Genomic DNA, 144,179 nt, shown 5'->3' with positions numbered 1-144,179 from the left:
AAATTAGCAGCACGCTGCAAAGAAATACTCGCACCCTCTGACTGCGACACAAGATCGCAGCCAAAAGGCCGAGAGGCACTCCCACCCACAGACAGCTGATTCGGGGTATTAGCCCCTCATCAATGTGGAGTAGGAAACTGGTTATTAGGAGCAGTGCCTAGTGAAAAGGCTATAAACATAAGGATGAATGACCTTGGGGAGATCAAAACATCCAACACCGCGGAGACACCATCACGTGTTTCTCAACGCAGTGATCCAGAACATCCCTTATGAGAAATATGCAAATGCATGTAGAGAAGCCGCGGAGACACCATCACGTGTTTCTCAACGCAATCAATGAATAGCCAGGTCTTTCACCGGGAAGGAACAACCACGGGAAGGGCAGCATCCAATAAAGGAAAACCACCTATGCCAAAACATGGTATCCATCCACAGACAGCTGTTTCGGGGTATTTGCCCCTCATCAGTGTGGAGTAGGAAACTGGCTATTAGGAGCAGTGCATAGTGAAAAGGCTATAAACATAAGGATGAATGACCTCGGGGAGATCAAAACATCCAACACCGCGGAGACACCATCACGTGTTTCTCAACACAGTGATCCAGAACACTGCCCCCATACCTTATGGGAAATATGCAAATGCATGTAGAAAAGCCGCGGAGACACCATCACGTGTTTCTCAACGCAAGCAATGAATAGCCAGGTCTTTCACCGGGAAGGAACAACCACGGGAAGGGCAGAATCCAATAAAGGAAAACCACCTATGCCAAAACATGGTATCCATCCACAGACAGCTGTTTCGGGGTATTTGCCCCTCATCAGTGTGGAGTAGGTCACTGGCTATTAGGAGCAGTGCCTAGTGAAAAGGCTATGAACATAAGGATGAATGACCTCGGGGAGATCAAAACATCCAACACCGCGGAGACACCATCACGTGTTTCTCAACGCAGTGATCCAGAACACTGCCCCCATCCCTTATGGGAAATATGCAAATGCATGTAGAAAAGCCGTGGAGACACCATCACGTGTTTCTCAACGCAAGCAATGAATAGCTGTCGGTGGATGGATACCATGTTTTGGCATATTTAGTTTTCCTTTATTGGATGCTGCCCTTCCCGTGGTTGTTCCTTCCCGGTGAAAGACCTGGCTGTTCATTGCTTGCGTTGAGAAACACGTGATGGTGTCTCCGCGGCTTTTCTACATGCATTTGCATATTTCCCATAAGGGATGGGGGCAGTGTTCTGGATCACTGCGTTGAGAAACACGTGATGGTGTCTCCGCGGTGTTGGATGTTTTGATCTCCCCGAGGTCATTCATCCTTATGTTTATAGCCTAACTGATCAGTTGTCACAGGGATTGTTATTCTCCAAAGGATCTGTTTCTGTGGTGCCATTGGACAATACACTGTACAGTTTACATGGAGATGCACATACATTGTGGAACAGGGAGGGAGACCAATGTGTAAATGGGATGGAACATAAAGCCCTTTTCACTTTGAATTCTTAAAGTAGTTGGTCACTTTTTTATTTAAAAAAAAGTTGGTGTGGTGAATTTGTGGAACTTACTGATCTGGTACATAAGTATTACAGCTTCTTTGTCTCCTGCATCGCCGTCTGCTTGTTTGTGGCATCTTCTGTGAGTCTTCACAGCTTTCCTATAGTCAAAATGGCTAGTTATGGAGGATCATGTGACCATCCAGGAGACAACACCCCCTACCAGGAGCCCATCCATTCTAGCTTGGGGCCCCTACCAGGAGCCCATCCATTCTAGCCTGGGTCCCCTACCAGGAGCCCATCCATTCTAGCCTGGGGCCCCTACCAGGAGCCCATCCATTCTAGCCTGGGGCCCCTACCAGGAGCCTATCCACTCTAACCTGGGGCCTCTACCTGGAGCCCATCCATTCTAGCCTGGGTCCCCTACCAGGAGCCCATCCATTCTAGCCTGGTTCCCCTACCAGGAGCCCATCCATTCTAGCATGGGTCCCCTACCAGGAGCCCATCCATTCTAGCCTGGGTTCCCTACCAGCAGCCCATCCATTCTAGCCTGGATCCCCTACCAGGAGCCCATCCATTCTAGCCTTGGTCACCTACCAGGAGCCCATCCATTCTAGCCTGGGTCCCCTACCAGGAGCCCATCCATTCTAGCCTGGGTCCCCTACCAGGAGCCCATCCATTCTAGCCTGGGTCCCCTACCAGGAGCCCTTCCATTCTAGCCTGGGTCCCCTATCAGGAGCCCATCCATTCTAGCCTGGGTCCCCTACCAGGAGCCCATCCATTCTAGCCTGGGTCCCCTACCAGGAGCCCATCCATTCTAGCCTGGTTCCCCTACCAGGAGCCCATCCATTCTAGCCTGGTTCCCCTACCAGGAGCCCATCCATTCTAGCCTGGGTCCCCTACCAGGAGCCCATCCATTCTAGCCTGGGGCCCCTACCAGGAGCCCATCCATTCTAGCCTGGGGCCCCTACCAGGAGCCTATCCACTCTAACCTGGGGCCTTTACCTGGAGCCCATCCATTCTAGCCTGGGTCCCCTACCAGGAGCCCATCCATTCTAGCCTGGGTCCCCTACCAGGAGCCCATCCATTCTAGCATGGGTCCCCTACCAGGAGCCCATCCATACTAGCCTGGGTTCCCTACCAGCAGCCCATCCATTCTAGCCTGGATCCCCTACCAGGAGCCCATCCATTCTAGCCTTGGTCACCTACCAGGAGCCCATCCATTCTAGACTGGGTCCCCTACCAGGAGCCCATCCATTCTAGCCTGGGTCCCCTACCAGGAGCCCATCCATTCTAGCCTGGGTCCCCTACCAGGAGCCCATCCATTCTAGCCTGGGTCCCCTACCAGGAGCCCATCCATTCTAGCCTGGGTCCCCTACCAGGAGCCCATCCATTCTAGCCTGGGTCCACTACCAGGAGCCCATCCATTCTAGCCTGGGTCCCCTACCAGGAGCCCATCCATTCTAGCCCGGTTCCCCTACCTGGAGCCCATCCATTCTAGCCTGGTTCCCCTACCAGGAGCCCATCCATTCTAGCCTGGGTCCCCTACCAGGAGCCCATCCATTCGAGCCTGGGTCCCCTACCAGGAGCCCATCCATTGTAGCATGGGGTCACCTACCAGGAGCCCATCCATTCTAGCCTGGGTCCCCTACCTGGAGCCCATCCAATTTAGTATGGGTCCCCTACCTGGAGCCCATCCATTCTAGCCTGGGTCCCCTACCAGGAGCCCATCCATAGTAGCCTAGGTCACCTACCCGGAGCCCATCCATTGTAGCCTGGGTCACCTACCAGCAGCCCATCCATTCTAGCCTTGGTCCCCTACCAGGAGCCCATCCATTCTAGCCTACGTCCCCTACCAGGAGCCCATCCATTCTAGCCTGGTTCCCCTACCAGGAGCCCATCCATTCTAGCCTGGGTCCCCTACAATGAGCCAATCTATTCTAGCCTGGGTCCCCTACCAGGAGCCCATCCACTCTAGCCTGGGTCCCCTACCAGGAGCCCATCCATTCTAGCCTGGGTCCCCTACCAGGAGCCCATCCATTCTAGCCAGGGTCCCCTACCAGGGGCCGATCCATTCTAGCCTGGGTCCCCTACCAGGGGCCCATCCATTCTAGCCTGGGTCCCCTACCAGGAGCCCATCCATTCTAGCCTATGACCCCTACCAGGAGCCCATCTATTCTAGCCTGGGGCCCCTACCAGGAGCCCATCCATTCTAGCCTAGGCCTCTACCAGGAGCCCATCCACTCTAGCCTGGGGACTCTACCTGGAGCCCATCCACTGTAGCCTGGGGCCCCTACCTGGAGCCCATCCATTCTAGCCTAGGTCCCCAACCTGGAGCCCATCCATTCTAGCCTGGGTCCCCTACCTGGAGCCAATCCATTCTAGCCTGGGGACCCTACCAGGAGCCCATCCATTCTAGCCTGGGGCCCCTACCAGGAGCCCATCCATTCTAGCCTGGGGCCCGTACCAGGAACCCATCCATTCTAGACTGGGGACCCTACCAGGAGCCCATCCATTCTAGCCTGGGGCCCCTACCAGGAGCCCATCCATTCTAGCATGTGGCCCCTACCAGGAGCCCATCCATTCTAGCCTGGGGCCCAACCAGGAGCCCATCCATTCTAGCCTAGGGCCGCTACCAGGTGCCCATCCATTCTAGCCTGGGGACCCTACCTGGAGCCCATCCATTCTAGCCTGGGTCCCCTACCAGGAGCCCATCAATTTTAGCCTGGGTCCCCTACCAGAGCTAATCCATTCTAGCCTGGGTCCCCTACATGTAGCCAATCCATTCTAGCCTGGGTCCCCTACTTGTAGCCCATCCATTCTAGCCTGTGTCCCCTACCAGGAGCCCATCCATTCTAGCCGGGGTCCCCTACCAAGAGCCCATCCATTCTAGCCTGGGTCCCCTACCGGGAGCCCATCCATTCTAGCCTGGGTCCCCTACCAGGAGCCCATCCTTTCTAGCCTGGGTTTCCTACCAGGAGCAAATCCATTCTAGCCTGTGGCCCTTACCTGGAGCCCATCCATTCTAGCCTAGGTCCCCAACCTGGAGCCCATCCATTCTAGCGTGGGTACCCTACCTGGAGCCCATCCATTCTTGCATGGGTCCCCTACCAGGAGCCCATCCATTCTAGCCTGGGTCCCCTACCAGGAGCCCATCCATTCTAGCCTGGGTCCCCTACCAGGAGCCCATCCATTCTAGCCTGGGTCCCCTACCAGGAGCCCATCCATTCTAGCCTGGGTCCCATACCAGGAGCCCATCTATTCTAGCCTGGGTCCCCTACCAGGAGCCCATCCATTCTAGCCTTGGTCCCCTACCAAGAGCCCATCCATTCTAGCCTGGGTCCCCTACCAGGAGCCCATGCATTCTAGCCTGGGTCCCCTACCAGGAGCCCATCCTTTCTAGCCTGGGTTTCCTACCAGGAGCAAATCCATTCTAGCCTGTGGCCCCTACCTGGAGCCCATCCATTCTAGCCTGTGTCCCCTACCAGTAGCCCATCCATTCTAGCCTGGGTCCCCTACCAGGAACCCATCCATTCTAGCCTGGGTCCCCTACCAGGAGCCCATCCATTCTAGCCTGGGTCCCCTGCCAGGAGCCCATCTATTCTAGCCTGGGTCCCCTACCAGGAGCCCAACCATTCTAGCCTGGGTCCCCTACCAGGAGCCCTTCCATTCAAGCCTGGGTCCCCTACCAGGAGCCCATCCATTCTAGCCTGGGTCCCCTACCAGGAGCCCATCCATTCAAGCCTGGGTCCCCTACCAGGAGCCTATCCATTCTAGCCTGGGTCCCCTACCAGGAGCCCATCCATTCTAGCCTGGGTCCCCTACCAGGAGCCCATCCATTCAAGCCTGGGTCCCCTACCAGGAGCCCATGCACTCTAGCCTGGGGCCCCTACCAGGAGCCCATCCATTCTAGCCTGGGGCCCCTACCAGGAGCCCATCCACTCTAACCTGGGGCCTCAACCTGGAGCCCATCCACTCTACCCTGGGGCCTCAACCTGGAGCCCATCCATTCTAGCCTGGGGCCCCTACCAGGAGCCCATCCATTCTAGCCTGGGTCCCCTACCAGGAGCCCATCAATTCTAGCCTGGGTCCCCTACCAGGAGCCTATCCATTCTGGCCTGGGGGCCCCTACCAGGAGCCCATCCATTCTAGCCTGGGGCCCCAACCAGGAGCCCATCCAGTCTAGCCTGGGGCCCCTACCAGGAGCCTATCCATTCTAGCCTGGGTCCCCTACCAGGAGCCCATCCATTCTAACCTAGGGCCCCTACCAGGAGCCCATCCATTCTAGCCTGCGTCTCCTACCAGGAGCCCATCCATTCTAGCCTGGGGCCCCTACCAGGAGCCCATCCACTATAGCCTGGGGCCACTACCAGGAGCCCATCCACTCTAACCTGGGGCCTCTACCTGGAGCCCATCCATTCTAGCCTGGGTCCCCTACCAGGAGCTCATCCATTCTAGCCTGGGTCCCCTACCAGGAGCCCTTCCATTCTAGCCTGGGTCCCCTACCAGGAGCCAATCCATTCTAGCCTGGGTCCCCTACCAGGAGCCCATCCTTTCTAGCCTGGGTTTCCTACCAGGAGCAAATCCATTCTAGCCTGTGGCCCCTACCTGGAGCCCATTGTCATGATTCCCAATGGCAGGGACACGGGCAAAAACGGACTAGCTCTAGGAAGATGGTATCTCAGGTAACCGCGATGCTGAACCTAACACGCAAATAAAAGCAGCCAGGGGGTGTGCCTATGTTTTATCCCTAGACACCTCGCGCCAGCCGGAGATCTAGCTGCCCCTAGAAGAGGAATACACAGACCTGGCTTGCCTCCAGGGAAACCCCAAAAGTTATAGTAGCCCCCCACATATAATAACGGTTAGGCAAGAGGAAAACACAAACGCAGTATGAATATAGATTCAGCAAAGTGAGGCCCTCTGACTAGATAGATGAAAATACAAAAGAGGACTTCACGGTTACCTCAAAACCCTAAGGAGCCATCCTGAAACTACCTTGACTCCGTTATCAACTCATGACACCGGAGTAGTAATTTCAGATCACTAGAGCTTCCAGCAGCACGAGAAATACAAATGCATGCTGGACAAAACAAACACAAAAAATGCCAAAAAAATTCAACTTAGCTGAACTGCAGACTTGGAGCAGGTAGCAAGCAACAGAGGTGCTCTGGTAACATTGATTGCCGGCACTAGAATGACTGAGAAGCCAGACTAAATAGGAAACTCCCAGTTTCCTGATGGGAACAGGTGCAAGACAAAAGTCAGCCAGTACCACCAGTAACCACCAGAGGGAGCCCAAAAACAGAATTCACAACAGTACCCCCTCCTTAAGGAGGGGGCACCGAACCCTCATGAGAACCACCAGGGCGATCTGGATGCGCCCTATGAAAGGCGCGAACCAAATCAGAGGCATGAACATCGGAGGCAGTCACCCAAGAATTATCCTCCTGACCGTATCCCTTCCATTTAACCAAATATTGAAGTCTCCGTCTGGAAACGCGAGAGTCCAAAATCTTCTCCACAACATACTCCAATTCACCCTCCACCAGCACAGGAGCAGGAGGCTCAACAGAAGGAACAACCGGTACCTCATACCTCCGCAACAACGACCGATGGAAGACATTATGAATGGTGAAAGATGCTGGTAGGTCCAAACGAAAAGATACAGGATTAAGAATCTCCAAAATCTTATAAGGACCAATGAACCGAGGTTTAAACTTAGGAGAAGAGACCTTCATAGGGACAAAACGAGAAGATAACCACACCAAGTCCCCAACGCGGAGATGATGACCCACACGACGATGACTAGGGTTGAGCGACTTTCATTTTTTTAAGATCGAGTAGGGTTTTGGGAAACCCGATTTTGTCCAGAGTCGAGTCGAGTGCAGTCGGCCGATTATCGCTAAAAGTCGGGGATCGACCGAAACACGAAACCCAATGCAAGTCAATGGGGAAGCATAGTCGGCAGTGAGTGGAGGCCAGGAAAACACCTACAGTGCCCATTTTAATGCCAAAAACATCCATTCTTGTTTCTGAAGCTTGCCAATCTTAATTAACTGTATAATAATAGTTGGGCATAAGGAATTGGGGGAAAGTTGTGGGGGGAGTAGGGCTGGCTCAAGTTTTTCGTGGGCCCAGGAAATGCGGACTACGTCACGGCGGTGTTGCAGGGAAAGGTAAGTATTTAAAAGTTGCAAGTGCTGTGATCCTGAGCAAGCAGGGGGGGCCCACTCGTTCGCATTGCCACTGGCACAGGGCCCCTCAAAGTACGGCGGTGTGTTTGCATGGCGGGGGCGCCTCCCACCAGCAGCGACACTTTTGCGTACTCTGAGGGGCCCTGTGCCAGTGACGTCGCCAACGAGTATGCCCCCCCACCTGATGAAGGAACCTGCACTTTCATCTGCACCTTCCTCTTTGTCCCTGTGTAAGGTGGTATAACATGCGGGAAGGGGAACCTTACTTTCAGCAGGGTCAGATTCTGGCTGTGTAGAGTACAAGGGGAATGTAGTGGTCTAGGTCAATGTACCAGCAGACTCATTTAGCAGTGGCTGGGCAATGGGCAGGATGAGGAGGAAACAGATATAGGGCCAAAGAATAAAGTAGGCTACATGCAGTTCAAAATTGGTAACAGGACTAAACAGGCGGCATTGCTTTGTTCAGTGGAGTAGCAAACCCAAGAGCAGCAGACACTGTTTCAAGGGCCTAACCACACTAGTAGGCCAAATGCAGTTTAATATCTGATAGTATAGGGCGAAAGCCAGAATGTGGAAGCTCAGCTTTGTTCAGTTGAGGACAACACCAGGGAGGGGCAGACACCTTTAGTAGGCCGGAAAAGCCTATTGCATTTTTTAAAATGGTAATTTGGAGCAGAAGGTTGAAGCTCAGCTTTATTTAGTTGAGGGCAACACCAGGGAGGGGCAGAAGCCGTTAGTAGGCCCTAACCACCATTTTTTTTTTTTTTAAAACCACTTAATGAGAGCCGGAAGGTTGAAGCTCAGCTTTATTTAGTTGAGGACAACACCAGGGAGGGGCAGAAGCCGTTAGTAGGCCCTAACCACCATTTTTTTTTTAAAACCACATAATGAGAGCCGGAAGGTTGAAGCTCAGCTTTATTTAGTTGAGGACAACACCAGGGAGGGGCAGAAGCCGTTAGTAGGCCCTAACCACCATTTTTTTTTTAAAACCACTTAATGAGAGCCGGAAGGTTGAAGCTCAGCTTTATTTAGTTGAGGACAACACCAGGGAGGGGCAGAAGCCGTTAGTAGGCCCTAACCACCATTTTTTTTTTTTTTAAAACCACATAATGAGAGCCGGAAGGTTGAAGCTCAGCTTTATTTAGTTGAGGACAACACCAGGGAGGGGCAGAAGCCGTTAGTAGGCCCTAACCACCATTTTTTTTTTAAAACCACTTAATGAGAGCCGGAAGGTTGAAGCTCAGCTTTATTTAGTTGAGGACAACACCAGGGAGGGGCAGAAGCCGTTAGTAGGCCCTAACCACCATTTTTTTTTTAAAACCACTTAATGAGAGCCGGAAGGTTGAAGCTCAGCTTTATTTAGTTGAGGACAACACCAGGGAGGGGCAGAAGCCGTTAGTAGGCCCTAACCACCATTTTTTTTTTAAAACCACTTAATGAGAGCCGGAAGGTTGAAGCTCAGCTTTATTTAGTTGAGGACAACACCAGGGAGGGGCAGAAGCCGTTAGTAGGCCCTAACCACCATTTTTTTTTTTTAAACCACATAATGAGAGCCGGAAGGTTGAAGCTCAGCTTTATTTAGTTGAGGACAACACCAGGGAGGGGCAGAAGCCGTTAGTAGGCCCTAACCACCAATTTTTTTTTTTTTAAAACCACTTAATGAGAGCCGGAAGGTTGAAGCTCAGCTTTATTTAGTTGAGGACAACACCAGGGAGGGGCAGAAGCCGTTAGTAGGCCCTAACCAAAGTTGAAGGCCAAATGCAGTTTAATTTCTGATACTATAGGCCGAAAGCCAGAAGGTGGAAGTTCCGATTTAGACAGTGGAGGACAATTTGAATTAGGGACTGCAGACAGACTTAGTAGGCTGTCCCCTGTGGACCATGCATCCACCACATTAACCCATTGCGCCGTAATGGACACGTAATCTTCCGTGGCCATGCCTACAGGTCCATGCGTCTGTTGTCAGGTGCACCTTTGTACTCACAGATTGCCAGAGTGCATGGACAATGCGGTCTTCTACATGCTGGTGGAGGGTTGGGATGGCTTTTCTCGCAAAAGAAGTGTCGACTGGTTAGCTTGTAGCGTGGTACAGCGTAGTCCATCATGGCCTTATTAATAGTAAATAAAATATATAACTAGGCTCTATGAACTTTTAAATAGGTTCCAGGGGTACACGGGCAGCATTGGTGTGGTCAGTGGAGGAGTATTGCAAGTAGGGGCTGCAGACAGGCTATCAAAGGCCTAAAATAACAAACAGTAGGCAGTCATGGCAGTTTTACATCGGTTACATGGATACACAGGCAGGCACTCCAGGCAGCATTGTGCTCAGTGGAGGAGTATTGCAAGTAGGGGCCGCAGACAGGCTATCAAAGGCCTAAAATAACAAACAGTAGGCAGTCATGGCAGTTTTACATCGGTTACATGGATACACAGGCAGGCACTCCAGGCAGCATTGTGGTCAGTGGAGGAGTATTGCAAGTAGGGGCCGCAGACAGGCTATCAAAGGCCTAAAATAACAAACAGTAGGCAGTCATGGCAGTTTTACATCGGTTACATGGATACACAGGCAGCTAGGTGGTGAGTGGAGGAGTATTTAAAGTAAGGACCGCAGACAGGCTATCAAAGGCCTAACATAACAAACAATAGGCTCATGGCAGTTTTACAGCGGTTACATGGATACACGGGCAGGCAGCTTGGTGGTGAGTGGAGGAGTATTTAAAGTATGGACCGCAGACAGGCTTCGAAGGCCTAACACAATAAAATGGGCTGGCTGTAGGCACTTTAAAATTGGTTCCAGGGGTACACGGGCAGCAGTGGTCTGGTCAGTGGAGGACTAGTGGAAGTATGGACCGCAGACAGGCTTCGAAGGCCTAACACAATAAAATGGGCTGGCTGTAGGCACTTTAAAATTGGTTCCAGGGGTACACGGGCAGCAGTGGTCTGGTCAGTGGAGGCCTAGTGGAAGTATGGACCGCAGACAGGCTTCGAAGGCCTAACACAATAAAATGGGCTGGCTGTAGGCACTTTAAAATTGGTTCCAGGGGTACACGGGCAGCAGTGGTCTGGTCAGTGGAGGCCTAGTGGAAGTATGGACCGCAGACAGGCTTCGAAGGCCTAACACAATAAAATGGGCTGGCTGTAGGCACTTTAAAATTGGTTCCAGGGGTACACGGGCAGCAGTGGTCTGGTCAGTGGAGGCCTAGTGGAAGGAGGGACCGCAGACAGGCTTCGAAGGCCTAACACAATAAAATGGGCTGGCTGTAGGCACTTTAAAATTGGTTCCAGGGGTACACGGGCAGCAGTGGTCTGGTCAGTGGAGGCCTAGTGGAAGGAGGGACCGCAGACAGGCTTCGAAGGCCTAACACAATAAAATGGGCTGGCTGTAGGCACTTTAAAATTGGTTCCAGGGGTACACGGGCAGCAGTGGTCTGGTCAGTGGAGGCCTAGTGGAAGGAGGGACCGCAGACAGGCTTCGAAGGCCTAACACAATAAAATGGGCTGGCTGTAGGCACTTTAAAATTGGTTCCAGGGGTACACGGGCAGCAGTGGTCTGGTCAGTGGAGGCCTAGTGGAAGTATGGACCGCAGACAGGCTTCGAAGGCCTAACACAATAAAATGGGCTGGCTGTAGGCACTTTAAAATTGGTTCCAGGGGTACACGGGCAGCAGTGGTCTGGTCAGTGGAGGCCTAGTGGAAGTATGGACCGCAGACAGGCTTCGAAGGCCTAACACAATAAAATGGGCTGGCTGTAGGCACTTTAAAATTGGTTCCAGGGGTACACGGGCAGCAGTGGTCTGGTCAGTGGAGGCCTAGTGGAAGTATGGACCGCAGACAGGCTTCGAAGGCCTAACACAATAAAATGGGCTGGCTGTAGGCACTTTAAAATTGGTTCCAGGGGTACACGGGCAGCAGTGGTCTGGTCAGTGGAGGCCTAGTGGAAGGAGGGACCGCAGACAGGCTTCGAAGGCCTAACACAATAAAATGGGCTGGCTGTAGGCACTTTAAAATTGGTTCCAGGGGTACACGGGCAGCAGTGGTCTGGTCAGTGGAGGCCTAGTGGAAGGAGGGACCGCAGACAGGCTTCGAAGGCCTAACACAATAAAATGGGCTGGCTGTAGGCACTTTAAAATTGGTTCCAGGGGTACACGGGCAGCAGTGGTCTGGTCAGTGGAGGCCTAGTGGAAGTATGGACCGCAGACAGGCTTCGAAGGCCTAACACAATAAAATGGGCTGGCTGTAGGCACTTTAAAATTGGTTCCAGGGGTACACGGGCAGCAGTGGTCTGGTCAGTGGAGGACTAGTGGAAGTATGGACCGCAGACAGGCTTCGAAGGCCTAACACAATAAAATGGGCTGGCTGTAGGCACTTTAAAATTGGTTCCAGGGGTACACGGGCAGCAGTGGTCTGGTCAGTGGAGGACTAGTGGAAGGAGGGAGCGCAGAAAGGCTTCAAAGGCCTAAAATAACAAACAATAGGCTCATGGCAGTTTTACAGCGGTTACATGGATACACGGGCAGGCAGCTTGGTGGTCAGTGGAGGAGTAGGGACCGCAGACAGGCTATCAAAGGCCTAAAATAACAAACAATAGGCTCATGGCAGTTTTACAGCGGTTACATGGATACACGGGCAGGCAGCTTGGTGCTGAGTGGAGGAGTAGTGCAAGGAGTGTCTGTCCCAGTACTCCCAAAATATAAATAGATGTTAATGTCTCGCAAAACAACCAAAACAAAAAAAAAGATGGCATACTTAGGTACAGGGGTGGGCTCATCTGCTGTGTTTCTGACATAGTAATTTGGCAGTAACTATTTAATGGTGCCAATATAGGACACAGACACAGACTACTTTAAGTTGCATCATAGATGTCTACAAATTTGTATTGTCAGTGCCAGACATTGAATGATGTCAGCGAATAGACTAAAGATTGGTGGAGCTGTGCGACATAATTTTGCACGTAGTACAGCCCAGTTTGAGCTGGGGTAGGGGGGAACTCTCTTGAGGCCGGCGGGACCGCCCCAGGGCCACTCATGTTACAACGGTGTGTCTGACGTTGGGTGCGCACCACCACCGCCAGAGACACTACATTGTACTATGAGGGACCCAGTAGCAATGCCGTCAACCAAAAGCGAGCACACCCACCTCTTCAGACAAACAGCAGTCTCACGGGTGCTTGCGCCAAGTCGCGATACCACGGCCCCGTGTGGGGAGTTTGGCCATTTAGGGAGGTGTAAACATGTCGTATGCTGTACAATCTGCAGCAGCAAATTAGACATTAGAAAAGTAATTCACAGGCAAGAGCTTTTCATAGGAAAGCTAGGTGTCGGCCGGGCAAGGTGGGGCAAAAGATTTTGAAATCCAGTTGTGGTTCATTTTAATGAATGTTAGATCGTCAACATTTTGGGTAGCCAGACGAGTCCTTTTTTCGGTTAATATTGACCCTGCAGCACTGAATACTCTTTCTGATAGGACACTTGCTGCCGGGCAAGCAAGCTCCTGCAATGCATATTCTGCCAATTCTGGCCAGGTGTCTAATTTGGAGGCCCAGTAATCAAATGGGAATGACGGTTGAGGGAGAACATCGATAAGGGATGAAAAATAGTTAGTAACCATACTGGACAAATGTTGTCTCCTGTCACTTTCAATTGATGCAGCAGTACCTGTCCTGTCTGCGGTCATAGCAAAATCACTCCACAACCTGGTCAGAAAACCCCTCTGTCCAACGCCACTTCTGATGTGTGCACCCCTAACACTCCTAGTCTGCTGCCCCCTGGAGCTCGTGTGAGAACGATCACGTGCGCTGTGTGCTGGGAATGCCTGAAGCAAACGGTCAACAAGAGTTGATTGTTTGGTTGCTAATATTAGTTCCAAGTTCTCATGTGGCATAACATTTTGCAATTTGCCTTTATAGCGTGGATCAAGGAGGCAGGCCAACCAGTAATCGTCATCGTTCATCATTTTCGTAATGCGTGTGTCCCTTTGTAGGATACGTAAGGCATAATCCGCCATGTGGGCCAAAGTTCCACTTGTCAAATCTCCGGTTGTGATTGGTTGAGGGGCAGTTGCAGGCAAATCTACGTCACTTGTGTCCCTCAAAAAACCAGAACCCGGCCGTGACACGCAACCAATTTCCTGTGCCCCCGTGAAAGTTTCCGCATTAAAAATATACTCATCCCCATCATCCTCCTCGTCCTCCACCTCCTCTTCGCCCGCTACCTCGTCCTGTACACTGCCCTGACCAGACAATGGCTGACTGTCATCAAGGCTTCCCTCTTCCTCTGGTGCAGACGCCTGCTCCTTTATGTGCGTCAAACTTTGCATCAGCAGACGCATTAGGGGGATGCTCATGCTTATTACGGCGTTGTCTGCACTAACCAGCCGTGTGCATTCCTCAAAACACTGAAGGACTTGACACATGTCTTGTATCTTCGACCACTGCACACCTGACAACTCCATGTCTGCCATCCTACTGCCTGCCCGTGTATCCTCCCACAAATAAATAACAGCACGCCTCTGTTCGCACAGTCTCTGAAGCATGTGCAGTGTTGAGTTCCACCTTGTTGCAACGTCTATGATTAGGCGATGCTGGGGAAGGTTCAAAGACCGCTGATAGGTCTGCATACGGCTGGCGTGTACAGGCGAACGTCGGATATGTGAGCAAAGTGCACGCACTTTGAGGAGCAGGTCGGAGAACCCAGGATAAGTTTTCAATAAGCACTGCACCACCAGGTTTAAGGTGTGAGCCAGGCAAGGAATGTGTTTCAGTTGGGAAAGGGAGATGGCAGCCATGAAATTCCTTCCGTTATCACTCACTACCTTGCCTGCCTCAAGATCTACTGTGCCCAGCCACGACTGCGTTTCTTGTTGCAAGAACTCGGACAGAACTTCCGCGGTGTGTCTGTTGTCGCCCAAACACTTCATAGCCAATACAGCCTGCTGACGCTTGGCAGTAGCTGGCCCATAATGGGACAACTGGTGTGCAACAGTGTCATCTGCCGATGGAGTGGTTGGCCGACTGCGTTCTGTGGAAGAGCTGTAGCTTCTGCAGGAGGACGAGGAGGAGGAGGAGGGGGTGCGAACGCCTACAGCCAACTGTTTCCTAGACCGTGGGCTAGGCACAACTGTCCCTAAATTGATGTCGCCTGTGGACCCTGCATCCACCACATTCACCCAGTGTGCCGTGATGGACACATAACGTCCCTGGCCATGCCTACTGGTCCATGCATCTGTAGTCAGGTGCACCTTTGTACTCACAGATTGCCTGAGTGCATGGACGATGCGCTGTTTAACATGCTGGTGCAGGGCTGGGATGGCTTTTCTGGAAAAAAAGTGTCGACTGGGTAGCTCGTATCGTGGTTCAGCGTACTCCATCAGGGCTTTGAAAGCTTCGCTTTCAACTAACCGGTAGGGCATCATCTCTAACGAGATTAGTCTAGCTATGTGGGCGTTAAAACCCTGTGTACGCGGATGCGAGGATAAGTACTTCCTTTTTCTAACCAGAGTCTCATGTAGGGTGAGCTGGACTGGAGAGCTGTAGATCGTGGAACTTTCGGGTGTGCCGGTGGACATGGCAGACTGAGAGACGGTTGGAGACGGTATTGTTTCCGCCGGTGCCCTACATGCAATATTTCCTCCTACAAAACTGGTGATTCCCTGACCCTGACTGCTTTTGGCTGGCAAAGAAACCTGCACAGATACTGCCGGTGGTGCGGAAAATGGTGGCCTTACAGTGACGGAAGGGATGTTGCGTTGCTGACTAGCTTCATTGGCCGAGGGTGCTACAACCTTGAGGGACGTTTGGTAGTTAGTCCAGGCTTGAGAATGCATGGTGGTTAAGTGTCTATGCATGCAACTAGTATTTAGACTTTTCAGATTCTGACCTCTGCTTAAGCTAGTTGAACATTTTTGACAGATGACTTTGCGCTGATCAGTTGGATGTTGTTTAAAAAAATGCCAGACTGCACTCTTCCTAGACTCTGATCCCTTTTCAGGGATTGCAGACTGAGCTTTAACCGGATGGCAACGCTGTGCTCCAACAGGTTTTGGCTTTGACACGCGTTTTGGTCCAGATACGGGCCCGGCAGATGGAACCTGTTGCGATGTTGATGCCTGCTGCGGCCCCTCCTCCACCTCCGCTTCTGAACTACTGCCGCCTGCACCCTGTTCCCCCAATGGCTGCCAATCGGGGTCAATAACTGGGTCATCTATTACCTCCTCTTCGAGCTCGTGTGCAACTTCGTCTGTGTCACTGTGTCGGTCGGTGGTATAGCGTTCGTGGCGGGGCAACATAGTCTCATCAGGGTCTGATTGTGGATCTGTACCCTGAGAGGGCAATGTGGTGGTCTGAGTCAAAGGAGCAGCATAGTACTCTGGCTGTGGCTGTGCATCAGTGCACTCCATGTCAGAATATACTTGTAATGGGCATGGCCTGTTAAATGTTTCACTTTCTAAGCCAGGGACGGTATGTGTAAAGAGCTCCATGGAGTGACCCGTTGTGTCGCCTGCTGCATCCTTCTCTCTTGTTGTAGTTTTTGCTGAGGAGGACAAGGAAGCGACTTGTCCCTGACCGTGAACATCCACAAGCGACGCGCTGCTTTTACATTTACCAGTTTCGGAAGAGGAGGCAAAAGAGCTAGAGGCTGAGTCTGCAATGTAAGCCAAAACTTGCTGTTGCTGCTCCGCCTTTAAAAGCGGTTTTCCTACTCCCAGAAAAGAGAGCGTTCGAGGCCTTGTGTAGCCTGACGACGAAACTGGCTCCACAGCTCCAGACTTAGGTGGAATATTTTTATCCCCACGACCACCTGATGCTCCACTACCACTACCATCATTACCAGCTGACAATGAACGCCCACGACGACCTCTTGCACCAGACTTCCTCATTGTTTTAAAATCTTAACCAAAGTAACTTTATTTGTTGCTATCAAACAACTTACACGGTGAGCTATAACTTCAGTATGATTTCAATATCCCTTAACAGGTTGGTGAGACCACAAGGAAAATCAGGCACAATGTTACACACTCTGTTTTCTGTGGCACAAAATCACAGAGATGACACACACGCAGGACTGTCACTCAAGCACTAATGTCAATATTAATCTCCCACCTAATTTATTTATTTTTTTTTCTCAGGGAGACTTTAGAAACCAAATAATATTAAAAAAAAAAAAAAAAAGGCTTTCTATGGCCCACAATTAGAGAGAGAGAGGTGGCACAACCAGGAGTCAAGACTGGCGCACAAGCTGAAAGGGCAATATTACTCTCCCACTGTTTTTTATGTTTTTTTTGTTTTTTTCAGGGAGACTTTAGAAACCAAATAATATTAAAAAAACCAAAAAAAAAAAAGGCTTTCTATGGCCCACTGAATGAAAGGGAGAGAGGTGGCACACCCAGGAGTCAAGACTGGCACACAAGCTGAAAGGGCAATATTACTCTCCCACTGTTTTTTTATGTATTTTTTGTTTTTTCAGGGAGACTTTAGAAACCCAATAATATTTAAAAAAAAAAATAAATAGGCTTTCTATGGCCCACTGAATGAGAGGGAGAGAGGTGGCACACCCAGGAGTCAAGACTGGCACACAAGCTGAAAGGGCAATATTACTCTCCCACTGTTTTTTTAGGTTTTTTTTTTTTTTTCAGGGAGAATTAGAAACCAAATAATATTAAAAAAAAAAAAATAGGCTTTCTATGGCCCACTGAATGAAAGGGAGAGAGGTGGCACACCCAGGAGTCAAGACTGGCACACAAGCTGAAAGGGCAATATTACTCTCCCACTGTTTTTTTATGTATTTTTTGTTTTTTTCAGGGAGACTTTAGAAACCCAATAATATTTAAAAAAAAAAATAAATAGGCTTTCTATGGCCCACTGAATGAGAGGGAGAGAGGTGGCACACCCAGGAGTCAAGACTGGCACACAAGCTGAAAGGGCAATATTACTCTCCCACTGTTTTTTTATGTATTTTTTGTTTTTTTCAGGGAGACTTTAGAAACCCAATAATATTTAAAAAAAAAAATAAATAGGCTTTCTATGGCCCACTGAATGAGAGGGAGAGAGGTGGCACACCCAGGAGTCAAGACTGGCACACAAGCTGAAAGGGCAATATTACTCTCCCACTGTTTTTTTAGGTTTTTTTTTTTTTTCAGGGAGACTTTAGAAACCAAATAATATTAAAAAAAAAAAAAAAAAAAAAAAAAAAATAGGCTTGCTATAGCCCACTGAATGAGAGATAGCACACACAGCAGTGGCACACAAGCCCTTACTGAGGCCAATATTTTTCTCCCACTGATTGATGTAGTGTTTTTGTGTTGAGGTAGAATTTAGAACACAAATCACGGAAAAAATAAATAGGCTTTCTATGGCCCACTGAATGAAAGGGAGAGAGGTGGCACACCCAGGAGTCAAGACTGGCACACAAGCTGAAAGGGCAATATTACTCTCCCACTGTTTTTTTATGTATTTTTTGTTTTTTCAGGGAGACTTTAGAAACCCAATAATATTTAAAAAAAAAAATAAATAGGCTTTCTATGGCCCACTGAATGAGAGGGAGAGAGGTGGCACACCCAGGAGTCAAGACTGGCACACAAGCTGAAAGGGCAATATTACTCTCCCACTGTTTTTTTAGGTTTTTTTTTTTTTTTCAGGGAGAATTAGAAACCAAATAATATTAAAAAAAAAAAAATAGGCTTTCTATGGCCCACTGAATGAAAGGGAGAGAGGTGGCACACCCAGGAGTCAAGACTGGCACACAAGCTGAAAGGGCAATATTACTCTCCCACTGTTTTTTTATGTATTTTTTGTTTTTTTCAGGGAGACTTTAGAAACCCAATAATATTTAAAAAAAAAAATAAATAGGCTTTCTATGGCCCACTGAATGAGAGGGAGAGAGGTGGCACACCCAGGAGTCAAGACTGGCACACAAGCTGAAAGGGCAATATTACTCTCCCACTGTTTTTTTAGGTTTTTTTTTTTTTTCAGGGAGACTTTTGAAACCAAATAATATTAAAAAAAAAAAAAAAAAAAAAATATAGGCTTGCTATAGCCCACTGAATGATAGCGCACACACAGCAGTGGCACACAAGCCCTGACTGAGGCCAATATTTTTCTCCCACTGATTGATGTAGTGTTTCTGTGTTGAGGTAGATTTTAGAACACAAATCACGGAAAAAATAAATAGGCTTTCTATGGCCCACTCAGTGAGAGATGGCACACACAGGGATGGCACTGTAGCAGAAATGCCAATCTTAATCTCCCACAAAAAAAAAACAAAAAAAAAAAAAAACTGTCCTACAATTACTATCTCCCTGCAGTAATGTAAGCCAGGTATGGCAGGCAGCAATAGGAGTGGACTGATGCACAAATTAAATAAAAAGTGTGGACAAACAAAAAAGATAGCTGTGCAGAAAGGAAGGAACAAGAGGATATGTGCTTTGAAAAAAGCAGTTGGTTTCCACAGTGGCGTACACACAGCAATACAGCTATCACGGAGCCTTCTAGGGCAGCCCAATGAGCTACAGCGCTGAGGGGAAAAAAAAAAAAAAATAGCTTCCACTGTTCCTGCACACCGAAGGTGGTGTTGGACAGTGGAAATCGCTGCAGCACAAGCGGTTTGGTGGTTAGTGGACCCTGCCTAACGCTCTCCCTGCTTCTGACGAAGCGGCAGCAACCTGTCCCTAAGCTCAGATCAGCAGCAGTAAGATGGCGGTCGGCGGGAACGCCCCTTTATAGCCCCTGTGACGCCGCAGACAGCAAGCCAATCACTGCAATGCCCTTCTCTAAGATGGTGGGGACCAGGATCTATGTCATCACGCTGCCCACACTCTGCGTTCACCTTCATTGGCTGAGAAATGGCGCTTTTCGCGTCATTGAAACGCGACTTTGGCGCGAAAGTCGCGTACCGCATGGCCGACAAGCACAGGGGTCGGATCGGGTTTCATGAGACGCCGACTTAGCCAAAAGTCGGCGACTTTTGAAAATGATCGACCCGTTTCGCTCAACCCTAACGATGACGATTAGCAAACTGCTGAGTCTTCTCCTGAGACAACTTCAAATTGTCCACCACATGACTCCAAATCCGGTGCAGTCTATCCACCACAGAATCCACTCCAGGACAATCCGAAGATTCCACCTGACCAGATGAAAAACGAGGGTGAAACCCAGAATTGCAAAAGAAAGGAGAAACCAGAGTAGCAGAACTGGCCCGATTATTGAGGGCAAACTCTGCCAACGGCAAAAAGGTGACCCAATCGTCCTGATCAGCAGACACAAAACACCTCAAATAAGTCTCCAAAGTCTGATTAGTTCGCTCCGTCTGGCCATTAGTCTGAGGATGGAACGCAGATGAAAAAGACAAATCAATGCCCATCCTGGCACAGAACGCTCGCCAGAACCTAGACACAAATTGAGATCCTCTATCAGACACGATGTTTTCCGGGATACCATGTAAGCGAACCACATTCTGAAAAAATAAAGGAACCAACTCCGATGAAGAAGGCAATTTGGGCAAGGGTACCAAATGAACCATCTTAGAAAAACGGTCACACACCACCCAAATGACGGACATTTTCTGAGAAACCGGGAGATCCGAGATAAAGTCCATAGAGATGTGCGTCCACGGCCTCTTCGGAATAGGCAGGGACAACAACAATCCACTAGCCCGAGAACAGCAAGGCTTGGCCCGAGCGCAAACATCACAAGACTGTACAAAGGTACGCACATCCCGAGACAGGGAAGGCCACCAGAAGGACCTGGCCACCAAATCTCTGGTACCAAAAATTCCAGGGTGGCCCGCCAACACAGAAGAATGAACCTCTGAGATGACTCTACTGGTCCACTCATCTGGAACAAACAATCTCCCAGACGGACAACGATCAGGCCTATCAGTCTGAAACTCCTGCAAAGCACGTCGCAAGTCTGGGGAGACAGCAGACACAATCACTCCATCCTTAAGGATACCTGTAGGCTCCTCAAACACATCACAATAATCAGACAAAAATGCCGGAATTTCAGAGGGAGTAGATGAAGCAATGGAAACCAAAGGTACTTCCCCATGAGCCCCCTGACATCCCCAACTTAACACAGACATTGTTTTCCAGTCAAGGACTGGATTATGAGTTTGCAACCATGGCAATCCAAGCACTAAGACATCATGCAAGTTATGCAACACAAGGAAGCGAATCACCTCCCGATGGTCAGGAGTCATACACATAGTCACTTGTGTCTAGTATTGTGGTTTATTCCTAGCCAATGGTGTGGAGTCGATACCCTTCAGAGGGATAGGAACTTCCAAAGGCTCTAGGCTAAACCCACAGCATCTGGCAAAGGACAAATCCATAAGACTCAAGGAAGCGCCAGAATCCACATAGGCATCCACAGTAATAGATGACAATGAACAGATCAAAGTTACAGACAAAATAAACTTAGACTGTAAAGTGCCAATTGCAAAAGACTTATCAACCTTTTTTTGTGCGTTTAGAGCATGCTGATATAACATGAGCAGAATCACCACAGTAGAAGCACAACCCATTTTTACGCCTATAATTCTGCCGTTCACTTCTGGACAGAATTCTATCACATTGCATAATCTCCGGTGCCTGCTCAGAAGACACCGCCAAATGGTGCACAGGTTTGCGCTCCCGTAAACGCCGATCAATCTGAATAGCCATTGTCATGGATTCATTCAGACCTGTGGGCGTAGGAAACCCCACCATGACATCTTTAACGGCGTCAGAGAGACCTTCTCTGAAATTCGCCGCCAGGGCGCACTCATTCCACTGAGTAAGCACCGACTATTTTCGAAATTTTTGACAATATATTTCAGCTTCATCATGCCCTTGAGAGAGGGCCATCAAGGCCTTTTCAGCCTGAATCTCCAAATTAGGTTCCTCATAGAGCAACCCCAGTGCCAGAAAAAACGCATCCACATTGAGCAGCGCAGGATCCCCTGGTGCCAATGCAAATGCCCAATTCTGGGGGTCACCCCGCAACAAGGAAATAACACTTCTAACCTGCTGAGCAGGGTCTCCAGCGGAGCGAGATCTCAGAGAAAGATACAATTTACAATTGTGCTTAAAATTCAGAAAACGAGATCTATCTCCAGAAAAGAACTCAGGTATAGGGATCTTGGGTTCAGACATAGGAGCATGTATAACATAGTCTAGGATATTTTGAACCTTAGAGGCAAGAGTATTAAGATTTGAAGCTAAACTCTGGATATCCATTTCTCAACAGCAGAGATCTGAGCCATTCAGGGGTTAAGAGGAAAAAAAAACAAACAAACAAAAAAAAAAACAGCAGATGGCAATTATGGCTAGACAGAACTTCTGAGTAAAAAAAAAAAAATGTCAGAAACTTCTTTTTTTCTCTCCTTCTTTAGCCAATACCTTTAATACATTATGGCCGGCAATACTGTCTAGATTCCCAATGGCAGGGACACGGGCAAAAACGTACTAGCTCTAGGAAGATGGTATCTCAGGTAACCGCGATGCTGAACCTAACACGCAAATAAAAGCAGCCAGGGGGTGTGCCTATGTTTTATCCCTAGACACCTCGCGCCAGCCGGAGATCTAGCTGCCCCTAGAAGAGGAATACACAGACCTGGCTTGCCTCCAGGGAAACCCCAAAAGTTATAGTAGCCCCCCACATATAATAACGGTTAGGCAAGAGGAAAACACAAACGCAGTATGAATATAGATTCAGCAAAGTGAGGCCCTCTGACTAGATAGATGAAAATACAAAAGAGGACTTCACGGTTACCTCAAAACCCTAAGGAGCCATCCTGAAACTACCTTGACTCCGTTATCAACTCATGACACCGGAGTAGTAATTTCAGATCACTAGAGCTTCCAGCAGCACGAGAAATACAAATGCATGCTAGACAAAACAAACACAAAAAATGCCAAAAAAATTCAACTTAGCTGAACTGCAGACTTGGAGCAGGTAGCAAGCAACAGAGGTGCTCTGGTAACATTGATTGCCGGCACTAGAATGACTGAGAAGCCAGACTAAATAGGAAACTCCCAGTTTCCTGATGGGAACAGGTGCAAGACAAAAGTCAGCCAGTACCACCAGTAACCACCAGAGGGAGCCCAAAAACAGAATTCACAACAGCCCATCCATTCTAGCCTGGGTCCCCTACCTGGAGCCCATCCATTCTAGCCTGGGTCCCCTACCAGGAGCCCATCCATTCTTGCATGGGTCCCCTACCAGGAGCCCATCCATTGTAGCCTGGGTCCCCTACCAGGAGCCCATCCATTCTAGCCTGGGGCCCCTACCAGGAGCCCATCCATTCTAGTCTGGGTCCCCTACCAGTAGCCCATCCAATCTAGCCTGGGTCTCCTACCAGGAGCCCATCCATTCTAGCCTGGGTCCCCTACCAGGAGCCCATCCATTCTAGCCTGGGTCCCCTACCAGGAGCCAATCCATTCTAGCCTGGGTCCCCTACCAGGAGCCCATCCATTCTAGCCTGGGTCCCCTACCAGGAGCCCATCCATTCTAGCCTGGGTCCCATACCAGGAGCCCATCCATTCTAGCCTGGGTCCCCTACCAGGAGCCCATCCATTCTAGCCTGGGTCCCCTACCAGGAGCCCATCCATTCTTGCATGGGTCCCCTACCAGGAGCCCATCCATTCTTGCATGGGTCCCCTACCAGGAGCCCATCCATTCTTGCCTGGGTCCCCTACCAGGAGCCCATCCATTCTAGCCTGGGGCCCCTACCAGGAGCCCATCCATTCTAGTCTGGGTCCCCTACCAGGAGCCCATCCACTATAGCCTGGGGCCACTACCAGGAGCCCATCCACTCTAACCTGGGGCCTCTACCTGGAGCCCATCCATTCTAGCCTGGGTCCCCTACCAGGAGCTCATCCATTCTAGCCTGGGTCCCCTACCAGGAGCCCTTCCATTCTAGCCTGGGTCCCCTACCAGGAGCCCATCCATTCTAGCCTGGGTCCCCTACCAGGAGCCCATCCTTTCTAGCCTGGGTTTCCTACCAGGAGCAAATCCATTCTAGCCTGTGGCCCCTACCTGGAGCCCATTGTCATGATTCCCAATGGCAGGGACACGGGCAAAAACGGACTAGCTCTAGGAAGATGGTATCTCAGGTAACCGCGATGCTGAACCTAACACGCAAATAAAAGCAGCCAGGGGGTGTGCCTATGTTTTATCCCTAGACACCTCGCGCCAGCCGGAGATCTAGCTGCCCCTAGAAGAGGAATACACAGACCTGGCTTGCCTCCAGGGAAACCCCAAAAGTTATAGTAGCCCCCCACATATAATAACGGTTAGGCAAGAGGAAAACACAAACGCAGTATGAATATAGATTCAGCAAAGTGAGGCCCTCTGACTAGATAGATGAAAATACAAAAGAGGACTTCACGGTTACCTCAAAACCCTAAGGAGCCATCCTGAAACTACCTTGACTCCGTTATCAACTCATGACACCGGAGTAGTAATTTCAGATCACTAGAGCTTCCAGCAGCACGAGAAATACAAATGCATGCTAGACAAAACAAACACAAAAAATGCCAAAAAAATTCAACTTAGCTGAACTGCAGACTTGGAGCAGGTAGCAAGCAACAGAGGTGCTCTGGTAACATTGATTGCCGGCACTAGAATGACTGAGAAGCCAGACTAAATAGGAAACTCCCAGTTTCCTGATGGGAACAGGTGCAAGACAAAAGTCAGCCAGTACCACCAGTAACCACCAGAGGGAGCCCAAAAACAGAATTCACAACAGCCCATCCATTCTAGCCTGGGTCCCCTACCTGGAGCCCATCCATTCTAGCCTGGGTCCCCTACCAGGAGCCCATCCATTCTTGCATGGGTCCCCTACCAGGAGCCCATCCATTGTAGCCTGGGTCCCCTACCAGGAGCCCATCCATTCTAGCCTGGGGCCCCTACCAGGAGCCCATCCATTCTAGTCTGGGTCCCCTACCAGTAGCCCATCCAATCTAGCCTGGGTCTCCTACCAGGAGCCCATCCATTCTAGCCTGGGTCCCCTACCAGGAGCCCATCCATTCTAGCCTGGGTCCCCTACCAGGAGCCAATCCATTCTAGCCTGGGTCCCCTACCAGGAGCCCATCCATTCTAGCCTGGGTCCCCTACCAGGAGCCCATCCATTCTAGCCTGGGTCCCATACCAGGAGCCCATCCATTCTAGCCTGGGTCCCCTACCAGGAGCCCATCCATTCTAGCCTGGGTCCCCTACCAGGAGCCCATCCATTCTTGCATGGGTCCCCTACCAGGAGCCCATCCATTCTTGCATGGGTCCCCTACCAGGAGCCCATCCATTCTTGCCTGGGTCCCCTACCAGGAGCCCATCCATTCTAGCCTGGGGCCCCTACCAGGAGCCCATCCATTCTAGTCTGGGTCCCCTACCAGGAGCCCATCCATTCTAGCCTGGGTCTCCTACCAGGAGCCCATCCATTCTAGCCTGGGTCCCCTACCCGAAGCCCATCCATTCTAGCCTGAGTCCCCTACCAGGAGCCCATCCATTCTAGCCTGGGTCCCCTACCAGGAGCCAATCCATTCTAGCCTGGGTCCCCTACCAGGAGCCCATCCATTCTAGCCTGGGTCCCCTACCAGGAGCCCATCCATTCTAGCCTGGGTCCCATACCAGGAGCCCATCCATTCTAGCCTGGGTCCCCTACCAGGAGCCCATCCATTCTAGCCTGGGTCCCCTACCAGGAGCCCATCCATTCTAGCCTGGGTCCCCTACCAGGAGCCCATGCACTCTAGCCTGGGGCCCCTACCAGGAGCCCATCCATTCTAGCCTGGGGCCCATACCAGGAGCCCATCCATTGTAGCATGGGACACGTACCAGGAGCCCTTCCATTCTAGCCTGGGTCCCCAACCTGGAGCCCATCCATTCTAGCGTGGGTCTCCTACCTGGAGCCCATCCATTCTTGCATGGGTCCCCTACCAGGAGCCCATCCTTTCTAGCCTGGGTTTCCTACCAGGAGCAAATCCATTCTAGCCTGTGGCCCCTACCTGGAGCCCATTGTCATGATTCCCAATGGCAGGGACACGGGCAAAAACGGACTAGCTCTAGGAAGATGGTATCTCAGGTAACCGCGATGCTGAACCTAACACGCAAATAAAAGCAGCCAGGGGGTGTGCCTATGTTTTATCCCTAGACACCTCGCGCCAGCCGGAGATCTAGCTGCCCCTAGAAGAGGAATACACAGACCTGGCTTGCCTCCAGGGAAACCCCAAAAGTTATAGTAGCCCCCCACATATAATAACGGTTAGGCAAGAGGAAAACACAAACGCAGTATGAATATAGATTCAGCAAAGTGAGGCCCTCTGACTAGATAGATGAAAATACAAAAGAGGACTTCACGGTTACCTCAAAACCCTAAGGAGCCATCCTGAAACTACCTTGACTCCGTTATCAACTCATGACACCGGAGTAGTAATTTCAGATCACTAGAGCTTCCAGCAGCACGAGAAATACAAATGCATGCTAGACAAAACAAACACAAAAAATGCCAAAAAAATTAAACTTAGCTGAACTGCAGACTTGGAGCAGGTAGCAAGCAACAGAGGTGCTCTGGTAACATTGATTGCCGGCACTAGAATGACTGAGAAGCCAGACTAAATAGGAAACTCCCAGTTTCCTGATGGGAACAGGTGCAAGACAAAAGTCAGCCAGTACCACCAGTAACCACCAGAGGGAGCCCAAAAACAGAATTCACAACAGCCCATCCATTCTAGCCTGGGTCCCCTACCTGGAGCCCATCCATTCTAGCCTGGGTCCCCTACCAGGAGCCCATCCATTCTTGCATGGGTCCCCTACCAGGAGCCCATCCATTGTAGCCTGGGTCCCCTACCAGGAGCCCATCCATTCTAGCCTGGGGCCCCTACCAGGAGCCCATCCATTCTAGTCTGGGTCCCCTACCAGTAGCCCATCCAATCTAGCCTGGGTCTCCTACCAGGAGCCCATCCATTCTAGCCTGGGTCCCCTACCAGGAGCCCATCCATTCTAGCCTGGGTCCCCTACCAGGAGCCAATCCATTCTAGCCTGGGTCCCCTACCAGGAGCCCATCCATTCTAGCCTGGGTCCCCTACCAGGAGCCCATCCATTCTAGCCTGGGTCCCATACCAGGAGCCCATCCATTCTAGCCTGGGTCCCCTACCAGGAGCCCATCCATTCTAGCCTGGGTCCCCTACCAGGAGCCCATCCATTCTTGCATGGGTCCCCTACCAGGAGCCCATCCATTCTTGCATGGGTCCCCTACCAGGAGCCCATCCATTCTTGCCTGGGTCCCCTACCAGGAGCCCATCCATTCTAGCCTGGGGCCCCTACCAGGAGCCCATCCATTCTAGTCTGGGTCCCCTACCAGGAGCCCATCCATTCTAGCCTGGGTCTCCTACCAGGAGCCCATCCATTCTAGCCTGGGTCCCCTACCCGAAGCCCATCCATTCTAGCCTGAGTCCCCTACCAGGAGCCCATCCATTCTAGCCTGGGTCCCCTACCAGGAGCCAATCCATTCTAGCCTGGGTCCCCTACCAGGAGCCCATCCATTCTAGCCTGGGTCCCCTACCAGGAGCCCATCCATTCTAGCCTGGGTCCCATACCAGGAGCCCATCCATTCTAGCCTGGGTCCCCTACCAGGAGCCCATCCATTCTAGCCTGGGTCCCCTACCAGGAGCCCATCCATTCTAGCCTGGGTCCCCTACCAGGAGCCCATGCACTCTAGCCTGGGGCCCCTACCAGGAGCCCATCCATTCTAGCCTGGGGCCCATACCAGGAGCCCATCCATTGTAGCATGGGACACGTACCAGGAGCCCTTCCATTCTAGCCTGGGTCCCCAACCTGGAGCCCATCCATTCTAGCGTGGGTCTCCTACCTGGAGCCCATCCATTCTTGCATGGGTCCCCTACCAGGAGCCCATCCATTGTAGCCTGGGTCCCCTGCCAGGAGCCCATCCATTCTAGCCTGGGGCCCCTACCAGGAGCCCATCCATTCTAGTCTGGGTCCCCTACCAGGAGCCCATCCATTCTAACCTGGGTCCCCTACCAGTAGCATATCGATTCTAGCCTGGGTCTCCTACCAGGAGCCCATCCATTCTAGCCTGGGTCCCCAGGGGCTAGAATGGATGGGCTCCTGGTAGGGGACCCAGGCTAGAATGGATGGGCTCCTGGTAGGGGACCCAGGCTAGAATGGATGGGCTCCTGGTAGGGGACTCAGGCTAGAATGGATGGGCTTCTGGTAGGGGCCCCAGGCTAGAATGGATGGGCTCCTGGTAGGGGACCCAGGCTAGCTTGGATGGGCTCCTGGTAGGGGACCCAGGCTAGAATGGATGGGCTCCTGGTAGGGGACTCAGGCTAGAATGGATGGGCTTCTGGTAGGGGACCCAGGCTAGAATGGATGGGCTCCTGGTAGGGGCCCCAGGCTAGAATGGAGTCCTGTCCTGTTTTGGATTAGATTTGCCTATTAAAATCAATGGAAGCTGTCATCAGGTTTTGCCACCTAATTTGAGATCCACATGATGTAGGGACTGAGACCCTGATTCCAGAAATGTCACTTGTATAGAAATGTCCCAGTAAGTGACACTGGAATCAGGGTCTATGCTCCCACATTATGTTGCTTTCAGATGGGGCAGCAAAAACCTAGTGGCAGATTCCCTTTAACCCCTTCACAACCTGTGCCGTATAGTTATGTCATAGGCCGTCTCCCCCTCTTTGATGCAGGCTCCGTTGCTGAGCCTGCATGTTTTCAGGCACATGAGAGCTGAACTGATCAGCTGTCATGTGCCCCTAACAGCCATGGGTGGAATTGCAATCCACTCACACTTATCAACATGTTAAATGCCGCTGTCAATCTCTGACAGCGGCATTTAACATGATAGCGCTGGAAGCGCATCATTAGCTCCTCACATCGGCGCCTGTCACATGATCATGATGCTCCGATGGGTTGGCAGGACAACAGGTTGTTTGCAGGAGACTCCTGTGGTTGTCATTGCTGATCTGCTATGAGCTCCTCCCGAGGCGTTCATAGCAGATGATCAATTCTGCTACACATAGCAGGGCTGAAGCTTTAGGCTGCTTTCACACTAGCGTCGGTACGGGGCCGTCACGCTGCGTCGGCGCGACGTACCGATGCATACTGTGAAGAAAATACCCGACGTTGGCAGCGGAAGCAGTCTTAAGACGCTTCCGCTGCTTCATTGTAATGTCCGGGGAGGAGGGGGCGGAGTTTCGGCCGCGCATGCGCGGTCGAAAATGGCGGTCCCGACGCACAAAAAAACATTACATGTAACTTTTTTTGTGGCTGCGGTGTGCCAAAACACGACGTAACCGTCGCACGACGGTTGCGACATGTGGCTATACGTTGCAATGCGTTGGTAATGTTAGTCTATGGGGGAAAAACGCATCCTGCAGACAACTTTGCAGGATGCGTTTTTTCTCCTAAACGACGCATTGCGACGTGCAGCCAAAAACGCTAGTGTGAAAGTAGCCTTATTGACGCAGGTAAAATGTTTAAAAAAAAATGTTTTTACAAATATTAAATTAAAAAAATGTAAAAGTTCAAATCAACCCCCTTTTTGCCCCATTCAAAATAATAAAGAAAACAAAATACACCGCTTTCAGAAACGCCCGATCTACCAAAATATAAAAATAATTAATTTGATCGGTAAACGGCGTAACGAGAAAAAATTTAAAACACCAGAGTTATGGTTTTTCTGGTTGTCACAACATTTCAATAAAATGCGATCACAACATCTCAGAAAATGGCGCCTTTTTTTATGTTTTACTAAAATTGGATTTTTTTTAACCACTTAAATAAAAAACCTGTACATGTTTGGTATCTGCGAACTTGTAATGACCTGGAGAATCAGAATTGCAGGTCAGTTTTAGTATTTAGTGAACGTGGTATAAAAAAAACCAATTGCGTAATTGCACTTTTTTTGCAATTTCACTGAGCAGCGTGTTGCACCGCTGCACAATGCCTCCCGGTGAACTCGTATGACCTGAATGACGTCACTGCGAGCGTTGAGAAAGTTCTCATGCTTAGGGTGCTGACACAAAAGGTCCTGGGACTTCACAGCCAATTAACTCACTTCACCTGACGTCAGCGCGAGCGCGCTGGGAAAGTTTCTAACAGCGCTTGCGCTAATGTCAGGTGAAGTAAGTTAATTGGCTGTGAACTCCTAGGACCTTTCTGGCTGCACTATTGTTATGGAAATATTAGGGTTGGATAAATATATCCCTGTGTGTGCTGTGGCCGCTCCCAATTAGACTGAGTATTTTGAGCGCTCATCAAGAATGGACTGTACACAACTGTGACAGAACAACATTCCATCAATACTGATACTTTATTGTACATACATAGTTTTATATTTTCACATAGAAAGGAGTGGTTAGGGGTTGTCAGGGGTGTTTAGTTAATTATCATATTGTCTAGCTCCTCTGTCATTGGTTATCTAAACATATATGGAATATTGTGATTAATGCTCATATGACTGCTGATCAAGCAACTAAACTCGAGTTCTCTGTCTAGGACAAAGTGGAGACACCTGACCAGCAGTCACCAAACATCTGACTCTGTTCTGCTTTTAGGGGTGGAAAACCCCATATGATCTGTCTGGGTTATATCAGTTTGTCAGCCATTTTAAACCATTGATTATAATGTATATATTAGATGTGAGCATATAAGTATATATTTGATTATAGAGGAGTATACATGCAAGTGAGATCTACATGATATATATATTTCTATCACAAGCCCCCCTTAGATATCACTTGCCCTAATCCTAGCCTCCTGTCCCAAAGCGCTGCAACTCTTTTGTGCTGTTGGCGAACTGACACAAGCCTAACGCCTGTGCCCCACTCCATACAGACTTTTCGCAAATGGGCGGTCAGGAGATCTGTCCCTAACGGGGGTTCGTTGCAATCAGTCTCTTAGTCAATAGCATGTGTAGTGAGCGATGTGCAGTCTTTATCAGGTAGGTCATCTCTTCGGTCAGGCAGGGCATCCACGACATCATTCTGGCTTGGGTGTCATCTTCTGGTAGGGGAGCTTTCTTGCCATGCGATGAGTGGATCCAAGCGAGTCTTCCCTCCAGTTTCACAGAGTTTGGTGTCATCAGCAGCACTTGAGCAGGACCATCAAATCTGGGATCGAGTGGTGTTCTCCTTACAAGCTTTTTCACCAACACCCAGTCTCCTGGCTTCTAGGAGTGCATACCGGACACTGAATCTGGATCTGGCAATGAAGAAAAAAACTCGAGAATGGATGTTAGCAAGTTTCTTGGTGATTTCAATTACATAAGCAGACAAAGTATCATATTGCATAATCAGCTGCTAAGGGAAAGGATACCCCTAACCTGGGACTAGACACAAACAAAATTTCATATGGTGACAGCTTTTCTGGGCCTCTGGGAGTGTGCCTAACACTGAGTAGTGTGATTGGGAGTGTGTAGGCCTAAGTCTGACCCTACTGCTGACTAGATCTCTCATGTGAGGTCTGCTGTGAATGCGGGTCCCTGGTCACTCTCTATCACTTCTGGGACCCCATAGCTGCATATCTCGTCTCTGAGAGTAGCTTCTTTGCAGTAGTCTTTGCTGACTGGTTCTTCACTGGGAAAGCTTCTGGCTGTCATCTTGAGAACATGTCCACGGCCACAAGGGCATATTCGAATTCTCCACTTGGCGGCATCTGGATGTGGTCTATCTGGATCCTCTGGAAGGGGGTACAGTGGTCTGGCAAGTTGATGTGTGGGAACTTTCTTCATTCTTCCAGGGTTGCATTTGCCACAGGTCAGACAGCTGTTTATGAACTTGGCTGTTAGGGTGGAGATTTCTGGAGCGAACCAGTAAGCACCAATCGGATCATTCATCTGTGTCTTTAATCTGTGTGTGGGCCCATGTGCCCACTGGACCACCATAGGGTACATGCTTCGGGGTAAACAGGGTTTGTAGTCCATTTAGTATACCCTTCCTTCTTCATGTGTTGCTCTCTTCTGCATCCAGCATTCCTTCTTGTCCTTTGGGGCTTGCTCTTGCAGCTTTTTGAGCAGATCACAGGACGTCATCTTGTCAGGTTTCCTGTCTTCAGCCGTCCTGTAGTAGCCGTCCGGCTCTACGACCTCTTCCACTTGTCCATATTGTCTTCCCTTGACTGTTTCTTTGGCTGCCATATCCGCCATGTTGTTGCCTCGTGCCCCAACTGTGTTCAGTTTTCCATGCGCTTTGACTTTTAGCATTGTCACCACTTTTGGAAGTTGAAGTGTGTTCAGCAGGTCCTTAATGGCTCCATTATGCTTCACGGTTGTTCCGCTTGCTGTGAGGAAGTCCCTTGCAGCCCAGATGGGTCCGAAGTCGTGTGCTATGCCATGCAAGTACCTTGAATCGGTATACATTGGTATACATTTTCTCAGTCTTGTCTTCTGCCATATGGTAGGCCTTCATCAGCGCTATCAGTTCTGCTTCCTGGGCTGACAGACTGGGCGGCAGACTTCTGGACCACAGGATCTCTTGATTGCTGGTCGCTGCACCTCCCGTGTGGAATCTTCCTTCATCATCTGCAAATCTGGAGCCATCCACATAGAGGGTCAACTCTGGGTTGGTCAGTGGCTCTTCTGCCACCTTGGGTAGTCCTGCTGTTTCCTGTTGCATGATGCTGAAGCAATCATGGTCATCCGTCCGGAGCAAATTCAGATCCCTGCAGAAGGTGTCATGCAGATTTTGATCAGACTTTTTATCTGAGGGTCTATATCTGTATCCCCCCTTGGGAGTGGGAGTAGAGTGGACGGGTTGAGGACTGTGCATCTGGAGATGGTGACATTGTTGGGCAGGAGTAGAGAGCACTGGAGGCGAAGATGCCTGGCGGTGGAGAGATGTTTTAGCTGGGTTTGGTTGAGGATTGCCGAGATGTCATGCGGAGCCAGGATTTCCAATGGTTTTTCCACTGATGTCAGTAGTCCTGTCCAGGAGGGCGTGTGCTGCAACTGCTGCTCTCATGCGGGAGGAAGAGGCTCCCCTTGCAACTGGATCCAGGCAAGCTGAAAAGTAGTCCGAAAGTCTCTGCTTTCCCCCCTGAAGCTGTGTCAGGACTCCAGTAGCAAGGCCTTCTCTTCTCATCAAGTAGAGACGGAATGGCTTCTTGTAGTCAGATAGATTTAAGCAAATCCACAGAGCACAGTGGTGTTCATTAACATATACAATAAATATAATAAAGATCTATATCAACCATATGTTTTATCATAAAGATCACCAGTGCGCTGTGGAAAATTAGTGGAATACCCACTAGTTACCGAGTACATGCAACCACAACCCACATACGGGTAAAAGCAAGGTGAGACAACAGACAGGAGATATATAAAAAAACGCCTTTATTGATTACAATTGGCAAAAAAACGTATATTAAAATACATATATATAAAAAAAAAGTACACAGATGGACCGAAATAATATTTCCTTATACAAAAAATATATAAAAGATATATGGAAAATTATGGCTGACCTCACCCGTAATGCCTGTAAGATAGAAGGTGTGACTCCCACCCACTAAAAAAGCCTTATGCGTATATATAAAACCGATGTAAAAGAAGGGTTAACACAACATAAAAAAAGAGATGTATATAAGCACCACTATTTTAATAGTGCTTCTTAGTGAATATTAAGCCACATGGACCAAAATTGTAAAGTACGAGGCAAAATACCTAAAATCAATATATCGTGCACATACTAGTGTATATTCAATATTACAAACTCACGTGCAATATATAAAAAATATATATTCAAAGTATAAAATCCATGTGCAAAGCAACCAAGAAAAGGTGAAGAAATAAACAAAAAAATATCCTCATGCAAAAAGTGCAACAGTGCAATATTGCCACTGAGTGAGAACAAGTTGCACGGTGTATTGCTCAACTGCTTATATTATGTGATAAAGTGTATTAAGAGCTATTATTGACCCAATGTTGGGCCAAAAGCAATACCAAGAGGTCACTATGGATCGCATAAAGCAAAAACCATGCCGCCGCGGTCCATACACTCAGTGATAGCAGGAGGGGGAGCTCACTATACCTCAAATACTGGCTCAAATCAGCGAGGTCAGCCCGGTCCTCATGTGAACGCGCCCCGACGCGCGTTTCGGATAGTGATCCTTCGTCAGGGGGAGGTCAGCCATAATTTTCCATATATCTTTTATATATTTTTTGTATAAGGAAATATTATTTCGGTCCATCTGTGTACTTTTTTTATATATATGTATTTTAATATACGTTTTTTTGCCAATTGTAATCAATAAAGGCGTTTTTTTATATATCTCCTGTCTGTTGTCTCACCTTGCTTTTACCCGTATGTGGGTTGTGGTTGCATGTACTTGTAGTCAGATAGGCCTAGTGCTGGCGCTGAGACTACAGAGCCTTTTAACTTCTTGAACGAACTGAAGGCCACATCTGTCTGGAGGAACGGGGTCACACTGACGTATTCACACAGAGGCTGCATTAGGATGGAAGCATCAGGGATCCAGGCTCTGCAATATGAAACTAGACCAAGGAAGGCCTGTAGCACCTTTGGAGTCGGAGGGACCATCTTCTCCACTGTGGTCTTCCGGTCATCTGTCAGGTGTTTCGCCTGGTGAGCAATACAGTGTCTCTGGAACGTAACTTGCTTCAGACACCACTGGACTTTGTTCTTTGAGATCTTGCAGTGCTGCTCCGCCAGGTAGAGTAGGAGATACAAGGAATGGGCTTTACACGTGTCAAAGTCAATTGCACAAAGGAGTAGATTGTCCACGTATTGTAGCAGGGTTACTTCTGCATGTTCTGCGACCCAGTTGGTGAAGACTGTGGACATTGCTTTGGTGAACTGTGAATGGCTTTTCTGGGCCCACTGTGGCATCACTTTTCATGTGTGGTGTCCCCCCTGGTGCATTAAGGCAAACAGGAACTGGTCTTCCGGATGAGGGGGAACACTGAAGAAAACCTTAGCCAGGTCGGTCACTGTGAACACTTTTGCTGTGGCAGGCACATTCGAGAGCAGAGTGTGCGGATTCGGCATAATCGCAGTTTCAAACACCGTGGTGTCATTCACAGCTCTCAGGTTATATACCATTCTGACCTTGGCTGGCTCTCCTTTTACAGTCTTTTTCTTGACGGGGAAAAGCGGGGTATTGCAAGGCGATGTGCGAGGAACAATGATTCCTATTTCCAGGTAGACCTTCAGTTGGTCAGAGGCAGCTTGACTCTAGGCCTGGCCTGGGCCTTACGAGGGTACGGGGTACATGGCTTGAGTGACACCCGTACTGGGGCAACTTGAGGTTTTCTCATGTGCTGGGGTCCCTTAGACCATAGACTTTCTGGTACTACGTCCAGTACCTCCTTGAGTAGGCCTCATTGGTTGCTTAATGTTCTTGTAGGGCCGCCAGCATGACTCTTCTTGGGTCAGGGATGAAGAAAGTGTCACTGTCCCATCTTCGTGGAACACTGTGGTTGCCTTCAGCTTCTGCAGTAGGTTCGCTCCCAGCAGGTTGAGCGGCAGGTCCTTTACACCACAAACTGGGACAGGATAGAGTGTCCTGGCTGAGTGCACACGCTCAGTGGCTTTGTAAGCTGAGAATGTCTGACTTGACCATCAATGCCCATGCGAGACACAGAGGATTCTGATAGGCAGGTGGGATCAGCGAGTTCCACAGGTGTCATCACACTTCTGGCTGCACCACTTTGGATCTGACAACGCCATCCACTTTTAAAGGTAATTTGAGGTATTGGTCCTGCAGATGAAGTTTTACATGTCAGGAGCATAGTGTCTTGCGGGCCTGGCTTGCTTGCCTCTGTCCTATGGACGGGGTACTTCACTGCTTTCTGCACTTCCTCCTTGACCTGTTTCTCTGGACCAACTCTTGGGTTGCATGAGTCCAGTCTCTTCGGGGGCGTGAGTGCTTTGCACTGGTTCTGGAAATGGCCAAACTGAGTCGCCACAAATGTAACACTTGACACTTCTTCTGTCTTTGTAGGGTGGTTGCGCTTCCAGGTCAGTGGTCACCATGAGAGGGGCTGTCTTCTGCACCCCTGGTTGAGACTCAATCCTCTTGGCTACTGTGGACAACGGCATGATGGGTACTGTAGCGGCAGCGGGGTCCGGCCTGCTGATTGAAGCTGCGGTGGTAAGACGGGGCCTGCAGGTGCATTCGTGAGGAGGCCCGGGGTGCCATGAGACCGGCGGCTGCATCCAACCCAAGGTCTTGGGGCGTTACAGGGGCTGTGGCTGCATCTGCCATCACTTCTTCCTCCTGCTCCGACATAGCTTCTCCCCTTTGCTAACCTTATTGAGGTCAGTGTCTCCTCTCTGGAGTCTGCAGCGGTTCTTCCGGTGTGTTGATCGGCACTTTGTAGCGTCTTCACCTCTGGCTCCCCTTCTGGTGTTCTCAGCAGCACGGCACCCTTTTCCTTCTTTGTGCTCTTTTGTGGTGCTAAAATGGTGCAATTTTGGTGACAATCGGCAATAAACAGTCTCCTAGGCGCACATAAAACATTTTTTCTGGGTCAGTCCACTGCTATTGACCTGTTCCTAGGCCTAGCCACTATCAGTGGTTTCCTGATTGGCTGTCTCAGTCCATGCCCAAAGGCCTGTGTATCTGGTCATGAATGGTGAAGCCCAAGTCTTGGAATACTTGCATTACTCTGCAATGAAACTTCTTTACAGACTCTGTCTTATCTTGGCTCATGTCATGGCTTGTCCTGCCAATCTGCCTTTGGCCCACTCTCTGAGTTGTTCAATTAGCTGTGGCCCTGACTCCCAAGCGTGTACATCTGATTCTGCTGGAAGTTTGAATTGTTCCTTCATGATTGGCCAGAGTGCATCACCTGCTTCTATTTTCATTCATGGCCCAGAGATCATTCCAGCTGGCTGCATATGTTTGCTGCTTCTGCTACATTCTTCGGTAGAATGGCATCCCTGGGTCTGGACTATTGTCACCTGACTTGAAGTGCAGTGCACATAGTGTAATGGTGGTGCCTCTATCTGCCCCTGCATTCTTGGTGCCTGTGGGCTTCTTTTCTAGTACTGGACAGCATGTATGATGTTCCCTCTTCATCTTCATCAGAGGAATAGTTGTGATGGCTTGTACCGGGGTCATACACTGACTGATTTTGGACTTAGAAGTTGCTTTTTTTTTTTTTTTTTTGTGTGAGGATGTCTCCCCCCTTGCTGAAGCTATGATGGATTAGGATTATAGTTTCATGTTGGTGTGAATGTGGATGTAGGCAGCTCTGACCGGTGCTGAAGCTGTACATTATCAATACATGGTGATATCAAAGTTCATGTAAAACCTTAAGGGTTACAATATTGTTGACTGTGAAATGAGGTAACGGAGGATCTGTCAGTGAGCTCCTTCTGATATCACTCCTCCCCCCTCTGCACCCAGGGCTGAGCTGACTGCTGCCTGATATGTCTGGGGCTGCCCACTGTAGGGGGGGCTTTCACCTTCTTTCCCCGATATCACAAATGGCAATGGCTAGACTGTGCCAGGGACATGGAAAGGGAACCTTGTGCTGCAAGCACCATATTGTTTGAATTGGGCGTTGGCCCAGCCGGCAACAAGGAGGAAAAAAGAGGAAGAAGAAGGGGGAGGGGTTGAGGAGTGAGACAAAGGAGTAGAGAGAGAGGAGAGAGGAGAAAGGTGGAGAGAGAGGAGTGGTGAAGAGAGGAGAGAGAAGGAGGGGAGTGGAGGGTGAGAAGAAAATGGAGGGTGGAGAAGGAGGGGAAGAGAGAGAGAGAAAAGGTGTGGTGGGGGAGTGGAGAGGAAAGGAAAGAGAGAATGCGGAGAGAAAAGACTGACAGAGGAAAAAAGAGGATAGAGGAGCACAACAAGAATAATAGAGAGGAGCAATTATGCCTTCTCCCTGTAGGGAGAGACGGGGCGCACCACATACTGTGCAAAAATAACTACCTATACCATGGATTCTGCTAAAAGCAGACTGCGCAGATTCTCCCGTCTCATACCCACAAAAATCACTTCCTGGTTCGCTCACATAACTTTCTGTACCACCTAAACGATGTAAGCTCTGCTGCTACTTCATACCATGTATTAGTATTCAGCAATCTAACATCAGCTACTGTAACTTCCCTTATTTTCCTTTCTACGTCATGCCACTCCGCAGCTTGAAATCTGCCATTCTAATGAATTTCACGTACTTTATACCTTCCAAAAATCTTCACATACTTAACACCTTCGTATTCTGCCACTATCTAGGGGCTGTTTTCTCATCAGGAAGTAAAAAGACTTTCCTGTTGCTCGGCCACTTTGTTCCCCATGGCAAAAGCAAAAAATGAAAATGAAAAACACATAAAAATGAAAAAAGAAAACAGTACTAAAAAAACTTCTAAAAATGAGTATATAAAACTCTAAGAAAAACCCAAAACGATAAGAAAAACCGTCAAAAACTTAGTTCACAACCAAAAACTCAAAACTTTGATACAATAGTAAAGAAAAAAAAAAACTTTTTTCAAAAATATATATAAATAAAAAATAAAAAGGTAAAGAGATTGAAGATTGAGGAAAACTTAATTAAAAAACTTTAAAATGCCGCAAAAAGAAAAAAGACCCCCTAAGAGAGTTAAAAAAATTAAAAATGAAAACGGCTGTCAGTCAGAGACACACTTCCTCTTTATTCCGTATGCCATTGCAATAATATCAAATGTCACTAAAATCACATTTCTGAAAACACGTAGGTCACATCAAAAAATGATAGATACAATTTAAATTTCACTTCTTCACAAAAAAACTACACATACCAAGCATTGCAGCTGAAAACAGTCAGAAAAAAAAAAACTGTGACAGTTTGATTTACAATGCATATCTCTCTGCTAAACAGCACGGAGAAAGAGGAAGTTCGGACAAGAGAACTATTTCTGCTTCTTAAAGCGGCAATAGTACATGACACAAACAGACAGATAGACAATACGAGAGATGCCCTTTTAAATTCTGTGACACATGCAGGCTGCGCTGGGAACAGACTACTGCCAATCGCACTGGACGCACCTGCGCCCGGGCCACCTGAGTGCTTGAGAAGCACAACAAGCGGGAAATCTACCACCCCGGTCCGGACGTCCTGACTGGATCGCCGGTACTACGGGAATCTGCAGTAGCCCTCTTAAGTTATCACTACCCGTGCCTGGAACATGGGACTACCTGCCCCGGAACTCTGCGTGTTCCTCCTATGCACGGGAATCCTGCAATAACTTATCGAGCGATTTGACCTCCTGCGGTCTGTTTCTCAGCAACCACAAACAAAAGTCACTTTTTCCTTCTTCTCTCGGATTTTACACAAACACATACACGGTCCACAGCAGACACCTCCCAGGGTGGATTCGTGGCTACGGATTTTTTACACTACCTGGGAATTTGTGACCACATCTGACCGGCAAGAGGCATAGACAAGGACTGGGCACAGGGGACTTTCAGGTAAGATGATAACATTTTCTTACCTTACTTATGGAGCTGCGCAGTCTCCTGCCCCTGTGCCAGGCCACAGCCATAGCTTCCGTTCCGGTCAGTAGTGGGTCCACGTGTGCGTTTCATCCGAGCCGTTGGGCGCCATTCTGTTATGGAAATATTAGGGTTGGGTAAATATATCCCTGTGTGTGCTGTGGCCGCTCCCAATTAGACTGAGTATTTTGAGCGCTCATCAAGAATGGACTGTACACAACTGTGACAGAACAACATTCCATCAATACTGATACTTTATTGTACATACATAGTTTTATATTTTCACATAGAAAGGAGTGGTTAGGGGTTGTCAGGGGTGTTTAGTTAATTATCATATTGTCTAGCTCCTCTGTCATTGGTTATCTAAACATATATGGAATATTGTGATTAATGCTCATATGACTGCTGATCAAGCAACTAAACTCGAGTTCTCTGTCTAGGACAAAGTGGAGACACCTGACCAGCAGTCACCAAACATCTGACTCTGTTCTGCTTTTAGGGGTGGAAAACCCCATATGATCTGTCTGGGTTATATCAGTTTGTCAGCCATTTTAAACCATTGATTATAATGTATATATTAGATGTGAGCATATAAGTATATATTTGATTATAGAGGAGTATACATGCAAGTGAGATCTACATGATATATATATTTCTATCACACTATGACCAGGAGAACTTTCTCACGCTCGCGGTGACATTAGTCAGGTCATATGAGTTCACGGCGAGACACTGAGCTGTGGTATCACACGCTGCTCAATGTCTCTGTTGGACGGAAAACTGCACAGTCGCTGCATGCAATAATACAGCTAAAACATAGGGTGCACTACGTGATTAAACATGAATTGTATGAAGAAAAAAGGGTGCTGCACAATGCATGGAAGGAGAATATGGCAAGGGAAGAAGAAAAGGCCAATGCATGAAATTGTGCACACCTAGATAAGGAACAATAGCAAATATACTTTATTGATGACAAAAAACTCACAATAGTTTTTATTATTTAGTATTTATTATTTTACATTTAAAAAACAAGAGACAACAATGCCAAATCCCTGGTTCCAGTGTGATCCATATGGATATCAATATACACTGCTCAAAAAAATAAAGGGAACACTAAAATCCCACATCCTAGAATGAAATATTTCAGTTGCATATCTTTATTCATTGTATAGTGGAATGTGTGGAGAACAATAAAACCTAAAAATGATCAATGTAAATCAAACTGAATATATTCCATGGAGGTCTGGATTTGGAATGATACAATCAAAGTGGAAAATCAAATTACAGGCTGATCCAACTTCAGTGGAAATGCCTCAAGACAAGGAAATGATGTTCAGTTGTGTGTGTGTGTTGCCTCCATGTGTCTGTATGACCTCCCTACAACACCTGGGCGTGCTCCTGATGAGGCGGGGGATGGTTTCCTGAGGGATCTCCTCCCAAACCTGGACTAAAGCATCTGCCAACTGCTGGACAGTCTGTGGTGCAATGTGAAGTTGGTGGATGGTGCGAGACATGGTGTCCCAGATGTGTTCAATCGGATTCAGGTCTGGGAAATGGACAGGCCAGTCCATAGCTTCAATGCCTTCATCTTGCAGGAACTGCTGACACACTCCAGCCACATGAGGTCTGGCATTGTCCTGCTTTAGGAGGAACCCAGGGCCAGTCACACGAGCATATGGTCTCACAAAGGGTCTGAGGATCTCATCTCGGTACCTAATAGCAGTCAGACTACCTCTGGCGAGCACATGGAGGGCCGTTTGGCCCTCCAAAGAAATGCCACCCCATACCATTACTGACCCACTGCCAAACCGGTCATGCTGAAGGATGTTGCAGGCAGCAGATCGCTCTCCACGGCATCTCCAGACTCTGTCACGTCTGTCACATGTGCTCAGTGTGAACCTGCTTTCATCTGTGAAGAGCACAGGGCACAAGTGGCGAATTTGCCAATCCTGGTGTTCTGTGGCAAATGCCAAGCGTCCTGCACGGTGTTGGGCTGTGAGCACAACCCCATCTGTGGATGTCGGGCACTCAGAACATCCTCATGGAGTCGGTTTCTAACAGTTTGTGCAGACACATGCTCATTTGTGGCCTGCTGGAGGTAATTTTGCAGGGCTCTGGCAGCGCTTCTCCTGTTCCTCCTTGCACAAAGGCTGAGGTAGCAGTCCTGCTGCTGGGTTGTTGCCCTCCTACGGCCCCCTCCATGTCTACTGGTGTACTGGCCTGTCTCCTGGTAGCGCCTCCAGCCTCTGGACATTACGTTGACAGAAACAGCAAACCTTCTTGCCACAGCTTGCAATTGATGTGCCATCCTGGATGAGCTGCACTACCTGAGCCACTTGGGTGGGTTGTAGAGTCTGTCTGATGCTACCACTAGTGTGAAAGCACAACCAACATTCAAAAGTGACCAAAACATCAGCCAGAAAGCATTGGTACTGAGATGTGGTCTGTGGTCCCCACCTGCAGAACAACTCCTTTATTGAGGGTGTTTTGATAATTGCCAATAATTTCCATCTGTTGTCTATTCCATTTGCACAACAGCATGTGAAATTGATTGTCAATCAGTGTTGCTTCCTAAGTGGACAGTTTAATTTCATGGAAGTTTGCTTTACTTGGAGTTATATTCTGTTGTTTAAGTGCTCCCTTTATTTTTTTGAGCAGTGTATATAATGACAACAGTGCTGGTAAATAAGGTCAAAACCCCAAATATCTACACTGGAGAATATGGAACTGTCCATGATATTACAGCATGTGCAATAGAGAAAATGATACCAACAGAAATCATGCAATAATCACAATAACATATAAGTGACAGAGAATGGGCATCCCCAAAACTGGTAAGAAAACACATGCGGATGGTTGGGCCCAACAATTAGAAGACAATAATATGAGCATATTAAACTGGATATGAAGAAAGCCCATACAATGGTGTACGAATATGTAGCAGTATGTATGTACATGTAAAGTAGAAGCCATCGGAGGGTAACAAAATAAAGGGCCCTGGGGTGTAGTGTCCAATTGGTAAAGAATAGGCTGATAAAAGGCAAATGAGATGAAAATCAAGCTATAGCAGCAGTAAGTTCAATTGGAATGATCAGAATAAATCACGATATAGGGCAGTCAGGCCAGAACGTCAGGAATATCCATAGTAAGAATAAGCAGTCCCGGGACCAAAAGATTGTGGGAAGCACCACGTGTATTGCTGCAAATGCAGCTTCGTCAGGGGAAGTGGGCAGAGTGAGGGTCAGTCAAAGGTTATATAGAGAAATTAACAAGCATAATGGTTTACTGGTGTGTTTCTGGGCAGCGGCACGTTTCTGGGCACCGGCACAGCCAAATCAGTTGGTAATGATGCTCCGTCCGGGACCGGCGCATGTGCACAAGGGAAAAGTGCAGAACATAGTCACAATGGCTGATGAAAAGTAGCAACCAGTGTTGGTATGCAGGCCGGGTTGGCGCATGCGCAAGCAGAAGGGAGGCCAAGCATGACAATGGCAGCATGAAGAAGCGGGCTGTGCTATATACTGTGTGGGCTGTGCTATATACTGCATGGGCTGTGCTATATACTACGTGGGCTTTGCTATATACGTGGGCTGTGTTATATACTAGGTGGCTGTGCTATATACTATGTTGGCTGTGCTATATACTGCATGGGCTGTGCTATATACTGAGTGGGCTGTGCTATATAATAAGTGGGCTGTGCTATACACTACGTGGGCTGTGCTATATACTATGTGGGCTGTGCTATATACTACGTGGCTGTGCAATATACTACGTGGCTGTGCTATATACTACGTGGCTGTGCTATACTACATGGCTGTGATATATACTTCGTGGCTGTTATATACTACGTGGCTGTGCTATATACTACGTGAGCTGTGTTATATACTACGTGGGCTGTGCTATATACTACGTGGCTGTGCTATATACTACGTGGGCTGTTATATGCTTGTTATATGCTACGTGGGCTGTGCAATATACTACGTGGCTGTGTTATATGCTATGTGGCTGTGCTATATGCTATGTGGGCTGTGTAATATACTACGTGGGCTGTTATATGCTACGTGGCTGTGCTATATGCTTTGTGGCTGTTATATACTGCGTGGGCTGTGTTATATACTACGTGGGCTGTTATATGCTACGTGGCTGTGCTACATGCTACGTGGGCTGTGTTATATTCTACGTGGGCTGTGTTATATGCTACGTGGATGTGCTATATTTCTCTGCTGCATCTGTGCATCATGAATCGTGGTATGTGTTAAAGGGGGGCCCACTAAGACTTTTTCGTCCGGGTCCCTCAAAAACCTGGAGCCGGCACGGGCTTCACTGATTGGTCGCGTCCGGCCGGGCGCGACCAATCAATCAGCGACAGGCGCAGTCTGGCCGCGAATTGGCGCGGGATTTGAACCACGCTTTGCTGATTGGTCGCCCCCGGCCGGCCGAATCCTGTGTATTCATTGCATTATTCTTAAATCTTCATAAATAAACTACATACATATTCTAGAATACCCGATGCGTTAGAATCGGGCCGCCATCTAGTAAACACATATATGTGTTATTTGCCTGAAGATTTTCTGCATCACATTCAAGTCTTTATGGAGAATGTACGAAAATAAGCAAATATTTACAGCAAGGGACATGTTGAAGATTTCAAAAAAGAACCGCAGGTCAGTTTATGCTGCGTAAAAATGGAAAACTGCAGAGTGGGTATGAGATTTATATAAATCCCATCCACTTTGCCAGATCTAGAATACACTGTGTGTTTTTGCGCACAAAAATACGCAGTGGAGAAAATTTACCAAAAACTCACTGTGGGAAATTAACCTTCGAGTGTGCAGAATTCAGTTTTTTTTTTTTCTTATGCAGTTCTTAAAGTTAAAGCAAAAAAAACACATGTAATGAAGAGACTTTTTTTTTTAAAATCCAATATTGACTTTGGCTTCAAAGCCTAAAAGATTATACTTCCACATTTAGGTATATCATACGGTGTGTTTTTTAATGCAATTTTAAGCTGCGTTTTACAGTACCAGCAAAAGCTATGATATTTCAGAAATCCCGTGCACACCTATTGTTTTATTTTTCCTGACTGATTTGGAAAACTGTGTTATGAAGACTGCAGCATGACACTTCTTTCAGCTTTTTTCACCGATAGAATATGGGTAATATATGCAAAAACGCACCAAAAATGCCGGTACTGGGTTTTGCTGTGTTTTTGGTGCCAAAACCTTAAGGACGTTGCATCAGATTTTTTGGGGGGACACTAAACTTTATCAGCATGCACAAGGGACAATAAAAACGCAGCAAAGCCTGAATTTTTAAGCAGCTTCTTTACTGCCAAGAGAGCAGGTTTCGCCTACAGAGAAAAACGCAGCAAAAACGCAACGTGTGAACATGGCCTTCGGGTGTTTTTTTCTGACAGGATCTCCAACAGCTGAAATTCCTAGCTGCATAAACCAGCGCAGGTTTTCACGCTTTCTATTGTGATGGCTGGGGCGATGGGGGCTGAGGACAAAGTTGCCCGAATTTCTCGATTCCTTTACCCTCCCTGCGGATCCTATTCTGATCTATTCCTGCAGAATATACGCTGTCATGCAAGTCTGTGTCTATGGAAGCCATCCATATTTTGGAATGGATCTGTATTTTGCATATGGAAACCGTGAACACTCGTAGGTCAGTGTGCAGCGTGCGGAGGTCCTGGAGTTGTGACCTCATTTATGGGGAAAGCAGTTACGGACATTGCACTACAAGGCTGTGTTCACACACAGAGGACATGCTGCGGGTTTTTCCCACAACAACCCTGTGCAGCTGAGGTCTTTTTATCATTTATCTGCACAGTTTATCATCCATTTCCCTGCAAGATTAAGTGATTTTGCGAGGACTCCGGAAAAAGACCGCAACGACGCAGGACTGTTGTGGATAAAAGCCGCAGAATGTGAACTCAGCCTCAAAGGGAATCTGTCACCCAGTTTTTGCTACCTCATCTGAGGGGAGCCCGATGTAGAGGAGACCCTGATTACAGTGGTGTATCGCTAAGTTTACTGGGTGCAGCTGCGGTGGCACAGAGTTTGTAGATGTAGCAGAGCTCAGAAAGCTAACCATGCCCACATCACAGATCTCTCTGTACAAAGTGAGCTGCTTATAAGAAGAGGGGGCTGGTCAGACCAGGGCTCACGGGAGCTGTAGTCCAGTGGTAATTTCCTGCTGCTAAAACATTGAAGAGGAGATCTGGATCTTTGGATATGAAAAAAAGAAAGTGCCTAAGCGCTAACTACCGTCCTGTTGTGCTCTGCGCCGTTCTTTGCTGGCACAGACCGCTCCTGCTGGCGATTCAGCTGCCGTCAGCAGTCCCGCCTGTCCATAGAGCAGAATGGAAACAAGTCGCCGCTACGTCTGCAGAATCGGTCTGTGACAGGGAAGAATGGCGTGGAGCACAACAGGCAGGTAAGCTGCATCTCCTCTTAGTGCTTAGGCACATTTTTTTATTTTTTACAAAGTCCCGGATACTTCCTTAAACTATATAATTAGTGACACATCGCTGAAATCAGGGTCTCAGCTTCTTCCTCGTGCTGCCCTCAGATTACACCTGCTGACGGATTCCCTTTAATTATTCAGATGTGACATAAGGGGTCAAGAATTGGAGCTTAACATCTGCATTTAGTTTTGCAGCATTTTCACTTAATACGGTTGAATTGTATTTTCTGAGCAAACAAAGCCCAGAACTAGAGAACACAATGCAGTATTTCGCCTTAGGCTACTTTCACACTAGCGTCGGGAAAGACCCGTCGCTGTGCGTCGGGCCGACGTTCCCGACGCTAGCGTGGTCTCCGCCGCACAACGGGGGCAGCGGATGCATTTTTCCAACGCATCCGCTGCCCCATTGTGAGGTGCGGGGAGGTGGGGGCGGAGTTCCGGCCGCGCATGCGCAGTCGGAAAAAGCGGACCGTCGGGAGCAAAAAACATTACATGTAACGTTTTTTTCTCCCGACGGTCCGCTACCACACGCCCAAGCGTCGCAAAACGGACGCGACGTTTGGCAATGCGTTGCTAATGTTAGTCTATGACGAAAAAACGTATCCAGCAAGAACTTTTGCTGGATGCGTATTTTCGGCAAAACGACGCATTTGCGACGTATTGCAGTTAACGCTAATGTGAAAGTAGCCTTAAGGGGTTAGGATCCAGCACGACAGGGACTTTCCTGAAACACCCCCCTCATTCCCCGGCAGCAGAGCGGGTGTGCGGCCCAGATAGAAGCCTATAGCTATTAGCTCCTAATCTGCTGCCCCCGCCTCATGGTGGCTCTGAGGACAGCTCTGCGCCGGCCGCGTCCATCCGGGGCACACATGGCGGGTAGTGCGCGCCGTCCTCCTCTCACAGGCGGCCTCTGCCCTCCATCGCGTCACGTGACATGCAAGGCCTCCTCCACCCGCGCACGATTGGCTGAGAACTAGGAGGCGTGACCGACCTTGTTACTGGCTCCAAATACTAATCAGGAAGTGGCGCTGGGGCCGCACACAAGAGGCAACTGTGCGCTGAGGGCAACATGGCGTCCTCGGCCCTGCCAGACTGTGTGCGGGAGTGGGAAGAGCTGCAGCAGCACTACAATGAGACTCAGGTGGGTGTGACGCCTCCTGCCACCGCGGTGAGCGCTCCCCGTGCGGTGTGACACATGCCCCGCCCCCCCCGGTGTGGTGATTGGTGGAGCTGGGAGAGTACATCTGCTGAGGCTGTCCCCATGGTAACAGCTTGTTCCGAGGTCCAGCTCGATTGATCCGTGTTGCTTTGTGGCTGTCGTGCTCCAGCTGTCAGTCATTGTAGAGACCCATGCAGTGTATGTGTGTCTCCTGTCTGTCAGTGTCCCCGGATGTGGCCATTGCATGGTCCCTATAGTGCAGCTAGCTGTCAGCCTCCATGTCACAGTGTGGGTGAACCTTGTGTGTGGGCTCAGATAGGAAAAGCCGTCTCGGTTTTAGAAAATGTGTGGCCCCTAGCACAAACTAAAAGTGGGGCCCGAATGCTAAAATATTTCACACAGAAACTTACTGTGCCAGCTGGTGTCATACCGTTACGAGGGCCGCTTGCCTATATTGATCCCATTAGGCGTTTGTTCCCGGCCTCTTTACACATGCAATGATGGGGTAGAACGCTCGCTAATAGCGTGCTCTGTCACTATACATGTTATCGGCAGCACAACTCCTGTTCACACAATGCGGTGTGCTGCCGAGAACAATGATTTTATTAAACTATATTAAAAACCGAGACTGATATTACTGCCACACTGTGACCGTATAGTGGTAGACAGGCTCGGACTGGCCCACAGGAGAGCAGGGGAATCCTCCGGTGGGCCCCTCTTATATGAGCAGTACATGGCACAATATACTTGCATACTATGTACAGACACAGGCAGCATCTTACTCGTTTAGCAATCTACCCAGTTCATTGTTCTATACATTTGTGATTGATGATAATGACACATTTGCATGTAGCAGAAAAGTGGGGCCCTGGTGTTGGTTACTTGTGGGCCTTGGCACCCCAGTCCAAAACTAGTGGTAGATACCCGTTTAAAGAGAATACCGTGCAGCTATAGATGGTGACTTGCAGGTGACATTCTTTCTCATGGAGTCATTCACTTCTCCCGTGTCTTTCTATCTGGCTTAGACCGACATAACTTCTCCAGCAACCACTCACCTGTAGAGTTTACAATCGAGACATTTGAGTTCTCACATTCCCAGTACCGTCTCTAACCACTCGCCACCTACATGAATTCCCCTTTCTGCTGATACCTCAGTGCTGAGCCACTGTTGCATGTGGTATTGTCAGGGCTGCCACTAGGAATTTCGGGGCCCCATACGGGCAAAATTTTCAGGGCCCCCTTGAGACTATGCCCAGGCTCCAACCCTCAAACTGTCCGCAATCCCACCACTCTCTCTTGGAAAAACTCTACTTCTCATCAATCACACATTAACAGTTCCCATCAACAGATCACACATATAGCCAGCAGCTTTTGTTTTGGCCAAAAGATTTTTTAAGCTGTCACCATGACAAGGTAGACTCTTTTGCTCGAGCCCTACTCTACTCTATCCTATTAATCTTTTGTTAAAATATCCAATACAATTTTGGTATATTTTTATTTTTCAATTTTTAAAATGACCAATAATATCACATACAAAGGACAAATACCACCACACCATGACCAGACACCATATTACCACCACACAGTGACCTATAATACCACATACAAGGAACAAATACCTCCACACCATGTCGAGACCACATATTACCACCACAGTGACTGAATAATACCACATACTAGGAACAAATACCACCACCCCATGTCCAAACCACATATTACCACCACAGTGACCGAATAATAGCACATACAAGGAATACCACCACACCGTGACCAGACCACATATTTCCACCACATACTGACCAAATAATAGCACATACAAGGAACAAATACCGCCACACATGGGCGGACATACCGCCTGTTCAACCTGTGCAGCTGCACAGGGGCCCGGAGGGTCCAGGGGGCCCCTGCAGGCAGGGCCAGCGTTAGGGGCAGGCAGCTGCCTAGGTCCTCGCTCCCCCAGGGGTCCCCAGCTAGCGGCACATCACGCAGCTGCTATGGGGCCCCTGTGAGGCAGGGGGCCCGCCTGCCGCCAGCGCCGACTCCCCCGCTGCATTTAACTATACCGGCGTCTGCCGGTACAGTTCAAAGCAATGATGGAGGAGAGAGCGTCAGCTGACGCTCCCTCTCCCATCGTCCTCCCCTCTGCTTCTGACAGACACTGCCGCGTACTCACTGTGTGCCGGCAGGAGCAGGAACTGGAAGCAGCACGAGGAGAGGTGAGGAGTGTGCTGTGTTGTTTTTTTTTTTTTTACTCTATAACAGTGAGTACTGGTCTGTGGGGCCATTCTGGGGGGGAGAGCTGCGCTGTATACTATGAGGCAGTGTGCTGTATACTATGAGGCTGCACTGTATACCATGAGGCTGCACTGTATACCATGAGGCTGCACTGTATACCATGAGGCTGTGTGCTGTATACCATGAGGCTGTGTGCTGTATACCATGAGGCTGTGTGCTGTATACCGTGAGGCTGTGTGCTGTATACCATGAGGCTGTGTGCTGTATACCATGAGGCTGTGTGCTGTATACCATGAGGCTGTGTGCTGTATACCGTGAGGCTGTGTGCTGTATACCGTGAGGCTGTGTGCTGTATACCGTGAGGCTGTGTGCTGTATACCGTGAGGCTGTGTGCTGTATACCGTGAGGCTGTGTGCTGTATACCGTGAGGCTGTGTGCTGTATACCGTGAGGCTGTGTGCTGTATACCGTGAGGCTGTGTGCTGTATACCGTGAGGCTGTGTGCTGTATACCGTGAGGCTGTGTGCTGTATACCGTGAGGCTGTGTGCTGTATACCGTGAGGCTGTGTGCTGTATACCGTGAGGCTGTGTGCTGTATACCGTGAGGCTGTGTGCTGTATACCGTGAGGCTGTGTGCTGTATACCGTGAGGCTGTGTGCTGTATACCGTGAGGCTGTGTGCTGTATACCGTGAGGCTGTGTGCTGTATACCGTGAGGCTGTGTGCTGTATACCGTGAGGCTGTGTGCTGTATACCGTGAGGCTGTGTGCTGTATACCGTGAGGCTGTGTGCTGTATACCGTGAGGCTGTGTGCTGTATACCGTGAGGCTGTGTGCTGTATACCGTGAGGCTGTGTGCTGTATACCGTGAGGCTGTGTGCTGTATACCGTGAGGCTGTGTGCTGTATACCGTGAGGCTGTGTGCTGTATACCGTGAGGCTGTGTGCTGTATACCGTGAGGCTGTGTGCTGTATACCGTGAGGCTGTGTGCTGTATACCGTGAGGCTGTGCGCTGTATACCGTGAGGCTGTGCGCTGTATACCGTGAGGCTGTGCGCTGTATACCGTGAGGCTGTGCGCTGTATACCGTGAGGCTGTGCGCTGTATACCGTGAGGCTGTGCGCTGTATACCGTGAGGCTGTGCGCTGTATACCGTGAGGCTGTGCGCTGTATACCGTGAGGCTGTGCGCTGTATACCGTGAGGCTGTGCGCTGTATACCGTGAGGCTGTGCGCTGTATACCGTGAGGCTGTGCGCTGTATACCGTGAGGCTGTGCGCTGTATACCGTGAGGCTGTGCGCTGTATACCGTGAGGCTGCGCTGTATACTATGTGGGCTGTGTTGTATACTAAGGTGGGTACATTATACGTTATCTTCTATGGGGGAGGCTGTGTTATATACTATGGGGGGTGCATTATATTCTATGGGGAAGGCTGTGTTACATACTATGGGGGGCTGCATTATATTCTACGGGGGCTACAATATATTCTATGGGGAGGTGGACTGTATTATATTCCATGGGGGGCTACATTATATTCTATGGGGGGCTGTATTAGATTTTATGAGGGAGGATTGCATCATACTCTTTGATGGGGCTACATTATATTCTATGGGGAGGTGGGCTGTATTATATTCTATGGGGGGGTTGTATGTTTGGTATTTTTCGTTACCCCTGTTCGTATTATCTTGTTAGTCTGGTTGGTATATTACGGTACACTATTAATCACCTCCTTCCTGTGTGCGGTAAGGGTGCAGACTGAGGGTGGAGCTAGGCAAGGTATGTGGCCACAGCATCTTCATCATCAGAAGTAACCTGGGGAACAGGGCAAGCTAGGGGTCCCTAGTGTTAGGGACAGGGAATGAGCCCCTGGTCCCAGGACACCCGACAACAGAGTTGTGACAAATACACTCCTCAGTCCTCCAAATAGTATAGTACACTAATTTTAGTCCTCAATATTGTATAATGCACCCCCCATAGTCCTTCATGTAGTGCAATCCACCCCATAGTTCTTCATATAGTATAATGCATTCCCCATAGCCTTCCATACAGTATAATGCAGGTTCCATATAGTGCATATAGTATAATGCACTCCCCATAGTACGATAGATTGTAATGCAGCCCCCATAAAGGATAATGCACTCCAAAGTCATTGATAGAGTATGATGGAGCCCCCTCAGAGTATAATGCATCCCCCCTCAGAGTATAGTGTAGCCACTACATAGAGTATAATGTAGGCAACCCATAGAGCAGTGTTCCCCAACTCTGGTCCTCAAGAGCCACCAACAGGTCATGTTTTCAGGATTTCCTTAATATTGAAGAGGTAATAATTGCATCACCTGCACAGGCAATAATTCCATCACTTGTGCAATACTAAGGAAAACCTGAAAACATGACCTGTTGGTGGCTCTTGAGGACCAGAGTTGGGGAACACTGCCATAGCGTATAATGCAGTCACCCCATAGAGTATCATGTAGCCCAACTGTCCTGCAGTATTATGGCTGCACGTACTCACTAATATATAAAAAAAAAAAACCAATACTCACCTCTCCTCCTAGTTCCCCCGCTGCTGCAGATCGTCTCAGCAGCTCCACTGCCCGGCATAGCATGGTGCGCGATTAATTGACGTCATCGCGTAGCCACTGCGTCAGAAATAGAGGGGAATGATGGGAGAGGGAGCTTCAGATGACGCTCTCTCCTCTATCATTGCTTTCAACTGTGTCGGCATCCCCTGACCCACGGATCCCATAGTGGCCTCATGGTGTGCCGGTATTAGCGGCTGCGTGGTATGCCGCTATTATCGGTATACCACTGGCTGGGGGCCCCTGGAGGAGTGAGAGTACTAGGCAGATGCCAAGTCTGCCTACCCCTAATGCTGACCATGGATCTATGAGAGCTTTATGGCACCTCTGTAACAGTGGTAATGTGAGGGGATGTGTCATTACACCATGTACTGTTCAGGGTGTATGAAAGCTTAGTGATGTCCCCTGTAGGAGCGATAATGGCGGCCATTTTGATTGTCATCCTTTATTTCCAGATACAGATCACTAGGAAATGGCACAAAAGGTGTTACTATCACATCTCTTGCTGTGGACGCCTCTCTGCAGGGGATTCTCCTTCTTCATTAATCTTTTCTGGAGGATCTAATCAGACTGGCTGTCTATGATATGGGGGTCTGGTATAGGAAACCCATTCTTCTCTGTCCTGTTAGGAAGTTCTGAGGAAATAGAGGATGGAGCGGCTCAGTGTTCTCATTTATTAGCGGAAATGGAGAAAGGCCCCAGAGTCACCTGATCTGGACCTGACACTCCCAGGAATCAGAGCAATTACCTGATTTATCCCCATTGGATATAACGATATCGGGGCTCATCCAGCTTTATCTCATGTGTGACATTGATCCCCAAACTCCAGTCCTCACGGCCCCAACACATCATGGTGTCAGGATTTCCTTCATTTTGCACTGAGGATGGAATTATTATCGAGGCCTCAGAAGCTGCCGCAGGTTCTCTCCCCCGAGAAATACGAAGGAAATCCTGACACCATGATGTGTTGGGGCCATGGGGCCTGGAGTGTGGGGGACACTGCTGTATGCGCCCACCAGACATAGGGGGCAGTATAATAATGACTACATGGCCGAGCAATGGAGTAAAGACAACACAAAGGTATAGGGGTAAAAAGAAGATTTTATTTATAGATGAGGTTATTATATATTATATATCATGTATATGTGTAAATTATTCATCTATCAGACTAAATCTATCTATGGGCTGTGTTGGTCCAGAGGAAGGCGAAAACCCCCTGTGAGGAATCGGCCAATTATCCTCATATCAGGGGGGAAAATTCCTTCCTGACCCCAAATATGGTGATCAGAATGAATCCCAAGATCAAGGGCTCATAGCTAATGTGTATACGTAAGTTTAATGTAAAAAAAATATATTATTTAAAATTATTATTATTTAATTATTATTATATAAATGTTTATTATATAAAACTAATTTCTATTTTTCGGCTAATTTACGTTTAGATTTGTGTCGACTATATTATTGTAAATCCAAAATATTATATTATTATTTTACATAAATTATATATTTTTTATTATAAACATAAGAAGCTACTTATTTATTCTATTTTACTAAACCTATCTATGGGCCGTGTTGGTCCAGAGGAAGGCGAAAACCCCCTGTGAGGAATCGGCCAATTATCCTCATATCAGGGGGGAAAATTCCTTCCTGACCCCAAATATGGTGATCAGAATGAATCCCAAGATCAAAGGCTGATACCTAACCTGTGTAATGTACCTAACCTGTGTAATATACCTGTCATGTAAAATAATATATATGTTTCTTTACTTGGATTAATTATTATTTATAGGAACTATTTTTTCTTTTAAAGTAAGAACATTTTATTTTATTATAACTTTTTTTGTGCTACTAGTGTGTGATTCTACTTATTAATCTATTATACTAAACCTATTTAAGGCAGTGTAGATCCAGAGGAAGGTGAAAACCCCCTATGAGGAATGGGCCAATTGTCCTCATATTAGGGGGAAAAATTCCTTCCTGACCCCAAATATGGCGATCAGATTAAATCTCAGGATCAGAAGCCGATCTATGTCCTACATCTATGTGCTGATATGTACTGTGTGCTATGTGTGTGCCTGTACTGATGATGTAGTGTGGGGACCTGCACTGACCATGTTGTGTGGGTGATATGTGATGGGTGCGATACTTACCAGGCCTGTGCTAAGGTGAGTTCAGGGATAATGGCCGCTCCTTACATGCTGCTGCTCAGCGGCCCCAGGACTGAAAGGTGCGACTATTGTTCCTGAACTCACCAGATGGAAACTTAGCACAGGCCGCTCCTGGGGTAGAAGATCTTCGGGCTGGAGGGATGTTAGATGCCAGCCCAGGAGGTCAAGGGTCTGGGGCAGCAATGGCAGTGGTCCGGCATGAAGATGGTATAGAGAGAGATGATGTTGAAGGGCAGCCGAGGTGACGTGCAGCAGCAGAGACGTGAGGCACGGGTCAGGAGGCATGAAGTTCTGGGCAGTTGGCACGGGCTCATCCTGCAAGACATAAGAGGAAGACAGGAAATATATCTACCGGATCTTATGTTATATTAGGGGAATGGTCTTTATAATGAACCATTCTGCTATATAACATCAGATACAATGTACTGACATAATAGGTGTCCTGTGTGTACATCGGTCACTCACCAGATGGTCGTGAATTCTTTCACAGTCCAGATCTTTTCATCCACCTAAGAAAAATAGAAACATAAAGTCACTGTCAGAAAAAGTGAAAAAAGGTAATATCGATGATGATGATTACCACAATGAGAGATCAGCACCTGATGAGTGTTATCCCCAGAGGAGGAGATACTTACCGGGTCCAGCTTGGTGTCACGTACGTAAATCCGGCCACGGGGTGAAGGACTGTGTGCTCCGGCCACTGCAGATGGTGGTTCTCCAGAACTGGCCTGAATGGTGTAAATGGTGGCTCTACTCTCCTTTCCTCCAGATCCTCCCAGCCAATGGTGGTAAAGAATGGATGCTCTCTGATGTTCCCGCTCACACCCAGGCGTGTCTGAGGGTCTTTGCGCAGCAGCTTCTTGATGAGATGTTTCACGTCAGCATCAAGCCAAGTTGGAAATTTTGGCTTCGCGTTGATGATGGATTTGAAAGCCATTTGCTTGACGGGGCCGTTGTAAAATGGATATCGCCCTGCTGCCATCCTGGACACCACAATCCCCAGGCTCCACCAGTCCACTGCTGCGCCATACCGTTTTCTACGATGCACCTCAGGGGCCATGTAATGGAAAGTGCCCGTCACTCCAGAGATGTTTTTGGAGGAGGAGACGCCATCTTGGGCAAGACCAAGGTCGATGATACGGATGTGGCCATCTGCATCCAACATGATGTTATCCGGCTTTATGTCACTGCAATGAAAGAAGAAAACAAAATAAGAAATCTGTCCAGTGATAAGAGATGGAATATGGGTCACTACAAAATACGGCAGAATAGGCGGCAGGACACCAGGGAAGCCGGGGGCCATATCTACAGCTTGTAAAGGGGACAGAGAGAAGGAGGAAAGTTCTGCTTACCGGTGGACGATGTTGTGTCCGTGGAGGAACTGGAGGCCACTTACTATCTCTGCTGTGTAGAATCTGATGGAGAGAACAGAGTGCAAAATCAATGTCATGAAATCCTTCTCTGGCAATCCCCAAATACCATGGCACCCCACCTCCTGCTTCCCGCACCCTAAATATATGCCCTGCCAGTGCTCCCCTAGCTGCACCCCGACCTCAGGTTTTTTCCCTTTCTCTTAGTTCTCTTTTAGGTACATTCTCTGCTTTCTCACCTCACATTGCCGATGTTCAGGCAGCCGCACATCCTGATCAAATCCTCCACGCTGCCACCGGACAGGTACTCCATGATGAAATATGCCCTGTGCTGAGACTGGTGTGCGGCATAGAGGTGACACAGGAATGGGCAGTGTCTGGCCGCCAGGAGTATCCGCCGCTCTCTCAAGATGGTGTCCTCGTTGTCCCTTTTGGTGATCATTTTGACGGCCACGTTGATGTTACTGCCGGGGACAGATGCCAGGACCACCTAAAAAACACAAATGGAGAATACTTAGAAGGTGTCTGCAGGGGTGGAAGGATCTGGATTTTATAGTCCACAAGGCGCATGAGAAAACTGAGTGATTGCTCAGTCTGCTAGTGACCAGGACCATAAAGAGGAGCAGATCTATCTATCAGAACAATGCACTGCCTGCTCCATGGATGGGCTATGGAGAGGTCTTAATAAATATTCGTCATTTTAATATTTAGTTCATAAAACAATAATGCACATGAAAATATTTAACTTTGTAATACATTTTATCTTCCAAATCGGCTTCTTTCTCCGCCAGGACTGACTTTTTATTTTCAAAATTCTATGTACTTGGGTAAACTCTGTATTTAGTGAAGACAGATTGTTACATTACTGAGGGGAGATGACAGTTGGTGCTGATAATATTCTATGCAGAAGGGAGGGGGGAGGAGGAGGGAGGAGTTTTGCATTTAGCCCCTCCTCTCCACTACATAGAATATTATCAGCACCAACTGTCATCTCCTCTCAGTAATGTAACCATCTGTCTTCACTAAATACAGAGTTTACCCAGAAATTGAGAATATAGAATATGAAAAATCAGTCTTGGTGGAGAAAGAAGATTTATCTGATTAGAATTATTACAAAGCTGCTTATTTTCATGTTTGCTATTGATTTATGAAATAAAAATTAAAATGGCGATGACTTTTTAAAGGGTTTTCCTCTGTTACCATATGGAAATAAACAGAGTAAGCATTAGTAGAGGCATTGAGTTGGCATTAGTATGGTCCAAATATCATTGATTATCTAGATTTAATAAAAACACAGAGACAAATGTATGTACAATATGGCAGCCTGATAGGAGAAAAAAATAATGTCCCCTGCCCTCTACAGCTGTGACCCCTGAGATGAACCCTCCAGTATAGAAGAATACCAGGTTATAGCAGCACTAGCCCTAACTAAGGTGATGTCTTATACCTCATCTCACAGAAGGACACTACAATGAGCAATAACAAAGCAAGACATGGCTGATAACAGAGAACAATACATGGGGATATATGAAAAATCTCAGATTTCAAATAAATAACAAATATGTAGGCCTTACTTTGCCAAAGGCGCCTCTACCTAGGACCTGGTGGATGTTGAAGCGGCTGATGTTAAGCCTGGCATAGGGGCCGGATGATCCAGGGTCTCCGCTGCATCCAGGTGTTGGCTCCTCCAATCCACTGTTGTCTCGTCTCCTTTTCTTCTTTAATCCGGTCACGCTGTCCTCTTCCCTCTTCCCTCTTCTCCTCGCGCCCCTTCTCCTCGCTCTCTTCTCCTCGTCCAGTAGTCGACATTCTCCGTAATCTCTTCCCGCCTGTAGACCTCGGTCCATTCACTTCAGCCGACATTTGAAAGTAAACGGCAGTTGGTCGTGTGCAGGTGACCAGAGGTCAGAGGTGACGGAACCCTCAGGTGGCTCCTGCCAGGCAGCAGCTCCTGGCCTTGCTCTGCCCTATACACTGTGATGTGGGCATCATGGATGACAGTTTAGAGTCCAGAGGAACGGCAGAGAACTTCATGGCGACTTCCAGTGGTTTATTTATTAGATTATTAATCCCTCTATGTGTTTCATCATTGTTCCATTTCATAACTTACATTATTTTTGTATTGTAAAGTTAATATTTTTATTAGTTTTTCTATGTTTCTTATCACATATTTCCTCGACGTCCCATTTCCCTTTATCATTTCTCCCAAGAGTCTATTCCACCAAAGTGGTGCACACCTATTACCCCCAGTGCCACCCAGCCGGCTCTACTGCACCTCATGGACAGAATACACAGAGCTGTAAACTCTTCCTGAGCTTTTATATTCTCTGTATAACCAACACTTTCTACCAATTATTACCTCTTACCAGGAATATGGTGATATTGGGGCAGTATATAATAAAGCCATCAGTGCTATATATAATACAGGTTGCACCGTTCCCAATAACCCATCACATGTGATTTACAGTAATCCCACCACAATCCGTGGGAAGGACGGGTCACTGCTGCTCATCTCTGGGGTCACCGAAATCTTCTTCTTCCTCTTTATAATATCGCTTTATTTACATGTAACACAAAGAAAACAATTAAAACCCCCATAAATGAAAATGACCCTGTTATTACGGCTTCTTTGTGCTATTGTGTCACAGTCACAGGCAGTGAATACACCGTACCATTTACTGCTGCAGTCAGCGATTAGTTATATACTGGCGGATTGTCACCGTCATTGTAATGCAGGTCCTGTCGCCCTAAATCTATAAACATTAATCCCCAACATGTTTCGCCCGCTCTCAGGCATCATCAGGAGAATGGGGATTAAAGAAGTAAGATGTCACCGCTCACTCCCATATTATTTGTGGTGCAGACGACTTATGACGTCACATCCACACAGACATGTGAAGACATAGCACAATCAGCAGGTGTCCTAGTCTCATAAACAGGACAGGACACAATTATTGACAACTATGAACACACCTGAGAGGGCTACCTTCAGGGGAATGTCATTAAATTAGACATATGACATCAGACACCATTTAATGGGTGATCTATCACGCCCGATGTCCAGGTGGGAAAATCTACATTGGTCTCCTTGCTAGAGAACTTCACGTATGTATCAAGGAACATGTAAGAGACATGGACAAATCTAGGACAGAGGATGATCTTGAACAATTTAAAACCCTACTAAGATATTTTCAACAATTCCATCATAGGGATTCAAGTCTTCTCAGAGTTCTTTTGGGACCGAGAAGTGGTGATCTCAAGAAAACTCTTGCTTACGTTGAGAGCAAGTGGACTTTTAGATTGGGTACCGACCAGGCTTAATGAAAATCTGGGGTTTGGTTCATTTTTAGAAATATGGAGGCATCTTTTGGGAGGTGGGTTTGTGTTTTTTTATTGATTTTAACTCATATTTGTTTGCTCTGCAGTATACAGCCATGAAGGCCGGATTTTAATCCACCTATCTGTATCCATGTATGTGATGATTTCTACTTTGTGAACATTTTTCATCCTATAAAGAGATGGAGAATTGGGGGAGGAAAGTCTTCCTACAAACAAGCTTGTTTTTCTCTGCTATTGTACTCCATGGATCTGTTGCAGAATATATGAACTCTAGAAATGGTCTCTGGCTAGACTGTGAATTCTTTATTATTTTTTTCTATGAGACATTATGGAGCCTTGATAGACTGTTGAACAGCCGGGATTGTGAACCTCTTTATGGACTTGATTTAATTATGATAGATGCTTGTGGACAATCAGGTTACGGATTTTATCATTTGATTTAATGAATTGATAATTGATATTATTAGCTTTCTACAAAATTATTTTCTCTATTATATGGCCATATGGTATGTTGACACATTTAGACCTATTTTTTATCTGTGTTATTGGGGACCATACTTTTCACTTTATACTTTTCCCTATTGTTGCTCTGCTTTTTCCACATCTTTTAACCCCTTGTAACTTACCTCTGTTTACATCAATTTCACTTGTGCAATTTTGGCAGAGCCTTATGCTTTGCATACACTTATTTATATTATATATTTTTACCCCTTTTTATACTTTCTCTTATGATCCCCTAAGGCTAGGTTCACATTGCGTTAGTGGGTGATCGCTAACGGACAGCGTTGCACGGCGAAAATGTCGCAATTAACGCCGTGCAACGGGTCCGTTAGCGCACCCATTGACAGCAATGTAAATTTCGCCTGCAGCGCATCACTAGCGCGTGCCTTTTTCGGCTCGCGCTAGTGATGTGCCGTTCTTCTGTGACGCGCCTCGGACGCTGCAAGCAGCGTCCGCGGCGCGCCCGAGGTCCGTTCCCCGCTCTCGCAGATCGGGGATCTGCGAGAGCGGGGACGTTAACGCGACCCCTGAACGCGGCCCCTAAATAAACATTGCGTTAGCGCAATCCGCTAGCGCTAAACGGATTGCCCTAACGCAATGTGAACCTAGCCTAACTTTCCTGCTTTGGTAGTGATAATATGCTCAGATTTTTAAGTGTTAATTTCAATTAATAAAATTGATTTTATGGTTGAACATATTCTTTGATTCCCCTGTTACTTTAATTACACCTATTGGGGGTTTTTGTGTTCATAATGCTTTTTGAATTTGGACCTGTTATTTTTGATATTTATCTTGGGAAACTTCTTGTTTAACTACTGAAATATGTCATCAGTAAATGCACTCAATACTTTGTCGGGGCTCCTTTTGCATCAATTACTGCATGAATGCGTCGTGGCATAGAGGCGATCAGCCTGTGGCACTGCTGAGGTGTTATGGAAGCCCAGGTTGCTTTGATAGCAGCCTTCAGCTCATCTGCATTGTTGGGTCTGGTGTCTCATCTTCCTCTTTACAATACTCTATAGATTCTCTATGGGGTTAAGGTCAGGCGAGTTTGCTGACCAATCAAGCACCGTGATACTGTTGTTTATAAACCAGGTATATTGGTACTTTTGGCAGTGTGGACAGGTGCCAAGTCCTGCTGGAGAATGACATTTCCATCTCCAAAGTGCTCTAAAATGTCCTCGTAGATGGATGCGCTGACTTTGGTCTTGATAAAACACAGTGGACCTACACCAGCAGATGACATGGCTCCCCAAACCATCACTGATTGTGGAAACTTCACACTACACCTCAAGCAGCTTGGATTGTGGCCTCTTCACTCTTCCTCCAGATTCTGGGACCTTGATTTCCAAATGAAATCCAAAATGTATTTTCATCTGAAAACAACACCTTGGACCACTGACAACAGTCCAGTTCTTCTTCTCCTGGGCCCAGGTAAGAGGCTTCTGGCATTGTCTATTGGTCATGAGTGGCTTGACACAAGGAATGTGACACTTGTAGTCCATGTCCTGGATACGTCTGTGTGTGGCGGCTCTTGAAGCAATGACTCCAGCAGCAGTCCACTCCTTGTGAATCTCCCAAAAATTTTTAAATGGCCTTTTCTGAACAATCCTTTCAAGGCTGTGCACCTTTTTCTACCACACTTTTTCCTTCCACTCAACTTTCCATTATTATGCTTGGATACAGCACTCTGTGAACATTAGCTTCTATGGCAACGACCTTTATTGGCTTACCCTCCTTGTGGAGTGTCAATGACTGCCTTCTGGACATCTTTCAAGTCAGCAGTCTTCCCCATGATTGTGGAGCTACTGAAACAGACTAAGGGACCTTTTTAAACGCCTTTGCAGGTGGTTTTTTTGTTAATTATTCTAATTTACTGAGATAATGACTTTTGGGTTTTCATTGGCTGTAAGCCATAATCATCAACATTAACAGAAATAAACACATGAAATACATCACTCTGTTTGTAATGACTCTACATAACATGAGTTCAACTTTTTGTATTGAAGAACTGAAATAAATTAACTTTTTGATGTTGCACATCCCTGGAATCAGGGTTTCTAGCCCTTTATTATGCTGCTCTCAAATTACAAAAAAAACTACTGAGAAATTCCCTTTACGGGTGCATGTCTTTAAATATGTGTAACTTGTTCTGTGTATAATATTAAATTTTTTAGATTTTTACATAGAAAAGCATTTTTGGGGATTTTTTTCCCATATTTTTGTAGATTGGTGATAGAGAGACAGAGGCATGGGCGGACATACCGCCTGTTCAACCTGTGCAGCTGCACAGGGGCCCGGAGGCTCCAGGGGGCCCCTGCAGGCAGGGCTGGCGTTAGGGGCAGGCAGCTGCCTAGGTCCTCGCTCCCCCAGGGGCCCCCAGCTAGCGGCACATCACGCAGCTGCTATGGGGCCCCTGTGAGGCAGGGGGCCCGCCTGCCACCAGCGCCGACTCCCCCGCCGCATTTAACTATACCGGCGTCTGCCGGTACAGTTCAAAGCAATGATGGAGGAGAGAGCGTCAGCTGACGCTCCCTCTCTCATCATTCTCCGCTCTGCCTCTGACAGACACTGCCGCGCACTCACTGTGTGCCGGCAGGAGCAGGAACTGGAAGCAGCGCGGGCACGAGGAGAGGTGAGAAGTGTGCTGTGTTGTTTGTTGTTTTTCTTTTACTCTATAGCTGAGTACTGGACTGTGGGGCCATTCTGGGGGGGGGGGGAGAGCTGCGCTGTATACTATGAGGCAGTGTGCTGTATACTATGAGGCTGCACTGTATACCATGAGGCTGTGTGCTGTATACCATGAGGCTGCGCTGTATACTATGAGGCAGTGCTGTATACCATGAGGCTGTGTGCTGTATACCATGAGGCTGTGCGCTGTATACTATGCGGGCAGTTCTGTATACTATGAGGCTGTTCTGTATACTATGCGGGCAGTGCTGTATACTATGTGGGCAGTGCTGTATACTATGCGGGCTGTGTTGTATACTAAGGTGGGTACATTATATGTTATCTTCTATGGGGGAGGCTGTGTTATATACTATGGGGGGTGCATTATATTCTATGGGGAGGTGGGCTGTATTATATTCTATGGGGGCTGTATTAGATTTTATGAGGGAGGATTGCATCATACTCTTTGATGGGGCTACATTATATTCTATGGGGAGGTGGGCTGTATTATTTTCTATGGGGGGCTGTATTATATTTATATTCTGTGAGGGGTGATTGCATCATACTTTATGGGGGGGCTACATTATACTATATGAGGGTGGCTGCATTATATTCCATGGGGGTTACATCATACTCTGTGGGGTGGCTGCATTATGCTCTATTGGGTGGCTGCATTATACTATATGTGGGCTGCATTATACTGTATCAAGGACTATGGGGAATACATTTTACTATATGAAGAACTATGGGGTGCATTATACTGTGGGAAGTGAATTATAGGACTGAGGAGTGTATTATACTATATGGAGGATTATGCGGTGTGTATTTTACAATATGGAGGACTGTGGTGCACATTATAATATATTGAGGACTATGAGGTGTATTATACTAAACAAGTAAAATGCTGCCTATTCATCCATTGATTGGATTGGTTATGCCGGAACAGAAATCATTGTTCTCAGCAGCACATCGCCATTGTAAACTGTAGGTGTGCTGCTGGTAACATGATACTGTATGGTGATCTGTTAGTGATCTATTAGTGATTGTTCTGTTCCCATCATTCTTTCTCAGATGGTGTAAAGAGGCCGGGAAACAAGCGTTGAACAACTTCAGTATTGTCGATCACATTCCTTTAGTGGCCTGAACTTCTTGTAAATACAACAGAAATGCTTCTGTGTGATGTGCAATATGTTAGGATTTGAGGCCCCATTTTAAACTTTGCCTAGGCATAGGGCCCCACTGTGCCTAAAACCATCCCTGCCTGCAGGGTGGCTAATAATGAGGGCAATCTGGCCAGTTTATCCGTCTCCGGGGGGCCCCTGGCCAGATTGCCATCATGGGATTGCAGCTCCGCTGCCTGCAAGAGAAAAAGGCAGCAGAGCTGCAGGGAATAGATCCATCCTGCTTCCTGCCACACAGCAGCGGCTGAATGACATCATCATTTAGCGCCATGGCTGTGTGAGACAGGAAGCTGCCAGCGATGGTGCGGCTTCAGGATACTGTGTGAGCAGAGGTGAATGGTGCTGTGTGTGTGTGTAGGTGGAGGAGAGGGCAATGACGGGGGTGACGGGGCCGAAGGCAATGATTGGGTTGATGGAGAGGGCAATGATAGGGGTGGTGGGGCAGGAGGAAATGATGGTGGCAGTGGAAAGGACAATGATGGGGGTGGTGGGGAGGAGGCAATGATGGAGGTGGTGGAATGGGCAATGATATGGGGTGGTGGAGGAGAAAGCAATAATGGAGGTGGTGAAGAGGTCAATCATGGGGGGTGGGGGAGAGGGCAATAATGGGATGCGGGGGATTTATAATGGGTTTAAGAATAGAGGGAGGTGGAGGAAGACCTTATTATCGATTATTATGTCTAACAGTCCCTTAGTATAAAGTGTACTCACTTATGTATAGCACAGTCCCTTAGCTTTGTCGCCTTAAAAGGAGGGGGGCCCAGGCACATTTCCTGCACAGGGGCCCCAAGCAGTCTGTGTCCGCCCCTGCCGCCACACCATGGCCGGATAACATATTACCACCACATAGTGAGTAAATGCTACAATACTGATCATTAATAGAAAAAAACCAATACTAATATCACCATAAGTGCCCTTATACACAGGAGATCTGTACTTAGTATGCAGTGTCTGTGTACAGCTAATACAGTGATTACCGGTGACATTATACACAGGAGCTCTGTACAGAGTATACAGTGTATAGTGTCAGTGTACAGGTAACACATTGACTCACCAGTGACGACTCTAGGTGAAGTCATTCATCTTTGCTTTTCATCTTCATCCAGCATAGACCGCCATAACTTCTTCCAGCCAGGGCTCGTCTGCAGGAAATACCGGTTATCTAAAGCTCTGCTTGCAGAACACATTACTTAATTTTTTCCCAACTTCTACACTACACCAGATGAGGAAAAAAAAGGCGACCTAGTGTCGCTCTGCACAGTAACAGGACCACTCCCCATTTAAAACAATATCCTTAAAAAAATAAAATACATGAGTGCAGTAATGATATCCCTTAATTAGACCTTATGATAATAAAATCCCCCATCCTGGCCCCCGTGTGTCTCATTCCTGGCTCCAGCCATATGTTCTCCCATTCTGGCCCCATATGTTCTCCCATCCTGCCCTCATCAGTATCCATTCTGCCGCATGTTATGTCCCGTGATCCTGCCCCATCTGCCCCGTGATCCTACTCTCTGTCCCATGATCCTGCCCCCTCTGTTTCCATTGTATCCAACCTGCCCCATGTCTCCATCCTGCCCCATGATCCTGCACCATGTGTTTCCATACTGCCCCATGATCCTGCCCCATCTGTCTCCGTCCTGCCCCATCTGTCTCCATCCTGCCCCATGATCCTGCCCCATGTGTATCCATTCTTGCCCCCTGTGTCTCCATTCTTGCCTCCTGCCGCTTTCAATAAAAATAAAAAACCTTTCTCCTTACCTGACGAAGCTCCTGCGGCGAAGTTCCCTCCACGCAGTTCAAGTTCGCATTCGCCGTCGAATGGCAATGACGTCATACGCTGGCGATGTGCGCGCTGGGTAATGTAACAATACTCCTCTTAGCGCCCTACATAATATTGTTCACCACTGTGCCCCTCACATAGTAAAATGCCCCCTTTGTGACCAATAGATGATAAAATTGCCTTTTAGAAAATATTAAAGCCCTATGTAAGTGCCCTAAAAGGTAAGTGTGCACATTTTGCCCCTAGAAAGTAATAATGCACGCCCCTCTGACATTTATAATACCCTGAGTACCCCTATACTATGATGTTGTCTCTTAAGAGCCCACATTTAATATTCTGAGCATCCCTAAAAGAGTAATAATGTTCACTAATTACCCAGCAACTCTTATATATAGTATGGAGCCCCCACTACACAAGTATATAGTGCCCCCGACAGCCTACTTTGCATAGAATAATGGCCTCCTATAGGGTAGAATATAGAGCCCAATATACAATATTGGGTTTTCACAGCATGCTATATACAGTATAGTGTCCCCAAATTCTTCTAAATGTAATGACTTATGGAATTGAGGCTACTTTCACACTAGCGTCGTGCACTGCACGTCGCTATGCGACGTTGCGGCGCACCGACGCTAGCTGTGAATGCGCCGCACAATGGGGGCAGCGGATGCAGTTTTCCAACGCATCCGCCGCCCCATTGTGAGGTGCGGGGAGGCGGGGCGGAATTCCGGCCGCGCAAGCCCGGTCGGAAATGCTGCAGATGACACACCCAAAAAACGTTACAAGCAACGTTTTTTGGTGGCGACGGTCCGACGCAACCGTCGCATGATGGTTGCGACGTGTGGCAATGCGTCGCACTGCGTCGCTAATAAGTCTATGGAGAAAAAACGCATCCTGCAAGCACTTTTGCAGGATGCGTTTTTTCTGCAAAACGACGCATAGCGACGTGCAGTGCACGACGCTAGTGTGAAAGTAGCCTAAGAAAAAACCCTATCTCCTCACCTATTCCTGAGTCCCACTGCCCAGTGTCCGAGTGCAGGTGAAACGACCCCGTGACATCATCACTGCACCAGGACGCTGACAACCTATGCTTCCTTGCAGTGTTCTGTAGGCTTACAGAAAGGAGAGAGGTAATGCAGGGACAACATGTCTTCCTGCTGTACCCCAGAGTTTAACTGTATCGGTGTGCTGTATAATTGTAAGTGGCGGTCACACCGAGAGAGCCCCTCCATGTGTGTGGGCCCAAGGAAACCACCACCTCTGCTCCACTTCTGCTCCGACCCACTTTTGGTCCACTCCCTGTCTGCTCTAAGACAACAGATGTAGCCCTAGTGGATGCTGTTACACAAATGTGATCTTTTTTACTTTTGGCACAATACTAGGCATATGTTCCCAAGATGGCACAAACTGATCAGAAGAATATAGAACCGTGTGCCATGATGTATCCGTAGTACTGCACTGCCACTTTTCTGCACGGAAAAAGAGTAACCGTACTGTTAAGTATGTCAATGCAATACCATGCCAGCAAGGGGAGTGTTGCAGGTGCCCCATATTACTCTTGCTTAAAGACAAAGCTCATGGCTCCAGGTTACACACCCCACAGGCAGGACGCCTACGCAACAATGGCCGCCACACAGCACCAGCACCAAGTGAAAGGAGCTAGAGAAATCTTGCCATCTACTTGGTGTCACACAAAGGAGAGAGCAAAATAGGTAGTACCCCGATCCAGTCTCCTGCTAATTTGAAAATACGTCTGCCAAATTGTAGAGATGTTGGTACCTAGTATAATACACAATAAAAGAGGGGGCAGTATGATATAACTGTAGACGAAGACATTGATAGCACATGTAATACTTCTTTCAACACCTGTTTATAATTTGCAGTTGACTCTGAGCTGCGGGAAGAAACTAGGTACTTTGTGTGCTGTGCAGTGTATGCCAGACGTCAGAGATGGATTCCTGCTCTTCGTTACTTTTTTAGCAGACAGAGACAAGCAATATGGAGGGAATTATAGAGCAGAGAAGAGTTGCTCTGGGTTGAGGTAAAAGACTTAGAAAGCTCACCTCATTCTTTCTCCATTTGCCTGTTTCCTCTCCCTGCTCCGCACTCTTCCTCCCCATTCCTCTCCTTGGGCTATAATGGGCAGTGTCACAATACACCATAGTGATGAGCCTGCAGTCCACATAACAGATTTGAGCTGGGTTTTTTTTTCAGAGTGAATGACAAGTTCAGGACGCAAGGGGGAGAGGAAGAAATGGCCGATTATTGGGGAGGAAGGGGGCTGATTTCTCTGATATGATATAGCATAAAGCTTTTCTTATATTTGTCTGTACAATTGATTTAGGTCAAGTTTTTGGAAAGTACAGTTCCATTTTAAATACAATATGCAATGGAAATGAAACTCTTCGATGTAAGAAACCAGCATCTATCGGTATAAAGACTCCAGTGCAATACCTTTACTGCAGATCAGCCACGTGGTGATAATCACCAGATTAGATAAACTATCACTGATGGCGATCACCAGCTGGCTGTGTCAGAAGGATGACCGCGATAGCTTTGTACTTTGTTACAGTTGCGATGTAGAAATTGAGGACGATACTGTTGAGCAGGGGTATGTTGTACCATGAAAGCCATGTTATATATATTTAATTGCTCACCTCTTGTCAATGTCCATTACCTATTACGAGATCACCGATGAGGGTAGCTGGTGGGTTAGACCAGGGGTGGGGAATCTTTTTTTCTGCCAAGGGCCATTTGGATATTTATGACGTCCTTCGGGGGACGTACAAACTCTGCCCACAAAGTACATCCTGACTCTGGCACTGGTGTCAGGACGTAATCTTTCACTGCATGCCCTTCAGTGTTCAGCAGTGAACATTGCGTGTGTGTGCTAACAGAGCAAGAAGAAATGAATGAGCTGGTGACAATCAAAATACACCTCCCTGCCCAAGAATGTGGTCCCTGAGAATCTGCTCGGGGCCTGATAAAAGGTCACCGGGGGCTGTAAATGGCCCTGGGGCCTGAGGTTCCCCACCCCTGGGTTAGAGAGAGATAGATGAGGATCCTGATATACCTGATAATAGCTAATGGTGTGAAGCAGGCAACGTAATTTTGTATGTGCTAAAAAATGGGTGACAAACAGCCTCACTAGCCTAATTACTCATAGCTGCTACATAGGGCAATATTTGTCCCAATTTCTGATTCCAAAAAACGCAAGTCATTAACACCATTAGGCAACAGGCGAAATTGCACTGTAGGTTGGCGGATGTCCAGTCTAGAAATATATTCCTTACACAGATGGAGTCGCAGAAAATGTCACAGCCTCCGCTACACATAGGGCCTGATTCATCAACACCGGCGTTGTTCACAACTGTCTTGATGAGGGACGAGCTGGAGACAGACCCTCCTGATTGATGAAGAGGTGCACGCTTCTTCATGAATCGGTAGCATCTCATGAGTGGCGTGTGTCACTATGGGTTAATCCAGAGCTCTCACTCCTGTCAGTTATTGGAGTGAGATTTCTGGTGTAGCCAATGCCACAACTCATCATGGATTAGAATGGGTGTGGTATCCTGCCCCATATGTGCCCCCATCCCACCCCAGCTTTCTCCATTTTGTCAGAATTTTGGCGAGAAAGCTTTGATAAACTCGGCCTAATAGATTCCAGAGACAGCTCACATAGTGCCGACCATCCATCTCTTGAAATCAAAAGAGCCTTTATTTCATATACACGCAATATTAATATTAAAAAGGGGCAGAAATTGGAGCCAATATTGCCCAATGTAGTAGCTGCTAGGAATGCTTGTGAGGCATTGTTTTAAAGATTCTGTGATCCCATCCCAAAATCACTATTTAAACTAAAGGTACCTTCACACTGAACAACTTAACAACGATATCGCTAGCGATCCGTGACGTTGCAGCGTCCTGGATAGCGATATCGTTGTGTTTGACACGCAGCAGCGATCAGGATCCTGCTGTGACATCGTTGGTCGGAGCTAGAAGGCCAGCACCTTATTTCGTCGCTGGATCACCCGCTGACATCGCTGGATCGGTGTGTGTGACACCGATCCAGCGATGTCTTCACTGGTAACCAGGGTAAACATCGGGTTACTAAGGGCCACGCTTAGTAACCCGATATTTACCCTGGTTACCAGTGTAAATGTTAAAAAAACAAACACTACATACTCACCTTCTGATGTCTGTCGCGTCCCCCGGCGTTCTGCTTCCCTGCACTGTGTCAGCGCCGGCTGGCCGTAAAGCAGGGCACAGCGGTGACGTCACCGCTCTGCTTTACGGCCGGCGCTTACAGTGCAGGGAAGCAGAACGCCGGGGGACGCGACAGACATCGGAATGTAGGTATGTAGTGGTTTTTTTTTCACATTTACACTGGTAACCAGGGTAAACATCGGGTTACTAAGCGCGGCCCTGCGCTTAGTAACCCGATGTTTACCCTGGTTACCCGGGGACTTCGGCATCGTTGGTCGCTGGAGAGCGGTCTGTGTGACAGCTCTCCAGCGACCACACAGCGACGCTGCAGCGATCGGCATCGTTGTCTAGATCGCTGCAGCGTCGCTAAATGTGACGGTACCTTAAGTCATATGGGGGATTAGACCCTTCAACCACCTTACCTTTGTTGTAGTAATTGTTGTCTTGGTGTATAAAAAGCATTTTGTTTGATATACAAATTAGGATGCTATCTGCACCCATGACATGGCCAAGAGATTTGGTGCACCGCTCTGTCTCCTAAATTAGAAAATGTGAAGAGATGAATTGGAATATAAGTTGGTTGTGCGTGCAGCGTGTAGGCACATGTTCACACTGGCCACTGAACAGATAAAACCCAAGGTAAAAACATAGCAAGCAAATACCCTGCCCTAAATAAACAGCAATGGTGCATAATAATATAGGGTGCTTAGCAAACATGATTTTTATAAAAAAAAAAAAATATGCAAAATCCATCCCACTACGTCATGGTGACCCTACTTGGGATAGTCCTAACCCCTAGTATTAAATCCTTACCCTATGTCAAGTGACGTGTGTGTGTGTGAATAAGGGCAGAGAAGGACTGAAACCCGACTAATATACACCCAGCCATGGGGATCTACATGAATGTTTCCTGTTCCGCTTGTCTGCCTGCCTTCTTCATACCCTGCTGTGCTGGTCTCATGTCAACCAGTGCCTTTCCTGCACCACAGAATTGTGTGTAGAGGCCAAATGCAGACCAGAACCGTTACACATGTTCCCCTCTGTAGTTATTAAGACCTGGGGTCCGTGATCCATACACCTATGTCTTTTTAGTGTCAATGTGTATGCAAACGGGTTTGGTTTTGCAAATGTTTTACAGGTATGTGCCGGATCCGCCACCCCCCAGGTGTATTGAAAAGTGTGGTTAAAAAGCCTCCAGTGTTAAAATCCCAGAGAGATGATGATGATCTTTCGTGAATGATATAGAATAGAAACATGTTGAAGCCTGGAGTTTCAGCTGTGCTTTTTTTTCTCACCTTTGTCTTTATTGAGACAGCATTATCTTTAGGTTTTCTGAGTCTTATCCTATTAGACAGAATAGAAGGGTGATGATTAACCTGTTCGTAATGTTGCATTTTGACCCGAGCATATAGAGGAGCCCTTTGGCCTCATTATCTATGTGCAAGACTTCTGACAGTCTCTTTCCAAAGGGGAGTGAGGCTGGAGTTTTGATGTTGGCATGGAGCCCCTGATATTTCCATTGGCTCTCCAAGCAATGCTATTAATAATGTCTCGTCTTACACTATGACTTTATTTAGCACAGTGGCATATTTACAGGATAATCTCTTGATCTGTCATTTTACATGCACTTTTTATATTCGCTATTATCAGAACTTCTTTGCGCTATAGGTTTTGTTCTGGTCCCCACAATGACAAGCATCATTCTCATAATGCCTCATGGTATTAAGCATCATACACTTTTCTGCCATCTTCATAATGATTGCCTAAAGTGACCCAAAAATGTATCTGTTTGTTAGTTTTATCATCTAGTTTCCAGGGCTGTGCAGTCGGTAAGCCAAACCTTTGACTCTGACTCCTGAATTTCCATGACACCGACTCCACCATAATGGAGTCCGACTCCGCGACTCCAACTCCACAGCCCTGTAAGTTTCTCTCTAAGAATATATTATAAACTAAGCCAGATCATGTGGCTTTAACATTTTGTACATCTCCAAAATATGCCCTGTACCTCACTATATGCCCATTGTAAAATTATGCTATTCATAAAATGTCCCCTGATTTGCTTGATCTAATATGTCAGGTTGTGCCCTTAAAATACCCCATGTAAATTGATTCGTTATATGTTAGTTCTCCCAAAGTAGTTAGTAAAAAAATTGTTCCACTACATTAACAATGGCTAATGCACAATACTTTCATCTTTCCCGTGAAAAGTCGTCGCACATTGACTCACTTTCTGCCCAAGCAAACTGCCACTGACTACGGAAGAGATTAGATGTCTATAAGGGAGGTAAATACAGTTACATCCATATATATTTGGACAGAGACAGCATTTTTCTAATTTTGGTTATAGACATTACCACAATGAATTTTAAACAAAACAATTCAGATGCAGTTGAAGTTCAGACTTTCAGCTTTCATTTGAGGGTATCCACATTAAAATTGGATGAAGGGTTTAGGAGTTTCAGCTCCTTAACATGTGCCACCCTGTTTTTAAAGGGACCAAAAGTAATTGGACAGATTCAATAATTTTAAATAAAATGTTCATTTCTAGTACTTGGTTGAAAACCCTTTTTTGGCAATGACTGCCTGAAGTCTTGAACTCATGGACATCACCAGACGCTGTGTTTCCTCCTTTTTGATGCTCTGCCAGGCCTTCACTGAGGTGGTTTTCAGTTGCTGTTTGTTTTTGGGCCTTTCTGTCTGAAGTTTAGTCTTTAACAAGTGAAATGCATGCTCAATTGGGTTGAGATCAGGTGACTGACTTGGCCATTCAAGAATATTCCACTTCTTTGCTTTAACCCCTTTCTGACATTGGACGTACTATCCCGTCGAGGTGGGGTGGGCCCGTATGACCACCGACGGGATAGTACATCCAGTGCGATCAGCCGCGCTCACGGGGGGGATCGCGGCCGGGTGTCAGCTATAGCAGCTGACATCCGGCACTGTGTCAGGAGCGGTCACGGACCGCCCCCGGCACATTAACCCCCGGCACACTGCGATCAAACATGATCGCAGTGTTCCGGCGGTACAGGGAAGCATCGTGCAGGGAGGGGGCTCCCTGCGGGCTTCCCTGAGACGATCAGTACAAGGCGATGTGCTCACCTTGTACCGAGCGTCTCCTCCCTGCAAGCCCTGAATCCAAAATGGCCGCGGGGCTGCATCCGGGTCCTGCAGGGAGGTGGCTTCACAGCGCCTGCTCAGAGCAGGCGCTGGGAAGCCTGGAGATGTGCACATCAGATCGCCGATCTGACACAGTGCACAGCAAAGTGTCAGATCGGCGATCTGTCACTTTACTGTGATGCCCCCCCTGGGGCAAAGGAAAAATGTAAAAAAAAAAAAAATATTACATGTGTAAGAAAAGAAAAAAATCCTAAATAATAATAATAAAAAAATATTGTCCCAATAAATACATTCCTTTAGCTAAATAAAATTTAAAAAAAACAATAAAAGTACACATATTTAGTATCGCCGCGTCCGTAACGACCCGACCTATAAAACTGTCCCACTAGTTAACCCCTTCAGTGTACACCGTAAAATAAAAAAAAAAGAGGCAAAAAACAAAGCTTTATTATCATACCGCCGAACAAAAAGTGGAATAACACGCGATCAAAAAGACGGATATAAATAAACATGGTACCGCTAAAAACGTCTCTTGTCCCGCAAAAAACGAGCCGCCATACAGCATCGTCAGCGAAAAAGTAAAACCGTTATAGTCCTCAGAATAAAGCGATGCAAAAATAATTATTTTTTCTATAAAATAGTTTATCGTATAAAAGCGCCAAAACATAAAAAAAGATATAAATGAGGTATCTCTGTAATCGTACTGACCCGAAGAACTGCTTTATCCATTTTACCAAACGCGGAACGGTATAAACGCCCCCCCAAAAAGAAATTCATAAATAGCTGGTTTTTGGTCATTCTGCCTCATAAAAATCGGAATAAAAAGCGATCAAAAAATGTCACGTGCCTGAAAATGTTACCAATAAAAACGTCAACTCGTCCCGCAAAAAAACAAGACATCACATGACTCTGTGGACCAAAATATGGAGAAATTATAGTACTCAAAATGTAACGCAAAAAACATTTTTTGCAATAAAAAGCGTCTTTTAGTGTGTGACGGCTGCCAATCATAAAAATCCGCTAGAAAACGCGCTATAAATAGTAAATCAAACCCCCCTTCATCACCCCCTTAGTTACGAAAAATTAAGAAAATGTATTTATTTCCTATTTCCATTAGGGCTAGGGTTACGGTTAGGGCTAGGGTTAGGGTTGGGGCTGGGGTTAGGGCTACAGTTAGGGTTAGGGTTGGGGCTAAAGTTAGGGTTGGGGCTAAAGTTAAGGTTAGGGTTTGGATTACATTTACGGTTGGGATTAGGGTTAGGGGTGTGTCAGGGTTAGGGGTGTGGTTAGGGTTACAGTTGAGATTAGGGTTAGGGGTGTGTTTGGATTAGGGTTTCAGTTATAATTGGGGGGTTTCCACTGTTTAGGCACATCAGGGGCTCTCCAAACGCGACATTGCATCCGATCTCAATTCCAGCCAATTCTGCGTTGAAAAAGTAAAACAGTGCTCCTTCCCTTCCGAGCTTTCCCGTGTGCACAAACAGGGGTTTACCCCAACATATGGGGTATCAGCGTACTCAGGACACATTGCATAACAACTTTTGGGGTCCAATTTCTCCTCTTACCCTTGGGAAAATACAAAACTGGGGGCTAAAAAATAATTTTTGTTAAAATATATATATATAATATATATATAATGTTTTTTGTTTTCACGGCTCTGCATTATAAACTGTAGTGAAACACTTGGGGGTTCAAAGTTCTCACAACACATCTAGATAAGTTCCTTGGGGGTCTAGTTTCCAATATGGGGTCACTTGTGGGGGGTTTCTACGGTTTAGGTACATTAGGGGCTCTGCAAATGCAACGTGACGCCTGCAGACCAATCCATCTAAGTCTTCATTCCAAATGGCGCTCCTTCCCTTCCGAGCTCTGCCATGCCCCAAAATGGTGGTTCCCCCCACATATTTGGTATCATTGTACTTAGGACAAATTGGACAACAACTGTTAGGGTCCAATTTCTCCTGTTACCCTTGGGAAAATACAAAACTGGGGGATAAAAATAATTTTTGTGGGAAAAAAATAATTTTTATTTTCACGGCTCAGCGTTATAAACTGTAGTGAAACACTTGGGGGTTCAAAGCTCTCACAACACATCTAGATGAGTTCCTTAGGGGGTCTACTTTCCAAAATGGTGTCAATTGTGGGGGGTTTCAATGTTTAGGCACATCAGTGGCTCTCCAAACGCAACATGGCGTCCCATCTCAATTCCAGTCAATTTTGCATTGAAAAGTCAAATGGCGCTCCTTCCCTTACGAGCTCTCCCTTGCGCTCAAGCAGTGGTTTACCCCCCACATATGGGGTATCAGCGTACTCGGGACAAAATGTACACCAACTTTTGGAGTCCAATTTCTTCTCTTACCCTTGGGAAAATAAAAAATTGTTGGCGAAAAGATAATTTTTGTGAAAAAATATGATTTTTAATTTTTACGGCTCTACATTATAAACTTCTGTGAATCACTTAATGGGTCAAAGTGCTCACCACACATCTAGATAAGTTCCTTAGGGGGGTCTGCTTTCAAAAATGGTGTCACTTGTGGGGGGTTTCAATGTTTAGGCACATTAGGGTCTCTCCAAACGCAACATGGCGTCCCATCTCAATTCCAGTCAATTTTGCATTGAAAAGTCAAATGGCGCCCCTTCGCTTCCGAGCTCTGCCATGCGCCCAAACAGTGGTTTACCCCCACATATGGGGTATCGGCGTACTCAGGACAAATTGTACAACAACTTTTGGGGTCCATTTTCTCCTGTTACCCTTGGTAAAATAAAACAAATTGGAGCTGAAGTAAATTTTGTGTGTAAAAAAGTTAAATGTTCATTTTTATTTAAACATTCCAAAAATTCCTGTGAAACACCTGAAGGGTTAATAAACTTCTTGAATGTGGTTTTGAGCACCTTGAGGGGTGCAGTTTTTAGAATGGTGTCACACTTGGTTATTTTCTATCATATAGACCCCTCAAAATGACTTCAAATGAGATGTGGTCCCTGAAAAAAAAAAACGGTGTTGTAAAAATGAGAAATTGCTGGTCAACTTTTAACACTTAAAACTCCCTAACGAAAAAAAAATTTAATTCCAAAATTGTGCTGATGTAAAGTAGACATGTAGGAAATGTTACTTATTAAGTATTTTGTGTGACATATCTCTGTGATTTAATTGTATAAAAATTCAAAGTTGGAAAATTGCGAAATTTTCGCCAAACTTCCATTTTTTTCACAAATAAACGCAGGTAATATCAAATAAATTTTACCACTATCATGAAGTACCATATGTCACAAGAAAAGAGTGTCAAAATCGCCAAGATCCGTTGAAGCGTTCCAGAGTTATAACCTCATAAAGGGACAGTGGTCAGAATTGTAAAACTTGGACCGGTCATTAACGTGCAAACCACCCTTGGGGGTAAATGGGTTAATAAACTCCTGGGTTGCTTTGGCTTTATGTTTTGGGTCATTGGTCGTCGTTTCATACTACAGATGGACAATCAGTTTTGCTGCATTTGGCTGGATCTGAGCACACAGTATGGCTCTGAATACCTCAGAATTCATTCGGCTGCTTCTGTCCTGTGTCACATCATCAATAAACACTAGTGACCCAGTGCCACTGGCAGCCATGCATGCCCAAGCCATCACACTGCCTCCGCCGTGTTTTACAGATGATGTGGTATGCTTTGGATCATGAGCTGTACCACACCTCCACCATACTTTTCGCTTTCCATCATTTTGGTAGAGGTTGATCTTGGTTTCATCTGTCCAAAGAATGTTCTTCCAGAACTGTGCTGGCTTTTTTAGATGTTTTTTAGCAAAGTCCAGTCTAGCCTTTTTATTCTTGATGCTTATGAGTGGCTTGCACCGTGCAGTGAACCCTCTGTATTTACTTTCATGCAGTCTTCTCTTTATGGTAGATTTGGATATTGATACGCCGACCTCCTGGAGAGTGTTGTTCACTTGGTTGGCTGTTGTGAAGGGGTTTCTCTTCACCATGGAGATTATTCTGTGATCATCCACCACTGTTGTCTTCCGTGGGCGCCCAGGTATTTTTGCATTGGAGTTCACCAGTGCTTTCTTTCTTTCTCAGGATGTACCAAACTGTAGATTTTGCCACTCCTAATATTGTAGCAATTTCTCAGATGGGTTTTTTCTGTTTTCGCAGCTTAAGGATGGCTTGTTTCACCTGCATGGAGAGCTCCTTTGACCGCATGTTTACTTCACAGCAAAACCTTCCAAATGCAAGCACCACACCTCAAATCAACTCCAGGCCTTTTTTCTGCTTAATTGAGAATGACATAACTAAGGGATTGCCCACACCTGTCCATGAAATAGCCGTGGAGACAATTGTCCAATTACTTTTGGTCCCTTTAAAAACAGGGTGGCACATGTTAAGGAGCTGAAACTCCTAAACCCTTCATCCAATTTTAATGTGGATACCCTCAAATGAAAGCTGAAATTCTGAACTTCAACTGCATCTGAATTGTTTTGTTTAAAATTAATTGTGGTAATGTCTATAACCAAAATTAGAAAAATCACTTGAAAAATTCTATATAAATAAATATACAAAAAAATAATCCAAAACTCAAAAATGTTCAAAATATAAATAATTTTATTTTAGATCTTATTAGAAACACCAATCCAAACCAACACACAAGAGATATTATTAAAAAACATATACAACAATTTTAAAAACCGGAGGGAGCAGAATACCACCCATAACCTGAATTTTTCATAATAATGGTATACAGTTTTTTTGCAATATATCTACGATAGTGGGGAAACCAATCTAAAAATATCAAATTTCATTTATATAAATACAAACAAAGTGCTCGTAACTCTATATATAAATCCAAGTGATGTAGTCTTGTTTGCAATAAATAGAGGGAGATATATCTTTCAAGTGCACATCGCCAAGTCATATATAATAAATCCCAATAGAAAAGTGACCAGTGCATATTGCAATCTCCATATACTAACCAGGATTCATTTCCCACGTGGTATTGCCACTATCCCGCACTCCCCGGGATTGGGATTTATTATATATGACTTGGCGATGTGCACTTGAAAGATATATCTCCCTCTATTTATTGCAAACAAGACTACATCACTTGGATTTATATATAGAGTTACGAGCACTTTGTTTGTATTTATATAAATGAAATTTGATATTTTTAGATTGGTTTCCCCACTATCGTAGATATATTGCAAAAAAAACTGTATACCATTATTATGAAAAATTCAGGTTATGGGTGGTATTCTGCTCCCTCCGGTTTTTAAAATTGTTGTATATGTTTTTTAATAATATCTCTTGTGTGTTGGTTTGGATTGGTGTTTCTAATAAGATCTAAAATAAAATTATTTATATTTTGAACATTTTTGAGTTTTGGATTATTTTTTTGTATATTTATTTATATAGAATTTTTCAAGTGGTTCCCTTTATGATCAATTTCAGTGTCTACTTGAGATATGTATATATATATATATGAATAAGTGATAGGTTCTATTCTGTGCTCCTATTCTTTTTTTGATTTAAAATTAGAAAAATGCTGTCTCTGTCCAAATATATATGGACGTAACTGTATGTGGCCCACTTTTAATATCTGTTTGTCTAGGAGTCTGCTCAGTCTGCACCTAGGATCTTGGATGCTATTGTTGGTGGCCACCATAACCTTTCACCTGTCAAGGAAGAGCTGTGTGAGATAGCAGCCATGGAAGGACTTGTGAGTGGTGTGTGTTTGCTGACTGTGAAGATACCTGTCCATTGCATGGGCGTCAGTGAAGTAGAGCTCCAGTGGATTTGCTCAATAGAAAGCATCGGTAGACGGGAGGTCATAACGGCTTATTCGAATAAAGAGAGGCAGTAAACAGGAAGCGAGAGTACAAATGTGGATAAATAGGGGCTTGTGGCACGGCACCGTAGGTCTGAGGTAATACTCTACACTGTTTTTCCTTTCTGCCACTCCATTCTCTTTATACATATACATGTCATTCAGTTTGACTCCAACTGATCTCCATGATAAATATAGTTTCCACTTTGGTTATACATGAATTTGATGTTTGGGGTTGATATATGGAATATTTTTGTATATTTTTTTTCTATTTATACTCAGACCTGTGGTTCCACTATTGGCAGATTTCACCACGTGATCATCCCTTTCATTATACTTACATTTTTTTTTATTAATGATGTAATAAAGCTAAAGACCTTTTAATGTTACCTTGTTCTTTGTTGTGCAAATTTGTTCTTTATATGGGTTATAGGAAGCGAGAATACGCAAAACATGGCCTTGGAGAAACTGCACAGCGTTGTAGGCATGTGTGATTTGGGGAAAACCATAGACTTGTTACAAACCAACAAGGCTTAGAGAATATGGAGAGCAGACACTGAGACTTCTTGCCTCTGGGGAGTTCTTAGTTTGGATAGCTAACTACACTGTCTGTGGGCGCAGCATGCCTTCACCTGAGGGGACGTCAGTTTTGTGGAATCAGATGGAGCCAGTGTTGGCCCAGGAAAGAGGTTTGCTAGTGTGAGATTCATACCAAAGACGATCCCCGGGGCTGTGTGAGATAGTAGCCTGATAGCAACTGGTGAGCAGTATGTATTAGAGGATTGACTGCCCTGAGGACTGCTTTGTAGACTCACAATTCAGTCCTGTGGTGTAATGAACTAGACTGGAGCGTAATTAGGATGGTCAGTTAAAGAAAGGAAGTCTCTTCCCAATAGGGCTAGAAGTGGTAGTAATGATCCTAAGCAGTGAGGTCTGATGAGTTTTATCACCACCCCTAATGGCCCTGGAAAGTCTATAGTGACCTGTGACTTGTAGGCATTGTATTCTAAAGACTGTTCAAGTTTTGTTCTAAAATTTGAAACAATAACGCCACCTAGAGTGTATTGCAACCACTAATCTTCGCTTTCACCTGCTGTCATATTTATTTGTCCTATCAAGCTCTGAACCACTGCTGAATACCTTCCAGATCTGACTTAACATCTGGCAGGAGACTATTCTTGCCAACCTTGCATTTACTTTACACACCTCTGATTTTTCCCATATTTACATTGATCCAGCATGTTTAATGAATCTGTAGATTTGTACTGTGAATTTATACTATTTCTTAAATTATTGTATAGACAGTCAAGTAATTTTATTGTAAAAAAAATTACTATTAGCCCTTAGAAAAATTAAAAACTTGGGGCTAAAACATTTTTGTAAGGAAAATGTGATTTGATTATTTTCATTTTCACATCTTAACGTTTTAAACTTCTGTGACGCACCTGTGGGTTCAAGGTGCTTACCATGCATCTAAATACATTCCTTGAGGGGTCTATTTTCCAAATGGGGTTTGTGGGGGGTTTCCACTGTTTAGGCACATCAGGGGCTCTCCAAATAGGACATGACGTGCGCTAATGATTCCTGGAAATGTTACTTTCAAAAAGTCAAATGACGCGCATTCCCTTCCAAGCCCTGCCGTGCGCCCAAACAGTAGTTTTCTCCCTCATATGGGGTATCTGTGTACTCAGGACAAATTGCACAACAAATTTTGGGGTCCATTTTTTCCTGTTACATGTGAATACAGCAGGATATATTCCAAATGAAAGTTAGATATAAATAGCAATTGGACTAAAATTTAACTTTTATTAATAAAGATAAAAAATAAACAGACTAACTGTGATGCCTACACCACGTGATATAACACATACAAGGGAAATAAAAAAGAGGGGTTGACGTTCCCTCTTAAGACACAAAAGGTACGTAGGAAAAAATACACATGCGCTGATCCGTTCCACCAGTAGATCAAGCAGCACACATTGGTTCCTATTCATACAGAAATAGCGATGCTAGAGAGTCGGGCAGGCACGGGTACACATGTAAGTTAGTGATATGTGCAATGTCTGCAAAAAATCAACAATAAGGCATTATACCCCCAATTGTCCTCTTACATGTTCAGAATACTATATACCACCAACTTGAGTGCTTAATCTGTCCTTCAATTAATCAAACTAGCTATATGCCAAAACCAATGAAAACTTATATAAAGCAGCAAAATAGGCCTAAGAAAACACATTCCTGACTGGAATAGTCAAATCTCTATATGCGTCTTGTGGAATAATTGCATACCCATATCAAGAGTTTCCACCTATATCGCAACAATATTTCAGTCAGATAAGATACAATGTGAATTCAGCCATAGCGCCTATATCACAGGCAGCTTGGAATGATCTCACCCATTTGTTGTAATGTGGAAAGAGAATTCGGCCTGTAAATGGCAGATAGCGTCTCCCGACGCGTTTCGTCCTATCCAGGACTCATCAGGGGAGTGACAGGGAACCTGCGGGGCTGCGTTACCTGACGCCCGCTTGTGCCTCCCTTATAAGCAGTATGATCGGACCGCGATGTATCGCACGCTGTTCTCGGCGTGCGCCACACTTGTCAGCTCATTGAATTCGTATGTACGGGACACCACGGACCTCCTAAGTAAATTGGATGGTGTTTTTCTTGACCCCGATATGGTAATAGGAAGCATAGATGTCGAAGCTCTATATTCCTCCATTCCGCACGACAAGGGCCTAGCAGCTGCTAGATATTTTTTGAACACCAGGGGCATACAATTTGACAAACACAATAAATTCATATTGAAAAGTTTGGCGTTTTTCCTCACTAAAAATATTTTTCTCTTTGACCAGAAGCTCTACCACCAGCTCAGGGGCACTGTGATGGGCAGCCCTTGTGCGCCCTCGTATGCAAATTTGCTCCTGGGCTGGTGGGAGGAGACAATGGTCTTTGGTGACTCCACGTTATGCCTCGATGATAAAGTCATATTATAGCTTCGTTACATCGATGACATTCTGGTCATTTGGAGAGGGAATTCTCTGGATTTTGGCTCGTTTGTGGATGGCCTTAATACCAACAACATAGGCCTTAGTTTCACGTATGAAGTGAACCCTACAAAATTGTCCTTTCTAGACATTTGCATTGAAAAAACTTCTAGTGGAGCTAGTTTGATTAATTGAAGGACAGATTAAGCACTCAAGTTGGTGGTATATAGTATTCTGAACATGTAAGAGGACAATTGGGGGTATAATGCCTTATTGTTGATTTTTTGCAGACATTGCACATATCACTAACTTACATGTGTACCCGTGCCTGCCCGACTCTCTAGCATCGCTATTTCTGTATGAATAGGAACCAATGTGTGCTGCTGGATCTACTGGTGGAACGGATCAGCGCATGTGTATTTTTTCCTACGTACCTTTTGTGTCTTAAGAGGGAACGTCAACCCCTCTTTTTTATTTCCCTTGTATGTGTTATATCACGTGGTGTAGGCATCACAGTTAGTCTGTTTATTTTTTATCTTTATTAATAAAAGTTAAATTTTAGTCCAATTGCTATTTCTATATATTTTTCCTGTTACACTTGTCAAAATATATAAATTTGGATCTGAAGTAGTAAATTTTTTGGGGAAAAAATGTTAATTTTTTTCCCCCCACATTTCAAAAATTCCTGTGAAGCACCTGAAGGGTTAATAAACTTCTTGAATGTGGTTTTGAGCACCTTGAGGGGTGCAGTTTTTAAAATGCTTTCACTTAGGGTATTTTCTATCATATAGACCCTTAAAGTGACTTCAAATGTAATGTAGTCCCTAAAAAAAAAATCGCTGGTCAACTTTTAACCCTTACAATTTCCTAACAAAAAAATGTTGGTTACAAAATTGTGCTGATGTAAAGTAGACATGTGGGAAATGTTATTTATTAAGTATTTTGTGTTTCATCTGTGATTTAAGATACAAGATATACTTAGGCACACTCTGGGGAGTCTGATGCAACAAAGTGTTTAATAAATACAGTATTCACAATGTTCACAAACGTTTCAGTCTGCAAGGACCTTCATCAGTGTGCTCTATAGCTAAGCGGAGAAGGGTGTGTGATATAAACCCTTGGGAGAAAGATATTGCATAAAAAAAATGTGGATAGACAGGAAATTCTGTAGATAGAGGGCTAAGGCTACTTTCACACTAGCGTCGTACGACACACGTCGCAATGCGACGTGCCGACGTACCGACGCATGCAGTGAAAAAAAAAAACACAACGGGGGCAGCGGATGCAGTTTATCAATGCATCCGCTGCCCCATTGTGATGTCCGGGGAGGCGGGGGCGGAGTTCCGGCCGCACATGCGCGGTCGGAAATGGTGGACACGACGCACAAAAAAAGTTACATGTAATGTTTTTTTTGTGCCGACGGTCCGCCACAACACGACGCATCCGTCGCACGATGGATGCAACATGTGGCAATCCGTCGCAATGCGCCGCTAATGCAAGTGTATGGAGAAAAAACGCATCCTGCAGGCAATTTTGGTGCCCCTGAAGATACTGTGGAGCGCAGTGGGAGCCAAAAAAACCAACGCGTTTCGGAATAGCGCCGATTCCTTCATCAGGGAACCCTGCGTGACTGACGATCACGTGACCCGAACGTCATCGCAGGTCCTGCACAGCATCGCATCAGTAACTTCAAGCACAGGCCGCGCGAGCATCTGTCACCGGCCGGGACGGCGCTCGCACAAGCCGCCTAGGAACTATGGACAATCTTTAAAGCACTTTTGTATATCACAGGTATTCAACTGAGACTGCGTATTTAATCAGCATTTCTGCATCTAAACATACTCACCTGTCTGGTATACTACTGGGGCTCGGTTCGGGTACTCTACTGGTGTCTTATTAGTTGAGACTTATAGGGTTTTATCACTACATTATTTTATATATGTGTGTGTGTGTGTGTGTATGTGTGTATATATATATATATATATATATATGTGTGTGTGTGTGTATATATATATATATATATATATATATATATATATATATATATATATATATATATATATATATATATATATATATATATATATATTATTTTAGATCATTTATTAACCAGTAGCGCCACGGCACTCCCTAGAGTATAAGGAAGTATCGCAGCAGTATCCTAGCTATATTTTATAAAAAAAGAAAGCATACCTTGAGACCATTTTTTTTTTTCTCTTTCCTTTAACCATAGTTTCTATCTCCACCCGATCTGGTTTGTGAATCACACACACCCCTCATTGAGCAATTTGAATACGTCCCTCACCTAACAGGTGATTGTTTGATTAATGTGCTTACAGCTTATAGCGCAGGTAAAACACATTATATATATCGGTTTAGGATTATTCATTCCGGTGTGTGGTACGGAATATTACCTGCAGCTGCTGATTTCCATCTGCACTAGCGCCGCTATCTTGTACATTTTTTACAAATTTATATTAATAATCACTTTTCTTCCCCATTTCCAATCTCTAATGGTACCCGACAGGGTTGCCCCCTTTCTCCATTGCTTTTTGCCCTTGCCATATAGCCATTAGCCCAGCTCATTAGATAATCCCTCCATAGAGGGAGTTCGCACGGATCGTAAGGAATTTGAAATCAGTTTATATGCTGATGATATTCTCCTGTCCCTTACCAATCCTTCCACATTTGCAAACCATTCTCAAATCCAGAGTATAAAGGATATTTCACCCTGGAGTTGGGTGGAGACGGGTATTGTTTATTTGGATCTGAGGTTTTCTAGAAACCTTAGCTCCTTGATTCCCAGCAATTTGGATTCTCTTATTGATTCTATTTCTAAAGAGCTTAGATTTTATGATGATAAAGTATTCTCATGGTGGGGAAGGTGCCTTATTGTAAAATCAATAATTCTTCCCAAGATCCTCTATATCTTCAGGTCCCTTCCTTTACTTGTTTCTACTTCCTATTTGACCAGTTTGCCGGCACACCTCAATCTGTTTGTTTGGGGCAACAAGAGAGCTCGTATAGCCTCTAGTCAACTGTATAAACATAAATTGCGTGGGGGTATGGGTCTTCCTAATGTTTCTGCCTATTATTTCTCTAATTTAATTAAACAGAGTCTATATTGGTGGTCTGCAGATCATACACCTTCATGGGTGGAATTGGAATTATATTTTAATAGAAATTCTCCACCTTGTAATATTATTATCAATTTATTCACCTCGAAGTCTTTGCTTCGGTCTGATCATCCGATATTCGTAGCTGTTCTTGTGGCATGGCGGAAATTTCTCAAAATGTAAAAGCAGTTTCACTAGGATGGAACTTATGCTGAGACTTCCCCTCTCTTTTTTGGCTACTGTTTTCTCGTTTGATCTGCATTCAAGTTGGGCTGACTGGGGAATCTCTAAACTACATGACATCTTTGATGGTAACAAGTTTGTTTCATTTACCCACCTTAAAGATAGGTTTGGTGTTCCCTCATCGGCTTTTATGCAGTTTACTATTTTAAAGGATTTTTTGAGGCCACTGGTGACTGGTCGCCCTCCTTTATCGGAGCTGGTGATTAATATTTTATGCAACTTCGGTCATAGCATATTTTGGTCTACCCAATATACCATATCTACCAATCCCCATACATGAGCAAATGGGAATCTACTTTGAATCTTTCTGTAGCTCTAGATGATTGGGAACTGGCCATGTCCTTGACTTATTCTGCCACCATGTCCATGGCTCTTCACGAGTCTTATTTTAAACTTCTAGTCTAGGTGATTCTCGCTTAGCATTTATTAATCCTTCCAATTCCCCTCTCTGCTGGAGGGATTGTGGACATTATGGTAGCCTTTCCCAATTGTTTTAGTTTTGTCCACGTATTAGACCTTTTTGGGATGAAATCTCTTCTCTTATTTCTATTATATTAAAACGTTCGGATTTTTTTCTGTCTCCTCAGTTGTCCCTGCTTTTGTTGAATGCAGATCAATTGACTCCACCGTTTAGGAAACTTGTTATACATCTGCTTTTAGTTTTTAAGAATGCTATTGCTTTTTTTAAAAAATATTCTAAAATACCCAGTTCACAAGAAATTGACAAACTGGCTTTGCATAAATCCTATGAACAAAAATTTACGTTACTGAATGGCTGCTTTCCTTCCTTTTTGAAAAAATGGTCTCACTGGCTGGAAATATTTCCATAAGAATTTACTGTAGCTATTGTTTTGTTATTTTATTCTATTTTTACTTTTATGCTTCATAAACGTTTCATGCCATTGCATTTATGTTAACCTTGCTCTCTCTATGTCTTGTTTTGGTTGAAAATGTTAATAAAATTGTTTGGAAAAACAACCACTGATATAGTGACACTTAGGCTAAGTTCACATTAGCATTTGAGTCCGTAGAGTGGTGCTGCGCACTTCTTTCCTTAAGCTCCACCTACTGTACTTCCGCATGAATCCTGTGTACCTATCTTTAACTTTGGGTATGAAGGGACATGCGTGTGTGCGGATGCGTCCGCATGCGTCGTTTTGACGTGCCCGCCGAACGCAAGAAAATGCAATATGTGCATGCACGGAGCTAAGGAAAAAAGTCTGCAGCACCACGCTGCGGACTCAAACGCTAATGTGAACCCGGCCTTAGTTCACTAGTAGCTAGTCATACCCGTGGATACCTAAGGTTCTGCAATGCCTGCACATGAGGAAAGAGACATGGTGAATCAGAAAAACTATGCTCCATTTCTAATTGGAGGTATTTGCTAATATTATTACACATTGGGGCAGGATCTTGGAGGTGGGAATACCCCATTTAATAGAGAAGAGAGGGGGGGGGAGTGGGATTAGGCAAAAAAGATGATAAAAGTGTGGTGCAAAAATACCATAACAGTAATTAATTTTAAAATGACTGGGCCTGGGACCCCGTGTGTCCTCCTATCTAAGGGCTTTCGTGGGGCCTTGTCATTCTGTGAGACACATGTGGCGCGAACATGCTCACTGCACCCTTAGATTAATTAATTGGGGTTGTATCTTGAAAAATGGGGTTGCTTATGAGGAGTTCTGTTGTTCTGGCACCTCGGGGGCTCCGCCAATGTGACATGGCACCCTCAAATCATTCCCACATAATCTGAACTCCAATAATGCGCTCCTTTCCTTCTGAGCCTTACAATGTGCCTCAAAAGTAGTGTCGTGTTTTTTTTACCACATACATGGGGTATTGGCGTACTCAGGAGAAGTTGTATAACATTTCATTTTCTCCTATTCTCCTTTTTGAAAATTCAAAATTTGGAGCCAAAGTAACATTTTAGTGGAAAAAATTGTGATCTACTATTGACTAAGCCCAATGTTACCCAATTCTTTGAATTTCCTTAGGGTAAAAAATGCTGAAAACACCCCGAGATTAACTCCTTAACTGTTTTAGAGCTGTGATTTTGTGGAAATAAATTGCCTTAATCTCAGTAAAGTCATTTGCAACTTGCATTAACGTCTATGGTAATTGAGTTAAGTACAACTTGCAGTCAGCCACAGAAAATCCAACACCATTGGAAACACTTACCACTCTGTCAGTCACCGCAGGTCAAAGTGCAACATAATAGGACATCATTCGAAGCCTGTACATGTGACCTAATCACACCATAACCACATTATTCAATCAGGGCTGCAAAGTCGTGGAGTCGGAGCCCATTTTGGTGGAGTCGGTGCCATGGAAATTGAGGAGTCGGAGGTTTGGCTTACCAACTCCACAACCATGGCAGGGCTGTGGAGTCGGATCCCATTTTGGTGGAGTCAGGGATTTGGCTTACTGACTCCGCAGCCTTTGTTCAATACTGTCGTCACTACTGCATCGTCCTGTCACAGAGGGAAGCATCAAGTGCCTGACAGGTTCTTTTAAACTTTTCAGGAGTTTCCTCTTTTTTTCTGTGTTTGGTAGGTTGTCTGACTTCTGAGATATATGCTCATTCCCTCTTCATTCCTCAGCTATCTGTATCTAATTGCTCTAATGTCTTGTGTGTTTACACCCACGGCAATGTCACCTTGGATTCTAGCAGTAATTTATGTGTGTGATTTATTAGGAGACCCATCGTTCATACAAGCAGAAGTTGGAGGAACTAACAAAGCTGCAGACACGGTGTTCCAGCTCCATTACCCGGCAGAAGAAAAAGCTGAAAGACCTGTCACTGGAACTGAAGAAGTATGTAATAGCCTTACGTCTGGGAATTAAACAGCAGATGCTATAATTGTTCACACCAAAGACGTGCTGTAATTACTTAGACATGTTCCTTGCCAGAGCAAGCCGAGAGAATGGCCCTGGCAGAGCACAAAACCTTTTCTTTGTGTCAGTAAAAAATGAAAAAAGTGTGTGGAGACCTGTGTAATGCACATAGGATAATTCTGGTCCATATTCCCTATTGGGGTATTTAGGCCATTATAGCATATTTCACATATACTCAATAGCTCCCAATCTAGAAGACATGGCACAAATTTGCATTGCAATTTCTAAAAATAAGGTTAGGGCTACACGAAGACTTTTGCTGCAACATATATCATGCAGCCGAGGGTATCATCACAGTGCAATAAAAGTGAATTGGGTCCCATTGCAACCCCAAGGGTACTGCGACAAGCAAATCACAAGAGGTCCATTGCTGTCTGTCTTTTTGTTGTTTTTTTTTTTTTTGTTTTTGTTTGTGACCTGCTTGTCTCAGTCATACATCATTCAGGTTTGGCAATTCACTTCTATTGTGCTGTGATGTAGTAGCGGCACCGTGCGAACCTGGGTCGTGCACCAGGTGTAATCGACAAAGTAACCATAGCCAGAACACCACAGCTTTCATTAGGCATATCAGCTGATCACCTTCGATTTCAGTTGCCAGGAACCTGTGCACACATAACCATGAGCAGCGCGGTTTACCTCAGGCTCTCCAATTACGTTTTACATTTTATTGTACAGTACTCTAGTGCTTTAAAGGGAACCTATCTGGTCGAATAATGCAAATATTGGGTCAATCTGCAGGATATCGATGATAGGAAGGTGCTCGGATGCAGTACTGTAAGTGCGACAGCTAGGAGAAAATGAACTTTATTTCTCCCAGGAGCCGCCGGCTTACAGTCATACAGGCATGTCAGCGTAACTGCAGTCATCGCTCATTATACTGTGAGTGGCGGCTGTAAGCACACCTTGGCACTTTGGCTGACAGCTCGCCCTGCAGTACAACAGTGCTAGGGCTTGTTTTTAGCCGTTGCTCACAGTGTATTGAGCAGTGATGGTAGCCGCATCAGCACCCGGCCACCGGTTTTCAGTCATGCAGACGTGTTGCTGCCATCACTCACGTGTGCTTACAGCCGCTCACAGTATAATGAGCGATGACTGTAGTCACGCTGGCAAGTCTGCATGACTGAAAACCGGTGGCTCACAGGAGAAATAAAGTCAATGTTCTCCCTGGTACCACACTTTCAGTACTGTGGCCTGGCACCTTCCTATAGTATCGCTTTTAACCTGCACATCAACACTGTGTCTGTAAGGAAATAGTGATGGCCAACGTAACAGGTTTCCTTTGAAGAAACCATAATTTTAAGGGATGGTTTTTGGCCAGTGTTACACACCAGCCACGGGCAGCAGTGTCTGCTAGACAGCTCCTCTCTGGCTTCTAGTCATGCAGCTCTGCTTGATTGATGCTGTTTTCTCACTAGTTGTCAGTTTTGGGAGAATCTAGAGGACAAAGCAGAGAAAATGCTGCAGAGAACCAAATACCGCTGTGGATTAAGATGTGTAAATGATGCGGCAAAGCAGCACATTCATACTCCACCTTTTTGCATAAAATCCACAGTAACATCCACAGCATAAATCACACTGAGGATATTTTCTTTTGTATTCATCCAGGATAAAGAACACACAAGAAAATGAAGACCAAATTACGGAAATCAGAGAAACTATGAAGCTGCGAGAGAAGGCATTTTTTGAAATGGAGTCTTTCCTCCCCAAGAAAAATGGGTAAAAAATGAAGAATTGTGATAGTCAGTTGCTTTAAATATACAGCAGCAATGTAAAATGCAATACTCGCTAAGTGTGTACTTAGAAGTACCCCCAACTCAAATTACAAAGCCCCTCCAAATCAAAGTGTAAGAACTAGTCCACAAGATACCAGTTAATTATTCTACAATACCATATATAATTAAATGTGTTTTTCTTTTTCCAAGGCGTTGATGACCGCCATTGTATAGTAATGCCTGATCTTATTGGGCCACTACTGTTGTCCAGCTTTCTGCGCACTACCTTGATGGACCCTAAGCTATCAGAGTCAGGGGAGAAATAACGGGAATAATGTCAGATATGCGATATTTAGATGAGTCCGTAAACGAGTTCTCAGAAGAAACTGCTTTCCCAATTATCGGCACGTTTACCGAGGCCACCAGTCACCCGATAAAAGAGCTTCTTACACGCATGCATAAAATTCAATATCGGCAGCACATCACCACATGTAAACAGGACATGGGCTGCTGCCAACATGATACCTTATGGGAAAAATAATCATATTAAAAATCGTTCTGCCTCCATTGTTATTTCGTCAGGCTGCGTAAGCAGTCCAGTAAAAGACCGCCAAGCAACTTGTATGGAGCCAATCGGCAGTCATTTAATGGAATGCTTCAACCCATGAAAATTAGCATATTAGCAAGATAAGTACTTTGTGTACTGGTGAAAAAATTATTCTGTGAAGAGCAGCTTATGTTTCTCAGTCTTGGTGCCTGTAATAGGATGGGGATAGCCTTGTTCCCATGATCAGAGGCTGTGCGGTGTCCTGGTCTAGAACATGTGAATAATATCCCATCTTGTTCAGTTGAGAGAGCGCTAGATCTCTCTCCATATACCATGTTTCATACTTGAGGAGCAGATGTAATGACTAGAAGATGTGACTTTGTCGAATTCTCTCTTTTTCAGATTGTACTTGAGTCTGGTATTGGGAAACGTGAATGTAACCCTCCTGAGCAAGCAGGCTAAGTAAGTAAACCTGCTTACCTAGGGGCCTGTCTGTTTTCACTGGACTATTAAAGGGACCAAAAATGCTATTTACTTGCAGATATAGAATGAATCTGCAGGAGAATAGCGCTAAACTTCTGCCTACATGCCCTACCGAAGCAGTGGTTACAGAGAGAAAATGAGCTTGCGTACTTCCTGTAGCCGTTTGCTTTCAGTTAACTTATGGGGTGGTGAAGGGAGCTATTGCAGTCACTGCGCACTATAAAGTGAGCGTGCCGTAATCACTCCCCAGCACTTAGGCAGCCTGCTCTACACACACGTGCACACACACGGTACACATCGTGCTGTAAGTGCCGGGGAGTGATTACAGTGTGCTCTCTCTATAGTGAGCAGTAACTATAACCTTTTCACAGCCCCGTTGACTAGAAGCGAGCAGCTACAGGGAGGATACCAGTTCATTTTCTCCCTGTAGCCGCAGCTCCAGTAGGGCAGACTGCATGACTGTAATGCGATTTACCTGACTATACAGTATGCTTGCATGCAAATAGCATTTTTGGACATGACAGTTATATTGTAGTATTAGTAGGGTGTACGCACTTTGAACCACATAGGTAAACTTCTTATAGAGATATATCATAAGTTTATATACGTAGTGTCAATGAATCAAGTGCCCGCCCACCAGTCACCTAAACAAAACTGCCCATAGAATTTTTCTGACCTCCGTACTGCTTCTTGATCCGCAAGCCACCTGTAGATTTCACTGTGACTTCAGTGGTCATGAGTCTGCTTTTCTTGATACTTCTGTAAATGGTTTATTTTTCTTTGTCAGATTTGCTTACAAAGATGAATACGAGAAGTTCAAGTTGTACCTCACAATGATCCTGTTTGTCCTGTCCTTTGTCTGTCGTTTTCTTCTGAACTCGAGGTAGGTAAATGGTACATGTACACCCTGGTGGTAAATGGGCACAGGAGCTACCGGACTGTGTGACCCTCCATGCGCCACTGACCTCTGTCTTCCATCTACTGGTTGTAGTTCATCAGTTTAATATTCTTTTTTTTATTATTTCCTTTTAGGGTGACAGACGCCATGTTTAACTTCCTTCTGGTTTGGTATTACTGCACTCTTACCATCCGTGAAAGCATTTTAATAAACAACGGATCGAGGTCAGTTAGGTTTTTTTTTCTACACATGAAAATTTTGATACACAGTGTGTCTGTAAAGTCATGGTGCACTTTTATAGTTTACATTTTGGCGCCCTTTCTCTGGCCCAATCATATAAGACCTGTTCATGAGGAGAGATAACAAGAACCAATCAAACAACATAAACTCATTTAAGCTATTGCTGAGCCCACAGTCAGATTAACCCCTGATAAACTGAACTGTGATTAACACTGCCAGGTCTGTGACATCATGCAACCACAAGCTTATGCTATGGTTTGGATGTGTGCAGGGGAACAAATGGAGCCCACATCAAACTGCACTGAATAGGTATGAAACTGGGATAGTTTTTCTTTTATTTGGAGCAGATTTCACATTTCTATCATTTTTGTTGCTTTCCAGCGACTGGTCAAAAGTGCACCATGATTTTATGGACACACTGTATTTTATTTCCTTTAAATTATGTTTTTCTGAACTTACTTGAGACAAATTGTAAATCCATTCAGTTGTGCAGACTAAAGAAAATGAATAAATGGCATTTAAAGGAAGATTATCATCAGAAAACATTGTATAGTTTTAATCAGGTTTTTATGTCAAATTTACATTTTTAAACAGATATATATACACATTTTTCACATTTTTTTTTCTTTATATCATCTGTTAAAAATGTTTGCGATTTTCACACTGGCCACTAAACTTCATACTAGACTCATACTTCCTGTTCGCTCCAGCAAACTTTTTAGTACTCTCATTATCATCACAGCCAGGATCACAGTGAACAGTAACACTTCTAGTTACAGTAGATAACAGAGGATCTACCATTCACAATAGGCAATGTCCAACTCGCCTCCTCCCCCTGCCTTCACAATGACCCAGATAAAAGCAAACCCATAAAGTTCTCCTATGAAAAAAAAAAAATGAGTGAGTCCGAACCAGTTTATTGCAGATTATGTCCATGTGGCTACATGTACAGAACAGAAAGTATGTCTAATATTACACTTAGTGGCAAGTCTAAAAACAAGATTTTGATCTTTTTAACCCCTTTCTGACCTCGGACAGGATAGTACGTCCGAGGTCAGATCCCCTGCTTTGATGCGGGCTCCGGCTGTTTTGAACAGCTGACATGTGCCCACAATAGCGGCGGGTGGAATCGTGATTCATCCGCCGCTATTAACTAGTTAAATACCGCTGTCAAACACTGACAGCGACATTTAACTACCGCATCCGGCCAGAAATGCGCTCATCGCTGACCTCCGTCATGTGATCGGGGGTCAGCGATGTGTCAGTATGACAACCAGAGGTCTCCTTGAGACCTCTATGGTTGTTGATGCTGGATTGATATGAGCACCACCCTGTGGTCAGCGCTCATAGCAATGCTGTAATTCTGCTGCATAGAGGTGATCTGTACATCACCTCTATGTAGCAGAGGCGATCGAGTTGTGCCAGCTTCTAGCCTCCCATGGAGGCTATTGAAGCATGGCAAAAGTAAAAAAAAAATGTTGAAAAAAAATATGAAAAAAAGAATACATAAAAGTTTAAATCACCCCCCCTTTTGCCCCATTCAAAATAAAACCATAAAAAAAATCAAATATACACATGTTTGGTATCGCCTTGTTCAGAATCGCATCGATCTGTCAATAAAAAAAAAGGATTAACGTGATCGGCGTCGCGAGAAAAAATACATTGAAACCCCAGAATTGTTTTTAAAATGCAATAACCGGCAATGAAAAGAACGTATCTGCACCAAATCATTAAAAACGTCAGCTCGACATGCAAAAAATAAGCCCTCACCCGACCCCAGATCACAAAAAATGGAGACGCTACGGGTATCGGAAAATGGTGCAATTTTTTTGTTTTAAGCAGTTTGGAATTTTATTTTACCACTTAGATAAAAAAAGACCTAGACATGTTTGGCGTCTATGAACTCGTAATGACCTGTAGAATCATAATGGCAGATCAGTTTTAGCATTTAGTGAACCTAGCAAAAAAGCCAATCAAAAAACAAGTGTGGGATTGCCCTTTTTTTGCAATTTCACCGCACTTGGAATTTTTTTTCCATCTTCTAGTACATGACATGCTAAAGCCAATGCTGTTGTTCAAAAGTACAACTCATCCCGCAAAACATAAGCCCTCACATGGCCATATTGACGGAAAAATAAAAAAGTTATGGCTCTGGGACGCAGGGGAGCAAAAAACAGAAATAACCAGGGTCATGAAGGGGTTAATATACATTATGATATAGAAATAAAATACATTCAGCATAAAACCCTGATTAGAACAATAGGTCATTTTCTGGTGACACATTCCCGGCAAAGAACTGAGCTCTAGGTGTGACAATATACATACTGATTACATTGATTCTGCACTTGCTGGCCCAGAGTATTATGGCTGCAGTGGTAGAGGCCAGTGTTTATTTCCATACATCAGGATCTATATGTATATGCATGGAGTAAAGGTTACTCCTCCAAGATCGCTGCTTAAAGGGAACCTGTCACCATGAAAATTCAGTCCAATCTGCAGGCACCATGGTATAGAGCAGGGGGATCTGAGCAGATTGATGTATAGTTTTGTGAGAATAGATTCAGGATAATGTGTGTATTAATAATTTAAAATTTTTCTGTGATTTCTGGTCCAGTGGGCGGTCCTATCAGTGACTGACAGCCATCTCTGTTTGCACACTTGTGCAAATAAGCTGTCAGTCACTGATAGGACCGCCCACTGGACCAGAAATTCCAGAAAGAGAAGAGGATTAAATTATTAAAACTATACTGAATCTTTTTTTCACAAAACTATATATATCAATCTGCTCATCTCCCCCTGCTCTATAACATGATGCTGCAGATTGGACTGCATAGTTAATGCTTCCCTTTAAGGACTTGTCAGCATTTAGTATTTACCATATCTATTGTGCAATTAGTAAAATGAAATTATGCCTTCTTTGATATTCCCTTTTAATAGATTCATTTTTCAGCAATGCACTGAATGTAAATTCCCAAATACAATTATTAAGAGTCCAAAGATAATCATCAGCAGCAATAAATCTTGTTAATCGAGGGTGCAATCACAGGATCCGACCAAATAGTCTATGGCTGTGTCACATGCTCCCACGCTTTGTCAAGATCTTATGATGTTCTATAAAAGGAGGTATAAATAACATTTATATGCACATGCTAGCACACAATGGCTTGGTGTATCTTTTTCATTTTAACCCCTTAGTGACAGAGACAATTTGGTACTTAATGACCAAGCCAATTTTTACAATTCTGACCACTGTCAGTTTATGAGGTTATAGCTCTGGAACGCTTCAACGGATCCCACTGATTCTGAGAATGTTTTTTCGTGACATACTGTACTTCATGTTAGTTGTAAAATTTCTTCGCTATAACTTGCGTTTAATTATGAAAAAAATGTAAATATGATGAAAATTTAGCAATTTTCAAAATTTGAATTTTTATGCCCTTAAATCGGAGACTGCTGCCACACAAAATACTTAATAAATAACATTTTCCACATGGCCACTTTACATCAGCACAATTCGCAATCCCCCCCCCCCCCTGTGGCTACGATAGCTCTGATTGCCTGTTGAAAGTGAAACAGCCAATCAGAGCAATCGTAATATTTCAGCAATTAAAATTGATGAAATATTACAATCCAGCCATGGCCGATGCTGCAATATCATTGGCCATAGCTGGAGACCCCAATCTGCCCCCCCCCCACCGACTGACAGCGGCGATCTGGCGCAGCTGTCAGCCTTTCCTACCCCTCCGTTCCCCGCTGCACTCCTCTCCCCTCCGCCCCCCCGTCCTGTCCGATCCCACCCCCCATACTTACCGAGTCCTGGGGTCCCTCCCGGTGTCCGTCCGGCTTCCAGGATGGGCGCTGCCATCTTGCAAAATCACAGTGATCAAAATAAAAAAAATAGTAAATAGCCCCCCCCCCCTTTATTGCCTGTTGTGAACTCTATTTTTAGGCTCCCTCTAGTGGTCACAAGTGGTACTGTGTAGTGTTGTCTTTCTGCAGGTTGGCTTTATCAGCTGGTTCGTTATCCTTGGTGGGTTTCCTATTTAACTCACCTGGATACTCAGTTCCTTGCCTGCTATCAATGTATTCAGTGCTCTTCAGATTCCTTGTGATTACCTTGCTCCCAGCCTCTCCAAGACGAGCTAAGTTTTTGTCCGTTCATTTTTTGATTATCAGCATTCATCATGTTTCTTGTCCAGCTTGCTAAGATGTGATCTCCTCGCTTGCTGGTTGCTCTAGGGGACTGAGTTTCTCCCCCCACACCGTTAGTTGGTGCGGGGGTTCTTGAAATCTCAGTGTGGATATTTTGTAAGGGTTTTTTACTGACCGCACAGACCCCTTTACTATTTTCTGCTATCTAGTATTAGTGGGCCTCATTTGCTGAATCTGTTTTCACCCCTGTGTATGTGCCTTCCTCTTACCTCACTGTTATTATTTGTTGGGGGCTTCTATATCTTTGGGGATTATTTCTCTGGAGGCAAGAGAGGTCTTTCTTTCTCTCTAGGGGTAGTTAGTTCCTCAGGCTGGCTCGAGACGTCTAGGATTTTTTAGGCACGTTCACCGGCTACTTCTAGTGTGTTTGGGTAGGTTCAGATTTGCGGTCAGTCCAGTTTGCCACCTCCCTAGAGCTTGTCCTATGTTTGTTACTTAGCTGGAGTAATTCGTGATCCTCAACCACTAAGGATCATAACAATTGCCCCCATAGGTAGGGAACATTATAAAATAAAGAAATTATATTTATTTTTATTTTTCCACTAGGGTTAGGGTTAGAACTAGGGTTAGGGTTAGAACTAGGGTTACGGCTAGGGTTAGGCTTCTTTCACACTTGCGTCGGTATGGCTCCGTCGCTAAGCGTTGGCGCGACGTACCGACGCACGTTGTGAAACTTGTGCACGACGTGGGCAGCAGATGCAGTTTTTCAACGCATCCGCTGCCCATTCTGCAGTCCGGGGAGGAGGGGGCGGAGTTCCGGCCGCGGATGTGCGGTGGAAAATGGCAGACGCGATGTACGAAAAAATGTTCCCTTGAACGTTTTTTTCGTGACGACGGTCCGCCAAAACACAACGGATCCAGTGCACGACGGACGCGATGTGTGGCCATACGTCACAATCCGTCGTCAATGCAAGTCTATGGGAAAAACGCATCCTGCGGGCACATTTGCAGGATCCATTTTTTCCCCACAATGATGGATTGCGACTTACGTCACACGACGCAAGTGTGAAAGAAGCCTTAGGGTTAGAACTAGGGTTAGGGTTGCAATTAGATTTAGAATTAGGGTTAGGGTTAGAACTAGGGTTAGGGTTAGAATTAGGGTTAGGGATAGAATTAGAGTTAGAATTAGGGTATGTGCACACGGTGCGGATTTGGCTGCGGATTCGCAGCAGTTTTCTGTGCGGTGTGCAGAACCATGTAAACCTATGGAAAAGCAAATCTGCTGTGCTCATGGTGCGGAAAATACCGTGCGGAAAAGCTGAGTTGTATTTTCCGCAGCATGTCAATTATTTGTGCGGATTCCGCAGCGTTTTACACCTGCTCCTCAATAGGAATCCGCAGGTGTAAAACCGCAGGTGAAATCCGTACAAAAAACGCAGGAAATCCGCGGTAAATCCGCAGGTAAAAAAAAAAACGGTGCGTAAAAATCCGCACACGAATCCGCAACGTGGGCACATAGCCTTAGGGTTATGGTTGGGATTAGGGTTGGGGTTGGAATTAGAGATAAGATTAGGGTTAGTGGTGTGTTGGGGTTAGGGTTAGGCTTGTGGTTAGGGTTATCGTTAGTGTTGGGATTAGGGTTAGGGGTGTGTTGGGGTTAGTGTTTGAGTTAGAATTGAGGGGTTTCCACTGCTTAGGCACATCAGGGGGTCCCAAACGCGACATGGCGCCACCATTGATTCCAGCCAATCTTGCGTTCAAAAAGTCAAATGGTGCTCCCTCCCTTCCGAGCCCCGACGTGCGCCTAAACAGTGGTTTACCTCCACATATGGGGTAGCATACTCAGGACAAACTGGACAACAACAACAATTGGGGTCTAATTTCCCCTGTTACCCTTGTGAAAATAAAAAATTGCGGACTAAAAAATCATTTTTGAGGGAAAAAAAATATTTTTTATTTTTACGGCTCTACGTTATAAACTTCTGTGAAGCACTTGGGGGTTCCCAGTACTCACCACACATCTAGATAAGTTCCTTGGGGGGTCTAGTTTCCAAAATGGTGTCACTTGAGGGTAGTTCTTTGTTTAGGCACATCAGGGGCTCTGCAAACGCAACGTGATGCCTGCAGACCATTCCATCAAAGTCTGCATTTCAAAACGTCACTACTTCCCTTCTGAGCCCCAACGTGTGCCCAAACAGTGATTTACCTCCACATATGGGGTATCGGCGTACTCAGGACAAACTGGACAACAACAATTGGGGTCCAATTTGTCCTTTTACCCTTGTGAAAATAAAAAATTGACTGCTAAAAATAACTTTTTGAGGAAAGAAAAATGATTTTTTATTTTCACGGCTCTGCGTTATAAACTTCTGTGAAGCACTTGGGGGTTCAAAGTGCTCACCACACAATTAGATAAGGTCCTTGGGGGGGTCTAGTTTCCAAAATGGGGTCATTTGTGGGGGGTTTCTTCTATTTAGGCACATGAGGGGCTCTGCAAACGCAACGTGACGCCTGCAGACCATTCCATCAAAGTCTGCATTTCAAAACGTCACTACTTCCCTTCTGAGCCCCGACGTGTGCCCAAATAGTGGTTCCCCCCAGATATAGGGTATCAGCGTACTCAGGACAAACTAGACAACAACTTTTGGGGTCCAATTTCTCCTGTTACCCTCGTAAAAATAAAAAATTGCAGCTAAAAAATAATTTTTGAAAAATGATTTTTTTTATTTTCACGGCTCTGCGTTGTAAACTTCTGTGAAGCACTTGGGAGTTCAAAGTGCTCACCGCACATCTAGTTTAGTTCATTGGGAGGTCTAGTTTCCAAAATGGGGTCACTTGTGGGGGAGCTCCAATGTTTAGGCACATCAGGGGCTCTCCAAACGCGACATGGTGTTCGCTAACGATTGGCGCTAGTTATTCATTCAAAAAGTCAAATGGCGCTCCTTGCCTTCCGAGCCCTGCCCTGCGCCCAAACAGTGGTTTACCCACACATATGAGGTATCGGTGTACTCAGGAGAAATTGCCCAATAAATTTTAGGATCCATTTTATCCTGTAGCCCATGTGAAAACAAAAAAAATTGAGGCTAAAATAATTTTGTGAGAAAAAAAAAAGTACATTTTCATTTTTACAGATCAATTTGTGAAGCATCTGGGGGTTTAAAGTGCTCACTATGCAGCTAGATAAGCTCCTTAGTGGGTCTAGTTTCCAAAATGGGGTCACTTGTGGGGGAGCTCCAATCTTTAGGCACACAGGGGCTCTCCAAATGCAACATGGTGTCCGCTAAAGATGGGAACCAAATTTTCATTCAAAAAGTCAAATGGCGCTCCTTCCCTTGCGAGCCCTGTCGTGCGCCCAAACAGTGGTTACCCCCCACATATGGGGAATCGGTGTACTCAGGACAAATTGGACAACAACTTTCAGGGTCCAGTTTCTCCTTTTACCCTTGGTAAAATTAAAAAATTGTTGCTAAAAGATCATTTTTGTGACTAAAAAGTTAAATGTTTATTTTTTCCTTCCATGTTGCTTCTGCTGCTGTGAAACACCTAAAGGGATAATAAACTTCTTGAATGTGGTTTTGAGCACCTTGAGGGGTGCAGTTTTTAGAATGGTGTCACTTTTGGGTATTTTCAGCCATAAAACAAAATGGTTTTGTAAATTTTGTTGTAAAATTGAGAAATCGCTGGTCAAATTTTAACCCTTATTACTTCCTAGCAAAAAAAAATTTTGTTTCCAAAATTGTGCTGATGTAAAGTAGACATGTGGGAAATGTTATTTATTAACTATTTTGTGTCACATAACTCTCTGGTTTAACAGAATAAAAATTCAAAATTTGAAAATTGCGAAATTTTCAAAATTTTCGCCAAATTTCTGTTTTTGTCACAAGTAAACGCAAAAATTATCGACCTAAATTTACTACTAACATGAAGCCCAATATGTCGCGAAAAAACAGTCTCAGAATCGCTAGGATCCGTTGAAGCATTTTTGAGTTATTACCTCATAAAGGGACACTGGTCAGAATTGCAAAAAAATGGCCAGGTCATTAAGGTCAAAATAGGCTGGGTCATGAAGGGGTTAAAATCTATAGACTCTTCAGACATCAAAGGTATTGTATAGGTTAAAAGACTTGGCCCCATAGCAATATTGCAATATATAAACCTGCTGAATGTTTTACTGTTTGTTACCTAATGTCCTTGCTGTGTAGCATCACCTGCCTGCAGGGGCAATTACCATGCTTCATGTTATGTGAGTAAGCATTGAGCCTCACCATGGTGGCCAACTAGGGGTCTCTGAGGTCAGGTGGCATGTGGTCATTACATAATCCCTTTTTTCCGGACAAGCAGCGAGTTTATTTTGTGCTTTTGTTTTATTTTTTTTTCTGTAGAATTAAAGGCTGGTGGGTCCTGAACCATTACGTGTCCACCTTTCTGTCAGGAGTAATGCTGACCTGGTGAGCTCTAATAATCGTGTTTGCTGTCTTGTGCCATTTGGAGTTTACATTTGTCTTTAATGTATTGAGATTCTATTTATTTATCAATAAAGTCAATTTATTCCCATTATTCATATCTTGGGAGGCGTAGTTCTATTTTGTGAGTGTGTGTGTGTGTATGTATGTATGTGTATATATATATATATATATATATATATATATATATATATATATATATATATATATATATATATATATATATATATTACGGTATTTATAAGTTACGGTAATATGAAGTGATCTGGTGAGTTCTAGCAAAAAATATTAAAGTTCATCATTCATATATGTTAATGAAGAATGCATCATCCAATGTTAATAGTGGACTGTTGGGCATGTCTGCCGCTACACAAGCTAACCTACGGACTTCCAAATATCTTGATAACAGTAGTTTAGTACAATTTTTTTTTTATAATAATTTCTTTCTTTAAATGCATTTTTCCGGGTCACCACCTGACAGCACCATGGAGGACGTCCTTCTCATCCGCAGTGGGACAGGAAACCACGAGAGTTTAAAAGGACCCTCCCCCTTCCACCCTTCAGTGTTTTTTCCTGTCCCACTGTGGATGGGAACGACGAGAGATCGCCTGTCCCTACAGAGAGTGTGGATCGGGGGGGCTCGGCCTCTTCCTTCCCGCTGTGAGGCTCTGTTAGCTGACACCCAAGTGATCGGGTCCCTCAGCTTGTACCAGTGCAGCGCTGCTCCTGGTCAGAGGTCGCTTCCCCCTGGCGGGGGCTCTCGACCTCGGAGGATGCCCCACAGATGTACCTGTTATCGCTCCTGCGAGGCATACCCTTTGCATGCGATCCGAAGCCGGGCAGTACGCTGAGCTCAGGACGCTGGCCGAGCGCTGGAAAACATGGCGGCCAGTAGCTTCCGGTTCACCGCGCCGTGCATCACTTCCGGGTCACGGCCGGGAACAATGGCGGCATCCTCGTTGCTCCTGTTGAGGAGAAGGGACTAAAAGTATATAAGGTAAGATAGCGCAGCAGCGACGCGGCGTCGGTTATGGAGGATCCAAATCCTACGGCTGCGGCGAGCGCTGAAGCGCCGGCTTCCCAGGCTCATGTGAGTTCACCTAGTGGTGAGGTTTGTTTTTGGTCCCTATAGAATATCCATTTAGCGATATTCTTATTTATTTTAGGGGCATTCTTCTTCTGGAGAGAAGAGAAGAAATAGGAAATATCCTTTATGTGCCTCGAAGCTTGGCGTCTCCTGGCTGAAACCCCTCTGTGAGCCCTGCACTGCCCGTATTGTGGGGGAGGAGCAGGCCTCCTTAATAACGAACATGAGAACTATGGTTAGAGAAGAGGTGCAGGCTTCTATATCTAGTCTTTCCACTCCCCTGTTGTCCCAGTCTGATTACCAGGAAATTCCTAGGTCCAGGAAAAGGCAGAGAGAGTCTGACCTGTCATCTGAAGACAGTCCCTTAGACTCCTGAAATGGAGGAAGAGGAAGTATGCAGAGACCCTCCTCAGAGGGGAAAGAAATACTTGTTCTCTTCTAACGATATAGAAGAGCTACTAGGAGCCGTGAGACAGACCATGCAGGTTGAGGAACCTTCAACCTTTAAATCCGTCCAGGATGAGATGTTCGGGGGCTTACGTTCACAAACGTCAAAGGTCTTCCCGGTTAATGCCCACATTCGGTGAGTCCGAGCCGGCTAGTCTCTAATCTTGTCTCAGTGGGCAGCCATTAACCTCTTCATCACCTCTTCCCACAGTTCGATGATTTTAGAAGAATGGGAAGAGGCAGAAAAGAGAATCTCCATTCCAAAAGACTTTAGACTGCGTCTTCCTTTTGATCATGAGGAAGTCAAGGATTGGGAGGATGTACCGAAAATTGACATCCCACTGGCAAAGGTATCAAAGCGGACTGCCATACCATTTGAGGACTCCTCAAACTTGAAGGAGCCTATGGACAGAAAAGCAGATGGTCTCCTTAAAAGAGCGTGGGAGAGTTCGGCCGCAGTGATCCGCACAAATATCGCGGCAACATCTGTGGCGAGATCAATGCATCTATGGGTCGACGACTTGAAGGACCAGTTGTCGGCAAAGGCCTCGAGGGAATCTATTATTAAAGCTATCCCTTTGTTAAAACTTGCAACAGGTTTTCTCGCAGATGCCACGGCAGAATCTGTGAGATTCACTGCCAGAGGCCAATCCCTATCAAATGCTGCCCGAAGGGCTATTTGGTTAAAAAATTGGTCGGGGGATGTCCATTCGGGTCTTTGGTCCCATATTAGATGACATACTGGAAAAAGCTTCTGATGAAAAGAAGGGGTTTCCAGAGGAGAAAAAGAAGAAATACCAGCCCTTTCGTAGGCCCTATTATGGTCAGAGATCAGACTATAGGGGTAAGGGAAAGCAAGGGAGGTGGAGCTACCAGAAAGGAGGAGAGAATAGGAACCGAAATAGAGATCAGGGTCCCTCGAACCCCAGATCAGAGTTTCGGAGAAAATGACGCCACCAGGATAGGGGGATGGTTGATAAACTACCTGGGGGAGTGGGAGAAAATTACAACAAGCCCATGGGTCCTGCAGGTTATATCTCAGGGGTACAGGATAGAATTCAACTCCCTTCCCCGAGAAAGATATTTTGTTTCCAACGCCCGTCTCTCTTCAGTCTCTCCAATGTGGTCGGACGTACAGGACCTCCTCCGGATGGGGGCGATATCTCCTGTCCCTCCCCACCAGATAGGAACAGGTCATTACTCGGGTCTTTTTTCTATAAAAAAACCCTCAGGGGAATCCCGGACCATTATAAATCTCCGGCCTCTAAACAGGTGGCTAAAATACAAAAGGTTCAAGATGGAATCCATCCGCTCCACAGTTCCCCTTCTAGGGAAAGACGTGGTAATGTGCACTTTAGATTTAAAAAGTGCATATTACCACGTGCCAATATTTCCACATCATCAGAGATACCTGAGATTTGCAGTAGAGAGGGAAGGAGAAACATTCCATTATCAGTTTCGTTGCCTTCCATTTGGACTGGCGTCGGCTCCAAGGGTTTTCACGAAACTCATTGTAGAGATCGTGTCTTACCTCAGGAAACGAGATATCACGATAGTGCCATATCTCGACGATTTCCTGTTGGTAGCAGACTCTGTAGGGCAACTCAGGGTCGATTCTCAGTTGGTGATCTCCACTCTGCAGAAGTTAGGATGGGTCCTGAACTGGGAAAAGTCGCACCTAACGCCAAGATCAAGAAGACAATTCTTAGGGATAGTGCTGGACTCGAAGATGAGGAAATCATTCCTTCCGGACAAAAGACGGTCCGATCTGATAAAGAAAGTTCGACATTTTGCAAGAAATCAGGTGACAATAAGAGATGCTATGAAGATCTTGGGTATCATGACATCCTGTATCCCTTGTGTCAGCTGGAGTCAGTTCCACTCTCGGCAGTTGCAGAAGGCGGTTCTGTCATCATGGGACAGAAGACAGTCGTCGTTGGACAGAAAGTTTCTTCTCTCTTATCGGGTCAGACAGTCCCTACGATGATGGACGGTATCAGAAAACCTCCGGAAGGGTGTCCCTTGGATCCAGACTCCGGCAGTCACCGTAACGACGGATGCAAGTCAGCAGGGCTGGGGTGGCCAGGTTCTCGGAAGATTCTTCCAGGGGCTTTGGAATCAGGAAGATGGCAGCAATTCCTCAAACCACAGAGAACTGCATGCGGTTTGGAAGGTGTTGCGTTCAGCCCGGTCCTTGCTAAAAAACAAACACCTGAAGATCTTTTCGGACAACATGACGACGGTGTCCTTTCTTCGTCACCAAGGAGGGCCAAGGCATCTGAAGCTACAACATCTGGCCGATCGAATTTTCACCTGGGCAGAAGAAACAGTGCTTTCGGTCTCAGCGGTTCACTTAGAAGGCTCAAGAAACCAGGTGGCGGATTACCTGAGCAGACAAGAACTGTCACCCACAGAGTGGGAATTAAACAGCAAGGTCTTCGATTCCCTGTGTCGACGCTGGGGGACTCCGAGAGTGGATCTCTTTGCGACCAGAAGGAATGCGAAGGTAACAGCGTTCTATTCCCTGAACCTTCAGGAAAACCCGACAGGGGTGGATGCCCTTTCCCAGTCATGGAGCAAAGGTCTGCTTTATGCCTTTCCCCCTCTGGCTCTGGTGCCGAGGGTCCTCAGAAAAATATTCGAAGACAAAGCTCGAGTGATCTTGGTGGTTCCCTTCTGGCCCGGAAGAAGCTGGTTCCCTCTCCTAAGGAAACTTGCAGTAGACGATCCGTACCATCTCCCGGAGTTAGAGAACTTACTTTCTCAGGGTCCGGTTCTTCATCAAAACCCGAGGAATCTACAGTTAACTGCATGGATCCTGAGCGGCAGATCCTAAGAACAAGAGGCCTATCAGAGGAGGTGATTTCCATTCTACTAGCAAGTAGGAAACCAGTGACCTCAACAATTTACCTTAAAATTTGGAAGAAATTCTGCAGCTTTTGTGGAGACGCAACAATCGATCTTGATTGCCCTAACATACCTAAAATTCTGGACTTTTTACAGCAGGGATTCAGGAAAGGGCTTAAGCCAAGTACCTTAAGAGTCCAGATATCGGCCCTCAGTGTATTCTATGATACTTCCCTGGCCGCTCATCCTTGGATCGCGCGGTTTTCCAAGGCAGTTACAAGGCTAAGAACCCCAATCAGATACACTGTCCCTCCTTGGGACCTTAACTTAGTCCTTAATGAGTTATGTAGGGAGCCTTTTGATATTAAGAAGGACATTAACATTGTTAATCTTTCCCTTAAGACTGTTTTCTTGGTAGCCGTTACTTCGGCCAAGAGATTAGGGGAACTCCAAGCCCTGTCCATCCAGAATCCTTATCTTCAGGTATTCGACGATAGGCTAGTTTTAAGACTTGACCCAGGGTTCCTTCCCAAGGTTGCCTCAGTTTCTAATATAAACCAGGAGGTAGTACTTCCATCTTTCTGCCAGTTTCCTAGGAACCAGAAAGAGTCCTTTTTCCATAACCTAGACGTCAGGGAAACAGTACTAAAATATCTAGATATGACTAGGGCCTGGAGACAGGATAATAATCTCTTCATCCTTTACAGGGGTCCTAATAAGGGGAAAAAAGCCTCAAAATCCACCATAGCTAGATGGATTCGATCCGCCATTAGCATAGCCTATCAGGCGCAGGGAAAGAACCCCCCAGAGGTCCTGAAAGCTCACTCTTCTAGGGCTATGGCCGCTTCCTGGGCAGAAAAAGGTGGGGCTTCAGTTGATCAGATTTGCAAAGCAGCTTCTTGGTCTAATATTAGCACCTTTTCAAAACACTACAAATTAGATGTAGTTTCTTCTCAGTTAGCGTTTGGCAGGAAAGTGCTTCAAGCGGTAGTCCCACCCTAGAACTAGGAAGTTTCCTTTGGTACTTCTCCATGGTGCTGTCAGGTGGTGACCTGGAAAACGGTAATTAGTCTTACCGATAATTGTATTTCCAGGAATCCATCCTGACAGCACGGATAGTTCCCTCCCTAAATGTCTGTTATACTTATGTGAAGTAACATTTGTACTAATCTTGTTATGTTCAAAATAAATTTGTTCTGTTTGCATCCATCCAGACGTGTTACTTTGAAAAATCACTGAAGGGTGGAAGGGGGAGGGTCCTTTTAAACTCTCGTGGTTTCCTGTCCCACTGCGGATGAGAAGGACGTCCTCCATGGTGCTGTCAGGATGGATTCCTGGAAATACAATTATCGGTAAGACTAATTACCGTTTTTTTTCCTACTAAAAAAATGTTTGTAATTGTGTTTAATTAAATATTTTGCACCATTTGTCTTTATATTTCTCTATTTCTGGCTGCAGAATGAATTAACTGACAATCCATCAATGAGCTTATTTTAATGGTCAAATGAGAGTTTGCTCTATTTTTATCTGTAATTTTTTGACTTCCTCTCAGCTGATTTATAACTACAGACCACAGCAAAGTTGAGTCTGCGGGGTAACAAAGAGCCTGTTAAAGTCACATAATGCATAAATTTGTAAAGAAATCACATTGAAAAAAGGTTGTTTTTTTTATTCCCCAAATACTTGCTTTTAAGTAAACATAATGTCCCCAGAAGCTGATAAAATATTGCGATAAATAGTTTTACATACCATCCAGATAAACCTGTGACAGTGGGCTTGGAGTATGAGACCACTGGGGTTCCAACTACCAACAAGAGCTGCACCTCATATCATGCAATGTTAGAATGTGCACTACAGGTTTTAAAGGGAACCTGTCACCCCCAAAATCGAGGGTGAGCTAAGCCCACCGGCATCAGGGGCTTATCTACAGCATTCTGGAATGTTGTAGATAAGCCCCCGATGTATCCTAAAAGATGAGGAAAAAGAGGTTAGATTATACTCACCTGGGCGGGCGGTCAGATCCGATGGGCGTCGCGGTCCGGTCCGGGGCCTTCTATCTTCTTACGATGACGTCTTCTTCTTGTCTTCACACTGCGGCTCCGGCGCAGGCGTACTTTGTCTGCCCTGTTGAGGGCAGAGTAAAGTACTGCAGTGCGCAGGTGCCGGGTCTCTCTGACCTTTCCCGGCGCCTGCGCACTGCAGTATTTTGCTCTATCCTCAACAGGGCAGACAAAGTACACCTGCGCCAGAGCCGCAGCGTGAAGACAAGAGGACGTCATCTGATGAAGATGGGAGGCGCCGGACCGGACCATGACACCCATCGGACCGGACCAGCATCGCCCCTGGGTGAGTATAATATAACCTCTTTTTCTCATCTTTCTGGATACATCGGGGGCTTATCTACAGCATTACAGAATGCTGTAGATAAGCACCTGATGCCGGTGAGCTTAGCTCACCCTCGATTTTGAGGGTTACAGGTTCCCTTTAAGAAATGGCGTAATCTGAACAGTAAAGGAAAGCTCCAGTTGTCACAGATAAAATGTCCTCCTCAGCTAAGTTTTCAGGTTAACCTGCTACTGTGCTGTTTTCATTCAAACAGGTATGTCGTTCTAGAAGAGACCTAGAGATAGACACACTGGTTGGGATTTCTAATGACACGGAGTCCTCTCCAGGGTGCACAGCTATTGATTAATCTAATGTGGGATTAAAAGGGTTTTTTGGCGGGTTTTTTTTAATTACAGTGGACAACCATGCTGATAAAAGAAGAGAAGCTTTATTCACCTGCGAACTCACTCCCTGCTTCAGCACTGCCACTCCAACTTTCTCCACCGGAGTGATGACTTCCTTTCCACCAAGTTTCAAGTCCCCGCAGCCAATCGGTGGCCACATCTGTGACTGATGTCACGATATCATCGCTTCTGGTCCAACAGAGAATGTCTTCTTTTATCAGCTTAGCTAGCCACTAGAAATTTTTAAAAATGTATGAAAAATCCCTTTAACCCTTAACATCCAATGAAGGGCAGAGTCTGTCATTGGACACCTTCCTATGTTTGATTTGGGCTCCGGTGTTGAGCCCGCCTTTTCCTACACATGACAGCTGATCTAATCACCCCCCTTTCGCCCCATTCAAAATAAAACAATAAAAAAAATCAAATATACACATATTTAGTATCGCCTCGTTCAGAATTGCCTGATCTATCAATATAAAAAAAGAATTAATCCTATTGGTAAACGGCATAGCGAGAAAAGAAATCGAAACTCCAGAATTACGTTTTTTGGTCGCTACATCATTGTAATAAAAGGCAATAACAGGTGATCAAAAGATCATATCTGCACCAAAATGGTATCAATAAAAACATCAGATCGGCGTGCAAAAAATAAGCCCTCACCTAACCGAGATCCCAAAAAATGGAGACTCTAGGGCAGGGGTGTCAAACTGCATTCCTCGAGGGCCTCAAACCATGCGTGTTTTCAAGATTTCCTTCTCATTGCACAAGGTGCTGGAATCATTCTGTGCAGGTGATTAAATGATCACCTGTGCAATACAAGGAAATCCTGAAAACATGACCTGTTTGCAGCCCTTGAGGAATGCAGTTTGACACACCTGCTCTAGGGGGTCTCTGAAAAAGGCAACATTTTTTTTTTTTTAACAAACTTTGCCATTTTTTTTCACCATTTAAATAAAAAAAGAACCTAGACATGTTTGGTGTCTATGAACTCGTAATGACCTGGAGAATCATAATGGCAGGTTAGTTTTAGCATTTAGTGAACATGTAGAAAAAAAAATCCAAAAAACTATTGTGGAATTGCACTTTTGTTTGCAATTTTACCTCATTTGGAATTTTTTTCCTTTTTCCAGTACATGATATGTTAAAATCAATGGTAAATCTCGTCCCGCAGAAAACAAGCCCTCACATGGGCATATTGACTGAAAAATAAAAAAAAGGTATGGCTCTGAGAGGGAGGGTAGCGAAAAATGGAAACAAAAAAACGGAAATACCCCTGGTCATTAAGGGGCTAAAGCAATATAAGGTTGCACCTGACATTGTTTTTCACCATTATTCTAAACAAAGTGCAGAGGGTAACACTGAATCATACATACATTCATAAGTTTTGAGTGAAGTGGCACACGGCGTTCATAATTATCTTTTGTCTATTTTTCACTGAATCAAGCAATGAGCACATATAAATACCTGCAACTTGTGATTTTATTTTTTTTAATTTTTTTTAGGCCAGATGGATTAATGTACCAGATGTTCAGAAACCAATTCCTTTCTTTCTCCATGTACCAAAGTATGTATGCTGCATCTCTAAAATTATGTATATCTGTAAATAACCATGTTCCTTAGACACTTTGTTTGTTATTATCCCTTTTCTGAATAGGTTTTGTTCAGTTCCTGCAGTACTACTACCAAAGTGGCTGTTTGTACAGATTACGTGCTCTTGGGGAGAGACATAACATGGATTTGACCGTGGGTAGGTATGAGTTTTGGAAAGAAAATTATCAATGCACCATTCTGGTACTATATTATTATTATTATTATTATTATTATTATTAATTTTATATATGAATACTGACTTGCACAAAGTAAATCTTAAATCCTTAAGAACACCCAAAACTTTCTTATTGACGCTGAATGTTCAGGTATTAAGAAAATGTGCAACTCCTGGCAAAAAATATGGAAGTTCCACACTAGAAGGATGTTCACTTGTACGCTAAGTCTGTTAAGGGTATTGCAGCAAGGTTCATTTCACTTGCGAGACAACGTTGAAATGCCCAACACACCCACTACTAAGTGTAAGACATGCATGTAGATGGGGCAAAATACAAAACAAAAAGCCAATGCCCTTAGATGACCCCCACCTGTTTAAAATCGATGGCATGTCCCAAGAAAGCCCATCAAGATTGTGATCTTGCAAAACCTTTATTTGTTTATTTTCAATGTTTTGTTTATTAAGTAACTCAGAATAAATGACAACAATTTGTATAGCAAAAGGGTGAACAAACACATAATCAGCGTTTTCAAAATGGACCGGAGACCACTAAGATTACACAAAAAAAAAAAAAAAAAACATCTCCAAATCAATGTGTAAAACGTTGGTCAATACATCAGTAATGCAAAAGAAGCAGAAAGGGTCTCATTCTTCATATAAATGGAAGCAATGCAACAGATGTCACAACTTTCGACAATTTCGGTATAGCTAGGAACTTAAAGGGCCACTGTCACCCCCCTCCAGCCGTTATAAACTAAAAGAGCCACCTTGTGCAGCAGTAATGCTGCATTCTAACAATGTGGCTCTTTTAGTTTTAGGTTCAAGTATACCCCAAAAAAAGCGATTTGATACTTAGCCACCATTGCTGTCTCTAGCCAGGGAGGTGGCTCCTCACTCCCCAGCTCGAAACGCTCCTCTGCCGTCACTCACATCTTCTTGGTCTTTCTGCGCCGCCCCCTCAGCGCTGTTTACGTTTTCAAACCGGCGCCTGCGCTGTGTAGTACTGTTCTGCGCATGCCCAGGAATCCCAGCTCCGCACTGTGCATAATGCATAACACAGTGCGGGGCTGGGATTCCAAAGGTGGGTGGCCGCACTGCCGCGCAGGCGCAGTGTGCAAGCCTGGCTTGGACGGCAGACGGCCAGAGCTTACTGCGCCTGCGCAGAACAGTACTACACAGCGCAGGCGCCGGTTTGAAAACGTAAACAGCGCTGAGGGGGCGGCGCAGAAAGACCAAGAAGATGTGAGTGACGGCAGAGGAGCGTTTCAAGCTGGGGAGTGAGGAGCCGCCTCCCTGGCTAGAGACAGCAATGGTGGCTAAGTATCAAATCGCTTTTTTGGGGGTATACTTGAACCTAAAACTAAAAGAGCCACCTTGTTAGAATGCAGCATTACTGCTGCACAAGGTGGCTCTTTTAGTTTATAACGGCTGGAGGGGGGTGACAGTGGCCCTTTAAGAGAAAAGGAGAAAAGGGGGGGGGGGGGGGGGAGTCTGGAGTAAAGAGAAGTGACATGAAGGGGGGCTATAGGTCCACTGGTAGGTCAGTTATTTCGTATGCTTGTATGTAAGGTCTTACATAGACAAAAAAATAAATTTGTCGGTGTCTCTAAATAAAAAGAAAGTATTTGGACCTTCAATCTGTAAAGCAACCACAGTGGACCCGGGGAATGGGAATGGGAAAGGGAACTGGAAAAGTAAGAGGGGTATGGATACTTTAGGACACCAGAAATAGTACATAAGAATATGTAGGCGCACTTAATAGTAACAATAACCATATTAAAGTAGAAGAATAAACATTAAGGAGGACGTGAAGGCGCCGTCGCTATAGGCTCCCTGTTTGGTCAATCATCTCCAGTCCCGAGGAGCCAACTCCACACGAACGCCTTTCAATATAGGGATCAGGAAGACCCCACGGGAAGGGAGCGTGGTACCAGTGTAAAGAGCTCAAAATATTGGTAGAATAGTTTTAAACTAGCTGAGTCAAATGGTGGAGGACCATATCCATGCAAGTCTCTACCTAAAAAGGAAAAAAAAGACAACAGGAGGAGCAAAGTTGACGGAACCCTAAGAATCAAAACCTTACAGTAAAACTAGGTCACAAAATGAAATGTTTACAATCAAAACAAATCCAGCATACTGTTCTTTGGCTCATCCATTCTCATCTTCAGGTGGGGCTGGATGAAGTTTCATTGATTTATGTTTGGTTCGCTGGGTTTTGGAAGATTGAACCATGCTCCAAGGCGATGATTGGGGCATGAGATTTAGGGAAGATGTTGAACTAGATGTTTCCAGGTCTGGATATTTTCCCAGAGTGATCCCCCTAGTTCTTTGCATGCTTGTTGGATCTCCACAAAGGTCCTGGCCTGGATGCGCTTATCTTTGGTTGTTATAGCAATGCTGAAGGGGTAAAGCCAACGATATTGAAACTTATTATGGCGTAAGGCTTCCGTGTTGTGTTGAAGCTGCCAGGTCTTGGAAGATCAAAATCGATGAATCTTCAAATACGATGTCCTCTGTTTCCCTTGACTGTATTAATATTAGGTCCTTAGTGCGGTTGTCCAAAAAACGGCATATGACATCACGTGGGGGGTCCCCAGATTTAGGCCTGGGTCTTAGCGATCACTATTTCAATGTGAGAGGAATCCTCTTAAGACGGGATTTTAGAGAATATCTCTGTCAGAGTCGGAGATAGTGCTTCAGTTGCTACTGATTCGGGGATGCCTTTTATATGCAGGTTATTTCGCGTCTCTCCATTTTCATGGTCTTCAAGGATAGAATATATTTGGTTGATGTGGTCTTCATGACCTTGAGAGCAAGTTATGATGGCATTCGTTTGTTGGATTAAGGTGGTGTTAGAAGTTTCAATGGCATCCACTCTATGCCCTATTAGTGATAGTTCTTGATTAATGTCAGACAGATCTTTAACAACCGGTTCTAGGGACTTGGCAAGTATCCTTCTAAAAAAAGATCGGGATATAGGGTGTTCACCTGAGGATCTACAGTCATCCATCTCACACCCCATTTCTGAATCAGTCATCTAGAGACTGCAAATCGATAGGCATAGGAGGCAAAGGTTTGGGTGAAGAGGATTTTGTCTGCTTTTTATTGAGGAATTTATGCCTATTTGGGTGAGTGAGGCATTAGACCTGGAGGTGGCTCCTGATGCTTTATTGCCAATTTTGACCATTATGAGGCGTTCAAGTTCAGTCTTGAAGAATAATTGCTATGGTACCCAACATGTCCCCCAATGCATAAAGTGGAGGATAGGGAAAAAAATTACATTTTGGGATATAAAAAAATAAAAAAATCCTTATATATTTATGAAGGACTTTTGTAGCTGATTTTTGGAGAGCCACTAGATGTCGCCTTTGCCCCAATTATAAATCTGATCAGAGGATTATATGGAATATTCTGTCTATACTCACAGCGGTCTTTGATTCCTGCGTGAAAATCTCTAATCACAGTAATACAAAAATAGTATGGTGGTAACCTGTTATGATCCGGTGACCTTGGAGCCGCATGAAACTTTCTCTGGAGTTGGTGGAACCTGTACTGACCGCAATCCTGAACTAACACCGCAACTAGAAGTAGCCGTGGGGTGTGCCTAACACGAACCTAGACACCTCGACACAGCTGGAGGACTAAATACCCCTATAGAGGGAAATAGGAATGCTACCTTGCCTCAGAGCAGACCCCCAAAGGATAGGCAGCCCCCCACGAATAATGACTGTGAGTAGGAGAAGAATAGACACACGCAGGTAGAAACAGGATTTAGCAAAAGAGGCCACTCTAGCTAAATAGGAAAGGATAGGACGGATTACTAGGCGGTCAGTATTAAAACCCTTCCAAAAATATCCACAGCAGATAATACAAAAAGTTCCACAATCTAACTAAAGACATGGAATGTATATCTGCCACTCCAGAGAATCCAGCAAGACTGAGAAAATACTGACACAATCAAAGCTGGACAAGAAAACCCAAAGAATAGCACTGAATTGTGAAGCACACTGCATGTGTGCCACAGGAAAAAAAACCCAGACACTTATCTTTGCTGATTTGGCAGAAAGGCAGGAGGAACCAGGCAGAGGTCCATAACCTCCCAAGAACAATTGACAACTGGCAAGGACAAATGAATCCTGCACTCCTAAATACCCCAGTCAGAACTGCAATCAGCAGATACACCTGACCAGGGCTGCAACTCAGGGGCAACTGCATTACCACCTACAACCACCGGAGGGAGCCCAAAAGCAGAATTCACAACAGTAACCAGTGAAACAGGAGGTTCCAGAAAAAGTATTCAAGAGAGTTAATAAACCCTCCCTCTATACTATATTCACCTTAGGGCTTTTGTGGTGACTAACTTTATTCTTCTTGTCCTCCCTCTTCTCCTGTCCCCTCTCCTCCAGTCCAGCACAGTCCCTCCTCTCTGTCTCTCCAACACTTCCCTGGGTATCAGTAGTGCTTCCGTGGCGTTTCTATGTGTCCCAATGACCTCAGGCTGGCAACTGGTCTCACCACCTCCGTCCTCAGCATTCAAGCGGGCGAATCAATATGGTGCCGGCCAGGGGAGGGAGATCCTGGGCGCCGCAGCTCCAAACCCGGTGTGTCAGGTCCCCGTACCGTGAGGTGGGACGGGAGAGGAGCCGAGAGGGAGCGCCACGCTCCACAGCAGCAGATAAGGCTGGCACGCCACTCAATAAAGTGCACTCTACCGTCCCTCCAGAACAGCGAGGGGCGGGTGCTTGCCGAAGCACCACTTGGCAGACAAATGCCGGTGACACAGGGGAAGCCGATAGAGGGTGGCGAGTCCGGCAGGGATGATGGTGAGTCTGACAGGCAGAAGGGGGGGAATCCAGGTCTGTGGGACTGTACTCTGCGGTAGTCACCGCTGTCTCCACTGCGCTGTTTGGAACCAGAGCCTGAGTCGGAAAGATGGCATCTGTCTTCTCCCCGCCAAGTCCACCCGGTCGGTCCCTCAGTTCTGTCTGGGCGAAAGGGCTCAATTATTAACCCAGAGCCTCCTCCAGAGAGCACAGAGGGGGTTTCACCCAGTTCTGAGGGTCAAATTAAAAGCCAAAATCTGCTTTTTTCTTTAGTGTGCTCTGGTCTTTCCAGCAGCTTGTGCCAGGCACGTCTTCTCCCTAATGCCCTTGCAAAACCTTTATAACAGATTCCCGGCCTTCAATAAAAATGTAACTTAACTCACTAGTTGCGTTCAATAGTGACTGCAGAATCTAGATGATTAGACTGAGAAAGGGGGCTCTTTCTCTCACCCATTACTGTCCCTCTTCCCCCACACAGCTCAATCATGGATTTCGATGAGCTGCTATGACCCAAGAGCTTAACATTGACCGTATGACTGTTATGTTACTATTGTATTAAATGCTGCATTTTGCTGATACTTCTGTATTGAGGTTTACTATACGTATTTCAGTGTATTATATAAGTGATCGAGCTAATTTAAATTTAAATAAAAAATAATAAAATGTTTAAAAATGTTAAAAATAAATATTATTCTTATTAAAAAATGGTTTGTAATGTGAAAAAGAAAATAAAATGCACATCATTGGTATTACTGACCTATAACGACTTTTCCTATTCAATTTCCAAATTATTTAACCCCCATGTTGAACCGAGGGAAAAAAATAAAATCATAAAAACCGTGCCAGAATATATATTTTTGGTTGTACCACCCCCAAAAAATGGAATGAAAAGCGTTCAAAAATCTTAACCACCCCAATATGTTACACATAAAAACTGCAGCTTGTTTCACAAAAAGAAGCACACAGCTGTGCCTTTTTAAAAATTAAAAAATATAGGGATCATTGATTGTAGAAACATAAATAAATACATCTTGAAAATGCTTTTCATTGTGGAAAACTAGTAAATCCTAAATAAAATTATATGAATGTATGAATTGCTGTTATTGTATTGACCCACAACATGTCATTTATACTGCATAGGAAACATCAGGAAAAAAAAAACCCCTGCAAAACGGTAGTCAAATTGCAGGGGTTTTTTTGTGCATTCCCGTCCTCAAACAAAAGGAATAAAAAGCAATCAAAAAGTAATATCTGCCCCAAAATTTACCAATGAAAACTTCAGTTCATTCTTCAAAAAATAAGCCCTCACACAACTTGTGTTAAAGAAAAATTTAAAATGTTGCAGTCGTCAGAAAATAGCGACATAGAAATGAGGTTTCTTTTCCAAAAAACTTGTGGAAAAAAATTAGTAAAACACAAAGTATGTGTTTTGATATCAATATAATTTTAAGAACTTGTAGACTAAATGTAGAATGTTATATCGGCCAGACAGTGAACACCACAAAGTTTATGATGCAACATAACATATATACAAAACTTGCTGTTTTCTTCACATAACCCCCCAGAAAGAGTTAATGAAATGGAAAAAAAGGTTCCATTGAAAAACACATTTCATCCTGAAAATAAATTAGTCCGGAAATAAACAATCCATCACAAGGCTAAATTGTCTGAAAAATGAAAATAGAAAAAACAATGACCCTACAATTGGAAAGGGGTTAAGAAAGGGCAAAAAACAAATTTGGCCTTTGAGGCCCAACTAGGCCTGGTCCTTAATGGGTTAAACAAACATTTGTGCAGTACCTGTGACTTTTAAATTTGCTCTGAAGTTATTAAAGAAAATCTGCTGCTGCGTAGACTGTCCTGTCTCTGTGGCTCTTTCCATCATTTTAATCCTGCATCTTTAAGGACACCTCCACATTTTGCAGGAATGCTTACACATCTCCCTATGAATAACCGTTTATAATCTGCTTCAATGATTTACATGTTTCAGAGGGGTTTCAATCGTGGATGTGGAGGGGATTGACCTTTCTCTTACCATTCCTCTTCTTTGGCCAAGTAAGTGTATACTCATTACTTAGCTGATCTCTGAAAATTGATTTTTATAGTCTGTACTAAGGACTCATTTAGACATCAGTGAGTCACATACATGTTATATCTGTGATTTTCACCTGTAAATAGCATACCCATTAGACCTCATTCAGATGTGAGTTCAAATGTCAGTTTTTCTCGTACCAGTGCTATCCATATTTTCTCTAATAACCCCTCACAACAGCACACCGAGGATATTACCCATTTTCTAATAGGGACAGGAAATACCAAAGAGGTTAAATAACCCCTCCCACATCCTCCCCTCAGTGTTCCTTCCTGTCCCAACTAGGGATGAAGAGGTCATCCAGACGGTGTGCTGTACCGGCAACAGATACCCGTGGAAAATATAAATAGCCGAGCAGCAGGGGACCGAGCGGGCTTACCTCTCCTTCCTGAATGCTGTTCCTGTCTCCTGTTTGGACTCGGGACTCCCCCCTTCAGTTCGCACCTTCGGGCAAGGTCTGGGGGAGTTCTTCGGCTGCAGACCTCTCACAACTTTCAGCCTCTTCTCCTCCTGTGGTTTCTCTGCATCTGCAGATCCCAGCACCCTCCCGGTCCCAGTAAGTATTCTGCCACTGGGTGTCCATTTGCTGTGTGCAAGTACAAATGTTTTACTATTCTGTCTCCTTTCTGTCAGGGGGACATGGAACCTGCACCAGGAATCAAATCTAAGACTTCATGTAAATGTGCAGTCTGTACAAAAAAAGCTGGCTTCTTCACATAAAAAAGACATTATAAAGAGTGCACTGAGAAAGTAATCATGGAATAACAACTTTCCTTAATGGAAGAGATTAAAGGCCTAATCCACCAGGAGATAAAAACCTCCCTGGCTGCCTTTTCCCAGCCCACACGCTCTCCCAGTATTCCCCCAGGATCTAAAAAGCTTAACCTGGAGGAGGAAGGGGATGATGACTCTCAGAACGAAATATCAATTCCAGAAGATCTTCTGGAGGAAGGCAAATTAACTCTGGACCCAGAAGCCTCCCAACAGGAGAGAGAGTTTTTCTCCTCAGAAAGTATAGAAGAACTCCTTATGGTGGTAAGGAGGACTATTGAAGTTGAGGAGGAGAGAACTTCCCAGACCGTACAGGAAGAACTGTTCGGTGGTCTGCGATCAAGGAAAAAAAATATAGTTACTTACCGATAATGGTATTTCTCTGAGCCCATGACGGCACCACGGAGAGAGAGGATCCGCCCACCAAGGACAGGAAACCTACAGATAAAAAGGCGATACCTCTCTCCCGCATCAGTTGTTTACAGAGCATGATGGGCACTTAGGTTAATAAAAAAATATATATATTCGACATTACTCAAAGTCTTAACAGAGATACCGCGTGACTATTTTCATAAGAACTAGCATAATTTTAACTAGTGTGCACACCCACACGTGAAGGGAGGGAATGTACGGGTGCCGTCATGGGCTCAGAGAAATACCGTTATCGGTAAGTAATTATATTTTTCTCAGTCCCCCATGATGGCACCACAGAGAGATTTGCAGAGATTGTACATTAGGGAGGGACCACCGCTTCCAGAACCGTACTCCCAAAGGTAAGGTCTGAAGAAGAGGCTAGATTCAGCCGATAGTGATTAAAGAATGTAGAGGGGGAAGATCGTGTAGCAACTCTACATATCTGTTCTATTAAGGCCCCGGCTTTTTCTGCCCAGGAGGCTGCCACCTCTCTTGATGAATGTGTTCTTAATTTTTCTCCGGGATGGACGCTTCATGCTAGGAGTATGCCAGGGTGATGGCGTCCCTTATCCATCTTGCCGCCGTGCCCTTAGAAGCTTTTTCGCCCCTCTCGAGGACTCAAAACACACAAAGAGAGACCTATGCTTTCTATGCTCCCATGTGGCCGCTAGGTACTGAATAATGCATTTCCCCACGTCTAGTGTGTGTAAGACTTTCTCTTCCCTATCTTTGAGATTGGGACAAAAAGCAGAGAGGGAGATCTCCTGAGATCTGAGAAACCGTGATGCCACTTTTGGAAGTTATGCTGGGTCAATCTTAAGAATAACTCTATCCTCTAAGCTTTGTGTGAAGCGAGGGCTGGCTTGACAATGCTTGAATGTCACTGACCCTACGAGCTCTTATGAGAGCTATATAAAGTGATGTTAAGGGACAGATTCCCAGAGAAGCCTCTGACGGGATCAAAAGGAGGTTTGGATAGGGCTGTAAGATCCAAGTTTAAATCCCAAGGAGGAGTAAACTGAGAGGGGATGGGTCTAGACCTGGCCAACGCTTTGATGAACCTGGATATCCCCCGATTCCCAGCCGGGTTGTAATTGTACAGGGCCCCTAAAGCCAAGACTTGAACTTTTAAAGTATTTGTGGCTAGCCCCTGTTCCAACCCCTTGTGCAGAAGCTCTAAGACAGCTGTTATTAGAAACTCCCTCTTCTAACTTGGAACCTGAAGCTGAAAAGAAGTTCCTCCAGGTTTCCCCCATGCAGTTTGGTGGTTCCTATATGGTCTTCTCCACTCCTGGAAACATTCACAATCAATATTATGGTTAATATTCTGAGGAGTTGCACCAGTGAAGTCTGGGTGACAGACTTTTGACCATTGCCACATATTAGGGCTCAGAGTACTGGCCCCCGACCACCTGCACCATATTTCCACGAGGAGGGGACTTGGAGAAGCGACACGTGCCTGTTCAGACTGGATTACCCAGTCATGCATCGCGGTGTCTGCTTGCGTCATAGGGGCGCGCTCACACCGCGCGTGCGCACTAGCCTCCGGTCCTGGACTGCGGGAAGATCAAACCAATAACAGTTAGTACATGGATTATGGCAGAGCATTGGGATGTACGCACATTACTCATCCAGGAGATCATGTTTATTCCGAATCCTTAGATGTCTAAACCCCAAGCAAGGGTTGGATATTATTGAAACTAAGGAATACACCATCTGGCAGGTAATATCTCCTGACATTGCCAGAGTTGGGCTTCTCATTAGAAGCGCTGAAATTGAAACGTGGATCATCACTCCTATTTTACTGATATTACACTCATATACATACCACAAAAGGCAATCTTCTCAGTGATACTTATACACCCAGACAGCCATGGAGGGAGCAACCATACTCTATGGCTAGAGAAAAGCAGGTTTCTTCCCACCACAGAGGTAGATTATCTACTTTGAGGCAGTGAGACTAGTGAGTCCTGGATACAGTTTCCTTTATCTTAGGAGCCCTAAAAGCAGAGAGTATATGAACCTCTGCCATCTGACATAGTGCTGCTGATTCATCACAAGGTACCAAAGGCAGAGATGCCATCCCTGGTAACCATAATACAATAGACTTATGGGACGAGAATCTGTCTACCGGATGTTGATCAAGGAAACTAGCCTGATTGCCGTAAGAGGAGTCAGGAAGGATTCTTTCCTTCCACCTCGTGGTATTTTCTGCTCCCAGGACAGTAGTATGTCCTTTTATAGGCTGAACAAAAAAAAAAACATGTCACCTTTTAAAACTAATTATGAAGGAGACCTGCCTTTAGCACTCAAGGTAGTAGCTCACTTGAGAGATCTATTCCAAACGGAAGAACTGCTAATTTATTAAGCCAATTCAATCATAGCTGTTGGCTAAGCCCTGTTGTAAAGAATGAAGCAACAGAAGTTGGATCTGGGTACAAAACCACAGAGTTGGGGCCCAAGACAAAAATGTGAAGTGTGAGGCCAACGATACGATGTGCAGCCACGCAATAAGGCACAAGTCAGAAGGTCTAACCCAGAGGCCCACAGCCAGAGGCGAAAAAGTCACCAAGCCCGAAGTACTATGAAGCACAGAGGCACTATGCCACACTGTTATGATCCCAATGGCAGAGGATCTCTGATATTCCGGCAAGATAGCAAAAATATAAATACTGCTCTAGGGAGGTGGAAACTGGGCTAACCGCATACCTGATCCTGACACAAACAACTAAAAGTAGCCGGTGAACGTGCCTACGTTGGTTCTAGACGTCTCGAGCCAGCCGGAGAACTGACTACCCCTAGAGGGAAAAAATAAGACCTCGCTTGCCTCCAGAGAAATTGAACCCCAAAGATATAGAAAGCCCCCAACAAATAATAACGGTGAGGCAAGAGGAAAACACAAACGTAGAGATGAACTAGATTCAGCAAAGTGAGGCCCAATAGTCTAGATAGCAGAAAATAGATAGTGGACTATGCGGTTAGCAGAAAACCCTACAAAACATCCACGCTGAACATTCAAGAACCCCCACACCGACTGACGGTGTGGAGGGAGAATATCAGCCCCCTAGAGCTTCCAGCGAGTCAAAAATCAAATGTAAAGCAAGCTGGACAAAAACACTGAATAATGCAAGCGATCCAAATTGTACAAAACAGACTTAGCTTTTCTTGCATGAGGCAGACTGAAAGGAATCCGGAGGAGACCAAATAGGTCTGGATACAACGATGCCAGGCAAGAGACTGAGTCCAGAGGAGACTCAAATAGGAAACACCCGCTGCTTAACGACACAGCTGGAGCTCAGGCCTGCAACAAGACATACCTAACACAATACCGTTAGTGACCACCAGAGGGAGCCCAGAAACACAGGTCACAACACCACACTAATGATGCCCCCTGAGGCACAGGGGCACGGAAGCAATATGATGCAATAAGATGCGCAAAAGCACACATTTTGATGCATAGAGGCGCTATGAAGCCCTGATGCAACATAAAGCAAAAAATCACAATGAAGCACCATGATGCAACATGAAGCACCATGATGCAACACAATGCATAAAGGCACCATGATGCAACACGATGCAACATGATGCATAGAGGCACCATGAAGCAACACGATGCACAGAGGCACCATGACGCCACATGATGCCCAGAGGCATCATGATGCAATATGAAGCACTATAATACAACATGATGCATAGAGGCACTATGATGCAATATGAAGCACAGAGGCACTCAATATGATGCATAAAGGCACTATGATGCACAGAGGCTCTCAATATGATGCATAGAGGCACAATGATGCAATATGAAGCACAGAGGCACTCAATATGATGCATAGAGTTACTATGATGCAATATGACGCACAGAGGCCCTCAGTATGATGCATAGATGCACCATGAAGCAATATGACGCACAGAGGCACTCAATATGATGCATAGAGGCACTATGATGCAATATGACACACAGAGGCACTCAGTATGATGCATAGAGGCACTATGGTGCAATACAACGCACAGAGGCACTCAATACGATGCATAGAGGCACTATGATGCAATATGATGCACTCAATATAATGCATAGAGGTATTAAAATGCAATATGATGTACAGCGGCACGCAATATAATGCATAGAGGCACCATGATGCACAGAGGCACGCAATATAATGCATAGAAGCACTATGATGCAATATGATGCACTCAATATAATGCATAGAGGTATGATGACGCAATATGATGTACAGCGGCACAATATATTGCATAGAGGCACTATGATGCAATATGATGCACAGAGGCACGCAATATAATGCATAGAGGCACCATGATACAATATGATGCACATAGGCACTCAATATAATACATAGAAGCACTATGATGCAACATGATACACAGAGACACACAATATAATGCATAGAGGCACTATGATGCACAGAGGCACTCAATATATAATGCATAGAAGCACTATGATGCAATATGATACACAGGCACGCAATATAATGCATAGAGCTACAGCCATGCTTGAAGATGCCAAACAGGCCCACAGTTACAAGCAAAAGAGCAATTTCTCAGAGATCCAGATAAGCCTCCACTCTGAATAGTATGTCTCATTTGTCTGACTGACCCCACCCGAAGGAGCTAATTAATGAGCTACAGCTGAAGGGCAGTCTTCATGGGGACAAAGTGCTTCATTAACAACATGTGTCCTCCCAAGGCATAGAGTAGTTAAGTTGCAAAGAAAAGTGAAACACCTATTTATCGAACCAAAAAAAAATGAAAAACATGCTTCCAAAAAGTCACTCTGAAGTCCAATCATAAGGTTCTGCGCAGACAAGACATGCAACTAATTGAAGTCAAATCATGAGATGTAGCCTGGACATATGGCCTTATTATAGCCTAGAGGTCCAAGGCCTAGCTGTGTATATGTGAAAACATACCTCGCGCATGAGACTCTAGGCACAGCTTTGGCACAAAGGCATGGGACCATCAACAGAACATTCCACCATGCACTTACCTGTGCTGGCTCCATACCTGCTAAAAAACGGGGAGCTGGTAACGCCGAGAGCCCATCATGAAGGGAAGCAGCGTCCCATCAGGAATGATGCATTGCTGTCAATGATTTTCTCTCCTGCCCCACGAGATCCAGGAAACCAGCCTGCTACGTCTCGTTCCGCATTTTCTACCGTGGAACGCAAGGTGACCTTATGCCCCAGCGCCCTGCTCTGACGTCAGCTGAAGTGCGACAGCCTTCTCCACCATGCGTCCTCTACCCGCACACCCTAAAGGCCCGCTGACCCCAGCGGTGGCGCCTCAGGCTACCGCGCCAGCCGAGGCAGGGAACCCCCGCTGCCTGGCCCGGCATCCCACGACGATCCTCAGGTATGATTCTTGCGTCGACTGTAGGTTCCCTATCAAGGACCAACCAACCAAGTTTCCTAACCAACGGATGCGGGAGAGAGGTAGCGCCTTTTTATCTGTAGGTTTCCTGTCCTTGGTGGGCGGATCCCCTCTCTCCGTGGTGCCGTCATGGGGGACAGAGAAACAGGTGTTTCCTATTCATAAGAACATTTGGGATCTGGTGCTAGAGGAGTGGGAGTCCCCAGAAAAAGGCTGACAACTACCGCTGAATTGAAGGACAGGTTCCCCATAGGCGATGAGCTGGTGGCATGCTGGTCAGAGATCCCTAAGATTGACATCCAGATTGCGGAGGTAGCCAAGAAAAACCTACACTGCCATTTGAGGATTCATCATAATTGAAGAGTACTTTGGAACGCGTGATGGATGGTCTGTTAAGGAAATCATGGTAGACCTCAGCGGCCTTACTGAACACCCAACGCCGTATCTACCTGTGTTGCTCGGTCTATGTACCGTTGGCTAGGACAGCTGGAAGAACACCTGTCTACAGGTACTCCCTAGGGAAGACATTCTGGCTTCTCTATCTCTCCTCCAGAAAGCATCGGGGTTCCTAGCAGACACCTCTGCAGAATGCGTAAGACTGGCAGCAAGGTCATCAGGATTGTCGAATTCTGTAAGACGAGCACTCTGGCTAAGATCTTGGTCGTGGGGACGTAACTTTGAGCATGAAGTTATGCTCTATCCCCTTTAAAGGGAAATGCATGTTCAGTCCTGCCCTTGACGACCTACTAGGAAAGGCTTCAGATAAGAAAAAGACCTTGCCAGAACCTAGAAATACTAGGAAGAAACCCTTTTAACCCCCAGAGGAACTTACTCCTCAATACAAAGGGAATAGCAAGTCAGGTCGCTAGAACTACCCAACAGGGGGAAAAGGCAGAAATCTTTTTTTCAGTCTCCGATACAAAATATACCATGACACCAACATAGTAGGGGGTCGCATCTCAAAATTCCTTCCTCAATGGCACAAGGTATGTTTAGTCCCTTGGACTCTAACATCAGTCAGAAAAGGAATAAAGATAGAATTTGCCTCGTATCTACCAAGGAAACTGAAGACGACGCGTCTCTTCTCACTGGAGCTGCAATCCACCTTGATAGCAGGAGTGAGAGGTCTATAATCCTCAAAAGTAGTATCCATAGACCCAGAAGGCGAAAGAAATGGAGGACAATATTCCAATCTGTTCCTGATAAGGAAACCAAACTGATCTCATCGGGTTATAATCAACTTGAAACCTTTAAACTGATAAATAGTATACAGGAGATTCAAGATGGAATCAGGTCAGCGGTACCTCTGATAAGGGCAAGATTTCGTCATGGCAACAATCGATCTACAGGATGCATACTAGCACATCCCAATTCATTCTACTTATCAAAGATTCCTAAGGTTTGCAATTGTTGAGGGAGAACAGACAGTACATTATCAGTTCAATGTCCTCCTGTTCGGGATATCGTCTGCACCATGGATCTTCACAAAGATTATGGCCGAAATCATGGCATACTTCAGAGGTAAACATATATGCATAGTTCCATACCTCAATGATCTTCTGCTGGTGGCTCCTTCAGTACCAATACTCCAGGAACATCTACGGATAACAGCTCAGATCTTGTCATCACTAGATTAGTTGGTGAACCACAAGAAATCAGACATAGTTTTCACAACAACGAAGACTTTTCTAGGAGTTTTGCTAGATTCTCAGTCAAACATCCTTTTTGTCCAAGGGTAAAGATACTACAATGCATGAAGGTAGTGTCAATAAGGTGTGCCATGTCAGTTCTCTGATCCATGACATCCTGCATACAGATGGTAGCGTGGGCCCAGGCACATACCAGAACACTGCAGACGCATTTTCTGGCAAACTGGAACGGATTGCCCGGAGTCCTTAAACAGGAAGATCCCAATACCACCTCAGGTAAATGCCACGTTAACTTGGTGGCTAAAATAAAAAAAACTTGGACAAAGGGGTCCCCGGGATACAGAACCCGATGGTAACTATAAAAGTTCACACCAGCAGAAAAGAATGGAAAGCCATGGTTTTGCAGCATGTATTCCAGGGACTCTGGTCAGACGAGATAAGCCAACAGTCCTCAAACGTCAGAGAGCTAAAGGCAGTAGAGGCGGTACTCAGAACCGCAATAGCTCTAATCCAGAATACCCTTGTGAAGATCTACTTGGACAACATGACAACAGTAGCCCACCTTCGTCACCAGGGATGAAGACATGAGGACCTTCAAGCTATTCTCGTGGTCTGAAGAACATCTCTCCCTGTTCGCTATGCACGTAAAAGGGGCAGGAAACATACAAGCCGACTTTCTCAGTAGAACAGAGATTCATCTGGGAAAATAGAGACTAGACCTTGAGGTTTTTCAGATATTGACCAGAAGGTGGGGCCATCCAGAAGTAGACCTCTTCGCAAGTGGTCAGAACGTAAAGGTGGATCAATATTTTTCGCTAGATCCAGGCGATCCTTGCTTAGGCGTACATGCGTTAGCTCACCAATAGAGATTCAAGCTGGCATACACCTTCCCTCCAATACCAATTCTGCCAGGGGTTTAACAAAAAAGTAAGATGGGGAAAAATCAAAGTGATTCTGGTGGTGCCATTCTGGCCCACAAGGAGCTGGTTCTTCAACCTGACAATCTTAAGTATAGACGTACCTGTAGCACTACCCCAGATCAGAAGCCTCCTTCACCAGGGACCAATCCATCATCTGGATTCCAAGAACCTACATCTGACTGCCTGGCTTCTGAATTCTCAATTTTGAAGACCAGAGGGTTGTTGAAAATGGTTGTTAAAACACTACAAAAAAGCAGGAATCCAGTGACAAATGCCATATACCAGAAGATATGGAAGACCTTCATCTTATGGAGTGCACCCGAACAACCTGACCTGCACCAACCAAATGTCGCATGAATCCTGGAATCCTACAAGAAGGGCTAGAGAAGAGTCTCAAACCTACTACCCTCAAAGTCCATGTGGTGGGCCTAAGTTCTTACTTTGACCTGACGCTAACCGACCACCGATAGGTACAAAGATTTATGACCGCAGCATCGTTCCTAGGTCCGAGGATTATAAATGTAGTCCCTTCCTGGGACCTCTATATTGTTCTAAACGCGCTCACACTACTACCCTTAGGTCCCTTATCATCTATAGATGTGTACAGACTCTCCTAAAAACAGCCTTTCTTGTAACCATGACTACAGCCAGGAGAGTGGGAGCGTTACAGGCTCTCTGTCGATGAGCCCTACTTGAGAGTCCTAGAGGACCGGCTTATTCTGCGACTAGACCCGTCATTCCTTTCTAAAGTGGTCTCCGAGTTCCACAGGTCCCAGGAGATAATTCTTCCCTCCTTTCTATCAAGATCCAAGGAATAAGGAAGAAGAGGAGTTCCACACTCTGGACGTATGAAGAACGGTTCCTACTTTTTTCCATTTCCTGGAGATAGTGAAGAAGGACCAAAACCTGTTTGTTCATCTTCAAGGTCAGAATAAGGGGAAGAAAACTTCCAGATCCACAATCACCAACTGGATCGAGAGAGATCTCTCTGAGGCATATCACATCTACAGCCTTCCAAGTCCAGACAAATACACGGCTCGTTCTACCAAAGCGGTATCTGTTTCCTGGGCTGAGAAAGCCAGTGCTTCCATTGAGCAGGTGGTTTTCGGTCCATACATGTTCCAAGCATTACAGGCTAGACTTGAAGTCTGTCAAAGACTTGGCCTTTGGGAGAAAAGTTCTCCAGGTTATTATCCCTCCCTATCATTACTCTTGGGTACTGCTCCGGTGTGCTGTCATTAGAGAAAATAGAATTAGACTTAGTGGTTTCTAATAAACCACCACGACAGCGGAGGTAATTCCCTCCCTTTGCTTATTTATTTTGCATTACTCAGATAAGGAGAATAAAATATAATTTGAAACATTCATACTCCTGTGGTCCTTTATAATAATACCGAGGGGAGGATGTGGAAGGGGTTATTTAACCTCTTTGGTATTTCCTGTCCCTACTAGGACACTGGTAACATCCTCCGGTGTGCTGGCGTGATGGGTTATTAGAGACCACGTTACCAGTCAGACTAATTCTATTTTTCACAGATGGGTACGAGTGCTATAATTGTGTATTGGCTGTTCTTATGTCTAGTTTTTTTTATTTTTTTTTACTCGAAACGAGTGGTTCCTTTAAGAAAAATGGAGTCATGTCCGACTTTTGTACCGAGGGTAAAAATCAGCAATGCAAATCTATGGGTCCCATGGGACTGTCTGAAAGAAGAAGGCTTTTTTTAATTTATTTATTTTCTCTTAACATTGCAACGAATAGGAGATGATTTGCAATTACTGTATTTTTCGGACTATAAGACGCACTCCCCGCCCCCCTCCCATCCCCCCAAGTTTGGGGAGAAAATGGGGGTTCTTCTCATAGACCAAATGTAGCTTACCAGGGAAGGTGGGGGGTGGCTTAGACAGGAGCTGGGCAATACTGCAGGTCCAGGGCTAGGAGGAGGGGGTGTTCGGCAGTTCTGTGAGTCCCAGGGTGGTAGGAGCTGGGTGACCGACGGTGCAGGTGCTCTGCCAACATTTTGTGAAAGCCCAGAGCCCCTGCACTACCATGGTTTCATCCAGTAAGATGGGCACCGGAGGCGGTGCATGCACAGATTAAGATCCTGGCTCCCGAGACCGAAATCTGCGCATGCGCTGCTTCCGGAGGAAATTTTCCCAAAGTTCACCGCATTGAAACCATGAAACTGCAGGGACTCTGGGCTTTCACAAAATGTCGGCGGAGCCCCCACACCGCCGAACAACCCTTTTACCAGCCTGGGATGGGACTCGCAGCAATGCATTTTTAAACACCACCTGTGACCATGCTTCACCACAGCTGCCGCCCCCCCCAGGTAAGCTGAACTCGGACTGTAAGACGGACCCCTGTTTCATGCATTACATTTTTTTCCCCCATTTTTCTCCTTAAAATTTGGGGTGTGTCTTGTGGTCCAAAGAATACAGTAAGTTTTTCATATGAAAAAATCACTGTGAAACTCTGATGGTAAAAACTGACACACAGAGCAAACACTGATTTTACTTCTGAGAATAATCAGTGATGTCTGAATGAGGCTTAACCCAAATGCTGCTATCCAGTAGGTGTGCATAGTTGGAAAGTTAGGCTAAGAACTAATGTATCCTGCCATATTATGGACCTGTTATTACATAGTATGATTATGCCTTACATGGAGGTGCATGTGGTATCATCTGTACCTTCTTACACCTCCAATTTCATCCATATTAGTCCGATAGAAAAATATAGTGGCATGTTCCACAGGATACTGTATGTATACGATGTGTCGCAAACAACACTCCACTGCCCCCAATCATCAGGACAATCACACAATTGACTGATTGATGGATGAGGCCACAGTTGCTTTCGCTACTAGGCCGGTTATTGGGCTCTTCCCAGTGAATGCATAGTATAAACACATCTGATCCCAACACATGGTTGGATATATATACTTCAATTACCTGTTCACAGCGAGGGTCGGATGGCATGCTAAGAGCGTTGGCTCTTTTTGTTTTATTTACGATTTCTGATGAAGCCATGCTTCTATGATTAATATGAGGGTGAATTGCCCCCTCTCAAGAGATGGCTAAGAGATGAGTTTTATTTTACCATTGCATTTAAGGCAATATGTATTTTCCACATTGTATCACAGGCTTCAGAGCTCTGTAAAATCTTTTATCTCCTTTCCTGATAATTACTGCCATGCTGTATAAGTCTCCATAGAGTTGTTAATGGAAATCATAGGTTCACAGAAAAATCTTGTATAAGGGTCCTCTGTTGTGTCCTGGGAATCTCATATAATAGGTTTAATTTTTTTTATAGTGGTACAAAAATTGATTTAATGTCTGCTGGCCTCTGAACCAGTGGTAGAGATACAAGACTATGCTGGTTGTAATGGCTATGCTGTGTTTATATTCCAGTTCTGGCAGCTCTATAATGCTGTTACCCTGTTTCAACTAGCCGGGCATCCAGAGTGCAAGGAATGGCAGGTAACGTAACCTACTATCTATGTCTTATTATTGTGTAGTCCTCCGTTGCTGCTTTATATCCATGTCTGCTATAAATGAAACCTGTAATTTTACCATCTGGTTTTTAACTCTGATAGACAAAATGCATTGTGCCTGCTCCACTTTGCTTCTACCTTTAGTGCATGATGCATATATAGTTACAAATCAATGCGTGATTTATTCGTAAAATAAGGAGTACAAATTATATAACATTCTGCACCAAATTCTGTATACTTGTCGGGGCTTTTATATTAAAGGGAACCTGTCACCCCCAAAATCGAAGGTGAGCTAAGCCCACCAGCATCAGGGGCTTATCTACAGCATTCTGGAATGATGTAGATAAGCTCCCGATGTATCCTGAAAGATGAGAAAAAGAGGTTAGATTATACTCACCCAGGGGCGGTCCCGCTGCGGTGGGCGTCGCGGTCCGGGGCCTCACATCTTCTTACGATGACATCCTCTTCTTGTCTTCACGCTGCGGCTCCGGCCCTGTTGAGGGCAGAGCAAAGTACTGCAGTGCGCAGGCGCCAGGCCTCTCTGACCTTTCCCGACACCTGCGCACTGCAGTACTTTGCTCTGCCCTCAACAGGGCCGGAGCCGCAGCGTGAAGACAAGAAGAGGACGTCATCGTAAGAAGATGGGAGGCCCCGGACCGGACCACGACGCCTATCGGACCGGACCGCAGCGGGACTACCCCTGGGTGAGTATAATTTAACCTCTTTTTCTCATCTTTCAGGATACATCGGGGGCTTATCTACAGCATTACAGAATGCTGTAGATAAGCCCCTGATGCTGGTGGGCTTAGCTCATCTTCGATTTTGGGGGTGACAGGTTCCCTTTAACTGCTCTCTCTGTTCTTCCATACAAGAGAGAGAGAGATCAATGGACCAACCGTCCTTCAGATTCAAGGTCTCGTAATGTGTTGTGATCCTGATGTAACTTTTATTTGCAGGTTATTATGTGCGGAATGCCATTCCTTGTCCACTTCATGGGGAATTTCTTCACCACCCTCCGAGTTGTTCAACAGAAATTTCAAAAACAGAAGGAAGAAGGGAAAACGGAGTAAAGACCGTTCTGGCAGGACAGGCATTGCACGATGTAGCCTTGCCCCTTCTGCAAATTGGGAAATCCTTACAAGACCGCACACTCTAATGAACCCTCATCTTTAGGTCTGGACTACACTACAAACTTTTTGTAGCGCTGCTGATAAATTTTATCCATATACTGTAAAGCAGCTGCAGTACACCCACATGCATACAACTCTATGTATTCCTTCAGACTGTAGCTGTAGTTAAACAGTTAAAATCAATCAGTACAAAAAGTTACAGTGTAGCCAATGCCTTAATTGGGCTGTAAGGTTATACATGTTACAGAGAAGATGACCTGGGAAATGCCAGTAATTAACACTCCGCAAGTGTCTTTATACATCTCAACAAAGTCAAGAATAAACCAGAGATTGGCATTTCGGGAGAAATATTATACGTGTGTGTGTATATAATATATTACCTGGTCCCATACAATTCTGCTCAGGTTATAGTTGTCAGCATTGATCTGAGCCTTGACTAAAGAGCAAGTCTTTGTTAAAATGGATCTGGACATTACTGTATGACGTGTAGCTTGTTTTCTTGAAGCTGGGCAGCTCAGCTTTTGTTCATTGACCTGTACATCACCTTGTTTGTACAAACCTGATCTGTAATAAACTCTTTCCAGAAATGATTTGATTGTCTTTTTTTTTTTTTTTTGACTGTAAACCCAGACACCGACTTCGGCAAGCGTGGATTTTTTCTTTTTTTTACTATTTTGGACAATCGCTTTAGTGTAGCCATTAAACAACTGATTGTGAATTTTCAAGTAACCAAGCACCCTTATTCATGATGCCTGACATGTTTAATGATTGCTTAAATACTAGTTGGCTCCTGTGACCTCACCTGTTAGCTAATTATATTTGACTAATTTACTAGAATATATACAGTGGCATGTAAAAGTTTGGACACCCCTGGTCAAAATTAGTGTTATTGTTAACAGTTAATTAAGTTGAAGGTGAAATGATCTCTAAAACCCCTAAAGTTAAAGATGACACTTTTCCTTTTGTATTTTAGGCAAAAAAGAAATATATATTGTAATTTTTTACGTTTTAACAATTACACAATGGAAAATAGGTCTATGCAAAAGTTTGAGCACCCTTGTAGATTTGTGTGCTCAGATGACTTTGACCAAGGTTTCAGAACTTAATTAGCCTGTTAGTTATGTCTTGTTCACTATCATTGCTAGGAAAGGCTAGGTGATGCAAATTTCCCAGCTTTATAAATCCCCAGCCTCCTCTGACCTTGCACCAAAAAGCAGCAGCCATGGGTTCTTCGAAGCAGCTGCCTAGCACTCTGAAAATGAAAACGGTGGAGGCCCGCAAAGAAGGAGAAGGCTATAAGAAGATGGCAAAGCTTTTTCCAGTTGCCGTTTCCTCAGGTTGAAATGTACCTTATATACTCGAGTATAAGCTGACCCGAGTATAAGCCGAGACCCCTAATTTTGCCACAAAAAAACTGGGAAAACTTAATGACTCGAGTATAAGCCTAGGGTGGAAAATGCAGCAGCTACCGATAAATTTCGAAAATAAAAATAGATACCAATAAAAGTAAAATTAATTGAGACATCAGTAGGTTAAGTGTTTTTGAATATCCATATTGAATTAGGAGCCCCATATAATGCTCCATACAGTTCATGATGGCCCTATAAGATGCTCCATAATAAAATATGCCCCATAAAATGCTCCATAAAGTTTATGATGGGCCCCATAAGATGCTCCATAGATAATGTGCCCCATATAATGCTGCATAAGTTGATTATGGCCCCATAAGATGCTCCATAGATAATGTGCCCCATACAATGCTGCATAGGTTGATTATGGCCCCATAAGATGCTCAATAGATAATGTGCCCCATACTATGCTAAATAGGTTGATTATGGCCCCATAAGATGCTCCATAGATAATGTGCCCCAAACAATGCTGCATACAGTAGATTATCTATGGAGCATCTTATGGGGCCATAATCAATGTTCCTTAAACAATGGTGCATAGATTGATTATGGCCCCATAATATGCTCCATAGATAATGTTCCCCATACAATTCTGCATAGATTGATTATGGCCCTATAAGATGCTCCATAGAAACATTTGCCCCATAGCCGGCTGCTGCGATAAAAAAAAAAATCACATACTCACCTCTTGTCCTGAGCACGGCCCTGGCACTTGCAATATTCACCTGTCCGCGTTCCACCGCTGGGCGCCGCTGTGTCTTCAGCGTCCTCCGCAGTGACTGTTCAGGCAGAGGGTGGCGCGCACACTAATCGCGTCATCGCGTTCTCTGATCTGAACGTCACAGGCAGAAGACACAGCGGCGCCCAGCGGTGGAATGCGGACAGGTGAATATCGCGCAATACTCACCCTCCAGTCCCCATTATATATATTCCCGCCGCGGTTCCTGGCTGCTTCTCACTGACAGGTGATCTTCGGCGCCTGCCGCTTCTTCCAGTGTTCAGCGGTCACATCATACCGCTTATTAAAGTTATGAATATGCATCCATATTCATTACTTTAATGAGCGGTACCATGTGCCCGCAGAACGCAGGAAGAAGCTGCGGGCGCCGGAGAAGCAGGAACGTGCAGAGACGTGCCGGGAGCAGGTAAGTATGATTTGACAGCTGCTGCTCCCCCTCCCCTGCCGACCCCCTGGGACATGATTCGAGTATAAGCCGAGAGGGCCACATTCAGCCCCAAAAAATGGGCTGAAAATCTCGGCTTATACTCGAGTATATATGGTAATTAAGAGATGGCAATTAACAGGAACAGTGGAGGTCAAGATAAGGTCTGGAAGACTGAACAAAATTTCATTTAGAGCTGAAAGTAAGATTGCTAGAGAAGCAAATAAGAACCCCTGCTTGACTGCAAAAGACCCTCAAAGATTTAACAGACTCTGGAGTTGTGGTGCATTGTTCTACTATTCAGAGACAGTTGCACAAATATGGCCTTCATTGAAGAGTTCATTGAAGAGTTATCAAAAGAAAACCTCTCTTGCGTCCTAACCATAAAATTCAGTGTCAGAAATATGGAAAAGAACATCTAAGCAAGCCTGATGCAATTTGGAAACAAGTCCTGTGGACCGATAAGGTTAAAATGGAACTCTTTAGCCACAATGATCAAAGGTATGTGAGGATAAAAAAAAGGCACAGAATTGCAGAAAAAGAACATCTCACCAAACATTAACCATGGAAGGAGGATCAATCTTTCTTTGGAGTTGTGTTGCAGGCCATAGCACGGGAAACATTATCTGGGTAGATGGAACAATGGATTAAATTAAATTGATGCAAACATAACAGCATCTGTAAAGAAGCTGAAGTTGAAAAGAGGATGGCTTCTACAAATGGATAATGATCCTAAAGAAACGTCAAAATCCACAATTGACTATCAATTGCCCTTACAGTCCCCTGATGTGATCATTGAAAATATGTGGCTAGACCTTAAAGTAGCAGTGCATACAAGACAACCCAGGAATCTCACAGTGGAAGACTTTTCCAAGGAAGAATGGAAGAAAATCCCTAGAATAAGAATTGAAAGACCCTTGGCTGCCTACAAAAAACGTTTACAAACTGTGATACTTTCAATAGGGGGTACTACTAGGTGCTAACCCTGCAGGGTGCCTAAACTTTTGCATTTGCTCATTTTCCATTTTTGTCATTTTTATAATTTAGAAGATGGAAATGCAGCTCTGGCAAAAATTAAGAGACCACTGCAAAATGTTCAGTTTGCCTGATTTTTCTCTTTATAGGTATATTTTTGATTAAAATGGAAATTGTTCATTTATTCTATAAACTTCTGACAACATGTATCTGAATTTCCAAGCAATACATTTTGTATTTTTTTTTCTTAAAAAGAAAAATGGTCAAATAAAAAAAAAACAACAACAGTTCTTTCAGACCTCAAATAATGCAAAGAAAACAAGTTCATAATCATTTAGAAACAACAATACTAATGTTTTAACTCAGGAAGAGTTCAGAAATCAATATTTTGTGGAATAACCATGATTTTTAACCACAGCTTTCATGCGTCTTGGCATGCTCTCCACCAGTCTTTCAAACCACTTGTGGTGCAAAAATTTCAGCAGTTCTTTTTTTATTTGATGGCTTGGGACTATCCATTATCCTCTTGAGTACATTCCAGAGATTTTCAGTGGGGTTCAGGTCTGGAGACTGGGCTGCCCATGACAGGGTTTTGATGTGGGGGTCTCTTAATTTTTGCAAGAGCGCTATATATATATATATATATATATATATATATATATATATATATATATATATTGTAGCATGGCTAAAGGGTGTGTAGTCGACGGGAGGTATGTGCCACATAAGTGCCTTGTTGCTGTAATGTAGCCCGGAGTATTTATTTGTTGTGTATAACCATGTATATATGTGTGTTCCAGGACCTGTGGTGATGTCAGACCACATGGCTAATCATGTGATGGGTTACTGGGTGTGGTTAGCTCTATATAAGACAGGCAAATGCTTAACACAGGGGACATGTGTGGAGGTGAAACCCTCCTGAGTGTGTTAACACTACAGGACTGAGCCTGGTGGACTGGACACTTTGTTATGCTTTTCCTGAACTTAAGGGTATTTTGTTTGCTGTTATTTTCCATGTGGTTTATGACGTAATAAACCCTGTGAACTTTAAAGGAACGTGCCTCCTGAGTGTCAGCCGTCGCACCTGAGTGAGTGGAATCCCTACAATTGGTGGAGAATGCGGGCAGCGTTCCCAGCGGAGACGAAAGTCTGTTATTGAATGTCCTGGGTCAAGTCTGTTGTAAGCCAGCCGGGGAAAATGGAGGAACTGCTGAAACACTTGGTCCAGTTGCAATCACAGCAGGAGCAACGGCAGCAGGTACAGCAAGAGACCAACAGGCTGTTGATGCAGCAGATACAACAGAGCCAGCAGGAGCAACGGCAGAGCCAGCAGGAGCAACGGCAGCAGATGCAACAGAGCCAGCAGGAGCAACGGGAGCAGATGCAGCTTCTGGCAACCGCCATCCAGGGCAAGACGAGTGCCCCAACCCCAGGTCTGGCTGATGACACCCACGTCCGGAAGACGGTAAGACGCGCATTGCAGAAAATGACCCCCGGGGATGATGTTGAGGCCTTCCTGACGGTATTTGAGAGGGTCGCTGAGAGGGAAAAACTCCAGCCAGAGCAGTGGGCAGAGGTACTGGCGCCATACCTGACGGGAGAACCCCAGAAGGCGTACTATGATTTGACCTTGCAGGATGCCAAAGAGTATCACAAATTGAAAGTCGAGATTCTCGCACGTTTGGGGGTGACACTGACAGGGCACAGCGAGTTCACAGCTGGGCCTATCACCGGGACAAACCACCTCGCTCTCAAATGTTTGATCCGTTGCACCTGGTCCAGAAATGGCTGCAGCCAGAGGCGTGTACACCGGCACAGATGGTGGAACGAGTGATGATGGATCGGTTTGTGCATTCCCTCCCGAGGTCCATACAGACTTGGGTTGCCCAGGGTGATCCCCAGAATGCCGACGAACTGATCGGACTGGTCGAGAGATACCAAGGGATGGAAGGCTCCTTTGGGAGGCAGCCCGTGCCGTACTGGGGGTCCCAGAAAGCTGCTGAGTCCCAAAAAGGGGTGGCGCGTCCAAGGTCACAAAGGGTGGGGGAGGTGGTGCCCAAGGTCCCTACGGGTGATATTATTTGCTGGAGGTGCCACGGGCCAGGACATATAGCTGCCCGTTGTTCCCAGACCACTGAGCAGATGGACTGCAGCATGGGACGCCGTTGTTCATACTATGCGTATCCAGCCTGCAGTGTGAACTCTCCGCCCAACGAGGGACCTCAAGCGTGTCCCGTAAGGGTGAACGGTCGAGCAGCAACGGCGCTGTTAGACTCAGGGAGCTTAGTGACCCTGGTGAGGGCCACTTTCCCTCTCCACCTGCTCCCGGGAAAGAAGGTCGGCGTGCGGTGCATACATGGTGATGCCAAGGACTACCCTTTGGCCAGGGTGGACATTGAAACAGCATGTGGCACTGAGTCCCACATAGTCGGCGCCGTGCAGGACTTGTTGCACCCTATAATTATTGGCCGGGATTTCTGTCTGTTTTGGGATTTGTGGGGAAAAGGTTCTGAGCTCCCTAGCAAGAGTAGGGAACCAGTGAACCCTGGAAGGGTGTCACCACACCCAGAGACAGATAGGTTTCCTTTTTGTGTGCTGGTTGGGGATGAGGAGGAAGTATCCCCTGCATCTGACACTATGGAGTTAGAGGTAACCGGTGAAAATTTTGGGACTGCCCAACATAGGGACCCCACTCTGAGGGAAGCCTTTAATAATGTCACAGTTATTGACGGGGTGCTACAGGAGCCGGGGGCAGACACAAGATTTCCCCATTTTCTGATGAGTGGGGAGTTGTTGTACCGGGTCACGAAAATAAGGGAGGAGTTGGTAGAGCAGTTGCTAGTGCCGGGTCCTTATAGACGGAAGGTGTTGGACATGGCCCATTCACACATCTTGGGTGGACACCTAGGGGTGGAAAAAACGCAGGAACGGGTTGTGCAGAGGTTCTATTGGCCTGGGTGTCACCGGGAAATAGTGAACTACTGCAGGTCCTGCCCTACATGTCAGCTAACTGCTCCCACTCCTCATTTCCGGAACCCCCTTGTGCCCCTGCCCATTATTGAGGTGCCGTTCGAGAGAATTGCCATGGACTTGGTCGGTCCCTTAGTTAAATCAGCCCGGGGCCATCAGTATATATTAGTCATCCTGGACTATGCCACACGCTATCCTGAGGCAATTCCTCTGAGAAATTCTTCCTCGAAGAGTATAGCCCGCGAGTTGGTCCATGTCTTTTCCCGGACAGGTCTGCCGAAGGAGATCCTGACTGACCAGGGGACACCTTTCATGAGCAAAGTGATGAGGGAGTTGTGCAAAGCCCTGAAAATCTCCCAGTTGAGGACCTCGGTGTACCATCCCCAGTCAGATGGCCTTGTTGAGAGATTTAACAAGACACTGAAGAGCATGCTGAGAAAAGCCATAGAGAAAGATGGTAGAGACTGGGATTGTCTCTTACCCTACCTGATGTTTTCCATTCGTGAAGTTCCACAGGCCTCCACAGGATTCTCACCGTTTGAGCTTCTATATGGCCGACATCCGCAAGGACTCCTGGATATAGCCAAGGAAACCTGGGAAGCCGAAGTCACGCCCCACAGAAGCGTCATTGAGCATGTGGCCCTGATGCAGCAGAGGATTGCAAAAGTGATGCCTATTGTGAAAGAACACCTACTCCAGGCACAAGAAGCTCAGGCCAGAGTCTACAACCGGTCTGCAAGAGTGAGGCAGTTCAATCCGGGAGACCGAGTTCTTGTGTTAGTTCCGACGGTGGAGAGCAAGTTCTTGGCCAAATGGCAAGGGCCATATGAGGTTGTCGAGAAACTTGGTGAAGTAAATTATAAAATTCACCAACCAGGAAGACGGAAACCATTCCAAGTATACCATGTCAACCTTATCAAGCCGTGGCAAGATATAGAGCCGACAGTGTCTCCATCGTTGTTAAGCAACCCAGAAGGTGAGGTTGGAGCGGTTACTATAGCGGGGACGCTATCGAAGTCCCAGAAACAGCAGTGCCGGGAGTTACTCCAGAAAAACAGGGACCTGTTTTCAGAGTTGCCAGGACACGCGAAGGTCATAGAGCACGAGGTCCTAACAGAGCCACATGTGCGGGTGAACGTGAAGCCCTATCATATTCCTGAGGCTCGTCGAGAGGTTATCTCCAAGGAAGTGGAGCGTATGTTGAAGCTTGATTCATCGAGGAATCCAAGAGCGGTTGGTCGAGCCCAATTGTCCTGGTCCCAAAACCTGATGGAGAATGGAGGTTTTGCAACGACTATCGGAAGTTGAATGAGGTCTCCAAGTTTGACGCTTATCCCATGCCCCGCGTTGATGAGCTCATCGAAAGGCTTGGGCACGCCAGATATATATCCACATTGGACTTGACAAAGGGGTATTGGCAGATCCCCATGGCACAGGAAGCCAAGGAGAAGACGGCCTTTTCGACACCTGATGGATGCTTCCAGTATGTCCGGATGCCGTTTGGCCTACAGGGAGCTCCGGCGACCTTCCAGAGGGCTATGGATAGAGTCCTTGCACCCCATAAGGCCTACGCTGCTGCGTACCTAGATGATATCGTCATCTTTAGCCCGGACTGGGAGAGTCATCTGGAGAAAGTCCAAGCGGTGTTTGATGCTCTAAGAGAGGCGGGGTTTACAATAAACCCGAAGAAGTGTGCCTTGGGTAAGGAAGAAGCTAAATACCTAGGCTATATATTGGGTCGTGGAGAAATAAAGCCCCAAATCAGGAAAGTGGAGGCAATCCAAACATGGCCGAAACCACTCTCCAAAAAGCAAGTTAAAGCCTTTCTGGGAATCGTGGGATATTACAGGAGGTTCATCCCGAACTTCGCCACAGTGGCTGCGCCTCTGACGGATCTGCTAAAGGGGACAAAATCAGTGATGGTTAAATGGTCCGAAGAGACAAATTCAGCCTTCCAAGAGTTGAAAGGGGCTCTGTGTAAGCAGCCCGTTCTGATGGCCCCAGACTTTAATAAACAATTTATTCTTCAGACAGATGCCTCAGATGTTGGGGTAGGAGCAGTCCTTTCCCAAGAGCTACATGGGGAGGAGCATCCTGTCCTCTATCTGAGTAGAAAGCTGTCCTCATCTGAGAAGAACTACTCAGTCGTGGAAAAAGTGTTTGGCCATAAAGTGGGCGGTGGGTACGTTACGGTACTATCTGCTGGGTCGTAAATTCAGATTGATATCTGACCATGCCCCACTAAGATGGATGAGGGAAACAAAGGGTAGAAATGCTAGGGTCACCCGTTGGTTCTTAGCCTTGCAGGACTTCAGTTTCCATGTGGAACATAGGGCCGGAAAGCTGCACGGTAATGCGGATGCCCTATCAAGAATCCCTTGTTTAGTGGGGAAAAGTGCCAAGCCCCACGGCTTTAGGCAGAGGGGGGAGGTATGTAGCATGGCTAAAGGGTGTGTAGTCGACGGGAGGTATGTGCCACATAAGTGCCTTGTTGCTGTAATGTAGTCCGGAGTATTTCTTTGTTGTGTATAACCATGTATATATGTGTGTTCCAGGACCTGTGGTGATGTCAGACCACATGGCTGATCATGTGATGGGTTACTGGGTGTGGTTAGCTCTATATAAGACAGGCAAATGCTTAACACAGGGGACATGTGTGGAGGTGAAACCCTCCTGAGTGTGTTAACGCTACAGGACTGAGCCTGGTGGACTGGACACTTTGTTATGCTTTTCCTGAACTTAAGGGTATTTTGTTTGCTGTTATTTTCCATGTGGTTTATGACGTAATAAACCCTGTGAACTTTAAAGGAACGTGCCTCCTGAGTGTCAGCCGTCGCACCTGAGTGAGTGGAATCCCTACAATATATATATATATATATATATATATATATATATATATATATATATATATATATATATAGTGGTCCGATTCTAACGCATCGGGTATTCTAGAATATGTATAGTAGTGTATAGCACAGCCCACGTAGTGTATAACACAGCCCACATAGTGTATAACACAGCCCACGCAGTATATAACACAGGCACGTATTATATTGCCCAGCCACACAGTATTTTGCACAGCCACGTAGTATATAGCACAGCCTACACAGTATATAACACAGCCCACACATAACATATCCCTGTTAAAAAAAAGAATAAAAAAAAAAATAGTTATATACTCTCCTTCCGGCGGCCCCCGGATCCAGGCCAGGCGTTAACCGATGCTCCTCGCGACTCTCCGGTCCCAAGAATGCATTGCGGCAATAACACGTGATGATGCAGCGGTCTCGCGAGACCGCTACATCATCTTCTCGTGAGACTGCTACGTGATCTCCGGTCATTGCCGAAATGCATTCTTGGGACCGCAGCGTCGCGAGGAGCGGGAAAGGCGCCGGAAGGTGAGAATATAATGAATTTTTATTTTTTTTTTATTATTTTTAACATTATATGTTTTTACTATTGATGCTGCATAGGCAGCATCAGTAGTAAAAAGTTGGTCACACAGGGTTTTAGCAGTCCGTTAACGCTGCTATTAAACCTATGTGGCCGCTGACTGGAGGGGAGTATGGAGGGGCACTGACTGAAGGGGAGTAGGGAGGGGCCAATTCGCAGCCGAACTGTGACACTCTATTACAGACAGCAGTAGAAAGAGTCAAGGAGAGTGTAATTGATAAAAAACAGGGGTAGAAAGATGTGGCATTCGGAAACAGGAAAGAAAAAAGTTCACTTTTTGTTTCCAGTATAATTCCATGGATTGTCAGATACGTACTGCTATTAGGAGAAACTGGCATATATTAGAAAGAGACAAGGATCTGGCGGAGATCGTAGACAGAGGTCCGGTCATTTAAAATAACCGCAGCACAAGGTTGAGAGATGTACTAGTACTTAATCGCATTGAAAAAGAGAATGCAATTTGGCTAGAGCAGGGAGTCCCTAAAGGGAATTATCGTTGTGGACATTGCCCTTATTGTAAAAACCATATCACGGATCGGGTTATAAATATAGCCCAATCAGCCATACAGTTGCAGAATTTATATCATGTAAAACAGATCACGTAGTATACGTAATATTTTGTCCTTGCAGGTACTATTACATAGGCAAGACTATACGCCATTTATATGTGCGATTCAGGGAACATTACAAATCCGTTTCCTCAGGAAAGGGGGTACCGAGGCTAATTAACCATATCAGAGAAAAGCATGGAGGGAACCCGAATGTCATGACGTTTGCGGGGATAGAGAAAGTTTCACTGCCCCCGAGAGGAGGGAATTTGCATAATCTGCTATTGAGACACAAGGCAAAGTGGATTATGCAAACGGGTGCGATGGGACCAATAGGACTAAACGACAGAGTCGATATGTTGATCTTTCTGTAATAAGAGTGATTTGATTGTTTTTCTGTATGTAAATGATATTTGAGAATGTCAAATTAAATACAGAATATGGTAATAGAAGCACATATGGTTGGAGAGATGAATATTTGCATAGTTTTTTTCAGATTAGTATTACCCTTTGGGAATATGCCCTTTTTAGTATTGAGTTGAGATCGATTGGTGCTCGAGCGTCGGATTTATTAATGCAATGTAAAGTAATGCCATTTGTGATTTTAATTGTTCTTATGTATTTCACTTGGTGTTGAATAAAGAGTGTGGTGGGAGGAGCGAGTTTCAGAGCAGGTATTTCTTTCCACATCACGTCTGTTATGATCCTTAGTGGTTGAGGATCACAAATTACTCCAGCAAGGTGACTAAACATAGGACAAGCTCTAGGGAGGTGGAAAACTGGACTGACCGCAAAACTGAACCTATCCAACAACACTAGAGGCAGCCGGTGAACGTGTCTAAAATCCTAGACGTCTCGAGCCAGCCTGAGGAACTAACTACCCCTAGAGAGAAAGAAAGACCTCTCTTGCCTCCAGAGAAATAATCCCCAAAAGATATAGAAGCCCCCAACAGATAATAACGGTGACGTAAGAGGAAGGCACATACACACGGGTGAAAGCAGATTCAGCAAAAGAGGCCCACTAATTCTAGATAGCAGAAAATAGAAAAGGGGTCTATGCGGTCAGTAAAAAACCCTTACAAAATATCCACACTGAGATTTCAAGAACCCCCACACCAACTAACGGTGTGAGGGGAGAAACTCAGTCCCCTAGAGCAACCAGCAAGTAAGAAATCACATTTTAACAAGCTGGACAAAAAACATGATGAACGCTGATAATCAGAAACTGAACAAACAAAAACTTAGCTTGTCTTGGAGAGACTGGGAGCAAGGTAGTCACCAGGAATCTGAAGAGCACTGAATACATTGATAGCAGGCAAGGAACTGAGTATCCAGGTGGGCTAAATAGGAAACCAACCAAGGATAACGAACCAGGTGATGAAGCCAACCTGCAGAAAGACAACACTACACAGTACCGCTTGTGACCACTAGAGGGAGCCCAAAAATAGAGTTCACAACAGTACCCCCCCCTTGAGGAGGGGTCACCAAACCCTCATCAAGACCCCCAGGGCGATCAGGACGAGCTGCGTGGAAGGCACGAACCAAATCGGCCGCATGAACATCAGAGGCGACAACCCAGGAATTATCCTCCTGACCATAGCCCTTCCACTTAACCAGATACTGAAGTATCCGTCTAGAGATACGAGAATCCAAAATCTTCACCACGTACTCCAATTCGCCCTCGACCAGCACCGGAGCAGGAGGCTCAACAGAAGGAACCACAGGTACCACATACCTCCGCAACAAAGATCTATGGAACACATTATGGATGGCAAACGATGCCGGGAGATCCAAACGAAAATACACCGGGTTAAGGATTTCCAAGATCTTATAAGGACCGATGAAGCGAGGCTTAAACTTAGGAGATGAAACCTTCATAGGAACATACCGAGAAGACAGCCACACCAAATCCCCAACACGAAGTCGGGGACCCACACCGCGGCAGCGGTTGGCAAAGCGCTGAGCCCTCTCCTGTGACAATTTCAGATTGTCCACCACATGGCTCCAAATCTGCTGCAACCTATCCACCACAGAATCCACCCCAGGACAGTCAGAAGACTCAACCTGACCGGAGGAAAAACGAGGATGGAAACCAGAATTGCAGAAAAAAGGCGAAACCAAGGTAGCAGAACTAGCCCGATTATTAAGGGCAAACTCGGCCAATGGCAAAAAAGTCACCCAATCATCCTGATCAGCAGAAACAAAACATCTCAAATAAGTCTCCAACGTCTGATTAGTTCGCTCGGTTTGGCCATTAGTCTGAGGATGGAAGGCCGACGAAAAAGACAAATCAATGCCCATCTTAGCACAAAAAGTTCGCCAAAACCTGGACACAAACTGGGATCCTCTATCAGACACAATATTTTCAGGAATGCCATGCAAGCGAACCACATTCTGAAAAAATAGAGGAACCAAATCGGAGGAGGAAGGCAGCTTAGGCAAGGGCACCAAATGGACCATCTTGGAAAAACGATCACACATCACCCAGATGACAGACATTTTCTGAGATACTGGCAGATCCGAAATAAAATCCATGGAAATGTGCGTCCAAGGCCTTTTCGGGACAGGCAAAGGCAAAAGCAAACCGCTGGCACGAGAACAGCAAGGCTTAGCCTGAGCACAAATCCCACAAGACTGCACAAAGGAACGCACATCCCGCGACAAGAAAGGCCACCAGAAGGACCTAGCCACTAAATCTCTGGTACCAAAAATCCCAGGATGACCCGCCAACACCGAAGAATGAACCTCGGGTAAATAACTCTGCTGGTCCATCTATCCGGGACAAACAGTCTCTCTGGTGGACAACGGTCAGGTCTATCCGCCTGAAATTTCTGCAGCACTCGTCGCAAATCTGGAGAAATGGCAGACAAAATCACTCCCTCTCTGAGAATACCAGCCGGCTCAGAAACTCCCGGAGAGTCAGGCACAAAACTCCTAGAAAGTGCATCAGCTTTCACGTTCTTCGAACCAGGCAGGTATGAGACCACGAAGTTGAAACGGGAGAAAAACAACGACCAACGAGCCTGTCTAGGATTCAGGCGCTTGGCAGACTCGAGGTAAATCAGATTTTTGTGATCAGTCAGGACCACCACACGATGTTTAGCTCCTTCGAGCCAATGTCGCCACTCCTCAAATGCCCACTTCATAGCCAACAACTCCCGATTACCAACATCATAATTTCGCTCGGCAGGCGAAAACTTTCTTGAAAAGAAAGTACACGGCTTCATCACAGAGCCCTCAGAGCTTCTCTGCGACAAAACAGCCCCTGCTCCAATCTCGGAAGCATCAACCTCGACCTGGAAGGGGAGAGAGACATCTGGCTGACATAAGACTGGAGCTGAAGAAAACCGGTGCTTAAGCTCCCAAAAGGCCTCCACGGCCGCAGGAGACCAATTAGTCACATCAGAGCCCTTCTTGGTCAAATCCGTCAAAGGTTTAACCACACCAGAAAAATTAGCGATGAAACGACGGTAAAAATTAGCAAAACCCAAGAACTTCTGAAGACTCTTAACAGACGTGGGCTGAGTCCAGTCATGAATAGCCTGGACCTTGACTGGGTCCATCTCCACAGTAGAAGGAGAAAAAAATAAAACCCAAAAAGGAGACCTTCTGTACTCCGAAGAGGCATTTTGAGCCCTTCACAAATAAAGCATTAGCACGCAGGACCTGAAACATCATCCTGACCTGCTTCACATGGGACTCCCAATCATCAGAAAAAACCAAAATGTCATCCAGATAAACAATCATAAATTTATCCAGATATTCTCGGAAAATGTCATGCATGAAGGACTGAAACACAGAAGGAGCATTAGAGAGTCCAAAAGGCATCACCAAGTACTCAAAATGGCCTTCGGGCGTATTAAATGCTGTTTTCCATTCATCTCCCTGCTTAATGCGCACAAGATTATACGCACCACGGAGATCTATCTTGGTGAACCAACTGGCACCCTTAATCCGAGCAAACAAATCAGACAATAGTGGCAAAGGATACTGAAATTTGACTGTGATTTTATTCAGAAGGTGATAATCTATACACGGTCTCAAAGAACCGTCCTTCTTGGCCACAAAAAAGAATCCTGCACCAAGAGGGGAAGAGGATGGGCGAATATGTCCCTTCTCCAAAGACTCCTTTATATAACTCCGCATCGCGGCATGCTCTGGTATAGACAAATTAAAAAGTCGTCCCTTAGGGAATTTACTACCAGGAATTAAATTTATAGCACAGTCACAATCCCTATGAGGGGGCAGGACACTAGACCTGGGCTCATCAAATACATCCTGGTAGTCAGACAAAAACTCAGGGACCACAGAAGGAGTGGAAGAAGCAATAGACACCAATGGAGTATCGCCATGAATTCCCTGACAACCCCAACTAGACACAGACATAGCTTTCCAATCTAAAACTGGATTATGAGCCTGCAGCCATGGCAGACCCAAAACGACAACATCATGTAAATTATGCAGAACAAGAAAGCGAATCACCTCCTGATGAACGGGAGTCATGCACATGGTCATTTGCGTCCAATACTGAGGTTTATTCTCAGCCAGTGGCGTAGCATCAATTCCCCTCAGAGGAATAGGAAATTCCAAAGGCTCCAGGACAAAACCACAGCGCCTGGCAAATGACAAACCCATCAGATTCAGGGCAGCAATCCACAAAGGCCATAACCGAG

At 45.6% G+C, this 144,179-nt stretch overlaps 2 protein-coding genes across 2 annotated transcripts; one reads left to right on the top strand and one right to left on the bottom strand.

Moving 5' to 3' along the window:
• The first annotated feature begins 46,564 nt into the window (after positions 1–46,564).
• TMEM120A (transmembrane protein 120A) lies at positions 46,565–129,578 on the top strand. Its single transcript, XM_077296278.1, has 12 exons — positions 46,565–46,723; positions 86,741–86,859; positions 88,546–88,656; positions 89,602–89,661; positions 90,470–90,565; positions 90,715–90,804; positions 99,355–99,420; positions 108,048–108,109; positions 108,200–108,292; positions 115,124–115,188; positions 127,776–127,844; positions 128,815–129,578. Exons 1-12 carry the CDS (start codon positions 46,652–46,654, stop codon positions 128,926–128,928), a joined length of 1,017 nt encoding a protein of 338 aa, XP_077152393.1. The 5' UTR covers positions 46,565–46,651; the 3' UTR covers positions 128,929–129,578.
• LOC143817547 (protein kinase C delta type-like) lies at positions 54,351–57,096 on the bottom strand. The gene is made up of 4 exons (XM_077299041.1): positions 56,664–57,096; positions 55,329–55,579; positions 55,072–55,134; positions 54,351–54,906 (listed from the first exon to the last, which is right to left on the bottom strand). The coding sequence occupies exons 1-4, from the start codon at positions 56,934–56,936 to the stop codon at positions 54,351–54,353; spliced, it is 1,143 nt and encodes a 380-aa protein (XP_077155156.1). The 5' UTR covers positions 56,937–57,096.
• Positions 129,579–144,179: the final 14,601 nt, after the last annotated feature.

The sequence above is a fragment of the Ranitomeya variabilis genome, chromosome 3 (genome assembly GCF_051348905.1).
Source record: "Ranitomeya variabilis isolate aRanVar5 chromosome 3, aRanVar5.hap1, whole genome shotgun sequence".
NCBI classification, from domain to species: Eukaryota; Metazoa; Chordata; class Amphibia; order Anura; family Dendrobatidae; genus Ranitomeya; species Ranitomeya variabilis.
This window is presented reverse-complemented; position numbering and strand designations above follow the sequence as displayed.

Excerpts from the sequence above, each read along its gene's own strand:
- TMEM120A (XM_077296278.1), top strand. The coding sequence starts at position 46,652 with ATGGCGTCCTCGGCCCTGCCAGACTGTGTGCGGGAGTGGGAAGAGCTG. Across the intron at positions 99,421-108,047 it reads TCAGGAGTAATGCTGACCTG|GCCAGATGGATTAATGTACC; the intron begins GTGAGCTCTAAT and ends AATTTTTTTTAG. Across the intron at positions 108,293-115,123 it reads TAACATGGATTTGACCGTGG|AGGGGTTTCAATCGTGGATG; the intron begins GTAGGTATGAGT and ends TACATGTTTCAG.
- LOC143817547 (XM_077299041.1), bottom strand. The coding sequence starts at position 56,936 with ATGGACCGAGGTCTACAGGCGGGAAGAGATTACGGAGAATGTCGACTA. Across the intron at positions 55,580-56,663 it reads GTAGAGGCGCCTTTGGCAAA|GTGGTCCTGGCATCTGTCCC; the intron begins GTAAGGCCTACA and ends TGTGTTTTTTAG. Across the intron at positions 55,135-55,328 it reads CTGAACATCGGCAATGTGAG|ATTCTACACAGCAGAGATAG; the intron begins GTGAGAAAGCAG and ends TCTCTCCATCAG.